This window comes from Lemur catta, chromosome X (genome assembly GCF_020740605.2).
Source record: "Lemur catta isolate mLemCat1 chromosome X, mLemCat1.pri, whole genome shotgun sequence".
NCBI lineage: Eukaryota > Metazoa > Chordata > Mammalia > Primates > Lemuridae > Lemur > Lemur catta.
Window position 1 is genome coordinate 8,796,624 of NC_059155.1, and position 144,179 is coordinate 8,940,802.

Here is a 144,179-nt window from a genome sequence, read left to right on the forward strand (position 1 = left end):
GTTTGTCTCTACTAGAAACCCCCCATGACTTACTTTCCTTAGAGGGAAGAGTATTCTTTTCTTCAGTATTAGTTTTCTTCAGTTTTGACCTGTCAAACTTCTCCACTTCCGACAAGTCTGGCTTATCACTCATCTTGACTGAAAAAAAAAAAGCCTGGGGGGAAAAAAACATTTTAACAAAAACTTACCTGGCAGAACTATCATCAGACTAAGGGTAACAGTAAAAATTTTTCACATTTAATATCAATCCATATTTTACCTGATGATTTTCAAAAGGAAAACAGCAACAGATCTTAGAAAAGTCATGTTTTTATTAAAATAAATTCCACATCATTAGCCCGTTTCTGATAGGCAGTACTGTAAATGGCACTGTATCAGAATGCATTAGAAACCAAGATGCTCTAAAAACCCGGAGCCAATATGTCCGACTCTTAAAATCAGAGCAAAGATAAAATGGAGGTGATAGAGGCAAAAGAACAGATAGGAATAGAAGAAAAAATAAAAACTGGGTTTAACCATTTAATGATTTTTTAACAGGAAATAGCACTAGTTGAGCATCTTCACTTTCTAGTCGATTACTTTTTTTTTTTTTGCATTTTTCTTGGGAGATGGGGAGCAGCACACACAAAAAAGGGTGAGATAAGTTGTACTAATTTCTTTCCATTTCAAATGCTCAAAGACAGTACATTGAGGTGCTACAATAAGGGAGGAAGGTGATTTAATCTGGTCATAACTAATTACTTGTCTCATAATAGCTCCTTGTGGCACTGCTTTGTAAATGTTGTAAGAACGGACAGCTAATTGGGATCAGACCCAGGACTTCAGTAGCATGAGACAAACCAAGTTGTGTCTTATTTCACCATGTTTTCTCTGCAAAGGGAGAGGCAAGGAGATGAGGCTCAGGTGCATGGACATGGACATGATGAATTGCCTCATGCCCCGTGAACATCCCGGGTTTGTCCAGAAGAAACAATAGGAGACCCCAAAAGCAGGAAAGCAGAGGTCTCACGCGCGTTCCCGGCCCCACCCTGGTGGAGTAGGACGCGTCCAGCGCCCGGAGCACAATGGAGAGGCCCCCCGCAGCCACAGGTCCCGAACGCGCCTCGGTTCAGTCTAGGTTAGTTACCCTAAGACGCTCCTTTGCCAAGAGATCAGACGCACAATCTCAAAGCTGGGAAACTGGAACTAACAAATAATATTAGGGCCGGGCGCACAGACCAGTTGGTCAGGAGCAGTTTGCGTACTTTTAAAAATAAGTATTATTGTTATCGGGGCCCAGCCTGACGGCCACGGGAGAGGAGAGGACGGGAGGGAGCGAGGGGCCAGCCCCAGAGGGCCCATTTCGGGCGGCCCCCACAAACTCCTCCTTGTCTTCTCAGCCTCCGACCGGCAGCGACCGCGGACTGGCCGTTTTGGGTGTCCGCCCCCTCGGGCCTGCCTCTTTGGGACCGACCCCGGGAGGGCTCGGCGGGGCGCGCAGAAGGCGGCGCCCCGGGAAGACAAAGGCGCGGACCCGCCAGGCGGCGCGGAAACGAGGCGCCAGCCCCAACCCCGGCCCCTCCGGCTCCCGAAGGCGCGACATCCTCCACTCTGCAGCCCCCCGCGTCCTCCCGTCCCGTCGCCTCTGACTCCCGCGGGCCGCACGGCCTCACCTGAAGGCCTGAAGACTCGCGAAACGTCGAGGGCCGGGCCGAGTCCGCCACTCCCGCAGGACCAGGTTAGCATTCCCCGCGCAGAGCCCTGCGCTTATAAGCCCCGCAGCAGGCCCCGCCCCAGACTCCGCCTGGCCTCTCCGATTGGCCAGAGGAGCCCGGGATCCTCCCGATCCCCCCCCCACTTCGGCCTCGTAGGCCGGAGTCCGCTCTCTCCCCCCTTCGTAGGACCTCACCCCTGCAACCGGGGCTTGAAGACGTCAGAGCACACCCGACTTCCCCAGACCCACATCCCCACCTGTCCCACTGCTTTAGTCCTGGGAGTCCACATTCCCTTTATTCCAAGTACGCTCGCTTCTTCACAGTGACAGGGGCCTCTGCAATAAACAGGTAGGTTTTTCCCAGTTAGCTTTGAACGTCTGGAACTCTGCGGTCCAAGATGAACGAGCCGTATTCAGCCTCCTTCGGCTTTCTGGAGCCATCGGGGCCTAAGCGCGCTGTGATGACCCAACAGTGGCTTGGAAGCGGGGTTCCCTGTTGTCTGTTCTAATCCTTGGCCACGTCATGCAGTAGGGGTGCTCATGGTGAAGGTGAATGGCTCAGAGTTATTCACCCCCACAGCTGGACATTTACTTCTGTGACAGTGATGCTCTCCTATATAAAAGTCACATTTTTTTACTGTCAGTCACTGAGCACTTTAGCAATCAGTTTAGAACAGGGATGGGGAACATGTGGCCTTCTAGGTCCTTAAGTGCAGCCTTTTGACGGAATCCAAATTTTACACAACAAATCCTTTTATTTTATGAATACATTTTTCCATCTTTTATATTTTTATTTTATTTTTAAAATGTACATATTTAAAATACCAAAAAATAAAATAAGTTTTAACAAAATAATCCCCCCAGATTGACCAGCCAGCACATTTAGAACATTAGTAAGCCATAAGGGCTAAATTGATGGCTGCTACACTCCTGATTTACTTCTAACTTCCCTCACCTGACTGGCGCCACTACCGCACAAGGTTGTTTGGTGAGAGCTTATGGGGGTCGAGTCTGCCAGTCTGTTATCAGCTTTTGACAGTGGTGCACTGTGTGTCTGTTTGAAGTAGAATTTGTGAATAGTTGCACAATTTGACAGTATTTTTAAATTCTGTCAGCTTAACAGCCCATCATGTCAAAGAAGACCAAGAGAGTGCTGAAGGAAGAAAACAGAGTTTTTAGTGAGGATCTGGAATTGCAATATTATCTTGTTTCTGCTAAAGATAAGATGGTTTCCTTGCTTTGTGATACTGCAATATCAACATTAAAAAATTCAATGCTCATCAGCATTATAACACTCATAAGGACCACAAATATTTTAAATTAGAGGGAGAGGCACAAAAGGTTGTATTGCAGAAATTACACGATGAAAAGCAAAAGCAAATACAATTCTTTCAAACAGCAATAAGACCTGGAAATAATGCCACTGAAGCAACTTATGAAGTAGCTTACATACTTGGGGAAAAAAGGCAAGCCATTCAGTGATGTAGAAACTGTGAAAGAATGCATTGTCAAAGTTGTAGGATGCTTAGACCTCAATAACGTTTCAAAGTACAAACAACTGCCTCTTTCAAGGAGAACTATGACTGACTAATCGGCAGCATGAATTAGCCTTCAACTTAACAGGACAACTTCATGCAATAGTTCAAAAGGAAAATATATATTACTTATTCACTTTGGATGAATCAACTGAACTGGGGCAGGTTTTTTACTTCATTCAGGTCATAACAAGATTTTCTTTGCTACAAAGAGTTACTTGCTTTGGGCACTCTTGCAAACAGAAAATGAGGAATAAATATTTTCAACAACTTTCAAGACAAATGTCATGAAGTTGGACTGAATTTGCTAAATTTAGTAAGTATATGTATAGATGGTGCACCTTCCATGACAGGCCAACATGAAGGTTTTATTGCACAGATAAAGTATTAACAGATGCAGATGCACTCATTTATTTTCATTGTATCTTGTATCAGCAAAATTTCTGTGCTAAAGCTACTATTTTAAGTGACACTTTACAACAAGTTATAAATATTGGTAACTATATTCATGCAAATTCAACATGGCATTGTCAGTTTTGTAACATGCTAAAGTTGAACTATGAGGTATTCAGTGTGGATTCGCAGGGACAGGTGTTTGCCAAAATTTTATCTCTGTGAAAACAGATAGTTACATTTTATGAAGAAAAGAATCAGCAATGTGAATTATTGAAAGAAGATTCCTATAAGGCTGGGTGCCGTGGCTCATTCCTGTAATCCTAGCACTCTGGGAGGCTGAGGCAGGAGGATCGCTAGAGGTCAGGAGTTCGAGACCAGCCTGAGCAAGAGTGAGACCCCCGTCTCAACCAAAAATAGGAAGAAATTAGCTGGACAACTAAATATATAGAAAAAATTAGCTGGGTGTGGTGGCATATGCCTATAGTCCCAACTACTCGGGAGGCTGAGGTAGAAGGATTGCTTAAGTCCAGGAGTTTGAGGTTGCTGTGAGCTAGGCTGATGCTACGCCACTCTAGCCGGGGCAACAGAGTGAAACTCTGTCTCAAAAAGATAAAATAAAAAAGATTTCTATAGGAATGAAGCATTTCTATGTAATATGTCAAATCAAGATGACTTGAATATTTCTTTGCAAGATAAAACTAAGTCTATATATGACATGTGGCAAAAAATCCAAGCATTTTGAAAAGAGCTATCTTTTTTCAAAACACTTCTTCTTCAAAAGGAAATTTTGGATGAACATTTTCCCCAGTTAGCAAAGATCATTGATGAGCAGGATGATACATGGGAATCATTTGAAGAATACCCAGCTGTTATAGACCTGTTGATTGGAGAATACAATGAAAGGTTCACTGACTTTGGGAATCATGACATCACACTCAAATTAGCATCTCAGTCTCACCTAGTTGATATCACCAAAGCACCTAAAGAACTACAAATGGAATTGATTGAGTTGTCAGTAGATGACATTTTAAAGTTATTGTTTAATACCAAGAAAGATCCAATTGAAATATGGAAAAATGCAGTAGAATACCCACACCTTTGGCAACATGCCTGAAACATGCTTTCTTGCTAACCGCTTATTGCTGCAAATCTACATTCTCCTACCTAACCCAAATCAAGACACCCTTAAATTAAGATCACAAATGACTGATAACCCATCTAGAGGATCAACTGAAACTGCAGACCTCCATGCTGTAATCCAATATTCAAATGCTTTCCAACAAAAAGCAGACACAACAAAGTCATTAAAAGGTTTGTTAACTTTAAAAATTAACAAACAATTTTCATTTTTTGAAACTATTAAGTACACAGTAGTTACATTTGTACAAAACAATGTGCATATTTAAATATATCTAATTGAAATTTCTTGAATGTGTCTTATTTGATTACAGCTAAATTGATGTGGCCTTCCAACATGAAAAGATTCCCCACTCCTGGTTTACAATAATCGTGGGGCAATCTGTTGAGGCTATTCATCTTTATATCCCCAATTCCTAGCACGTGGTCCACAAGAGACATTGATTATAGACATGTCTGTAGATTGTAGTAATAAATCCATGATAAGGCACAATTTTTGGACAGCAGCACCACCTAGTGTCTGTTGCAGGAAAGAAGTGAGGATCTGGTACTTGTTGAAAGGACTGTTCAAGGTCATTTCATGGATTACTCACCCAGAGCTTTAGAGCATTAAGGTAAAATGGAGGTAGAACTATGTCTTTAGCTTGCATCCCATATTTTCCATATGGCTCATGTATGGTGGTATAGATCTACATAGATCAGAAATCACTCTATCCCACAGGGATTTTTCAAGCCTTCCCCACCTCACTGCGTTCCTTTTTTTATTCTCTTGTAGCACTCTGTGTTAATTTGAGAGTTTTGTATGTCTGTTGCAGAAACTTTTAAAACAGAAAGGCACACTCATGCAACAAATAATATTTACTGAGTACCTACAATGTCCTGGGCATTAAATATAATAAACACCAATGTTCTACTACTTAGGTTTCAATATTGTTAACATTTAGGTATATTTACTTTGTCTTGTTTTTGTTTAAGGAATGCAAATATTACAGAAAAATTGAAATTTCTTTGACCCTTGCTATATTTCCATTCACCCTTCCACTTCCCCAGGGGTAGTCTTATCCTGAATGTGATACAGCCTTCCAGTCCATTTTTCCATCATTACAGATCTATGTGATTTCTGTTTCCAGGAGCAAAATGAAGCATTGTTTGAACCAGTACCTCCAGGTCTAAGGCCACATTCCCCATATCATTTGGGGTTGACAGGAAGTCCCAGACACCCACCTCTCCATATCCCAAACCTCAAAATGCTGCCACCCCTATCTGCCTTGAATTTATTGGAACTAATCTAATGATGACATTTATCTACATCTGTGCCAGTCCCTACCCCAACAACCCCAAGACAGCTCTCAACTCCCACATTCTAACCTCCATAGGTTGTGTCCATATCCCCTCTTTAGTTCACTTCTCTCACCCCTCTCCTACTACTAAAACACAATGCGCTCTTGGTAATCCCTCTATATCCTCAACTTTTTCTCTGAATGGCCCCTTCATTGTCTATCGGGGGTTCACATCATCCCCAATAAAGACAGGGTCCCCGGGCAGAATGTGTTGCAAGAGATGAAAGAAACACAGACACAGACGCAAGAATAATTTTAAAAGAGTATGGGGAAATCAGGGGACCACCAGCACTCAGGTGCCAAGGTGATGGTGACTGAAACCCAGCACTTGCTTTTTATTCTCTTTGCCATGCTGCAAAATAAAATGATCTCATGTGAAAAAAATCATGGGATACAATGAACAAAAGTCTCGGGGCTGCCCCAAAATCAGAAGGTGTCCTAGCTAATTACTTTCTCCTTTCTAGAAGTGAAAAACACATAATTCTTCAGGAGGTACAACCTGTCCCAAGGTAAACTAACTAATTTAATCCCAAGCTCAAGCTATGTACATAGATATCAATCTTTAACTTCAGTAGCTGTGACTCAAGGAACAAAGAAACTACATGCTTTCCACTGGGAGACTAGTTTTACATTAACTGAGGCATTGTTGAGAGAAAGGGAGAGAAGGCACCTGGGCCAGTGTTCTAACAATGGAAGCCTTAAGACCCTTCTCCGGGGCTGACATACTGCAATCTACCTCTACAGCCATGAGAAGTTTTCATGTCAAGCCACCCCGTGGCTTTTCAGGCATGAGACCCCGTAGGCTCTGAGGTTGGAGCATGCTTTTCTGTACTCCCAGATCACTGATATATGTCCCCCAACTAGGCAGTTAACATCTGCCCTTATTTCAGGCTTCTGCTCAGGCAATTCCTTCACCTCTTCTCCTCTCACAGCCTCAGACATAGCATCCCTAAGTCCCAGTGGTCTTAATCCCATCAATTTCTTGCTTCAGCAGAAAACAGGTTCTTCCCTGAAGACTCTGTGTCCCCTGGATCCCACTCACAAGGAGCAGATGATTTTCCTCTCCCGCCACCATCATACCACAGAGCCTAAAAGTTGGGTAAGTGACTTCCTTGCTTATCATTGCTGCCTTTAGACCATTTGCCTCCCACCTCCCTAAAAACCTCCAGGTTTTGACAGCTTGTGTCATCAACTAGCCTCAATAAAGGATAATTGTTATCATTTATCAAATTTTAACTAACCTCTCCTCATTTCTCAGAGATTTTAGCTCCTAGAACACAGTCATTCTCAATGACATTTGTCCTGTAGTAATTCTTGGTGAGTTCATGAATAATCATTTTAAAGCCTGGTGTGGTGGTGCATGCCTGAAGTCCCAGCTACTTGGGAGGCTGAGACAGGACATTTGCTTGAGCCCAGGACTTTGAGGCCAGCCTGGGTAACATAGTGAGACCCTCATCTCTAAAAAAGAAAAAAAAATGATCATTCTAACAAACTGGACCCTTCAGTTTCTTGAACATTTCTCCTCCATGACATTGTCCTCAACTCCGCAGCTACTCACTCACACAGCTGTACCCTAGACCTTCTCATTGCAATTACAGAAACCCCTTCATAATCTGAAACATCCCTCTTTCCTCCTCTCTTTCCAGCTCACTCATTTTGGTACCCTGACCCCACTATCCTCAACCTCACCAGAATCTCTAATCCATGGGTTTTATTAGATCTTCACTATCTCTCATTCCCTTATTGTCTTCTCTTGCTTCCTTCTCTAGCTCTAATGTCATGCTCAGTCTCTACAATCACTCTTTTCTATATATCCTCCAATCTCCTGTCCCTCTCTCACTTTGTATTGCTTTCTTGGCAAAATCAAACCCTGACTAAAACCAACTAAGTCTCCACAAGCCTGTGCCCACACAGCTAGACACCTGGCTGGAGGAAAATGCACAACTATATGACCAACCTCAGTTTAACTTCATGACCATGAACCTCAACTGGGCCTTTAATGCTGCCAGACAATCACTCTATAAGTCTCCTGTCTTTTAACTTTCTGATTTTTCCAAGTTATTATTCTGCAACTTCTTTCCCCTCAAACTCCCATCACCGCCTCCACATTCCAATTCTTCCATTGCTTCCTATTTCACTAGAAAACTGAAGCCATCAGAAGAGAACTTCTACAGACACCTTATGCCACATCGCTTCACCTACCTGCACCTGCATCGGTATACATAGTCTTTTTGTTGATGTCACACATGATTGTTATGGGCTGCATTGTGTTCCCCAAAATTCATATGTTGAAGTCCTAACCCTCAGTACCTCAGAATTTAGGGAGGTAATTTAAGTCAGAATGAGATCATCAAGGTGGGCTCTAATCTAATATGACTGGTGTCTTTATAAGAAGAGATTAGGACACAGACAACACATACTGAGGGGGAAGACAACCATTTGCAAATCAAGGAGGGAAGACCCAGAAAAAAGCAGCCCTGTGAGACAATAAATTTCTATTGTTTAAGCCACCCAGTCTGTGGTACTTTGTTATGGCAGCCCTGGAAAACTAATATAATGGTATTTCCAGACTCCCCTCAAAAGCCAGATCCTCTCCTTTCCCGCTAGATCTCTTCTCACATCCACTCAACAATATCACTACTTTCTTTCTCCCCCTATCTCTGGCATTATCAGTGTGGTGCTCTCTACTGGGTCATTTTGATCAGGTTATAATCATGCTGTTATTTCCTATCTTTATTATATAATGCATACACACTCATCACTATATATACATTCTCTTTATAGATAATTCTCTTTATGTATACATTCTCTTGGCTCCGCTTTCCTCACCTACCATTACCCCCATTTCTTTACTTCCCTTTGATGGAAATCTCTTTTACAGATACTTGTGATATATATTTTCATACACAATATAAGGCATCATTTGAACCAATGTTCCTAGCCTAAGACTGCACTCCCTTAGGCCTTCTACCTACATCAATCTGGTGTCAAGAGGGAACCCCAGATGACCATCTTTTCCTATCTCCCACTTTCTGTGTCTGTTCTATTCCTTATTCACTCTGCCCCGGCTGTGGCCTCCCTGCTGTTCCTCAAACAAGCCACACTCATTGTTGTCTTAGGGTCTTTCCAATGTCTGCTCCATCTGCCAGGAAAGTTCTTCCCCCAGATATGCAATTTGACTCTCTCTCATCCCATTGTAATAGTCATCTCTATTCACTGTTTCCAAGTTTTCTCCTTCCAGTCTCTCTTGAACACATTCCAATCAGGGGTCTGCCTCCATTATACTGCTGAAATTGCTCTTGTCAAGGTCATCAGTCACATTGTTCAATCCAATGATCAATTCTTAGTCTACATCTTAACCTATCAGCAGCATTGGGCACAGATGATGAGCCACTCCTCAGTTCACTTTCTTCCCTTGGCTCCCAGGTTGTAGGAAACATCACTGGTTGCTCCTTCTCAGTCTTTCTCTTTTTTTTAAAGATCGACTTTTTAAAATTTATTTAATTTTTTATTTAAAAATTTTAAAATTGCATATATTTTTGATATATTACATGATGTGATAAATGTATATATTGTGTTTTAGCTAAATCAAACTAATTAATAATGCATCACCTCACATACTTATGAATTTTTTTATGATGACAAACCCCAAAATCTACTCTCTTAGCAATTTTCAAGTATACCATACATTGCTATTAACTATAGTCACCATATTGTACAATAGGTATCTTGAACTTATTCTTCTTGTCTAACTGAAATTTTGTTTCCTTTGACCAATATCTCTGAAATCCTACTCCTCTTCCTCCCACCAGCCCCTGGTAACCACCATTCTACTCTACACTTCTATGAGTTTGACATTTTTAAATTCCAATCATAAATGAGATCATGTTATATTTGTCTTTCCTTGCCTGGTTTATTTCACTTAACATAATGCCTTCCAGGTTAATCCATGTTGTCACAAATGACAGGGTTTCCTTCTTTTTTAAGCTGAATATTATTTATATTATATTATATAATATTACATTATATTATATATACACGATATTTTATTAATCTACTTATTGATTGATCACTTAGATTGATTCCATGTCATTGCTATTGTGAATAATTTCACAATATACACGGGAGTGCAGATATCTCTTTGACCTTTTGTTTTTTTTTTTCCTAGAAAAAAATGTAGGAAAAACTCTTTCAGACATCAGCCTAGGCAAAGAACTTATGACTAAGATCCCAAAGGCAAATATAGCAAAAACAAACAAACAAAAAAAATAGGACTTAATTAAATTAAAAAGCTCCTGCACTTCAAAGGAAATAATCAACACAGTGAATAGACAACCTACAGAATGGGACAAAATATTTGCAAACTATACATCAAACAAAGGACTGATATCCAGAATGTACAAAGAACTCAAACAAATCAGCAAGAAACAAACAACCCCATCAAAAAGTAGGTAAATGACATGAACAGAAGTTTTTTGAAAGAAGATAGACAAATGGCTAACAAACATATGAAAGAATGCTCAACATCACTAATCATCAGGGAAATGCAAACTAAAACTATTAATACAATGAGATACCACCTTACCCCTATCAGAATAGCCATAATAATAAAGTCAAAAAACAGTAGATGCTGGCATGGATGCAGAGAAAGGAACACCTATGCACTGTTGGTAGGACTGCAAATTAGTGCAACCTATATGGAAAACAGTATGCAGATTCTTCAGTGGAATAAATGCACACCTATCATTCAATCCAGCAATCCCACTGCTGGGTCTCTACCCAAAGGAAATGAAGTCATCTTATCACAAGCATGACCTGCATATGAATGCTTATTGCAGCACAATTCACAATTGCAAAGATGTGGAATCAACTTAAGTGCCCTTCAATTCATGAGTAGATAAAGAAAATGTGGTATATAAATACCATGGAGTACTACTCAGCCATAAAAAGGAATGAAATGTCATTTGCAGCAATGTGGAGTGAACTGGATACCATTATCCTAAGTGAAGTATCTCAGGAATGGAAAACCAAACGCCATATGCTGTCCCACTAATAAGTGGGAGCTAATAAATGGGCACACATGGGCACAAAACAACATAAAGGATATGAGAAACCAAGGATGGGGGAGGGTAGGAGGGTGGGTGTGGGATAATAAGTTAGCTATTGGGTACAGTGAACACTATTCTGTTGATGGGCACACCAAAAAGCCCTGACTTAAGCATTATATGAGATGTCCATGTAATAAAATACTTGTACTGCCTTAATTAATACTTCAGTCTCCTTTACTGTATCCTTCTCTCCTCCCAAGCCTCTTAAAATGGGAGTGCTCCAGGGCTCGTTCCCTGTTCTTTTCATTCTCTGTCTACACTCTCTTGGTGATCTCTTCCAGTCCAATAGCTATTTTAAAAAACATTTCTATGTTAATAACTTCCAAACTCATGCCTGCAGACCACATCTGCATCCTAAACATCAGTCTGCCAACTGCCTACTCCACACCTCCACTTGGCTGTCTAACAGACATTTCAAATTCAAAATGTCGCAGACAGAACTCCTAATCTTTCTTTAAAACCTACTTCTCCAACAGCCTTCTTCACTTCAAATGATGACCACTCCATCTCTCCATCGGCTCAGGCCAAAAGCCTTGACATCACCTTCAGTTCCTCTTTTTCTCTCCCACCACACATCCAATCCATCAGGAAATCATTTTGGCTCTACCTCAAAATATATCCAAAGCCCAAACACTTCTTGCCATCTCCATTGGTACACATAAGGTCTAATCCACCATCATCTCTTATCTGGATAACTGCCATAGCCTTCTAACATGCCTCTCTGCTTCTACTCTTGTTCTCCGATTTTTGCACATTCTCAACACAAAAACTAAAGTGATCATTTTAAAATGTAAATCAAATCATTGCACTTCTCTACTCAAAATCCTGCAAAGACAAACTGGGCGCGATGGCTCATGCCTGTAATTCCAGTACTTTGAGAGGCCAAGACAGGAGCTCCTGAAGCCAGGAGCTCAACACCAGCCTGGGCACCATTGCGAGACGCTGTCTCTATAAAAAATAGAAAAATTAAGTGTGGTGGTGCACACCTGTAGTCCTCGCTACTCAGAAGACTGAGGTAGGAGAATCACTTGAGCCTAGGAGTTTGAGGCTGTAGTGAGATATGGTCATGCCACTGCACTCCAGCCTGGGTGACATGGTGAAACCCTGTATCAAAGAAAAAAAAATTCTGCAAAGACACCCTATATCACTCAGAATCAGAACCAAAGTCCCTACAAAAGCCTGACATTTTATCAATTCTTCCTTTATATCTCTGACCTCCCATCTCCTCTCCTCAAACAGCCCAAGCTCACTCTTGCCACAGAGCCTTGGCAATGTCTGTTCCTTTGGAAGGAATGCTCTTTTCCAAGAGATCTATTTGTTTAAACTCTCCCACCTCCTTCAAGGCTCAAATCTCACCATATCAATGAGACCTACCTGAACCATACTACTTAATACTTCAAGCTGCCCCCTTGTTTTCTCTATCCTTCTTAATCTCCTTTGCTTTTTCTTTACCACCATCTAACACACTATGCAATTTATTTACTTATTATGCTGTCTTATTTCAGTCTTCCCCCATTGAAAAGTAAGGCCTGCAAGGACAGAGATCTCTGTTTTGTTCACTGATCTCAAGTACCTAGAATTGTATCCACAATGAAGATTTGTTAAATGTGTCATTTTCTGGTGATTTTTGGATTTTGATAAATTATATCACACTGTGTGCTATCTTCTAAAACTTGTTTTTTTTACCCAATATTATATTAATACAAATGTTTAGATTTACCCGTGTTTATACTGTAACACATATAAGCATATTTATTTTAACTAATATATAATGTTCCATTATATGACTATACTGTAGTTTACTTGTGCATTCCTATCCTCTTGGACAATTAAGTTGCTTCTATTTTTTCCTTTTACAAAAATGCTACGGTTAATATTCTTGCAATAGCCTCCTATTAGTCTATAAACATGTCTCCCAAAAGTGAAATTGCTAGATGATGCAGTATGTGCATCTTCAGCCTGACTATACATTGCCAAATACGTTTCCACAGTAATTGCACCAATTTACACTCATACCAGCAGTGTATGAGTTCCATCTTCCCCACATTCTTGCCAAGATTTAGTGTTTTCAGACTTTTGCCAATCTAATGGGTGAAAGTGAGCATCCTCCTAGTGTTTGAACCTGTATTTCCCAGATTATTATATGAGGGCAAGCATCTTTTTATAGGTTTCCTGGTCATACACATTTCCTTTTCTGTGAAGTATCTTTTCATATCATTTACTCATTTTTCCTTTAAGTTGTTTGTCTTTTTAGTATTGTTTCTTATGGGTTCTTTACATATTCTATATTCTTATTGGTCAAGTAACATATCTGGCAAAAAGTTTATCTGAACCTGTTGCTAATCTTTTTTATTTTTTTGCATTCATACTATGTTGGTTTACAAGAAATGTAACTGGAATAAATTTGTTTGAGGAAAAAATGACCTTTGACTTTTGGTATGCATGCAACTCAACTGGTGAGAACTATATATTATATAAGAAGTATCCTATTAGGCAGGTTTTCAAAATGTTTTATTTAAGTACAATATACATACATACATATCTTAGGGTTACACCTTGATTAATGTTCACAAGTAAAAGCATATGGGTATATAACCAGCCCCCAGATCAAGACACAGAACATGTTAGCCCCCCCACCCCAGAAGCCTCTCTTGTGCCCCCTCTCAGTTGCTATGCCCAAGGACGATAACCATTCTCATTATTATTTTGCCTCTTTTGCGATTTAAATAAATGGAATCTTTCAGTAAATACTCCTCTGTGTCTGGCTTCTTTTGCTCAACATTAAGTTTGTGAGATTCATCCATGTTGTCATGTATTTGTAGTTAGTTTATTCTTCTTTATGTACTGTATTTCAATGTATGAATATACCACAATTTATTTATTCATTCTATTGTTGATGAACATTTGGGTTTTTTTCCAGTTTGGAGCTATTAAAAATAGTGCTGTTATGAGCATATTCATACATGTCTTTTGTAGATATACATATGCATTTTTCTTGGGTATATACCAAGGAGTGGAGTTGCTGAGCATGGGGAGTGCATATGTTCAGCTTTAGTATATACAGTCAACTAGTTTTCCAAAAAGTTTATACCAATCATTGCTTGTCTTTTAACTTTATTTCTCATGTGTGTTATTATACAATGTTTGTGAAATCAAATATATCAATCTTCTCGTGCAAAACTTGTATTTTTCAGTTTTGTTTAGGAAATTCTTCTCTACTCTGAGGACATTATGATTTTTGATTGGTTTCAAAATTTTGGTCATATATTTCTATACACCTAGACTTTATTTTGTATAAGGCATGGATCTAGATTTTTTTTTCCATAAGAGAAACCAACTTTCCCAATCACATTTATTAAATTATATTCATCCTTTCTTCACTCCTTTCCAAGGCTACATCTTTCATATGCCAGTCTCCTATATATGCCTTTTCAAGTTTTATAATCAAATTTTCAAATTTCACCAAAAAAGGGTCTGTTAATATTTTGATTGGAATAGTATTGGATTTATGGATTCATTGGAGAAGTATTGCCAACTTACTGACATAACATCTTCCCATATGCAAATGGAGTATTGTTGAAAAAGACAACCCATCATGGTCCCTGAGCATCCCTGCATTTTCTTGCTGAGCATGCAAAAAATGTAAGGCACTGATGACTCTTTACCTTGGCCAAGCTCACGGTCACATTTGCAGCAAGCAACCCTAACGGATAAGGCAACATTGCTGCACAAAGAGCAGGCTTACTTCCATTTTCTATAAAAGCAGTGGACCCTCCAAACTTATTGTTCCCTTTCTACAATGCAATGCACTGTGCAGCCATCCATCATTGGTCCTTTGCATTGCCCTTGTGGGACTTGGGGGGCATTGTGAACAAATACAAACCAACATCAAGCTCCAGTTACTGCTTTTTCTTTGAGTAATAAAGAATCTAGACTTTATTTTGTATAAAAAATTTTATTTTTATATAATATTATTTTATTTTTATTTTTATTGTTTATATTTTAATTTTGTCTCTCACCCACCATTTGCATGTCTTCTGATAGAATTCATGAAACTGTATGTGGCAGGGTAATGTGTTAGCTTGTAAATAGGACAAAATAAAATATTCCAGACCCTGTGTAGTTCTTGACAAGTATATTTCTCCACTTTCAGAAATTTTAAAAATTTCCTATAATAAAATTTTACACTTTTCTGCATAATGGCTTGTACATCTTTGTAAGCTATCTTCCTAGCTGCCTTATAGATTTGGGGGCTATTGTGAATGGGTGATGTTTTTCTTTTGTACTTTCTAATTGGGTGTTGAATTCTCCATGCTTTTTACATGTCACTAGTATGGAAGAATGTATTGTTTCACTCAATAGACTGTTGGCTTCTCCTGAGAGCAGAAACCATGGCTTTTTCATGTCTGTCGTCTTCCAATGAAACATTTAATTCAACTAACTTTTGTTGAGCATTGCTATGTTTGGAATATGCTTTGTCCCCACCAAAACACATGTTGAGGCTTGTTTCCCAATGTAACAGTGTTGAGAGGTAGCGGGACCTTTAATGCCCTCATGAAGGGATTAAGGCAGTCTCAACGGAGTGAGTGAGTTCTCACTCTCCGTGGGACTGGATTAGTTACAGAGGGAGCAGGTTGTTATAAAGTGACTTTGCCTCCCATGTTTTTCCCTCTTCACAGCACCTGATTTCCCTTCCGTTTCTCAGCTATGTTTTGATCCAGAACAAGGACCTCACCAGAAGCTGCAGGATGTGGCTACCCAATCTTGAACTTCCCAGCTTGCAGAACCGTGAGCTAAATAAGCCTCTTTTCTTTATGAAATATGAATACCCAGTCTCGGGTATTCAGTTATAGCAACACAAAACTGACTAAGACAAGCATCTACTATTATCAGTTGCTAAATAAGGAATGAGAGGTATACAACCATGAATAAAATAGGGTATCTGTTATCAAGAAATTTAAAAAATGTGAAGACAGACATATCCACAAAATATTACCATTAAGAAAGTAATATTATGCATTATAGCAGAGATATGAACAAAGCACTATGGAAGTAGAGGCAATTCATTGTGACTTGGAGGATTCTGGAAGTCCTCATACAATAAATAGTGTTTGAGTTGGGCCTCAGAAGGTGACATAGAGCGGTACAGATGGACAGATAGGGAAGGGAGGTGGATTCTCATACTATGCCTGGCATTCAGAGCCTCCAGTAATTTAGCCCAAAGCTACCTTTCCAAACCCAGCTGCTATGTCCTCCAGAAAATAAAAGTTAGCCTTTCATGCCAAATTCATTCATCAGCCATCTTCCAAACTCATAATGTTTTGAGTTCCCACCTTGTTGTTTTGCATTATAGCACAATGATTGAGAGCAAAAGATCTGGAGCCAGACAAATTTGGATTCTGGTCCAAGCTCTACAACTTGCTGGCTATGAAATCTTGGGTAAATATAAACTAGAAATGGTGTTTATTTCATACGATTGTGTGATGAATGAGATCATTCTTGTAAAGCTTTGGCATAGTACCTGGTACAGAATATGCACTCAATAAACACCATTATGAATGGTACCTCCAGTTTATTTATCCCTGTGATTGTCAAGTCAATTAAAACACATTTATTGCATATCCACTATGTGTAATATATCGTATTAGGTATCATGGAGAACAGAAAGATGAATAAGACCCTATCTATTCCCAGTGACATGTCAGGTAAAGGATAAAAAATATGTACACAAATAATCATAGGCAAGGCAGAATAAAAGACCTAGATTGTGGCTCTGGCCCTCCAAAGCATGAAGAAGTCAAACCATGTGATTAACAAAACTATTTCCAGGTCTAACATCATGATTCTATGACGTCTATGATTGTAAGTGCTACATCGAGGTTAATAAGTACTGGGGGAAAGTAGAAAGGAAGGAAACCTAATTCTATCTGGGAGAATCAGGGAAGCCTGCAGAGAGGAGATAACATTTGAATTGGATCTTAAAAATGGACAGTATTTGATGAAGGAAGAAAAGAGAGCAATGGAATTCCAGGAAGAAGGGAAAATAAGAACAAAGGGAAGTATAGGGTACACTCAGGAAATACCCAGTAGTCTTGAATGGTTGGAACATTGAGATTCAGGATGTTTAAGTAGGGAAAAATGAGGTGGAAAAGGTAGACTGGTTTCAGATCATGGAGAACCTTGAATGTCATGCTGAGTGCTTTGGATTTTGTTCTGTAAGCTATTCACGTTGGAAGGTAGTAAGGAGATCCACTAAAAAGAGTTGTGACAATTGTTGACGTATAAAATAAAAAGGGACTGAACAAAGGTTGTGGGTCTAATAATAAAAAATGAAAGACAGAAGTCTTTTGGCTTCTTTTCATATACTGTTAATACTTTGTGTATATCGTTGAATAATTTTTAATCAAAAGTTTGGAGGGCAGGGTCCATTCATTCATTCATTCATTCTACAAGTATTTATTAAGCACTTCTTCTGTGCGAGACAGTCTGGGCACTGGAAATAGAGCAGTGAATGAGTCAAGTTCCCCATATGTTAGGATATTTTGCGATGGAAGTACAAGAAAATGATGGAAGTGGGAAGACTAGGGGCAAGTTGGTAGAGGGGTAAAGAGTTCAATCTTTGACATATTAAGTTTGGAATACCTATATCTTAGTGAAAATGTCAAGTAGACAGTCAGATTCAGATATCTTGAGCTTTTTTGAACTCCATCTCCAGTATCATAATAATTTATTTAAGGTTTGCTGTTTACTTTTTGAAGACATAATGAGTTACTAGTACATTTATAGATAATAGTGTATTATATTAATCAGTATATATTATATTGAATATGTCAACATGAGGGATCAACACATATAAACTTATTTCTTAGCAGATATATAATTTCTCCTAAAACAAAACAGAAAAACATTACCTAAAAGAAACTCATTATAATCCCATTCATGAGAATCCTCTTTACTGTTAGTAATTTTTTTAAATTAAGCAGCTAATACAAATCCAACAAAAGATATATCGAACACTATGAAGAATATTGTGAACCTTTGAGAAACATTAAAATTAGAATCTCAACCATTATTTTTGTTCACATTAAAACTCAACAGTTACTTTTGCTGAGATGAAAATCTCAACAGTAATTTTTGTAGAAAGTAAAATCTCAGCATCTATTTTTGTACATATTGATAAGAATAGTTGAGAAACTCTAAAGGAACAAGAATATGGTGGAAAGACTTTCCCTGTGATATATCAGAACTTATTTCTTATTATTACTGTTACAGTAATAAAGCGATGCCATATTGGCACAAGGTTAGACAAATAGACCCGTGGAATAGAACAGACAGGCCAGAAATAGTCCCAAGAATATATAAACATTTGATATTTGATAGAGTTGGCATTATAATATAAATGAGTGGGGGAAGGAAAAACTTTTCAACAAATGATATTGGGGCAATTGGCTATTTATAAAGAAAAAATGAAATTGGACCTCTATTCTCACATTCTACACAAAAAATAATTCCAATTATATTAAAAATCTTAATGTGTAAGGCAAAACTACAAAAATTTTAGTGTTAATATAGGGAAATAGCTTCATGATGTTGAGGTAGAGAAGGATTTCTTTGAAAAGACACAAAAAGCACTTACCATAAAGAAAAAGGATTTCTAAAAAAGAAAGAAAAAGGATTTATGACTTTGACTATATAATAATTAGAAGTTCTGTTTATCAAAAGAAACAATAAAATAACTGACAACATGGGGAAAGATATATGCAACACATATAAAGAACAAAGTTATATGTGTTAAAACAAATTAATTTGAAAAAGGCACACAACCTAACAAAAAAATTGGCAAATGTCTTGAATAAATACTTCACAAAAGATGAAATTCTAATGTTCAATAGGCATATGAAAAGATGTTCAACAGTATTAGTAATCAGGAAAATCAAATTATGAGATGCCGTTTATACCCACTAAACTAGACAGGCAAAAATTAAGAAGTCTGATAATACCGAGTATTGGCCAGCAGGTGGAGTAATGAGAACTGTTAAACGCAGCTAGTAAGGGTGTTTAAACACACCTAGCTAAGTTGAAGGTGTTCATACTTCATAAAACAGTAATTCCATTCTTAGCTAAATACCCTAGAGACACCTGTGTTTACATACACTACCAAGAAGCCAAAAAGTGGATATCATTTCACCCTGATAAAATGGCCATTATCAAAAGACGAAAAAATAATAGATGCTGGCCGGGATGCAGAGAAGGGACAACTCTCATACACTGTTGGCGGGAATGTAAATTAGTACAGTACAGCCACTATGGAAAACAGTATGAGGCTCCTCAAAAAACTAAAAATAGAACTACCATATGATCCAATAATCCCACTGCTGAATATATATCCAAAAGAAAGGAAACCAGTATATCAAAGAGACATCTGCACTCCCATGTTAATTGCAGCACTATTCTCAATAGCCAAGATACAGAATCAACCTAAGTGTCCATCAACAGATGAACAGATAAAGAAAATGTGGTATATATATACAATGGAATAGTATTCAGCCATAAAAAATGAAATCCTGTAATTTGCAGCAACATGGATGGAACTGGAGGTCCTTATATTAAGTGAAGTAAGCCAGGCACAGAAAGACAAATACCACATGTTCTCACTCATATGGGAGCTAAAAAAGTTGATCTCATGGAGGGAGAGAGTAGAACTATGGTTACCAGAGGCTGGGAAGGGGACGGGGGAGGGGAGAGTGAAGAGAGATTGGTTAATGGGTATAAAAATACAGTTAGATGGAAGGAGTACATTCTAGTGCTTGATAGCACAGTAGGGTGACTACAGTTATCAATTTATTCTATATTTCAAAATAGCTAGAAGATTTGGAATGTTCTCAACACAAAGAAATGATAAATGTTTGAGGTGACAGATATCCCAATTGCCCTAATTTAATCATTACACACTGTACACATATATCAAAATACCACGTGTACCCCACAAATATGTACAATTATTATGTATCAATAAAACGAATTAGGCCGGGCGCAGTGGCTCACACCTGTAATCCTAGCACTCTGGGAGGCCGAGGCGGGTGGATCGCTCAAGGTCAGGAGTCCGAGACCAGCCTGAGCAAGAGCAAGACCCCGTCTCTACTAAAAATAGAAAGAAATTATCTGACCAACTAAAAATATATCTAGAAAAAATTAGCCGGGCATGGTGGCACATGCCTGTAGTCCCAGCTACTCGGGAGGCTGAGGCAGGAGGATCGCTTGAGCCCAGGAGTTTGAGGTTGCTGTGAGCTAGGCTGACGCCACGGCACTCACTCTAGCCCGGGCAACAGAGCGAGACTCTGTCTCAATAAATAAATAAATAAATAAAACAAAACAAATTAAAAGACTGGAAATAACCAGCATGTCCCTCAAAGTTATGATGGATAAACTGTGATATATTCCTACAATTCCTACTGTACAACAAGAAAAAGGAACCAACTACAGCTATCTGCAACGACATGGATGAACCTCACAGTCAATGTGGAGTGGAAGAAGACAGTCGTGATTCCAAGTTTATAAAGTATATAAAGTTCAAACATCTGTAAAACAAAGCTGTTGTTTAAGGATGCTTATGAGAAAGATAAAACCTATAAATAAAGGCAAAGAGATGATTACCGCAAAAGTCATGATGGGGGCCACCTCCAGGATGAGGAGCCTTAAGGGAGTCTATTTCTTGTCGTAGGTGCTTATTAATGGGTGATAGCTTTATAAATATTCTTTTAACTGGAAGTTCTCTTCTCTTTTTTTAATGAAATAGAAAGCAAGGCCACTAGTTAGGAATGATCAAGGGGGTGTTAAAAGTTTTGAGGAAAAGAAGATGGTATGAAAGAAACAGAGACATTGGAGAGTGAACAGAATAGGGAAATAAAGTACTTTTTATCTTATTCTTTTACAAAACCTTTTTACTTTTGTCCATACTTATTATACTTTTTCTCTCATATACAACATTATTTAACTTTAGTATACTATATTATATGTAGTTGTCCCAAACAGTTAAATTATATTGCTATTTAATGTTTAAAAATAAAATTTAAAAGCAAAATTAAGTCTTAATAACCATATAAATTATTTATAATTGTCATAAAATATTAGTTCTTTAATATTTCACCTTGAGCTTTAGTAAAGCTGATGTAGTTTATGTTTAGTCAAATATATATATAGGCCGGGCGCGGTGGCTCACACCTGTAATCCTAGCACTCTGGGAGGCCGAGGCGGGAGGATCGCTCGAGGTCAGGAGTTCAAGACCAGCCTGAGCAAGAGTGAAACCCCCGTCTCTACTAAAAATAGAAAGAAATTATCTGGCCAACTAAAATATATATAGAAAAAATTAGCTGGGCATGGTGGCGCATGCCTGTAGTCCCAGCTACTCGGGAGGCTGAGGCAGGAGGATCGCTTAAGCCCAAGAGTCTGAGGTTGCTGTGAGCTAGGCTGATGCCACGGCACTCACTCTAGCCAGGGCAACAAAGCGACACACTGTCTCAAAAAAAAAAAATATATATATATATAGCATGCATGCAGAGATTGTGTAATGGCTTTTCATTCTTTTCTTTCAACTTTTTATATGAAGTAGCTTTAGTGTTAAATTCTACATTTTATAAGTCTTTAAACAGATCTAGGTATTTATCTCCTTATTTTATTGATCTTAACTGCCAAAAGTAATTTTTTAAACATCAGAAAATATAACCACAGTAGCATCACAAAGAAAAATATAAATATTGACATTTAAAATTACTAGAAAACTATGACACTCTTAAACTTTACTCAGAAGATTTAAATGGAAGAAGTTGAGAGGTCTATATAATTTTACAATATTGCCTAGGTTTTTATATGAACCAATTTGTAAAAATAAATTATTTAAGTTATAACATGTTTTCATTGTAAATCCATTTTTATTTATAATTGCATAGCTTCAAGTTTCAACATATATAATGTAAATTTAAAGTTTTTATAAAGCTGAATATGGTAAATTTAAACAATTACCAGCCATTTAGCTTTAAAATATGCTCTGAGAGGAAAAAACACAAACTGTTTTTCCTCTGCTCTCACACCACAACCATCAACACAGAAGTCTTCTGTGACCAAATGTGTGGGGGTTTTTCCCCACACACCAAGCAAGCAGTCAATTCTGCAGCAGACACCAGCTGAGTGTCCTCCATTTCAATTCTGACACTATCTACCTGGAGATGGCATCAAATCCCACAGGTTGAGGTCTCAGTCCCACAAGACTGCCCCTCACTTCAGTTGCCAATAGCAAATAGTAGCTTGTCACCTATACTTCTGACTGACTGGCTATAAATTGGGGGTTTCCATGACCCCCTCTTTGGGTTCAATTAATTGGCTAGAGTGGCTCACAGAACTCAGGCAAACATGTTTACGAGTTTATTATAAAGGATATTACAAAGGATACAGATGAAGAGATGCATAGGGCAAGGCATGTAAGAAAAAGCACGGAGTTCCAATGCCATCCCTGGGTGTGCCACCCTTCAGGAACCTCCACATTTTCAGCTATCCAGAAGCTCTCAGAATCCAATCCCTTTGGGTTTTTATAGAAGCTTCATTATGTAGGCATAATTGATTGAATCACTGGCCATTGGTGATCTTAACCTTCATCCCTGTCCCCTTCCCTGGAGATGGAGGGTGGAGGGGCTGAAAGTCCCAACCCTCTAATTGTGCCTTGATCTTTCCAGTGACCAGACCCTGTCCTGAAGCTTCCTAGGGGTTGCCAGCCATCTATGAATCACTGGCATACAAAAAGATACCACTTTGGAGATTGTAAGGATTTTAGGAGTTGTATGCCAGGAAACAGGGTCACGTGAGTTTTCAGGTTATAATATTCTGGAATAACCGTACCATCGTCACAGAGACAGAACACAGTCTTTGTTAAAGAATTTGGATCTACAAATATTAAATCCAGAAATATTGAAAATTGATGTATGTAACTCTCAGAGAGTTCAGGAAGAAAAAACCCACGTGTGTCTACGGACAGAGAATGCACACTTAAATAATGAAGTAAATGGGGTAAATGCTAATATCATAATAGGTGAATTTGGGTAAAGGTATGTGGGTGTCCTTTATGTTTTATCTATGCTTGCAACATTTCTATAAGTTTGAAATTAGTTTTAAATAAGTAGTTAAAATGAAGAAAGGGATATCACTGACACTGTGATGTAAGTGGAAATTGAATGCATCACTCGGATAAAAAATGAGGGAGTAATGGTATTTTATCCCCTTATTTTCAGCTTAACAACCAAAGACATAACCTAAGTTTATAATATTTTTTCCTTCTGAGAGTTAGTTTTTAAATATAACTAGCTGCTGTTCTGTTTGCCCTTTCCTTGTGCACTCTGTGTTTTACTTCCTTGAATCCACAAGTAGCGGACTGTCCCAACCCATCCAGATCTGCACAATTGGAAACTCATCTCCAGCTCTTTCAGATCGGCCATTTTCTGTTGAACTCGGTGGCAAACACTTTCTGATATCGTATCTCCAACAACTGTGTCTTTAATTTCTGTGGCATTTAGTGAGGAATTATCACTGCTAGATCTACAATCAGGCAGGACAAATAAAGGACAGATTTGGCTCAGTAAGGAGGTGCAAGTGGAGGACATTATCATAATATCATGTATAAGGGGAAAACTATAACACATGTCATATTGGAAATCCTCAACTTTCCAGAGTTGAAACAAATGGGACAGTTATGCAATGTGATTCCGTTTGTGAAATTTCAGTTCCTGAAGTGGTGCTCATAGCAAACATGCCATCAATGACACAAACTCGTCAAATGTTCCAGTTGAAAGTAATTTTTATTATTGTTATTATCAACAGCAGCATCATTATCATTATTAGCACAAAACTAAATCCACTATTAAAAGAAAACAAAAGCACATGCCAAAGGCATGTGTCCTGCTTAAAGTGAGTCAATAACATTATCTTCATGTACAAGGGACAGCACCCTGAGGATATAGACCATATCACAGTTTGATAATCAATTCAATAATTCAACCAACATTATTGAGCACCTAGGCACAATGGAGGATTTAAAAATGCATACAAGAATCCCTGCTTTCAAGAAGTTTTACAGTCTAGTAGGAGGTATTAAGAACACAAGAACACAGAGCCACATGAGATCAGTGGCATAATGGAGACAGTACCATGCCACTGAAAAGGGGTTATCACAAGAGACTAATGTCACATTCAGCTAGGGAAATCAGAAGAGGCTCCATAGAAAAGGTGGCATCTGAGCTGGGATTTGAGGAAATGGAAGGATTCTGGCAAACTGGCACGTGGAGAAAGCACTGCAGGTGGAGAGAATAGTGTGGGCTTAAGAATGGCCATGGGAAAGTTCATGGCATGTTTGGGGAGAGAACAAATAGTTCATTTTGGCTGGTGTATGGGGTCTATGTAAGTGTGGATGGTATATTGACAGTTATATGAGGACCATATTTTGAATGACAGGCTAAGATTTCTGATCTTCATACCACAGTAACTATATTTATCCACATCAATAAAATATGCAATTATTTGTGAAGAGATATGGTCACTTCATTTCCAGATTTCTTAGGGAAACTCAAGTGGTTTCTAGGCAATCTTATCACCTTGCTATCAAAAATGTCCCAGCAGATAACACCAAGCAACCTATAGTAATTTTTTCTATTTTGCATGTAATTAAATCTCTTCCATCAAAGTCTTTATTCTCTTCATCCAGGGAGCACACCTCTTCTCACTCCCATCTCCAGCCCCACTGGTTCTCATGGCACCTGGTAAGTTGAGGCAAGCCTAAGTTATGATTTCCAGCCGCAGATGTTACCCTGAAACTAGGACCTACAGTCTTGAGAAGTGAGAGCGGTGGTGGCAGAGGCAGTGAACAATGTCATGATAATGTAGCCATCTGAGAAATTTTATGGACTCCTCAACTTAAGCATGAAGCATAGGTCTTTGAAATTGGAGTACCACTCAGTTTGGTCTGGAGGGGTCCCAGAACTCACAGTGCCTCAGTAAGATCATCTTTATGTTTACTCTTATTGTCAAGGAATTTCTTAAAGGAATGACAATCTGGGTTACAAGTTATTTAAAGGCCTCTTAGTTCTGAAGCTACTGAAGCTGTGGAGAGATTGGTGTGGCTTTTTCTTTCCGACTAAGGAATCCTGTTGGGCTTTGTCTCTGCCCAGCAGGCTGGTAGTTGGGAACTTCTCCCATGCAATGAGGTTACAGGTGCTAAAGAATGGCTGTATTAGGTAGCCAAGCCAAATAAGTAAGCTATATAGAACCAACCAGGGAAGGTTTAGAACGACAAAGATGCCTTGGCCATTCTTCCTGCAGCTAGTCAATCTTCAGCTCTTTCCTGGAGTGAGACTTTCTCTGCAGGAAGTCATGGATTGCTGTAGTGAGGCCCCACGTCACGCTGGATCTTAGGATGACCAGGGAACCTCCACGGTAGATCAAGAGCAACTTTCGGCCGCGAGTGTCCCACACATTCTGGGCAGAGGCCCACAGGCTTGGCATGCTCTGCCAGCCAATATGGGACTGCATATTGGCAACCAGCACAATCAGAGGATATAGAACTAGGCAGGTGATTGTTCCATTGACACTACCAGACACCAAGGCAGGAACCCAATGGGGTAGGCCTTGCTCTGCCAAGCCCTCCTGGATGGGGTCTTTGAAAGAAAAATATAAAGCACTCCCCAGGCTGTTCCTGACAAGGACAGGCCAGAAACCACGATAGTAGCCCAGTGACAGCCGCCCCCAAAGCCCATAAGAGTTGAATTCCTTGAGAATGCTGAAGGTGCTGGGGAAGCGAGCTTGCTTGCGACCATCCTGGAGCACATTTTGCACCCTTTCAAGGGGGCTGAGTGCCACAGCCTCCACCACACCAGACATGAGCCCTGCAGCCCAGCGGTGTCCCAGGGAGTGTGGCCCAACAGGGGAGAGAGAGCTCAGCAGGCTATCGTAAGTCCCAAACAGTAGAGTCCCTTGCAATGTCTTGGAGAGAAGAGGGGGGTAGATTCCGCGGTAGAAGTACTGAGGACCTTCATGCCACAGTTGTCTCACAGCCTCTGACATCGCCACAGCATGGATCTGTTGCCGGAACACCACCTTATAGATGGGAAAGGTCAGAAAAGTAGACATGAAGTTGGAAATGGCCCCAAGGGCGTAGGCCTGGGGGTGCCAGCTTTTTTTTCCTGGCGCCTCTGCTCGCATCCCGTGCTGAATCTCCTTTCCGGAAGAGTGGCTCTTCTCCCCCATGCTGAAGACAACTGAGTGCAGATGGAAGAGACTGGCAATGGTGGAAAAACAGAGGTTAGACTGACCATTGAAATCTGTTGGCAAGCATTTTCATTGCTTAGTTAGAAACGGGCCCCAAGAAACTCAGGTGGAAGGAAACAAGCAACTCTTTGGGCCAGTTTGTGAGAAATCAGCACACCCCTAAGAAATTAAGAATTTGTTAACCTTAAGTTAAAACAAAGGCAGTTAGTTTTTCTGGACAAAGCCATCTCTACGGTATTTTGCTGACACAGCAAATATTCTGATATTCAAAGGATTACACCGAAGAACATGAAATCAAGGAGGGGAAGGCTCCAAAACCTAATGTATTCAACGTTCATGACATGAAACTTTGCATTTAACAAACCACTGGAATTATAAGTTGCTGTTCCTTTTCCAAAAAAAAAAAAAAAACACAAACAAACAAACAAACAAAAAATACCGAAAGTGGCACTATCTTGTAGAGGCAGAAAAGCATCCAATAGTTGAAGTGTGATACTTTCTCTAAAAGTTGGTAGTAAATTTTGGGAGGGGGGAAATCTCCCCCGCCTTTCTCTCAGTAGATTCCTGCCCCAGTTGTAGCCGTTTCATGGCAACGCCCCACCCCCCTCCCCCAAGTGAGGAAAGGAAAAAGCGGCTGCTCCTGGAAGTTCAATGCCAAAAGGCTCAGTACCTGGAAATTTCCAAGCCTAACTTTGTAGACCTATAGCTATATGACAGAGCAGGCTTTCTCAACCTCGGCACTTTTACATTTTGGGCAGCATAATTCCTTCTTGTTGATGCCTATGGTGTGCATTGTAGAATGTTTAGCAGCTTCCTGGCTTCTACTTACTGCATTGCAGTAGCACCAGTTGTGAACTACCCGGTGTGACGACTAAAAATATCGAGACATTGCCAAACGTCCTCTGGGAGGCAAAGCTGGCCCTGGTTTAGAATCACCATACTAGAAAGGATAGGCAGCACGAGGACTCCAAACTATTGCTCCCATCCCAGAAAGGCCAAGAAGCAGGTGGGGTAGTATGAGAAGCAACTTGGGAGCCAAGACACAGGAAAGAACGTTGGGATCAAAAAGAAATAAATGCTCAGTACAGACATGAGGACCTGAGGGAGTTTGCTGAGAAGGAAATAGGGGCTCTCTGGCCTGAGAAGAAGGGGGTGCAGCAGCGGGACCTGATGCATCAGGGAGAGGGAGGACAGAGTTGTGTGGGTAGCAGAAAGAAGGAGGGGGAGAAGGGGAGAGGAGGAGAGGGGCTGATGGCCAGGCTGTAGGGCTCACATCTACATTGGCAGGGACAGGAAGCCTGGTAGGAATTATAGACCCACAGGTTTCACATAGAACCCTGCGCTATGTGGAGCGGGGGCAGGGGGTGGTGGTGTTGGGACTCTAATTAGGCTAGCAGGCAGTGCCCCCACACCCAGGCAGGAGGCAGCTCCACTCAGGCCCCCAAATGCACAGGGGCCCCCAACACTCCTCACCTCTCCTCCCAAGGGTATTTTTTCCCCAAATCTTACTTGCACCTAAATAAGGACAGAAGAGATTTGTCCCCTCTTCTACCTCAGAGTGCAATAATGTTCCACTTCCTCCCCACCTTTTTATAAATGTCTTTGTGGACTCCATAAGGCAGGCCGATTTAGCAGAAAGAAAATTGAATGAGGATTTGACAGACCAGCCTTTTAAGCAACAATTTTGTTATCAATTTTCTATGTGACCTTTAGGAATTCACTGACGTCTTGGACCCTCATCTACCTCAGCTATAAAATAAGCAGAGAAGGCACAATGCTCTGTAGACATCCCCATACTGTATAATGTCAGAGGGGGAATTCAGGCTAATAGTTGATAGAGAAATTGTACTCTTCTATCCCTAATTCCTTCTTCCAATTTTAAAAATCATTTTGGGGGATTTAAAGTGAACAATAATTTAGGAATACCTTACCTTAAATATCTAATTCATCGTTTTATAAATCCAATTCTTTCCATTTTATGTGAGGGAGTCCATTTTCCTCCCATGTATTTTCCCATGAAGATATCAGGCTTTGGGGACAGACCAACCTGAGACTGAATTCTGCCTCTGACACTTAGTTGTGTGACCTTGGGCAAAACAATTAACTTTATTCAGTCTCAGAATGCATATTGCTACATATTGGTAAAACAGGGACATTAAGACCTGCCTTGAAAGGTTGTTGCAAAGATTTATAACACAAAATGAGATAAAGTGGCTGAGAATCCATGATATGGTGGCCTCAATAATAGTATCAAAAAAAAAGATGCTTTCTGACCTCACCATCGATCTCCACAGAGAATATCCTCCTGCAGGACACTCTCAAAACAGCCAGAACCAGATGAAGTGGCATGTTGGAACAAATTCTGTGTTCCCATGAGAGGCAGGGAAGATCTTTCTTCCATGAATGCAAAGGTGCAACATAAAAGATCTAGGAAAGCCTGGTCCTTTAACATGAATTTCAAAGTAGAGACCACAAAATGGACCTGGAGTTGGCCTTGAGCAGTTATCATCGGTACCCTATGATCTGCCTCCTATGTTTACAGCCTAGTAAAATGTGCCCAGGGGATTCCAGATTTCCCTGGCCAGTCTAGTCCAGATGGGTAGTCTGTGTGACCACCCCAGGATGGAGCCCCACATTTGTCTGTTGATTTGAGGCATCTCTCAGCCAGTACTTTGGTCACCTCACAACTATGTATTGATCATCTACTAAATCATTGTGGGGAAATCACCATGGAGCTAGAGATGAACAGAACTTGGTGCCTGCCCTCAAGGCTTTGGGAATCTAGGGAGGGAGACAACTCAACAATGAGCTGAAAACTATACTGGAAGACAAAGGGTGCAATAATCAAGGTTGAAGCAGAAAGACAAGAGTAATTTGCTCCACCCGGGACAGGGAGTATCCAAAAAATTTCTCTGAGGAGGGACATATGACTCAATCCTTAAATGCTAAGTAGGCTCTTGTTAAGTGGAGGAGTGAGGGCAGGTGTTCAAGGCTGAGGAAGAGGCCCAAGGCACAGAGGCTTAAAAGTGTGAGTGGCGCATGGGGTGGCTGTAGACCATGAGAAAAAGATAGAGCTGCAGCTGACAGAGAGGACCCAGTTTAGAATGAGGGCCACATTTGTTTTTCCCACTGCAGTGTGTTGTAGGGTACACACATGGGCTCTGGAATCAGGTAGCCCTGGATTTGAATTGCACTCTGCCACTTTCTTACCTTTATGACTTCGGCCAAGTCTCTTCGCCTCTCTGAGCCTTGGTATCCTTATCTGTAAAATGATTGTCACAAAGGTTGTAGGAGATAAAGTACATAAAGTGCTCAGCACAGTACCCAGTATATAAGTTGCTCCATAAGTTATATTAGTAATTTCATTTTTAAAAAATGAGATAATAGGAATAAAGGTAAGATTAAAACTAAATTGTCCTAAAGGCTGAAATTGGTCGAATGCACTGGGTCATCTGCAGAATGCATTTTAAACTGCATGTTTGGAAGGCAGCAATGAAGAGTTTTCGTGGGCTTTGGAGCTTGATATCCTTAGGTTGGAGTCCCAGTGCCTTCACTTACAAATTATAAGGCCTCACACAAGTTACTTAACCTCCTTTGGACTCAGTTTCCCTGTCTGCAAAGTGGGGTAACAATGGCTGTCTCAACAGAGTTGCTGAGAACCTTAAATGAGATAACAGATGGAAAATTCCTGGCACAGAGGAGGCAGGAGGCCAAAGCAGCTATTATTGTTTCAACTGAAAGTTTTATCTCCTAACCTTCAAGCTTTTAAGGTTTATTTGTTGAAACTGGAAAATGTGGTCTCATTAGAACCATCAACTGTAACATACTCCCACACATGAGGCCAGAGATAAGAGATGTTCTGCATCCAGTTGGAGCCAGCTTGCAAATGGTCCTCCCAGCTCTACACAAAGAGACCCTCACTTTGCTCTAATGTCCCCCACCCCCGCCATCACCTTTACACAATCCATTTCCTTTCATTATTTTTGTCAGAGCTCTGAGATCTATTCTTGGTCCTGTTGGATCCCACCCACACCAAGTCCAATGGCAAATACCTAATTTGGCGATGAAGCCAATCTCAACACAACAAGAGTCTGCTGAGAGTCCAGGGTCAGATGTTATGGTATGGGGAGCAGAAGCAAGAGTCTGAAGGAAACCCAAGAGCTACTGCCAGCATCACCCCTGATTGTGTGAGGTGAGCAACCTGCCTTCTCCACCCTCCACCACCACCACCCCACTGTTCCATCCATGAGGCCACAACCCTGAGATGGAAGGTGCTTCATGTCTAAAGTTGGATTGTTTACCCCAAGGAACGCTAGGTATTGGGCTATAACTAAGAGGGCAGAAAAGTGCCAGTGAATGAAGTACCCTGGCAGGCTGAAGACAGACTCAACAGCAGCTGAAGGGCATCAGACTGTTCACTTGCTTCCAAGTATCAAGAGTCAAGAAGCCCCACAGGAACCTCCTAGCCACGGTATATATCAGGGAGGTAATACCTGCTCTCTAAGTCAGGGGAAATGGAGCAGGTTTTCCAGCCACTGCCTTCATGGCCCATTCACTCCGGACAGCCCTGCATGCCGTTTCCATGGAGTTGCTCCTTCTCTGGGGCCAGTGATGCCAAATCCAGCAAAGGAGAAGTCCCCTGAAGAGCTCACAGAAGGGCAACCTAGCAACCTATCCTTGAGCCAGGAAATGAAAGAGCTATATCAGCAGCAGAGAGCTGTGGTTTGGGGGTTAGGGTAAACTGTGTTTCATTTCTCACACCCCTTCCTCAAACAAAAAAAGTTGAAGAAGGAAGATGTTATGACAGACTTCATTTGAAAATCTATAAGACAAAGCCTCGGACTCGAAAACATACAGAGTCCAAATTCTTTGCTTACAATTTCAGGAAGGACCCCATTTCATGACAGATGTGCTGTGGACAGGTACATTAATGGCAGGCCCACTTACTTACTACTGTCAGCATGACATGGTGGTGTTTAGAACAGTGGTTCACAAACCTCTCTCACCTGTGAATCAAGTATAGTGGCTGGTTAAAAGCACAAATCGCACTCCTCACCCTTAGTCCTAGTACATCAAAATCCCTCAGAGGTGCGGCCCAGGAATATGCATTTCTAACAAGGTCTCCAAAATGATTCTGAGGCAGCTAGCCTTGTACTCATACTTTGCTTAATAGCATGGGTTCTGGATTCAGAGACTTACTCCAAATTTTGGCTTCACCTTGTAATTTTAGGCAAGTCAATTTCACATTTCTGAGCCTTGTCTCCTTTGGGGTCATAAAGGGCTGTAGAAATCATGTTATTTTTATAAACAGGCAGCTTGTTGTAGTGTAAAAAAATAGTGTAAGACAAGAAATAGTGTAAAATATTGCCACAGTTTCCTCTTCTGTACAATGGGTATCATAAAGGTTGCCTTCCTCTTTCCTCACCCCTCTCCCACTGCCTTCTCACCCCCTCCGTCAGCACTACCATCACATCGAGACTGCTATTGAGCTGGTTTGAGACTACCTATGTAAAAATGCTCTCCAGGCAGCACAGCAGGGCAAAGAGCATCCACAGAGTAACAGACAGGTGCAAAGTCGGGTGCTGTTACTTATTTGCTGTGTGACACAGGGCAAGACGCCTACCTCTCTGTGGCTCAGTTTCCTCATCTGTAAAATGGAGATACTAGTCCTTTCTCACTAATTCTATATAGTCCCAAGTTGGTCCTCCCATGCCCACTTTGACTTTTCTCCACTTAATCTGACAGTATAGAGTCTTTGCAAGGGGCAGCCTTTGAAGTCAGACATGTTGACTTGGGTGTGAGCTCTTAGCTCTGCATTCCCTAACTGTACTGCCTGGGGGCTTAAGTCTTTTCTCTGTTGAATGGGCACATGGCTACCTCCTTCACAAGGCTGCTGAGAAGAATAAACGAGATGTCGGTGCAAGAACATCTGCACACAGAAAGCACTCCGTAAAACTCCGTCAGTGCTGTTGCCCCCTGCCCCCTATACAAAGGTGAAGAACTCTCATTGTTCACATGGTTTCTGTCCCACCTCGTGTTTAAGGCATCCGGTCTCAGAGCGCAGAGGAGAGCCGAGGCGGAAGGGGATAGGAAGAAGGGACGCGATGGGTAACAGCAAACTCACGGGTGAAATGTAAATTGGCCCGTCCGTGCGTCCGAGCTGCACTTGACGCCGCGCCGGCTCCCGCGCCCGTCTGTCGCAGCCCCCGCCGGCCGGCTCCCCCTTCCTCCCAGCTTTAGCATCGGGGCCGGAGGCTGCGCGGGAGGCCGTCCCCGCGCCGCTCTGATTGGCCGCGCCGCCCCGCTCGTCACGCTCTTTTGTCTCAATGGGCAGAGGCTAAAAGCAGCCGTGGCCGCTGGGAGGGCCCAACTGGAGGGCGGGGACGGCGGCCGCTGCCTTGGGAACCGCGCCGCCTCGACTCCGCTACCCCTCGCTGGGCTGTCGTGTGAAGCAGCTCGGTCGGTCCCGCAGTCCCGGGTCGCTTAGCGGCCGAGGAGGCGCAGGCCATCCTTTCCCCCTGCGGGGCCGCGGACACCGGAAGGCGAAACAGAGCGGCGAACGCCAGAGCCTCCGCTGCCCAGCAGCTCGGCGCAGGTAAAGAAAGGGGGCGCGGACAGGGGAGGGGGAAGCACCACCGGCACCCGGCGAATCCCAGCTTGGAGAATCGGTAGCTGCGAGGCAGGGGAAGGAGCAGTCCCGTGGCCAGGCTGCGCTGAGGGAGGAGGTGGGGTGCACCTGGATGCTGCGGACTGGGTAGGATTTGCCAGGATTCCGGGGAGGGGGGCGTTTGCAGGGAGGTGGCAAGCGGCGGGTAGGGGGATCGCAAGCTGTCTGTCTTGAACTCCTTTTGCAATCTCCTCATCTCTTCCTGGGAATATGGGAGTGGGAGGATGGATATGCAACTTCTTCTATCCCCTTTCTCCCTGGCAGGTCATCAAAGCCGAATCCGAACTCGAATTCTGTGCGGCTGATTGCAGAGCTGGTAGGCCGACGGTTTCCCAAAGGAAATGTCATGAGGGGCGCTTTGGCTCATAGCCAGGAGGGGGCAGAGGGAATTTTCCGCCTGGCGACAACGGAGGCTGGGGGGAGGGGGAAGGGTTAAGGTAGCAGGATGACGGATGAGGCTGCTTCTGACCCTTCCCTCCCCTTCCCTCTGCGGCCCCACAGCCTTGAGGTCCTGAGGACTGGGATCTGCGACCCCCAGGGGACAGAGGTCGACCGTACCCCGGAGGCGAATTTTCTCGCGAAGGGCACCTGTTGCAGCGGCTGGAAGTGAAATAAAGGCTGAACGCTAGTTCCCGAGCTCGTGTAAGAATCTGAGAAATAACTAGGGAAACTTTGACAAGGGAGTGTGGTTGAGACCTGAGACCGTGACGTTAATGCGGATCTTATTTATTACCAAAAATCTGTGAGCCTTTGTGAGATTCTCTATTTTGAGAGCCCAATATTGGCTCTAAACACTATTTCACCTAGAATTAGAAGCAACAGTTGTCCCCCCTCCTGGAATATGGGCAGGAGGGGATGAATGTGGCTCTGAAAAATGCCCTGCTAGCTCTGGGAGGCTGTGATTGTCAGTCTTCTGCATGGTACATTTAGGGCGGTGAGCGGATACAAAATGCACTGCAGGGTATTCAGGAAGGTAGACAATGCGACTGCAGCCTGATTCCCCAAAGCCTTATTAACCGTTTTTGGTTTTTTTGTTTTTCTTTACAGTTCCTACTGAAAGTCAAAGCAAGCACAGCCCAGGACGTCGCTTTGGGGATTTATGCAGATTAGGCTTTTCTAAAGAGCCTGAGCATCTTGTTTTATTCAGATACTCTACTGTCCTCAGTCATGGCTAGCATCATTGCACGTGTGGGTAACAGCCGGCGGCAGAACGCACCCTTGCCGCCTTGGGCCCATTCCATGTTGAGGTCCCTGGGGAGGAGTCTCAGTCCTTTTATGGTCAACATGGCAGAGAGAAACATGAAGTTGTTCTCAGGGAGTGTGGTGCCAGCCCAGGGGGAAGAAACCTTTGAAAATTGGCTGATCCAAGTCAATGGGGTCCTGCCAGATTGGAATATGTCTGAGGAGGAGAAGCTCAAGCGCTTGATGAAAACCCTTAGGGGCCCTGCCCGGGAGGTCATGCGTTTGCTTCAGGCAGCCAACCCCAACTTAAGTGTGGCAGATTTCTTGAGGGCCATGAAATTGGTGTTCGGGGAGTCTGAATGCAGTGTGACTGCCCATGGTAAATTCTTTAACACCCTGCAGGCTCAAGGCGAGAAAGCCTCACTTTATGTGATCCGTTTAGAGGTGCAGCTCCAGAATGCTATCCAGGCAGGCATGCTCGCTGAAAAAGATGCAAACCAGACTCGCCTGCAACAACTCCTTTTAGGGGCTGAGCTAAATGGGGACCTGCGCTTCAAGCTTAAGCATCTTCTCAGGATGTATGCAAATGAGCAGGAGCACCTTCCCAATTTCCTAGAGTTAATCAAGATGATAAGGGAGGAAGAGGATTGGGATGACACTTTTATTAAACGGAAGCGGGCCAAAAGGTCTGAGCCAATAATGGAGAGGGCAGCCAGCCCTGTAGCATTTCAGGGCGCCCAGCCAATAGCAATCGACAGTGCTGACTATGACTGTAACGTAATAGAGATAGATGATACCCTCAATGACTCAGATGAGGATGTGATCCTGGTGGAGTCTCAGGACACTCCACTGACACCCATGGGTGCCCTTCCCTTCACAGGGAGAGCCACACCTCAGGATCAAGTGCTGGTCATTGATTCCCCCAACAATTCCGGGGCTCAGTCTCCTTCCACCAGTGGTGGTTCTGGGTATAAGAATGGTGGTCCTGGGGATATGCGTAGAGCCAGGAAGCGAAAATACACAATCCGTTGTTCATATTGTGGTGAGGAGGGCCACTCAAAAGAAACTTGTGACAATGAGAGCAACAGGGCCCAGGTTTTTGAGAATCTGATCATCACCCTGCAGGAGCTGACACATACAGGGGAGAGGTCAAAAGAAGTTCCTGGAGAATACAGTGACCTCTCTGAGCCACAGTAAGGTGGTAGACCCAGGCCTAAGTGAACCCTTAACTATATTCAGAGTCTGGTGATGGGAAAAACAGGGGGGTGGGGTGGGGATGGGGGGGTTCTAACTGCATGAATTATTCCACAAAGCAATTTTCCTTTGAGAAGAGTTCTTGCATACCAGCAGTGGAGGGGGGTGGCCTGATCTCTGTCCCTGCTCCCTCCTCTGCCCACCTAAGGGTCTATTCTCTGTGTGTGTATATTTCTTTGGTGACTTAATTCTTTTTATGAAAGTATCTTTTGTTAAATCTTCAGAAAATAAAGGAAAATACAAAAACTAAAGTACGAATTACCTGAACTCTCCACCCTTCTGTAACCATTGTCAGCCTTTTGGTGACTGTCCTTCCAGATAGTTCCCTATACCTATGTATAGATAAAAGTGATCAAATATAAGTGCTGTTCTATACTGTGTATTTTTTCACCAAACAATATATCTTGTGTACTTCTATGTCAATGAATATATATAAGCATCTAACTTAATGTCTGTGTGTGATGTTATTCTTAAAGTAAAAATAAAAACTAAATATAAAAGCTATAAGGGGGGCTCATACCATGTGGTGGGGTTATCAATCTCATTTACAGAAAAGGAAAAGGGAAGCTGAAACGGACTGTCTATCTCCCAACGAGTTTCCACCACAACTGACCTGTCCCCTAGGTCATAGAGCCAAACTCTGCACCCACTAGTTAATAATGTCTCAATGTTTTCTTCTCGAATGCATCTTAAGAAGTCTGACCATGGAGGGGAGGGGGCAAATATAGAAAATGGGTGTTCCAGAGGCTCTGTTCCTGTTCACTTTGGGAAGGGGCACCTGCTCCTGCCTCATCTCTTGACCTCAGATTGGAGGGTGATAAAAGATGATGTGTAACCTCCATCCCTGAGGGTCCTATGTTCCTTGTGGGCATGGCAGTCCCCATCCTCCTGAACAGGACAAGGTGAGGGGCATGATTTCGTTTAAGGCAAGGAGTGGGGTGAAATAAATGCAGACCTGAGGACCTGAGGGAGTTCGTTAGGAAGGAAACAGGGGCTTCCTGGGCTGAGAAGACAGGGTGTGCAGCATTGGGAGCTGGCACCTCAGGGAGAGGAAGCACAGGCTAACGGGCAATAGCCTGCTCAACAGGGACAAAGGGGAGCAAGTTGAAGCGCCCAGGGAGTAGAAGCAAGGTACTGCCAGACGCCCAATGCAGCCACAATGTTGCCACATCCAGAAGCTGCCTGGAAATGCTTCTCCTTCCAGAATCACCCCCTTCAGCCCTGCCCCTGTTCCTGCTCCATCCATATCCCCACAAGCTCACCTTACCACTGCCCCCTCCCCTGGAGCCACACTCACCTCTCGGTGGAGGGGCAGAGGCTCTGCCTCCGGTGCTCTGCCCATCTCCACCTCCCCCTTTCCCCCTCCTGCCTTCCATGTTGGCCTTAAACCTCCGCCTCCTTAACCCTCAAGGCCAGTAGGCCGGGGAGGGCCCCTCTACCTCTGACCTTTTAACTGAGAACAGGGCAGGAACAATAGCTCAAGAATCCCACTCCTTGCATACCTCTGGGGGCCTCTGGCACCTGGCAGCCACCTCCATCTCTCCAGAGCCAAAGGATCCCCTCCCCCACACCCAGGCAGGAGGCAGCTCCACTCAGGCTTCCAAAGCCACAGAAGCCCCCGACACTCCCTGGCTCTTACCCCTCCCTAAATCTATCCTTGAAGGGGATCTGCCCACTCATCTCTCCCAGATTAGGTCATTCCACTTCCTGCTCACCTTTTCTCAGTTTTACTCTATAAATGCTGTTGAATGATTTACTCAGATACAGTTTACACTGTCGTAATTTCTTTCTGAAACTAGGTAGAGTAAAAAGAGCAATAAGTGCTACATATACCCCCCCACCCACCTTTTCACTGGGGTTAGTTTGAAGGTTCAAGATCTTTGCTTTGAAAACCTGCTCTGTCATTCGTCCCCTTTTCTTCGAAACCTTTTCATCCTCTTTGTTGTATAGACTTGAAACAGTGTAAATTTTTATTTCACCAAAATGATGCAAAATTGATACTTTTTATTGCATTTTGGGTGACACTGGCCTTTCCTTTATTCAAGAAATACGAATTATCCCTCAACGGGAAGACATGGAAGACAAGGGCTGATTAATGAGGTTAAGCGAAAGAAGGTTTTTAGAGAATTTGGTGTCCAATATCCTTCATTTAAAATTATCATTTTCCCCCTTCCTTTCTCCCGCCATTGTCAGTAGATAAGAGATGAAAATTACTCTTTTATCTTGTCAGCAGAAAGTAGCCTTTGAGTGACCTCCTTTTGTATTATCTCCCTCCTTGATACTATTTTCCCTTGTTTCCATGACACCCAGCTCATGGTTTCCTTCTCCCAGATCTTTTCGGGGCCTACTTCTCCGTCTCCTTTGCTGAATCTTCTTTCTCTTCCTGATCCTTCCATAAGAGCGATAAAAATTAAAATCACTGTAACTGTGATTTATTGAAAGCTTGATTATTAATATGTACCAGGCACCCAATGCCAAGACCTTTAAATACATTATTAGCTTTTTAATCTTCACAGCAACTCCTTTAAGATAGGTATTACTATGACTTTCTATTTATAATTACTATTAATTACTATTAATTGATACATATTTCAGGTGAGGAAACAGGCTGGAAAGTTAGGAAACTTACTTAAGGTCATGTGGTGGAGCTGGGGAGGAGACACCAGGCTAACTGACCCCAAAGCCTGGGTTCCTTACTGGGGTTAGCTCTCATGTGCACAGTACCCTGTGATGTAGGTGCTATTATTATATGTATTTGGTGTATGAGGAAACCAAGGTGGACATAGTCAAATGTCATAGCAGCAAGTGGCTTGTGCGTCACATACAAAGGTGAAGCTTTAAGGAATACTTGTGTAACCCAGGCTTTTTCCACCTTTCCTTCTCATTTCCTCCTTTTTGCTGCCATCCCTCCTGCTGCCTGGCAACCACTCCCTCCCCCCTTCGAGTTGCATTATCACATTCAGTTCAAGTACCAAGTTTCCAGTCTATGCTTTCAGCACAAATGGTTGTGAATTTGACTTACGCAAGAGGAGACAGCAGCAGAAGTCAGCGGGGGAGAGATGAATTGTTCAATAACTGGTGCTGGGGGGAACTTAATTATCTGATTAGAAAAAAGGTCAGTTTACTTTCTCCCATGACACTAAATATGAATTCCAGATAGATTTGAGAAATAAATGTAGATTTTATACAATTGTGCACTGATTCTTCTTTAAGCATATATTTTGTTATAAAAGGAATAAAAAAATCAAATGTTCAAAAGTAACCCCTTTTAAAACTGCAACAAGATACATATTAAATCTCTGGATTGAAGAGGACTTTGTATGGTTAAGACCGATGAAAGAAAGTACAACGGAAAAGATCGATAATTCAGGAGACAGCATTAACAGACATGAAATACAAACAGCAAGCTGAGAAATATAGCAACAAATAAGATGGAAAGGGGGTGGGGTGGGCAACAAATAAGAAAAACAACAACAGCAAATCTGTATTATTTTTGGATGGCTAACATTTATTAAGGTCTTACGAAGTGCCAAGCATATTCTAAGAACTCTACATGGTTTTATATTTCATTTCATTCTTACAATAAACCCTGAGATAGATCCAAGTATCTCCACATTCTAAAACATTCTAAGGGAAAAAACAGAAAAGTTGTATAAAACGTAAATATACAGCTTAACAAGTTATTAGAAAGCAAATCACCACAAAAATACAGGAAATAGAACATGCCAAAACTCCAGAAATCCCCAAGAGTCCCCACCCAATCACAACCTCTTTCCTCTCTCCTAAAGGAAACCACTCTCATGACAGCTTTGACTGTTACTTTCTTGCTTTTTATAGCTTTACCACTCAAGTATGGATCCCCAAACACTAGGTTTTTGAACTTCATGTAAATAGAACTATAATGCATGTATCCTTCTATATCTGGTTCATTTCCCTTACAATTATGGTTCTGAGATTCAACATTGTTGCATGTAGCATTGGTCCATCATTTTCAGCGTTGTGTTACAGCTTTCCATTCGATGAATTTACAAGAAATTATTTATCCATTTTACTGTTGATGGACATTTGGGCTGTTCCAGCTTGGGACAATTATGAAAAATGTTGCTATGAACATGTTCTTAATGTCTCCTGGTACACATGTGCACTCACAGGGTGTATATCTAGGAGCTGACTTGCTGGCTCATAGAGTATGTATTACTACATTTTCAACTTCACTATATACTACCAAACTATATACCAATTCCACCATCAGTGTTTGAGACTTCCTGTTGCTCCACATCCTCACAAACACTTGAGATCATCAATAAAGCTTCACTTTAGGTTTTGCACATCTTTTATTAAATTTAGTCCAAGGTATTTGATTTTGTATGTTACTATAAATGTAACATTTGTTTAAATTTCTCCCATGACACTAAATATGAATTCCAGATAAATCTGAGTAGGGTAAGGTTAGGGTCATTGCTTGTTGATGGCATACAGAAATATAACTTATCTTTTGATATTGATGTACATTAAATTTGCTAATCTCTCTTAATAATTCTAAATTTTTATCTGTAGCTTCCTTAGAACTTTCTGCATACAGGAGCATACTGCAAATAATAGCAGTTTTATTTCTTCTTTTCCAACCCATGTTTTATTTTTTCTTCCCTTACTGTACTGGCTAGGGCCTACAGTACAAGACCTAGTGAGAAGGGGACATCCTTGTCTTACTCCTGAACTCAACAGAACCACTTTTAACAATTCAACATTGAATATCATGCTTGCTGAGGTTTTTAGTAGGTACCATATATCAATTTAAAGATGTTTGCTTCCTTTCCTAATTTACTGTAAGTTTTTAAAATCATCAATGAATGCTGAATTTTATCAAATGCCTTTTCTGTATCTATTAAGACTATCATATACTTTTTTCCCTCTTTGTTACTATGCTAACTAAATTACATTGTCTGGTTTTCTAATGATAAACCAACCAGGCATTCCTGGAATAAACCCAATTGGCTCCTGATTTATTACAATTGTTATTTATACATTGCTGGATTCAACATGCTAATATTTTGTTTAGGATTTACATATGTATATGTGTATATATATTCATAAGAGATATTTGCTTGTAATTTTCCTTTCTTTGTAATGTCCTTGTCAGATTTTGGTATTGAAGATTTGCTAGCCTCATAAAGCTAGTTGAGGAGTGCAACTTCTTTTTTTCTATGTTCCTTTGGTTTTCTCCATTTAAATATGAGGAAATTGAGGTCCAAAGTGTTTAAATAGATTATTTTTCATAATTGCATCATATCCAATCATTTGCTTATAACCATGATTTACTAAACAAGCCTCCTTGGAGTTGGTCATTACCTTGTTTACATTGTTTCACTATTATAAACCCACTGAGAAGAGCATCCTTATATAGGTTTGCACATGTGAACAATTATTTCCTGAGGATATATTCCTAGAAGTGGAGCTGCTGGATCAAGGACTACGTTCCACAGGAATTGGAGCTGAGGGGGAGGTGGCCCCATGGCACAACTACTTTGGTAGCTGTAGCTCACTTTCAGGGCCCTTCCTCATCTCTTAACTTGCCTGAGATACTCTTTAACTCTGAACTACTAGATACTTTAATATTTAAAGGTCAATTCAGCTCTAAGAAACTCCTCAAATTATTTAAGTTTTCAAATGATTTGGAGGGCTTCTTAAACGTTTTTAATGGAACTTTTCAAACACACACAAAAATATAGAGGATGGTATAATGAACCCCCAGGTACCTACCTATCACTTAGCTTCAAGAATTATCAACATTTTACATAACTTGTCTCATGTATAATCCCTCACACTTTGATGGAGTATTTTAAAGCAATTATTAGACATCATATTAAATGGTATGATTCTTCTGTATTCTATCCATAGTTATATGTCTCCTTCTTTATTCCAAATTTTTTTTTATTGGGGTAAAAGTCACACAACACAAAATTAACCATTTTAGCCATTTTAAAGTATATAATTCAGTGGCACTTAGCACATATTCTAAATATTTTTTATTTGTGTGTCTCTTTTTATTCTGGGTCAATTTTTCTAGATTTTTTTTAATCAGTCTTTCACACAAATTTACTTTTGGTTTAGCTCATTTTTCTATGATTTGCTTTCTATTTCATTAATTTCTACTATTCATTAGATCCTCCTTCTACCTTACCTAAATTATCATATTGAACATTTACTGTATATATTTTTAGTCTTTTTTCGCTTAAATATATGCACTTTGGCCTTAAATTTGCCTTTCAGTTCTGCTAGAGTTGCATTTGACAAGCTTGGACGAAAAGCAGATTTTTCATGATCGTTCAGTTCTACATGTTTTATTATCCATTTTCCATAGTATTTCATATCATTTCTCACATTTACATGTTCAACTCTGACCTTTTCTATGAACTCCAGACTCATACAACCCATTGTCTACTCAACATGTTCACTTAGAATTATAGTAGGCAACTCAAACTGAACAGAGTCAAAAGAGCTCTTGAAAATCTCTTCTTCCTTCGGTTTCCTTTCAGCGAATGACATTATCATTTACCAGCTGTTCAACCAAATCTTAAGATGAGTATTATCTCTGAACTCTCCTTCACCATCCGTGTCAGCAAGTCCCATAATTCTACCTCCAAAATATTTCTTGCATCTATCCACCTCTTTCCATCTCCCTCGCCACCAGCCTCGTGTAAGCCACAACAACCTCTTGCCTGGACTACTGCTAACCGGTATAGGAGAGTCCATTCTCTTCCCTCCCTGATTTGAAGTATGACTGATCTACCTGACCACAGATACTTGAGCACTTCCCCACCAGCTGGAAACAGCTGAAATGCAGAAAGAACTCCCAGCCCCTCTCTATTAGATGTCTCCTGATTCCCTATTTCTTCAGTGTGCAGAGGGTGATGCTGGGGAAACATGTATCATGGTGACCTGAAAATTCTCAGGCATCATTTCTGAAGTATAGAAATGGAAGAGGTTCTAACTTCAGTGAAGCAAACTGCCTGGGAAGGTTTGCCTCCAAAATACTGAGCCTTCTGGACCTGGTGCACCTTTGACAACTGGGGCAATTACTGATCACAGCAACACTTTTTCTTCCCAGCAGATGCAGACACTTCTCCGGCTGAAGACCAATGGCAAAATTGAGTCTCAAATGGATACAGGCTTCTGTAAACCTTCAGATCCACATCCCCAACCACTTTACCTTCACCCTGGCTGAATACCACATCTTGAGGTACTCAACTACAAAAAGACTAACCGTACTCTCTTTTTCTGTAATGAGACTACATCACCCCCTTTTTTATTTGGCTACCCTAAATTCTCCTTTTATGGGGGATATAACAACTCTCAATGACTTCTTGATGAAGAGAAAGATAACCACAAATCTAGTTTCAACATGCAGGACATTTTGCTCTACTGTACCAACTAAGCCATGCTCCTTAATCCAGCTTTTGGGAGTCAGGCACTGTGCTATATTTAGATTCCAATCTGAATACTGTACTTTGTGTAAAGGTGGCCAGTCAGGTTGCCTGTGGAGGGGTTGGGTGCCTGGATAAGAAGAAGAGGAACATGATTTGGGCATTCCTGAACCTCTGGGGCCCTTTCCTCACTACCTGTGTGAACTTGGGCAAGGTAGTTAACCTTGCTGTGCGCTTCAGCTTCTTTATCAGTAAAATGGAGATATTAACAGGAAGTCTCTCATAGGACTGTGGTGAGAATTAAATGAAGGAACATTTGCAAAGTCTTTAAAAGAGTGCCTGGTGCACTGTAAGTGCTGTGCCATAGAATACCATCATAACTGCACCAAACGCTTCTCTTCAAACTCTCTGAGCATCCTTGTGGGTGCATTACCTAAACCCTCCTTCCTAGTCTCTTCACAGAGAATTTAATTAAAGTCAGTAGACTTGAGCTACAGGGGCGGGGGAGAATAATCCCTTTATGTGCTAACCAAATAATTCTTCTCAGAACAGGAAGTGTCTTTGCATTAGGAATACACCTGCAGGGATACGTGCTTAGGGAGGTGAGTGAGGCTCTCTGGACCCAGCTGAGATGGCCTGGGTCTAAAGGAAGAGTAGTAGCTCAAATTCTCTGCATAAAGATAACTCAGAAACTTTGGAGAATGGAAGCTCCTCACTGCACCAAGGAGGTGAGGGAGCCCAAATGCCAGGCAGGAAGCTGAATGGAAGAGAAATTTGAGAGAAATTGTCCTGATATTCTTTGGTGTAAGTTGCCGATTGGTTAATTTTTTATTGGCTGACCTTTTAAAAAAATAATTTCTTTTAACATTGTTTAGTGTAGCACATGCTCAATTAAAAAGAAACAGCTTTCAAACACAGAAGAGGCAAAAGTAAAAGTGAAAGTTCCCCAGCTCCCCATCCAGTCTGGTGTGTGTCCTTCCAAATCTACTTTTATACAAACACAAACATATATATTTGTGTTGTTTTTGTATAAAAGTTGGGGCATAACAGGCACACAGTTCTGAGATTCTCTTTCATGATGACTACTGTGCTGGAATGAATTCTCCCCACTGTCCCAAACCTTCAGCAAGATCCTGCTTACCTGCCTTATGTTGGTGGCTCTTTGGACTAGCTCTTTGATTTCTATCAACAGTTTCTCTCAGTGAAAGGAAACTATAGTTTCACCTCACTACGTTCATATAGTAATATTAATAACAGCCACTGCTTATGGTGTCCCTACTCTGTGTCAGGCAGTCTCCTTGGTGCTTCACTTGAATTCTCACACCCATTCCTCACAACCCCTTGGAAGTCAGTCCTACTATTATTGCATGTAGGTTCACAGATGAGAACTCAAGAGGCCCAAAAGGTACAGAGTGGAAAGTTAAGGAGGAAAGTACAATAAACATGTTGGACATAATACTCATGCCTATGGTGTCTCTTCAAATCTTCACAAAGATCTTATGAGGGAGCTGTCACCACAAATGAGGAAACTGAGGCCGCAGAGTTCACACGGCAAGCAGCATTCCTGCTCTCTGCTGGGATGAAGCCACTGAGAGTTTAATAGTCTTATCATTTCATAAATACACCCCTTTCTGTAAAACACTGATAAAATGAAGCAAGCAATCTGAAAAAAATGGAGAGACACACAGTGTTCATTGATAGGAAGACTCAGTACAGTAAAGATGTCAATTCTCCCTAAAGTCACCTACAGGTTTAACATAATTACTATCAACATCTCAGCAAGAATTTTCATACATACAGATAAGCTTATTCTAAAATCTGTGAGGAAAAGCAAAGGAGCTATAATAGCTAAAACAATTTTGAAAAAGAAGAAACTGGGGGGAATCACTCTATTGGATGATAAGACTTACTATACATAGCTACAGAAAATTGAGACAATGTGATATTGGAGGAATGACAGACATGGATCAGAGGAAATGAACAGACAACCCAGAAACAGACCAACAAAAATATGCCCAACTGATTTTTGACAAAGGTGTAAAAAAATTCAGTGGAAGGATAGGGTTTTCAAGAAATGGTGCTGGAACAAATGAACATTCATAGGCAAAAAAAGAAAAAGAAAAAAGAAAAGAAATTCAACCTAAACTTCACACCATCTACAAAGATTAACTCAAAATGGATCATGGACTTAAATGTAAAATGTAAAACTATGAAACTTTTAAAAAAGTAAGTGAAAATCTTTTGGACCTAGGTCTTGCCAAAAAAATTCTTAGACAAGAAAGTAAAAGACATGATATCAATAAAAGGAAAAAAATTATTAGACTTCACCAAAATCAAAAATTGTTGTGCTATAAAATCCCCCGTTAAGAGGACAAAAAAACAAGTCACCAACTGGAAGGAAATATTTATGAACCACATATCCAACAAAAGATTGATATTTAGAATATATAAAGAACTTAGAATTCAAAAGTAAAAAAAATCCAATTAGAAGATGAGCAAAAGACATGAACAGAATTTCACCAAAAATAATACACAGATGGCAAAGAAGAATATGAAAAGATGTTCAACACCATTAGCTATTATGGAAATGCAAATTAAAACTACAATAAGCTATCATTATACATACATTAGAATGCCTAAAATAATAGTAATATCAAACGTTAGCACAGATGTGAAAAAATAGATCTTTCATACAATGCTGTTAGGAATATAAAACAGTAAGGCTCTGGAAATCATTCTGGCAGTTTCTTATAAAACTAAACGTGTACTTATCATACGACCCCACAAGTGCACTCTTAGGCATTTATCCCAGAGAAATGAAAACTTATGGGTACACAAACACCTGTATGCAAATATTCATGCCAGCTTTATTTGTAATACCAGGAAACCACCCAAATATCCTTCAATTAGTGATTGGATAAACAATATCTCATACATCCACCCAATGGAATACTACTCAGCAATAAAAAGGAGCAAACTATCAATATACACAACCATCCAGATGGACTTCAAGAGCAGTACACTTAGTGAAAAAAGTCCATCCCAAAAAATTACATAGTATAGGATTCCATTTACAGCCCATTCTCAAAATTATAAAATTTTAGAGATCAAGAACAGATTAATCATTGCCAGGGTACAAGGATGCGGCAGGGTGGACATGAATATTAAAGGAGAAGCACAAGGGAGGTGACTGGACAGTTTTATACCTTGACTGTGGTGGTAGTTACACAAGTTTATACATGGGATAAACCACATAAAACTACACACCCACACACATGAATACATGTAAAAATGGTGAAAACAATAAGGTCTAGATTCTAGTTACCAATACCAATTTCTTGGATTTGATACTATACTATAGCTATATAAGTTACCACACTGGGGGAAGCTTGGTGACAGGTACATGGAACTTTTCCAACTTTCTGTGAGTCTACAATTATTTAAAAATGATTTTTTTAAAAAGCTAGTGTGAGAGTCCAGAATTGCATAAAGTAGCCTTGGTGAATTTCATTACTAGAATTGTTCTGTGTTAGTTGTTTTCCATGCATAGCTGGGGTAGTTTAAAAATTCATTTTCCTTTTGACAAGTTTTACAAACAGGTGTGCTGAAAGGAAGTACATTAATGCTTCTTTTTAAAATGCTGACAGTTATTTTAATAATATATTTAAAAATAAAAATTATATACACCTGGCAAAAATATTAATATTTTTAGATCCTAAAGAGCTTTTACTTAGTAGGTTACAGATCTATCAACATTGACTGTATTAGAAATCAAAACTGAAATTTTAAAAAATATTTGTGAATGCATTAATAAACTCACTAGAGTTATCATAAATAAAATTGTGTTAAAATAACTGCATTTTCAATAAAAAGTAATTTAGAAATGTTTTACATTTTCACAAATCTCTTAAATGTCTTAATACAAGACAGCTAGATTCTCATATTTGCTTCTGCATTTAATGTTATAATATGCTGTTTTCATTGAAGTATATGAAGAAAACTCAACCTCATGGAGATATGTAGTTGGAAAAAGGAGGATTTCTCAGACATCGTGAAAGGGTCTCAGTCTCAGGTGTCCCCAGATCACACTTTGAGAACCCCTTTGTTGGAGATACATATTGAAATATTTATAGCTAAAATGTTATGATGTCTGCAATTTGCATTAAAGTACTTCAATACTTTGGGAGTATGTGTATATACAGTTGATTCTTATTATCTGTGGTAGTTATGTTCTATAAAGTCACCTTCGGCAATGATTTAGCAAATACTGAGCCATTGCTCCTAGTGGAAATATGGGGTTAAGTTCCTTTGAGACTCTGGTCACATTTCCTTAAAATGATCAGTACATAACCTTGTTTTATGTGTGTTTCTGCCTAAAGACACTTTAATATATATTCCTTAAAATAATAAATTATGTGCAGTATTTCTTTATAATAAAACACTAGCCAAGAAGAGTTTAACATTTTCCTGATCCTGGGTAACATGACAATAAATTTCTTTGGTTTTCAGCCTCACAACAATACTGTTTTTAATCAGTCATCATCTTATGAATCCACAGATTTAGCTGCTTTTCTACCTATTCCATAGCTTTATCACATACTAAAGATGTAATGTTAGCACATATAGATCAGCAAATTTCCTATTCCTTTTTCTGGATGTACTGTATTGTTGTTTTATTAGCACTGAATTCACAGCAGACAGCATTATAACTCATGCCTGAATGAAGCCTATCTAACACATGTATTTTCTCCATAGGGCACATCACTGCCTTCTGGCACTTTGGAACACTAGACCGCACTTCAGCACCATGATTTGGGGCCACATTAAACAGTGAAATCATCAAGAAAAGCCACAAAAATGTGGCACTAAATAAACCATGAGAAGGACACTTGTTCACAGCATAAGAGCTGAAACAAGAAAGCACAACATCGCCTTATCTAATCTCAACCGGGAACATTAAGGGCCCAGCAACTCAATTTTTTTGCCACTCTGTGCAGGCCCACAAGTGACCATGAAAGCACTGCAAGTTTTGATCTTGTGTTACAGATAAATCTTAGCAAGTAGGCGAATTTGCAAATATAAAATCTACAAATAGTGAGAACTGACCATATATAACTACACCCCCCCCACACACACATATACCCACGCACATGTGTGTGCTGTTTAAATGATGGGCATAAATTGCTAATTGTTGAAGCTGGATAATGGGTATATGGGGGTTCATTTTGCTAGTCTAATTTTGTGTATATTTGCAATTTTCCATAATAGAAAGTTTTTAAAAATGATTTATTGTTGGATTGGATTACATTTCCACTTTCCTTGATTTAGCTTTTCCTTACCAGCATGTGGAAGTCTGCAGCTGTCAAAGGTGAAATCAAAGTGACTTCATGGTGCAAACCAGCCATCCACCACCAACTCAACCCACCACACATCCTCCTGCGGGGTACAGATCCAGTACTTAGTTTCTGCTGGAAGACAGACAAAGACAGACAGAGTTGTAAGGTCAACAGCTCTTTTTCTTGGAGAGAATTTCTGGGTAATTATCCCAGAGGTAATAGAATTAAACTCTGTATTATTTTGAGAGCCCACTGAGCCCAGACCAGCTCACTCTGTGGAATTATGGTTTTAAGGTGCATGCATAGCTTTAGCAGAAAGTAACTTGGATTCTAGCCCAAGGCTGTGGATTCTGGCCGGGGTTAAGTATGTAATCCAGAGAAAGGGCCTCAGTCAACCAATCCTTGGGAAATCTATTATTATCCAACTAACCTTCACATATTCTCTCAACTCTAGTACATCGAGAAGGCTTGACATTTTTAAAAATCCAGAGGGCAGACACCTCTTATTTTAGAGGCTGAAGAGTCCCACTACCCTTTCATCCAAGATTAGTCCCTCTACCAGAATTCTGCATCTCATCCCTTCCCTTCTTAAAAACCTCGTGCATCAGCCATCTCCTTTCTCTTCTCCATCTTCAACCTTCTCTTTCTCCTATCTCTTCTGTGTCAGCATATACATATTCCCAAGTCTCTATCATCTTTATAAAAATCCCTCAATCCTATGTGACCCTCCCACTGCCATCAGTTCTTTCCCTTTCCAAACTTATTGGAAGCATAACATGCATTTATAGTTTCCACTACTTCAATACTCAATGCTCTGGTTATACACTGTTATGTAATAAACCACCCCAAAACTTAGAGCTTAAAACAATAATCATTTCATTATACCCATGATTGTATGGGTGAGGAATTTACGTATGGCTCACTGGACAATTCTTCTGCTCCATATGGCATCTACTGGGGTCACTCAGTGGTATCCAGCTGGTTGGATAAGTTGGTCTGGAGGGTTCAGGATGGCTTCCTTCATACCTGGCACCTTGGTGGGGATAACTGGAAAGCTGGGTTCAGCTGGGTTTCTCTCTCTCTCCCCATGTCATCTCAGGGCCTCTTCATCTGGTCTCTCTAGCAGGTGTGGTCAGACTTTTTACATGGTTGCTGAGGGCTCAAGACCAAGGCAAAAGTTGTAGGCTTCTTACAACCTATCATTGGAAGTTAAGCAGCATCACTTCCCTGCATTCTTTCAGTTAAACTTATTTACATGGCCTGCCAGATTCAAGGATAGAAGACTACAACATGGGCTTGGTTACTGGGAGAAATGGTTAATGGGAACTGCATTTTACAATCTACCACCCCTATATACTCCTCAAACCACTGCAATCTGGTATCATTCCCCGCCACTCCACTGAAATTGCAATCTCTGAGGTAAAGACAGAACCCTTAGTTGTTAAATCCAACAGATGCTTTTCAGTACTTGGTTTTTCTGAATTGGACTCTATTGACCACTAACTTCTTCCTGAAACTCTCCTCCCCTGGCTTCTGTATACCACCTTTCCTGGTTTGCCTTTCACTTTCCTGACTGCTTCTCAGTTTCCTAAAGTGACTCATTTCTTACACTCTCCCCTTAACTATTAGACTTTGCTATCAGTTCTCTTACTTTGCATATACTACCTGGTTATATCATCTATGCCTATAGCCTCATCTATCACTTATCTACTGGTTACTCCTCAACATATATCTCCATCCCAGACTTCTCTCCAGTCTTCCAGACTCCTATGTGCTCTGCCTGGATGTCCCATAGGTACTTCAAACATGGCCAAAGCTGAATTCATCTTCTCCCTTACACTTGATTTCTTTCTTTCCTGGCATCTATTTACCATCCATCTAGATGCCCAAGGCAGAAACTTGGAGGTCATCCTTAACTCTGCCCTCTTATTCCCCCACATACACTTTGTCACCAAGCCCTGACCATTCAACTTCCTAAGAAGCCTTTCAATTTACCCAGTCCTCACCATCCTAGACACTAGGTCTGGCAGAGGACTGGGTGGAGGTCTTGGCCTGTCATTCTGATCTGTAAACTGTACAGAAATTAGAGTTTACTACAATAAACTCAAATACTGCTTTTTGTTTTTAAAGCAGAGGTGATCCCTCTGGAAATGTCAGGATAGAAGATATTTAATAAATGAAGCTCCTCATGGGGAGAGGCACTCAGGTTGTTGGTGGCGGGATTCTGCCTGTCTAGGGTGAGGTTATTTCAGTTCATGGGAAACCTCCAAACATGTCATCCTGAAATATCATCACATTTAGCTATGTGATTATAAAAACTTCCTTCGTCAAGCTACATCATCTGGATCTAACATCCAGATCGCACGCACAATTTCTTACTAATACCACCAGAACATTCTTGCTACATACACCACAGGTTATATTAACAGAATAGTGAACAGACAGGTTCTGGCTTCCAGTAAATGACCAAGTAACTCCTATCAAACCCACCCTCCTTCAGATATAACAACTATATACTCTGGACAAAATATTAAAAACTACCAGCAAGTATTGACAAGCAACCCCCAGCAGGCAGAAAATGGAAGAGAATCTACACTTAAAAGAAGGGATCAGAACTAAATGAGATTCCCATGTTAGCCCACAGAATAGGTCCAGTTGGTGCCCTGATGGGTGGCTAAAACTGAACCTTACTGGCTTGAGACCAGAGGACAGAGTTTAGGGATAAAATCTTGGAATGGAGAGAGCCTGATAGGTGGGGTCCTAAATTCTCGGTATAAACTCTGCCCAAATCTCTGGCCAACTTCTGAATTATACATGCATGAGGCAGTCTCCAAACAGCCTAGATAAGACTAAAAGAAATGAATAGAGACTTCAGTTGCTGCCTACCACAAGGGAGACTGAGTATGGAGTTTGACTTCAGTCAAGTTAACTGCTTGCTAAAACAAAAAAAGTCCAGTACTCTTCACAGGGATATAATGGATCCACATTCTCTAGAATACGTCAACTACAACATCCAGGAGACAAGTTAAAATGAATGGACATATGGGAAGTGGGAAAATGTGACCCATATCTAAGAAAAAAGGCAATCAATGAAGACTGACCCCAAGAAGACCGATATATTAGAATTAGCAGATAGGAATTTTTAGGCAGCTAGCATAATTAAGCCCAAGGACATAGAGAAAAATATGCTCATAATGAATAGTGACCAGTTACAACCATGTAAAGAGACCAGCCTATAGATATGGGCAGCTGGTGCAAAGTCTTTTCTAGGCTGGGCATGGCAAGCCTGGCCAAGATCTACGGTGCCCGTGGACACTGCCTTAGCTCAGATTCTCACTGTTTTTCACATAGACTATTGAAACAGTCCTATAAATTGTCTCCCTGCTTCTGGTTACTATTTACTATGACTCCTCCCCAACACATACACAGACCCTGAACAAATCTACAGATTCTAGAATTACCTTTTGAAGCACAGATTGAATCAGGACTTCATTGACTGCAAGTAATAGAAACAACTTTAACTCGGGCAGAAGAGGGAATTTATTGAAAGTCTCACAGGTAGGTGGGCCTCAAGGATGAGTAAGACCAGAGACTTCAACAACGACAGGAACCTCTCAACTGCTCATCCTGCAAACTGACAGCACTCTCTTAAACAAGTTTCCTCTTTGTGGCTATAAAAGGGTTACCAGAAGTTTCTGGCCACACATCTCCTAGCTGTGCCACAAAAGTGGGACACAATATTCCCCCCCCACCCCAATTAAGTTTGGAAAAGAAATTGAGGAGAAAAATTCTGATTGTCCTGACCTAGATCACATGCCTGCATCTCAACTAACCATATCAACCATGGCCAGGGAGACAGGTATTATGATTGGAAGCCCCCACTAGAACTGCATGGCTGGACAGGAGAGGAGCAGCACACCAGAAACGCAGAGGATTTTGTTTCCAGGGGAAGAGAAAGATGCTGGGAGAACAATCATACAATAAAGGTCTAACAGGTTTCCTGTGGTCTCTACTTCAAATGGTGGCAATACCATCCTCCATGCAAATATCAGAGTCCTAGAATTTCTCTTATAGCAGAGACTGCTAGTTGTCGCCCAGTATCTGTTGCCCCCTTCCCCTGACCCAGCATTTTGCTGCTTGGAACATGAATGTGATGGATGGAGTTCTATCTTGTACCCTGAGGACAAGTGTCACATAGTGGAGATGATGGGACAGTAGGCCCACTTATTTGGATGGCTGTTAACTCACAGCTAAACCTACTTTTACCTGACACCCCCTCACTCCCTACATCTGATCAAAGCAAAACAATACAGAAGTTAAGAGTGTGGGTTAGAGCCAAGCCACTTGAGTTTGAATCTAGGCTCTGACACTAGCTCCGTTCAGCATATTGCTGTAGCTCTCTGTTCCCGTTTCTTCAGGCATAAAATGACGTTAATGATTATTATCTACCACAGGTTGGTTGTGAAGATTAAGATTATTCACATAAGCACTCAGAATAGTGCCTGGCACATGGGAAGTGCTCAGTGAGTGTTAGCTTCTGTTTTCAAGGCCTGCTGATTTTACCTAGACTGTCCCTTCCTTCACAGGCCAAGAGCCACTTTACGTCACTCCAGTGAGCCATGCCACGGGTCCCATTCCTCCACAGTATCCTCCATGCTGCCTCATCCTGGTCTTTCTAAAATATCTTGACCTGACCAGGTCACTCCTATTTGAAACCCCTTGATGACTCCCCCTTTCCTACAGAAAAAAGCCTTAACTCCCCAGCCTTGTGATCAAGGCCCTTTTGGATAAGGGCCCAACTAGCCTTTCTGGGCTCATCTTCTGCCACTCCTCCATGACACCCCACACTCCAGCCACAGTGAACTATTTCTATCATCACCTCCCTACCTGCCCCTAAAGTGTCAACCACTCCCATTCCCCCACTCCTGAACTCTTTCCTCCCTTGCCTGCTGTGGCACCACACTCTTCTGGTTTTCTCCCAATCTCTCTGGCTATTTGTTTTCTATCTCTTTCATGGGCTTCTCATTCTTCAACTACTTTGTAAGCCTCAGGGTTCCCCAGGATTCCATACTTAGCCCACTTCCTGTTTCACTGCATGTCCTGCCCCTGAGTGATGGCATCCACTGGCAACATACTCATGACTCCCAGATCTTCACTGCTAGCCTCTCTCCTGAGTTTTGGTTTCACATATCCTGACAGATCGTATCTCCTGAACAGACACTTCAACCTCGAACCTCAGCAGGTCCAAAATTGAACTCATGTTCCCCACCCCACATCTGCTTCTCCTCTTTACTCTGAATCTGGTACCACCATCACCCAAGCCTGGAACTTTTCATTCTCTACACCTAAGAATTTCCCATATCCTGCCAATTCACATCCTCAGTAACTCTCCAACCCGTCTTCTCTTCATATTCACTGTCACTGCCCTAGTTCTGGCCTTCATCCTCTCCAGCATGGATTCTGCCAGTCTCCTCCCTGCTTGCCTCCATCTGTCATGCCTCCAATCCAACTGGCAAGCTGTTACCTACCTTCAGTGAAAACCACTGCCCTTCTTGAAACTCTTCACTGGTTCCCAATGCCCAGTCAGGCACAATTACTCCATTCCCCATAGCAGTTAAATGCCTATGATGTACCAAGGCCTATGCTAAGTATGAGGAATATAATGTTGAACATGAAATAGCCCCTGCCTTTTAAGGAATTTACCATTTATCTGGGAAGACAGATAATAAACACTAACAACATAATGTGGTAAGCCCGGTGATAGATATATTCAGAGTATCACAGGAGCACAAGACTGAGTTCCTTGGGGGCAGGGACTATGTCTTCCTAATTTTTGTCCCACCAATATCTGATATAAGGTTTGATTCACTAAGGAATTTTATTTGAATACTGAACAGATGCTCTTCTCTGATCCTCAGTTTGTCTCTATATAAAATGTCTAACAGCTCACATATAAATATATATATAAATATATATAATCTGATATGATGCCTGATATCTCAAAAACGTTAGTTTGCTTCTCCCTTCACCATTTCAACTCCATCCATGGGGGCATAGCAGTGGAAACAGCAGGTCAGTGGAGTGGGAATTAGAAGCCCAACATCTGAAGAATCAGAAACACTCAGCATCATTTCTCTCCTCTGTCTGGTAATGACAGAGTGGCTAGAGCACCAGATGGCTCCCAAAGCAGTTTTTGCAGGAATGGAAGCGCTCTAAGACCAGTGGAACAAAGGGAAGGAAATCATAGACTTCTGTGGACAGGAGAGAAAAACTGCCTTACATATAAACATGGACTCCTGGCTGGAATAGGACTGGTCTTTTCCTCTGCTGCTTGACTCCTTCTGCAATATTGCCACCTGGTGGCTATCTAGCATCCCTGCACTTCATTCCCCGATGCAGTTTGCTCTGATAGCTGACTGTACTATGAATGTTCTGGAAGGGAACAGCCTCTCTTAGTGAAATGCTCTCTGAACTGCTCTCAGTTAATCACATCCTTCTTTATGTACTGAAAAGTGCCTTATACTCAAGCTTTGTTATAGCAATTCTCATTGTATTATGATTGTTTACCTGTAAGCATTCATTCGTTCACCCAACGAAATTATTTCGTAAGTACCATGCCTAGAACAGACACTTAGGCACAGGAGACACAATGGTGGAAAAATAAAACAGTTGAGCATGTAAACAAAGAATTAAATATGTAAACAGAGAATTAAAATAGCCACCTTTCCAACCACAATAAAATAGTATAATATTTAACATTTGTTGAGCACTTAATACTATATGCCAAGAACCCTAAGACCTGTACGTACATACTTGTATTATCTCATTTAATGCTTACAACTCCATGAGGTAGATAATATTATTGTCCTCATGTTACAGATAAAGCAACAGAGGCACAGAAAGTTTAGGTAAATTGCCCATGGTCACACAACTAGGAAATGCTAGAGCCCAGATTCAAGCCTGGCCTAGGTCCAGAACTCATGCTCTAGTTAAAAAAAAAAAAAAAAAAAAACTACTACTGCACCTGCAACCCCACCCCAATGCCCGTTTGATATTCAACAAATAAAGATCCTGGACCTCCCAAACCTCAAGAGAGAAAGGCTCAGGTAGTAGAATCTCCCTGTAGGAGGTTAAGCTGATCAAGAACTTAACTCCAACCTTATGAATCTCAGTTAGCTCTTAGAAATACACCCTGCTTGTTCCCTGCCTCTATTGTAGCCCTGCACCCTTTGCACCCAGAAGTGAGTGCTGTTCCCTTAATGTTCTGTCTCAAATATGGACCAAAAACCACTCCATATGATTCTTCCTAACATGATGGAGACATGCTGGCATTTTCAAGAAGATAGTACCAAATTCTAAAGGTGAACAGAACAGAAATAAGCAAAGCAATTGAAGGAAGCATTTGAAAACAGTTTCTATTTTGACCACATTTACATGGTTTTCAGGCTTTGTGTATTTGGTATCTGGATTAGTGGCTGGATTCATACATTTAAAATGTGACTGCCATTTTGGTGAACACTTACTCTGTGCAAGGCATTGTGCTTATGCACTATTAATGCATTATCTCATTTAATTTTCTCACCAAACCTGTGAGGCAGGTACAGGTATTACCATTTCACAGATAAAGATAATAGGACCAGAGTGGTTAAGTAAGTTGCCCAGGGTCATACAACTAATAAACAGAAGATCTGGGAATTGAATTTAAGTTTCTGGCGTTAGGTTTTGAGTTTCTAACCACTATGATATGTTGCCTCCCCTCATTTTTTTTTTTGATCATTGCACAGTCTCTGGCTTTCTCCCAGGGATAAGCCTGGGATTTATTCTTGCAGTGGCTCAGTGAAGGAAATTAATTACAGATATCTCAATGATGTGTGTTAAATTGAACTGCTTCCTACTCACCATCCATTTTCTTCAACTAATCAACTCTCATCCACTCTTATAGGACCAGGCCGAAATTCATGCCTCCTACAGGAAGCCTTCCCTGATCTCTCCAGTTTCTACCTTTTAACATTGGTCTCTCCCAAATACCATCTAAAGAAAAGGTCCAAGTCTAATAAACTTTCTGGGGAATACAGCCAATAGTAAAAGGAGTTGGTGCCCCATCTCTGGGGGAAAAATTAGTTCGAACATATCTCCAGATGTTTTCATATGTCTCTGCGCACAGAAACAGTCTGGCAGGGGCAATAACAACCTGGTCTCACTAGTTGCCCATAGTTCTCATCCACTGGCCTGCTCATCAATACAGCATAGCCTTAGCCCCATGACAGTCTTTCTGAGTCCTGAAGACACCAGAAAAGGCCACCTTAAGCATTTTATTGGTCAGTCTAAATCCTGCCCACTGCTAAGAAGTTCTGACCCAAATATCCACATACATCAAGATTATTATTTCATATAGAGAACTGAGTACACCCTAAATAGAACAAAAACCTATGAGTAGGGACTGTTAGAATACCAGAGTAAGAACCTCCAAAAACTCCTCGAAAACAGCAATGAGAACTCTGGCAAAAAAGTGTTAAAATCAACTTTTTCAATACTCTGGAAATTAGCCCAAAGCTTGCAGCAACCTGAGGAACATTTATTCAAGAAAACAACTGAATCTCGGTAAGGACACTTACTCTTTGTGGCCTTTTAACTTGCCCAATTCCCATCCCCCCTCCCCTGCTCAGTGATAACCTGGAAAACTAGAAGCCTCGCAATCATAGTAAGCTGTAAAAGACAGCTGCTGCGACAACTGGATCTCCACCAGGAAAAGAAAGTCGGACTCCTACTTCGCACAATATGCCAAACTTACCTGAAAACAGAACAAAGACATAAATGTAAGAGATAAAAATATAAAACACTTAGAAGAAAACACAAGCGTAAATCATCAAAACTCTACAAATTCACATGAATTTTTATAATGAAACAAGAGACTGAGACATTTTGTATCTTGCCCCATAACCACAAGGTCAGTTGGTGGTTGTACTCAACATTTATAACCACTATCTTTGAGTGCTCACTAATTAAACAATGCCAATAGTAATAGGACTTCTTACCTACAGATAGAATGAGTTACCCAGCAAAAGCTACTGATGTAAATAAAATGTGGACACATACAGAAACTTTAAAAGTGAACTGGATTCTGAAAAGAATGAAACTCACATACATGTCATTGGAAATAACATTTGTGTTTTCCTCTCATACAATGAGATAGAGATAAGCAATGCCCCTTTAGCCTCTGGTACCTAAGTACTTTTACCAAGGAAGCTTGAAGAGCTAAAAGTTTTCAGAGTTTCAATACTAATGCCATCAAAATTTCGTCTGTAAACACCTCAAATGAAGTATACTGAAGCAAGCATTCATATAACCACAGCAAAGTAGAAATCACTTTTTATAAATAACTCAAGATAATTGACTGAAACTGATTAATGAGATTTCTTCAAAGGCTTGTCAGCAAAGGCGACTATAATATTAAACACTGAATAGTTTACCCATGTTATTATTATTACTACTTTTTACTTACAAAAAACTCCACACACTGGTTACTTTTAATTAAGACACTCAGTTAAAGAAATAATTAAATAGCTCAAGATCTCATTTTAAAAGGAGGTACAATTATCTACAGAAGTTTCATGTAATATGCTGGGCAACTTCTCTTTCTACTTTTCTCTCTACCGTCCACTTTTGCCCACTCTGAAGTCTCTGGGACCAAAGAGCCCCTCGGCAGCAGCAAAGCTAAATGCTTTGTCTACCAGCTGTTCTCTTCCTTGCTCCTTGCTCCTTTTACTCCAATCCTTTTATGTTCACAAAACTTCCTATAACAATTTGGGTTCCTATCGCTTTATAATAAACCAATCCAACACTTGGTGGCATAAAGCAATCATTTCATTTTCCTCTCAGATTCTGTGGTTCAAGAACTGAGACAGGGCACAGCAGAAATGGCTTATTTCTGCTCCATGCCTGGGGCCTCAGCTGGGAAGACTGGATGGCTGAGGGCTATAATCATCTAGAGCTGCGGTCCCCCACACCTGGGCCGTGGCCCATTACCGGTCCATGGCCTGTTAGGAAACAGGCCGCTCATCACACCTGAGCTCCACACAACCCACCCCACACCCCTATCCCCAGCCTGTGGAAAAATTGTCTTCCATGAAACCAGTCCCTGGTGCCAAAAAGGGTGGGGACCACTGAAGAGGATTCTTCACATACAGGCTACTGGCTGATGTTGGCTATTAGCTAGAACCTCAGTGAGGACTGTTAATCAGAGGACCTCCAGGTGGCCTCACCTTAGGCCTCGGCCTTCTCACAGCATGGCAACTGCAGGGTAATGGACTTCTTACATGGCAGCTCAGGACTTTAAGGGTGAATGTCCCTGTAGGTAAGGCAGAGGCTGTGTTGTCTCTTCTGGCCTAGCCTCAGAAGTCACAGTCTCATTTTCCCCTGTTCTATTGGTGAGTACAATCAAAGTCTGCCCAGATTCAAAGCAGAGGGAACATCTGACCTCACTTCTCAATAGAAGGGTGATAAGGTCACATTATAGAAGACAGTGTGGGATGGGAGGTACTGTTGTGGCCATCTTTGAAAAATACAATCTGCCACATATTCCCTTGTACTTCTCTTGCTTAAGTATACTCTGATCTGAATTTTTAAGGAAAAACCACCTCAGGTGATTAATATTTTAACTGAGGCTCCTAAGCTCTGTTAGAAGGTAACTATTAATAGGTACTTTCTTCCACATCCAGCCCCAAGCTGTCCTATTCAGCACATCTGACCATTTCTCTGCTATTAATGGGTTCTGGCAGAAAGGGAATTTAGCCTCTTATAGGCTGCTAGACTCAGCACTGATCACTCTGAGGAGAAAAACAGCCAGTGGCATGTGGCAGCTGGCCTGGCCCTCACACCTAGGCCTCAATGTTCTCCTGAAGAACATAAACAATTTCACAGACCACCAACATCAGACAAGGCCACTACGTGACCACTGTGACCAAGAAAAAAAGCAAGACTACTGCACAATTATGTCTGAAAAGACAAAACATGAACTTTGGCCAAACCACAAAAATGACCAAACATCCTCCTATCCTGACTAACAGTGACTGTTGCTAGTTTACCAATTAGCCTCCTTCTAGTCCATCCTCCTTCTGGATAAGATTCATTAAGATACCCAACCAGAGAATTACCCACATTTCCTAACAGAGCCCAATCCAGAGCAAAGCCTCACTTCCTTAAATCCTCCCCAAATTCACCTAACAGAGGTTTAAATCCTATAATAAGTCCCTCTGCAAGGCTCTACGGTTCCCCATGGTGTGCATTCTCCCTCGATGTAATGCACTGAGTAATCAACCCAACCCATTCGACCACAGGTGTGTTCCTGGTGGTGTTTGGGTAGAGGGCACTGACAACTCTAAGGACCTTGAATTAGAGAACATATTTCTGGCTGAGGTCATTTCCAATCCCCTGAACTCCAGCTTTCAGTTAGACTTTGGATTTGGCTCTTTTACACTGCAGTTTTGGAAGACAATTCTATAAACTCCTTAGACGGCCAGAAGCTATTAAATGCTCTATAGTTAAAAATATATATTTTAAATATATATGGGTATATATATATATTTATATGAGATCCAGTGCCCCAGGTTTCCTCATCACCTTACAAGTGCAGAAAGGTTATCCCAGTAACAGTAGCAACAGCTGCCCTGTCCCCAGCACAGTCACAGGACCTAAGGGCAACCTGGCTTCAGATGTATGGGGTGCTTCAGCCTCTGCTGTGGGAAAAACAACGGGTTTACACAGGACATCTGGCTCTTCAGTTGCAGATACTAGCTTCTAGAACATACTTCTGCTGCAGCTGCCGCCTTCTCATCCTAGTGTGTTCTTCATTTGCAAAGAAAAAAATGTGACATTAATTATGATAATTACCAACCCCCCCCCTCCCCTCCCGCTTTATATTTCTCACTTGATGCAAGTACTCTTATCCTCAAAAACTGTTCCACATAAAACACTGACCTCCATAGCCTGGCAGTTCAGTGCCCAACCAGAAACCCCACCCCACTCCAGGTCAGAGACACATACTGATTCAAAGTTGTTTAAAGAATCATCTGTAGCAAGCAGAAAAGGAGGACTGGAAACAATCCCATCTGAACTTGAACTTTGGAGTAATCATGTGTTTGTTGTTTTGACACACATGGCCCCAAATTCTCCTTAACAACCAGCTGTCTACTTTCAGGGTCCCTGAGATATGGAATGTTTTTGAAACAAAACTAAATCATTCCTACTTAGGAATCATTTAGGACATAGAACTGCAGAGTTCAAACTTAAACGTAGGTTTGTTTTATCTCCTCACATTTCATAGAAAATTATACTGCCTGTAAGACTAGGTATGGATTAAGAAGAGATGAGGACTAGTGTGGTGGGAAGGAATAAGCGTATGAACTAAAATAAAATCTTAAGGCTCACCCCCCACCAGCTGACTGAATGGACCCCCTCTTGGCCAAGGGGATACCCTAAAACTAAATTGCCAGTCAGGAAAGGAGGGAGGTCAGATTTGCTTCATCATGCCCCCCTCCCTTTTTGGAGACATCCTTTGTAGCCCATTAACAGGCCTAAGGGTATGCAAGACAAACCTGCAGGTCCTCAATTTACACAACAAATATATGTCCTGTGGCTTGTCTCCCATTAATAGCTCCTTATCTTAAAATATTCCAAGCCTTTAGACAAAGCCTCATGTCTTTAACCAATTACAAGTCAAAGAATCTTTAAACCCACCTATAACCTGTAAGCCCCCCCTCAAGACAGCCCAAGCCTTTAGACAAAGCCTCATGTCTTTAACCAATTACAAGTCAAAAAATCTTTAAACCCACCTATAACCTGTAAGCCCCCCCCCCCCAAGACGGCCCACCTTTTCCGGCCAAATCAATGTATGCCTTCCACGTATTGATTTATGACTTTAACTGTAACCCCTGTCTCTCTGAAATGTATAAAACCAAACTGTAACCCAGCCACACCGAGTCCACTTGCTCAGGGCTTCTTGGGCATGACTCTGGGTCATGGTCCTCAAATTTGGCTCAGAATAAATCTCTTTAAGATTATTTTACAGAGTTTGGCTTTTTTTCCGTTAATAACTACATGAGCATAAATGAGAGGCTCACCAACCACGTGGGACATTTGATTAATTTTCAAGAGTCCTTGTGTGAGTGTCCTGCTGCCTTCCTTGGAGTATGGATGTGATGGATAACAAATTTCTGAAACATCCAGGGTATGGGCCATCCTAGCATCTTGCTGGCCCCTGCAAAGACGCATAATAGACTCAGGCCAGTTTGGACTTTTTGCTGTTGTTTTACATGTCTGGATGTTTGGTTCGACAACTCGCCCATAGCCCCCGCCTGTTCCCCACTACAAATAACCAGAAGATTCACACACCTCAACAACACGGATACAGACCACTCCCCCTTAAGCCTACAGCTACGCAATCAGTTCGCGCCGCCGGGTCCGTCAGCCTGTCAGTTCCCCCACTCCTCATCCTCCTTCACTTCCGTTCCCCTCTACCTGCGCGGCTGGAAGCAGGACGTGTGTGCCTACACCCTCAGTCGGTAAGTGCTACAAACCTCCGCCTCGTTCGCTCTCCCAGCGGCGCTCGACCGCTCCTGCCCTGCAGCGTCGGAGAGCAGCGGCAGTGGCCAAACCCTCACCCGCCTGCGGCCCTGACTTAGCGTCCGCCATGATAAAGAAGCGCACTGGACGTTTCCCACGCGCCCACGGGCTAGAACGGCGCTCCCATAATTCTGTTCGCCTCCACTCTCCCCGCCCCCAGCCCCGGCATTTAACCCCTTCGCATCCACCTTTGTTGGCTGGTGGATTCACTTTTGCAGACAGAGTGCCTGGTTGGGAGAGCCAGGTGATTAATCTGGTAAAAAGACAAAAGACCAGGTCTGTTCACTCAGTCATCTATTGAACATTTTCCCAATTTTCTTGTAAGTTTACTTGCAAGCTTATTACTCGTTTAAAAATAGAAGCTTAACTTATTTGTTGGGCGAACATTTCGTGATGCTGCCTTTAAGCTGCTAGACAAACCCAAACTCTTGATTTCTGGTTTTGGACCTGTTCACCGTGAACCTATGCCCTTTCTACCCTCCATTCCCCATCTCTTACTGGTTCTTGTCTTACTCTTTAACTGCATACGTAAAGAGCACAGACTTTGAAAGCTTAGTTTCTGGGTTTGAATCCCCACTCTACCACTACCTAACCATGGGATCTTAAAGCAAGTGATTGAAGCATGCTATTCCTTGGCTTTTCTCATCTGTAGAATGAGTATAATATTAGTGCTTATCTCCAGGGTTGCAGTAAGAATATTAAAATTTTATGTGTGAGAAGCACCTAGAACATAGCCTGGCACAGAGTTAAGCAGTATATTGAAATAGAAATTATGATTATTGACTTTGATAGAAATGTCTTCTTACTTAAGATCTTCTAACTAATAATAACAATGGGCAATGTTTGGGGATCTGTGGACCAGTAAGTATGATAAATGTTTTTAACCCATTTTGTTGTTATTTAGTCCTCACAATAACCTTTTGCTGGTAGTTACATGTATTATCCTCTCCTCCTAACATCTTCTGTCTTGCTGACACCAACAGACCATATTCTATCAAATTAGAAATGAAGATATATTTGTTCATGCTTCATTGTGATTCTTTCTCACTATAGAATATGAAAAATTCTTAGAGTTATTAGAGTTGTGTAGTATTTCTTAAAATTTTGGTTAGATTACAATTATTTTGCAATGGATATTCTTGCTATAATAGCATGGTTTTTTTCTTTTTTTTCTAAACCTCCATCTTTAGGTATTTAGCATGAGTCTTAAATGTATTTATCTATCAGTTATTGTTTTTTTATTTCTGTTAACTGTAAACTCTCTGTTATCAAAGATGGTCAGAGAATGAGCTTGAAGTTGGATATCTTAATAAGGATGCTGTGGTTAATCTAGAAATGTTTAAAAATAAAACAGAACAGATTATCAGCATGCAAATAATAAAAATATATCCTAATTTAATAATTTTGCTATGATCCAGAAGCTATATTGGGTCATCATTACAAACCTGAATCATAATTGGTTAAGTGTAATGTTCAAATTGAAAAAATGTTCTGGTTGAAAATGACCAGATCTTTAAAATATACATTTGCAAGGATGAAAAGTTCCTAACAACTGGCATCTCATTCAATTTTTTCCTCTAATATATATATATCCTATTATATAGGCCCTTGTGAAGCCACTCATACTAATCTCAGTTGACTAAATAAATCTATTCTTCTGGCTACAATAAAAGAGCCAAGACAATAATTTTCATTAGGATTATCCTCTAAAATAACTTCCATCTAAATAAGGACCCAGTCATATCTGAAAACCTATTTTTTTTTTAATTTTGAAAACAGGATCTCACTCTGTCACCTGGGCTAGAGTGCAGTGGCATCATCATAGCTCACTGCAACCTCAAACTCCTAGACTCAAGAGATCCTCCTGCCTTAGCCACTCAAGTAGCTGGGACTACAGGTATATACCACCATGCCTGGCCAAGTTTTCTATTTTTTGTAGAGAAGGAGTCTCGCTCTTGCTCAGGCTGGTCTCAACCTCCTGGCCCCAAGCAATTCTCCTGCCTCGGCCTCCTGAGGTGCTAGGATTACAAGGGTGAGCCACAGTGCTGGCCTGAAAACCTATTTCTGAGTGTATTTGGATACATCCTTTTGCTATGACCTCTTGTAATTAATTCCCTTTTATTTGTTATTTGTATTTATATATTTATTTGTATATTATAATTCATTTAATTCCTTTTTGTTATTTAGCAAAATATATTGATAATCTGCCCCTCCAAAAAAATCAGATTATGAAGGGTCCTTTAAGTAGTTGCTTTTGATTTGGTAATTGAAATAAACGTTTTATTTTTCATAAGAAGAATATCAATAACTAAAAATTCCTACCGATCTGAACAATGTTGGTTGTTTCTGAAACTGTTTCTATTAATACAGTAGTCAAATAAATCACAATATTTTTATAAGTCTTGAGCAGTGTAGTTGTGTACAAGATTTTCATTATAGCATAGGAAAGAATATTATACATACTTGCTTAACACACATATATGCTGAAGAGGAGATATAACTTTCCTAGCTTATCTGAAGCAATGGTTAAATGGAGGTTTGGCAAGAGCAATTGAAGAATGGTGCATTATGCCATTCGTTAAAAAGTTTAAAATACTTTAACATTAGAATGGATAGAATTATACAGGGGAACAATTTATCTTATTTCCTTTTTCAAAATAAGAAAATTATATGAGGACAAGTATGTAAATGTTATTATGATAGTCCCCTTGGTTGGTATTTTTCAAAATTTTTCTTGCCATCAACTTTTAAGGATTTCCATGATTGTATATGACTAATGTCACATCATTTCTAAACAAGAGTTTTCTAAGTCCATCATCTATCTCCAAAATTCACCAGTTTTACCATAGAAATGATCCATAATTTCAGTGTTACACAATTTCATCTAAAATGCCCATCTTTCCTGGTCTAGTGAACAGCTACTCTTCTAAAAAGCCCAGGCCAAATGTCACTCCCTGTGAAGTGACATTTTGCTAATCTTCTTTCTCCCAAGCTGAACTCATCCATTCCTTAAATGTACACTGTAAGTCTCCATACATACCTCTTTTAGACCTTGTATCTCATTGTGCTGTAATTATTTTTTGTATCAGTTAGCAACTGTGTTTGGCTATCATTAAGAAATCCATTATTTTTCTGTCACATAAAAGAAATCCAGAGGAATGAATTTTAATAGTGTTATAATGGTTCCTTTCATTTTTGTCTTCCAGGTTCAAACTCTGCTTTCTTAATTCAGGATTTCCTCAGTGTAACAATATGTTCGTTTTAACTCCAGCCATCACATTCATGTCCTAGGCAAGGATGAGTAAGAAGGTAATACAAAATGTCTTCTGTCCTCCCAGCTTAGCAGCCTCAGGGACACCACTACTCTTCTCTCCCCCACTGGGCATGCATATGCACGTGCATACACACACACACACACACACACACACACACACACACACATATACACAGACAAAATTATGAAGCTTTCTAGGAAGCCCCACCGAACAACTTCTACCTAAATACCATTGGCCTATATATAGTCACATGAGTACCCCTATGTGAAAGGAAGTCTGAAAATTTAAGTTTTTAAATCTGGGTATAGGCTTTGTTACGTAGAAAGAATAGGGAGAAATGGTATGTAATAGACAACTAGCAATCTCTGCCACATTTTTTTTAAAGCCATATCTGTTCCTTTACCTAGATTGTAATATCCTGGGAGGTTTACAGTATGTCACATTCATTTTGTACTTCCATGGCCTAGCACTGTACAAGACACATAGTGGTTTACTGTTTTTTCCCTTCACCTACTTTATGAAGGGTTATTCTGTGTAATCTGGATAGGAAAGATTCCATGTTTTACCAGAATAATTTTTTGTGCTTTATGTTGATTCTGTTATGTCCTTGATTATTTAAGAAAACAAAATTTTCTCACTTATTAAAAAGCCATGGTTCTTAAAAATCATGTTTACTTTTAAATGTTTTATGTTGCTTTCAGATGAGTAGCCAACTATTATTTCTTATCACCAACTATCCTTTTTTTAAGTGTTCAAATCTCCTTTTTCCTTCCTAAGATTGAATTTTATTTTATTTTTATTATTTATTTTTTGAGACAGAGTCTCACTCTGTTGCCCAGGCTAGAGTACCCTGGTGTCAGCCTAGCTCACAGCAACCTCAAACTCCTGGGCTCAAGCAACCCTTCTGCCTCAGCCTCCCGAGTAGCTGGGACTACAGGCATGTGCCACCATGCCTGGCTAATTTTTTCTATATGTTTTTAGTTGTCCAGATAATTTCTTTTAATTTTTAGTAGAGACGGGATCTTGCTCTTGCTCAGGCTGGTTTCAAACTCCTGACCTCAAGTGATCCTCCCCCCCTTGGCCTTCCAGAGTGCTAGGATTACAGGCATGAGCCACCATGCCTGGCCGTAAGATTGAATTTTAAATGTAAAATGAAATAATATAACTTTCAGGATATCTGTTGCAACTAAAGCTATTTTTGAGATTTTCCAGAGGGCCCTTAAACAATCAAAGACTTATTCTTTTACCTTTAAAAAGAGAAGTGCTAGAAACTATTATGTTTATTCGATGTTACTATTGATGACTACATGGGAAGAATTGTCAAATCAGAAGAGATGGTGGGCCAGGCATGGTGGCTCACGCCTGTAATCCTAGCACTCTGAGAGGCTGAGGCGGGAGGACCGCTTGAGCTTAGGAGTTTGAGACCAGCCTGAGCAAGAGTGAAACCCCCGTCTCTACTAAAAATAGAAAGAAATTTGGCCAGGCAACTAAAAATATAAAAAATTAGCCGGGCATAGTGGCGTACGCCTGTAGTCCCAGCTACGTGGGAGACTGAGGCAGGCGGATCGCTTGAGCCCCGGAGTTTGAAGTTGCTGTGAGCTAAGCTGATGGCAGGGCACTCTACAGGGCAACGGAGCAAGACTCTGTCACAAAAAAAAAAGAGAGAGAGAGAGAGAGATGGTCAGCCTTCCCCGTATTAAATTTGTATAGGCAAAATGTTATTAATACAGAAATTTCAGAAATTTATGCTGTATAGGAGTTAACTAGAGATTTCTCAATGTCTTCATTCTCCATGATATTGCTATTTATCTGAGTCCTGGTGGTGCTTTGCCTGAGGATATTAGGCAACAGTAGTAGAGTGATGTCATAATTTTAGTTATTATTTTAAATGTTTACTTGGCCACTACCTTACTTCTTATTAATATGAATCCATAATAACATCTTTTAGGCCAGTTGTTTTCAATAGGGGATGCACATTGACTTACCTGTGGAGTTTTATTAAAATATGGATTTTTTGGATCTGCTCCAGACTTACTGAATCTTTTTACTTGATATTCTTGATAGTCTCTCAGTATATACTCTTTCTATGTGTTTGGTACATTCGTGGTATAGTTTGTACATCATGTATCTGTATTATTATATGTCATATCTTAAGTTTTTTCCTTTTTAAAAATTGTGTTCATCTTGTTTTTGTAAATCAGATGTAAATTCATTGTCTTCATTGGAAATGGGCTCAATTATTATCTTTAGAGATATTTTGTCAAAAACATTTTGAATTACCTTTATTATTGGGATTGTCTCTGACATCACACATTTTGGCACATGGGTTTGTCCTCTAGGAAAAAGAATCAGTAGATAATTTAATTTGAGACAGGGAAAAAGGGAGAGGAGCTCCGATTCAAGAACTGAAACATTAACTACTTTAGGGGAATTCTGGGTTTCTTTTTTCTCTCCTCAGGCCTCTTAATTTTGTATTTTACAAGAGATCTAGAAAGTAGAGCAAATCCTACATGCTATGGTTCAGAGAATAGCAATTGATTTAGACAGTGTCTCTGTAGTGGGCTGAGTGGTAGCCCTTGCAAGAGACATTTCCAATTCCTAATTCCTGGAACCTGTGAATATTACTGTTTATGGCAAAAGATTTGATTAAGTTAAGGATTTTTAGAGGAGGCCTTTATTCTGAATTATTTGGGAGAGCCTTAAATCCAATGACAACTTTCCTTCTAAGAGTGAGGCAGGAGGTTGTTTGATAGACACCCAGGAAAGAAGGTGATGTGAAGATGAGTAAAGTGATGAGGTCACAAGCCCAGGAATGCCAGGGCAGCCACTAAAAGCTGAAAGAAGCAAGGAACCATTTTTTCCCTAGAGACTCTGGAGTGAATTTGGCCTTGCCAGATTCCAGAACTGTGCCAGAATAAATTTCTGTTGTTTTAAGCCACTCTATTTGTGGTAATTAAAGTAACCTCAGAAAACTAATACGGTCACTAAGACTATAGAAATTCTTGCCCCAGAAGTTTATGAAATTGAACAGGCAGTGGTTCAGAATAGAGGTGCCATAAGATATATAAGATTGGCTTCTTGAGAGACAGTATGGGTTGGTTTTACAAAAGAATCTAGTACTTATGTGCCTACATACTTCACTGAGATTTTTTAATACTATTTTTAAAATCTTGGAAGTAAACCAAGAAATCAGAAATTGGGTAATTTGGAGAATGACATCATAGCTGGTTCCACAGACTCTTCAGATCAAGAATAGGATTTATTCCCTTGGTTTAATATGGGCACTCATGTCTCCTGGCTGAGTAGTGGACTACAAACTGATTATAATCCTTTCTTTAGTTTTGTCTGTTTTGCAGTTTTAGATGTGTGATCGCCATTGCAGCCACTGTCCCATCAAATGATCCAGCAAATGGTCATACAGCAGAAAGAGCAGCAAAACCTGACACAGAGATTTAAACAACCACCACTAGAAACTTGAAGGTTGAAACAACCATAGACAGAAACCTGACATATGATTGTGACACCTCAAACAACAGTGAAGATCTGGAATGATTACACCCTCAGATATTAATGGTTTCTCCTTCAGCTTAGGCTAAGGAATGACCACAGGAAGGACTGAGAACCAAAACTGTCTAGCCCCATACTCAGTCAGAACTTGGAGAACTGAAACTACACTTTGTTGTCTATATTAATATAACATTAATATAACATTGCTATTCAGCTGTCTTCATTAGCCTTTCTTTATTTTGCAGGACTGTCCTACCCAGACAAATGGTTTGATTGCTTATTACAAGAACTTTCCCAGGATACAAGGTTAATATACAAAAGTCATTTGCTTTCCTATATACCAGCATTGAACAAGTAGAATTTGAAATTAAAAACATAATACATCATATATTACAATACATTACCACCCCCCAAAATAAAATAGTTATAAATCTAACAAAATATGCACGGGATCTATATGAGGAAAACTATAAAACTCTGATGAAAGAAATCAAAGAACTAAATACATGGAGATATATTCCATGATCATGGATAGGAAAGTTCAATATTGTCAAGATGTCAGTTCTGAACTTGATCTATAGATTCAATGAAATCCCAATCAAAATTACAGCAGGTTATTTTATAAATACCAACAAACTGATTCTAAACTTTATATGGGCTAGGCATGGTGGCTCATGCCTGTAATTCCAAGTTGGGATGCTAAGGTGAGAGGGTTGCTTGAGGCCAGGAGTTCGAGACCAGCCTGGGCAGCATAGTAAAAAAAAAAATTAGCTAGGCATGGTGGTGTGTACTTGCAGTCCTAGCGACTCTGGAAGCTGAGATAGGAGGATCAGCTGAGGCAGGAGGATTGCTTGAGCCCAGGAGTTCGAGGTTACAGTGAGCTATGATCAGTCTACTGGACTCTAGCCTGGGAAGTCTGGGCAGCAGAGCCAGATCCTATCTCTAAAACAACAACAACAACAACAACAAAAAGATCCCACATTGAAATACTCCCCTTAAATCACACTTGCAATTCTTAATAAATTCTGTCTTAACCTTTCCCCTCTGCCCCTGAAATACTGCCAAAGCTTTGTGGAAGTGGTATTCTTCCTTGCCAGGATAAGTAATAAACTCAAGTTTTGCTTTATCAGCAGGTTGTGTCGGTGATATTTCAGGAGCTAAATATGTATATACACTTTGAACTCATCAATCACATGAAAAAATTACAAGGGCTAGATCACCAATCATTGGGTAAAGTCCAATATATTTCTATCAAATAATAGACGAAATGATAAAGGTTGGGTGACAATTATCAATACCATTGTCTCTCCACAGCCCTCCTGCAGCCCATCAGCTCTCTGGAAGGTAAATTGTACATCTGAAGACTTCAAGGCAGATTACCCAGGGTTTCCTCCCAGGCCCAGACCTTCCGAAAAGATGGGAAACTACTATACCCACATTTTCAGAGAAACAGAAATTAGGAAAGATCTTGGTGGAGAATGGAAGGGAGGGATGCATTGGATAAATCCACTCAAGCAAGGTACAAACCTAGCAAATTGAAGGTGGGCACGAAGGCAGGATGTACAACAGTCATTAACTCCTCATGGCTAAGAGGAGGTAAAGATGTATTAGTACATTATTACCATATATTTAAGTAAACGTTATACACACAGTGCACATACTCTATGTACTGATGTCAGTATCTATATCAGTGTTTTTCAACTGAGAAATATATGGAGGGACCTCTTTTAAAGAAACATCCTCTCAGACCCAAGCATTTATGTAAATCATTTTGTAATAGTATTTCTTAAATGTAAACAAACAAAACTAAATACAAACTCTGCATGTTCATAAAGCTCTTATACAAATTTAACACCAAAGTACATTTACAAATTGTCTACAATTTTTTAAGCCAATGTGGTAGGTGATATTTGCTGAAACAAACTGCCCAAGGAAAGATGAACATATTACTGGCTGGCCAGCATATGCTCTTGGCCTTCAGCATGCTTGTAAGTGTGTCTTGCGAGAACTCCACTTTCTCATCACTTTCTTCTTTTCAAACTATTGCAAACCTTCATTTGTAAAGCAAGCCATGAAGCATGAGGTTCACCTCATTTATTTTCTCACTAGTTCATGATAATTAAAGCACTATTACCTTGTGCCAACTTGACTGTGAAAACAGACTCAAATACATTTCCTAATTATGTGGCAGCACTTAGTTATCATGTACCCATCCAGATCCTACAGTATATGCTTAAAAATAACTGCAAAAGTAAAACACACTTGTAGAAAACTTGCAGACTCTGTCATTAGACTCTAGTTTGAAAAATACCCACCTCTTCTTATAGTGTGTGCAAAAAGTGTATATATTTAAAGTTTCTGTTGCTATTACCTGAGTATCTAGATTATCATGCACCCCTTGACTCTTTTTTCATTTGGACAATCAAGTCTCTTGTTTGTGGGGACTAAGCCATGGCCGATTCAGCATCACTAGCCTCAGACCTCTGGGGATTGGCGCATTGGGGACCACAGACCAAACCATCACCACCCATATTTCAACAATTTTTAAATTGGTCAGCCCCATTATTTATTAATGAATAATTGATTTTGAAAGCCACATACACAATGCAACATACCTTCTTGCAATCTCAATGAAAGAAAACAGGCATGCTCAACAGTCAAGTAATCAAGTAGCTAAAGCAAGACAATAAATACATTTTAAAGAAGGTACAAGAGCTATTTTCACTATAAGTTGCATTGGTAGGGCAAGGCACAGACTTTAATGCACAGTGGGACTTGTTGTGTGTTAGAACTCCCCACTTCTTTTGCCTTCCTTCTCCTTTTCCTCCCGCCTTCTTACACCTTTCGCCTCCTTTCCACCTGTTTCTGCTTTATGTTTCCCTCAAGGATTAATGTATTGAGTTTTTCCACAAAGCTAACTATATTTAATGCAAAAAATTTTGAGAAATTATGCCCTTATTTTATCTGAAAATGTGCTTCCTTTTATAAAACAGTATTAGGTAGCTTTTTAAATTGTCTTCATTTGGCAAAATGGGAAATTGGCAACATTGGGTTTTCCACTGAACATTTTTAAAAAGTTTTACATATCCTCAATCTGGAACCACTTGTCCAGAACACAGAGAAAAGATATGTGACGAGGGGAAAGAACAGTATGTGCCACCTAGCAAAGTTGATTTAAATGTAACAATTTAAGCTCCCTAACATTTTCATGGGGGGAGGGGAGCATTAGCGGGAGTGCCTAAGTCTCGTTGGAATCACGGAAGGCTTCACAGAGGAGCTAACGTTGGAGCTGGGGCTTTAAGAATTAGCAGGGGAGAAATGGCAGGGCTTTCCAAGCAGAGTGCATAAGGCGAGTAAAAAAAGCACAGAGCACAAAACTGCACCACGTGTCCAGCACCTCTGAGTAGCCTGGTGGCGGTAATGTAGAGTTTTCAGAGTTAGGTGATTAAGGGTGACGCAGGGACAATTTTTTCTGTTTGGATCATTTTACCTACAGCTCATTGCATGGTGTTGGGCACACGCACTGCAGGTGCTCAATAAATACTTGTTGAACTGGGACAGGGTGATCCAGTGTGCTGGGAACCAGGGCATCTGGATTCTTTCTCACGCACCCGCAGTGTGACCTTGGCCAAGTCCCTTTCCCAGGGGCTGCGGCTGCTGCTTAGTAATCAAGCGCCGGTGAGAAAGCCTAGGAGAAGTAGACCTACCATTTGATCCAGCAATCCCATTATTGGGCATCTACCCAAAGAACAAAAGACATTCTATAAAAAAGATACCTGCACCCGAATGTTTATAGCAGCACAATTCACAATCGCAAAGATGTGGAAACAACCCAAATGCCCATCAATACATGAGTGGATTAGTAAAATGTGGTATATGTATACCATGGAGTATTACTCAGCTATAAGAAATAACGGTGATATAGAATCTCTTATGTTCTCCTGGACAGAGCTAGAACCCATTCTACTAAGTGAAGTATCCCAAGAATGGAAAAATAAGCACCACATGTACTCACCATCAAATTGGTTTCCCTGATCATCACCTAAGTGCACATTTGGGAATAACACCAATTGGGTGTCGTGCAGATGTGGTGGGGGGAGGGGAGGGTGTATACATACATAATGAGTAGGATGCGCACTGTCTGGGGAATGACACGCTTGAAGCTCTGACTGGTGGGGGGCATGGGCAATATACATAACCTAAACTTTTGTACCCCCATAATATGCTGGGGGGGGAAGCTTAGGAGGAGGTCCGCCCCAGGCACCGGGCGGGTCAGCGCCCTGAATCCCTGATTCGCTGCGTAGAGGGCGGGGCGGGGCGGGCCGGGCCGCGCGAGGCTGCGGCGGGCGGAGGTTCAGTTCCTCCTCCGCTCCAGCAGGGGGCACGCGGAGCGCCTTCTCGCCGCCCTTCCCCTCCTGATGGGCGCTGGGCGGACCGCTGCAGTCGCCAGCCGTGAGCGCAGTGGGTGGGGCGGGCCGGGCCCGGCGGCAGCTCTGCGCTGACGGGCTGGGCCGGGCAGCTGCGGCGGCGACGACGACCGACCGAGGCTGCCGCAGAGGCCACTGAGGCGCTGACTGCGCGGCCGGTGGGTCGTTGTGGCCTCCAGCAGCCTCTTCGCGCCATCCCTCACTCCCTGGGCAGCGGCGGGCGGCGAGGCTCAGCCTGCCAGTGAGCTGCGGCGGGCACACCCCGGAGCGGCGGCGACTGCGGACAGGTTAGAGTGGGGGCAGGGGCGGGCGCGGGAGCAGCCCGGGGCCCGAGAGGGAGCTCGAGCCAGGCCATCTCCAACCATGTCCGACGAGACGTCGGCCACCACTTCGTACGAGAAGTTTCTAACCCCCGAGGAACCCTTCCCGCTCCTGGGACCCCCCTCGCGGAGTGGGCACGTGCCCAAGCGAGGAGCCGGGCTGCCTGGACATCAGCGACTTCGGCTGCCAGCTGTCCTCCTGCCATCGCACCGACCCACTCCACCGCTTCCACACCAACAGGTACGAACTGCTGCTGAGGGCAGGGGTGGGTTTCCCAGCCCCCTGCCTCTCGCGGGAGAACGCTGGGTCGCTCCCTTGCTCCTGCTTCCTCGCCCCGGGCTGCGCTGCCAGTCACCCCTCCCCCACCACCTTCCGATCTGCGCTCATTCCCGGGCTCCTTCCTTACTCCCCTACCCTATTTTCACTCCTGCCTTCCGATTTTTCTCTCGACCGGCATTTTACTCTCTTTTCCCCATTCATCTTCTGGCTATAGAAACTCCTTCCTTCCCGACTTTCAACCTCCCCTCCCCGCCCCTTATCTGTACCCTGCGAATCCCAAACCCCCACCCTAGATTTTTAGATACTCCCCTGTTTCCATCCATCTGCAAAAGTTTAACCCCTTCCATTTCCGGTACGCCGTAGAGTGGATTTCGGATGGCCCAAAATCAATCCGTGGATCTTTTGAAAAGTGGCACTTTTAAAGCTAGAACCTTCCTTTTTCCCATTTTTAACCTGTCTCATAATCCTATTCCTTCCACTCCCACCCCTACCCCATTTTTTAATGGAGCGCTAGGAAACTAGTGATTCTGTTTTTTTTTTTTTTCTCCTGTATGAACTCTTTGCCTTAGCACTTTAGGCCCTGCCAAAATGTATAAGCTTAAATCTGAAGATTCCTTCATATAACACATCCCTTGGTTTGCTTCCCCGGTGGGGGGGCAGAGCAAGGCTTAGGATGGGCTTGTTTATTATACAAATTTATTCAGAGGGTGCATCTTCTCCTAACTGGTTTTAGTAGATAGTGTTCTAGAGAATTCTCTCATGCAAGTATTTAAGTGTTAGATCTAATGTTGTGGGGAATTTGAAAACGTTTTAGATACGGCCTCAACTTTTAATATAGGTGGATATTTGAGATATGTATACAAAGGGCTGGGAGAGTGGACAACGGACTGGGAGGAGGCTTCAGCTATGGAAAATACTGGCAATAGATTAAGGAGTCTAATTCTGATTTCTGATCCAAGTTTACTATGTGAGTTTGATCAAATTTTTCCATATTTTAATGTTTTTTGTATGTTTCTCCCCTTCTTCCCTTAAATCAATCTACAGATTTACTGAGCTTCTACCAGGTACAAGGAATGTATAAAACATGATTCTTACCTAAAAGTTGTAGTCTGTGGAAACAAGGTGCTTTAGTTAAATCATCATTGTAACACATTTCAAAAAGAAGTGGCAGTAAATTTGTTAGAATTGTTCCAAATCACCAGCACAAAAATGAAGAAACAGGCCCAGATAGAAAAGACTGAGTTCAAGGTCATAAAACCTAGTCGGGCAAAGCCAAGATTATTTTTGGGCAGCCAGTGATGAAACTTGGAAGAAAACTAATGGATTGAATGTTATAAATGGTTGTTATGGTTTCTTAGATTAACTCAGAGAAGCCTATTTAACCTTTAATGTAACTGTCACATAAATGTAACATTCATGAAATCAAGTGTGCTTAGGGTTATTTGTGTTGGAAATAATGTAAAAGAATACCTTTGCATATATTTGCTATTTAAGTTTTGCAGCACTGGAGAAAGTCACATACACAAGAAAATTAAATGATTTCAGAATGAGCCTGCTGCGATGATGAAGGCAAGGGAGTGGGGACAGAGGTTGAGGGTAAGCGCTGCCCAAACTGGTGGAGGTGATGGAGAGTGAAGCAATGAGAACAATGTGTTTTTTACAGCCTGTTCTGTTCTTCCTCTTCCTCCCCATTTTTTTCTTGTGTTTTCTTCCCCTTCTCTTAAAGACTGGTAAGGTCAAGGCTGTTTTTCACAAAGAAGTGGTGAGGAAGGAGGCAGAGGTTCTGAGGCAGAGGCCCCAGATTTTCCAAGTCAAGCATTTTTCCTAGTTACTGCCTGCTTTTTTTTAGTCTCCCTCTCCTATCCTACTTTTTATAAGACTTGGAATGGTGGCGGGGGGTCTAATGATTTATATCTCTTTTCAGCAGAGAATAGGAGAAGCAGAATTAGCAATATTTGTAGCAGATGATGTTTTGTTTCTGCCCTAGGGTACCTTGCTTTTTAAATCTTTTATCCTTCTGGAATGTTCTGCCTTCTTACCCCTCCTCAAGATGGCATTTAAGAGGACCATATGCTTCCAGCCATTTCTTTTCAGGGGGAAAGAAACAGCTACATCATATATTTGGGCAAAGTTTAGTTTAGGGAGTTCTTTTATTTTGGCATTGTACATTTCACTTTTTTTCTTCACATCACATCATTTGCCAATTCAGGCAACAGTCCAAAAATCAGATCTGAATATTTGGGTACTGAAATTCTGCTTTGGGTTTAGTTATTGTAAAACGAACTTCATTGGAAGTAGAAAGCTTGGTAGTGGGTAGAAATTTGGCTTACCTTTATTTTGCTTATTTCTTATTACCTGATAAGAAAACTGCAGAGATTGTTTAATGCCCTTGATGAGAGCTTTATGATGATGACAGTTTTGTGCCTACTCATTTACTGGTCTCTGGGTTATATTTGCAATCTTCATTAACCAAGAGTGTCATGGCACTAATCGTCTCTGAGGTTGAATGAATGCGATGTTCAGATTAGAGTTGCCTGTGATGTAGGTTGGTTTTAGGTTCAATAGAAAATAAATTACACGGACACAACCAGTTTCCTAAGAATTCACACTTTCCTACGAGTGTCTTTTAGGATTTTAAGACCTAGATGGGTTTATCTAGATTTTTGGGAAAATAGAATAAATTGCAGTAAGCCAAAAAAATTAATGAACTTAAAAAATCTGAAATGTCAGTATGGAATATATACAGTGTTTAAGACATTTTCTGATGTAAATGGAGGTTTTCTCTTAGCATTTCTGTCAGGACTCATTTTGTACACTGGCCATGTCTACTGCAACTACTACCACCACCACCAAAAAAGGTTGTCATTTAGCAAATGGGAAAAATTATAATGATGTTGTAGATCCTATGATTAAATTGTGAGATGAAGGAGGTTAATATCAACTACCAGATGTGTTATTCTTGTCATCTTTCAGGAGTGCATCAGTACCTTGACATTGAACAATTGTGAAAAGTATGTGGGAGGACAGTGCCTTTCTGTACACCCTGTTGGCAGGATATGAAATGAACTATTGTATAAATCATTTATTCAGTTATGTGATTTTAGAGCCCCATTTTCAATCACTATTACCAGAAAAACCCCAAGACTATTGGTGTGCTTTTTGTACCATCCATAGTTTTCCTATCTAGATACAGAATTAGAGGTGCAAAAGAGCCGTGGGTTGCAAATCGGAGAACCCTGTTGGAGGAATTTGGTTTGGGGACTTGTTGAGACAAGTTGAGAATGGGGGTCAGGCTCTGGAGAAATACCCAGGCTAGAAATACAGATTTGGGAGTAATCAATAGAAATCCCTGTGTCCTGATAGGAATGAAACCACAGGTTACAAAGGTTAAGAGAGTGGAAGCTCTTCAATAAATTTAACAGGGAAAGGAAGGAGAAGAGGGGATGTGGTGATACTTTGAAAGGGAAGTGAAGGTTTCTTCATTTGTTTTTTGCTTTATTTAGTTTGTCTTTTCCAAGAATAGAGATTTTAGCTTCTTAGAAGCAGGCCACAGGAAAGGGAGAAGTTGAAAATACAAGAGAGGGTGGGATGAGAAGAGATGGAGGTCATGAACTCACAAGGCCAGATGGGGGAATTAGCCTTAGAAATAACATGGAATGTTTTTTACTTCTGAGACAATAGAAGGGGTAGGAAACTTGGGTAATGATCCCAGGACAATTGAGGTAGCCAGGAGGGAACTTAAGTGGGTGGAGCAGGGGGTATCATCTGCTCCAACTTGGAACCTTGATGGCCTGTTGGGCTCCAGAGGAGTAGCAAAGTTTAGGGTGATTCTATGCAGATTCTAGCAGGGAGTCAGTGATGAATACAAGTGATGATGAGGCACTATACCCTAAGGGTGAATGCATAGCATAGATTGCAAATGACTTTTATCAGCTTGACAGTTACAACTGTATTCAACAGTGGTCACTGGCTGGATTCTCATCCTCAGAGGTGATGGTTAGGCCACCTGAGAGAGAAAGAGGCCGCAGAGGAATGCGTACATGGTGCAAATGGATTTCATAATTTTAGCATTTAAGTGGTTATTTACCAAAACACTATCGAAAGCACTTAGTCTGTATATTCTTGCTGAAATTCCTTGCAGAGAAATGTTCTTGGCTTTACGTTTTTTAAATTAAAATTTGAGCAGCAAGCCTACTTATTGAAAACCATTTGCACCATTTCATTGGAATTCTTTTCAACATTTTTCTCTTAAGATTTTAGAGAAAGTCTTTAAGAGTGATCTTACGGTTATAGCTAAAATCTTAGTGTTAGGTAGCTTTTTCTTAGTGGAATAAAATGTAAGGACATATAAATTTGAATATTTTAGCACTGAGCACATAATAGGCATTCATTACAAGTTTAAAACTGACAGAAAAATCACACTTAAATTTTTATTATAAAAGCTTATTATAGAAAACTGTGGGCATATAAAAACTATAAAGACCACTCATAATCCCTTTCCCCAAAGGTAACAAACAAGTGTCAACATTTTGATATTGTTTCACTTAATGTTGTTGCTATGTACATACATAATTTTTAAAAGTCAGGATCAGGCTGTATATACAATTTGTGACCTGTTTATATTGTTGAGTGTTTTCCTTTTCAATAAATAGTCTGAAAATATGGTTTTTAATGATTATAAGAGTACCATTCAGATATATCACTTAATTATTCCCCGTGTTTTGGTAGCATTTATTTTCCCTTTTGGCTATTCCAAGTGATATTGTTTGGACATGTTTGTGCATACATCTTTTTTCCAAATTTCTATTTGGAGAAGGGAATAGAATCCTAGAAGGGGAATTAATGATTCCAAAGAAATGACTCTTTTAAAAGCTCTTGATATACATATAATACCAAATTGCTTTTCAGAAAGATTATGTCAGCTTACATTTGCAGTAGCAGTGATTAAAAGTACTTCCTACTTTGTTTTAATCCATATTGGCTTAAAATAATAATAAAAATACTTGCAAATTAGAAGATAAAATTTTTTTTAAATCTTTAAGGGTAAAACATACTATTTTTCTATTTTGTAAATGATTTGTTTCAACTATGAGCCAGGTTTACTTGCCAGTGTTAATTAAAAACAAAAGACAAAATCATGAATCCAGAAAACTGAGGAACATACTGATTTTGCTCTAAGGTAAGAGCACTCTGTCAGTGATCTAGTGGTTAGATTATTAAATATGGGATGGCTTTTAAAAAAAGGAATGCCATTGTTACTCATGGAGGGAAATATATTTCAACAAAATTTTTGCAAGCTGGAAAGAAATTCTAATTAAAAATAATCATCTAACAGTTTTTCCTAGCACTGAAATTAGTATTTGGCACGTGGAAGATACTGACTAAATGTTTGTGATGAATCAAGGGGGAAAAGTCACATGCAATTTGAAGACACAAGAGAAAAAATAGTTTGCTCAGGACCCAATGTAGATAGAGTTTACTATGTCTAGGACAGAACTTGTGATGGCTGTTTATAACTTTTATTGAAAGATCTGGGCAATTTGATTAATTCTACTAAGTTTGTTAATTTTTTATAAAATAAGGATACTGCCCACCTAGCAAGCATGTGATGAAACTAAATAATGTTGCAAGGTATTATAGGATTTTTAGATGAATTTTAGATTTTTATCTATTTATAAAAATTTGTTGACATCTGCTTTTTATTTACTGAACTATAATAGTTTGTATGTGTGCACCAATGCTTTAAAATGTACTACCTTCAACTCAAAAGAAAAAGATGCCATGAAATTTTTCAAGTTGCCCAAATTTTGTAAATCAGGATCTTCTAAATTTAAGATTAGCCATACAAAATAGGGGAGGAAGTTTTAAAAAATGAAATATATAATTAAGAAAAACTGGATTAAATGAAGGATGAGAAACAACCTAATAATAGGTAAATAATAGGCTTTTCTTCAGGAAGTCATTATTTCAGGAGCTTATTAGTATTGGAAATACTAAGTCATTATCTTAAGGATTAATTTCCCATGCTACTGCCAAAGCAATGAAGATTATCTTATTAATAGTATAACACTAGTGGAAATTTACAAAAGAAAACAGATTGATAGATTTCAAGGCCAGAAAAAAAGAAACCAAAAAGCTCTGCAACAAATACTGTAGACAAAATGTTAATACACTTAATGCATAAAGAACCCTTTCAAAATCAATGAAAACATTAGCACATAGAAAAACACTATAGCATACTAGCTAATAAATATTTAAAATTTTGATCTTGCTAGTCATCAAAGAAATAAAAATGTTTTTGTCTTATAAGATGGGTAAAACATTTTTAAATAAAAATTTCAATGCTGTTAAAGTTGTGGTGAGATGAGCACTTTTATGTACTACCTTGGGGAATGTAAATTGGTACAGCCTTTCAGAAAGATATTTGACTAAGTGTACCATGACCCTTAGAAGTATTCATATTCTTCGACTCAGTACTTACCTTTCAAGCAGTCTATCCTGAGAGAATTTGTATTTTGATAAATAATTATAAACAAAAAGGCTCATCTCAGCATTATTTGTAATATAAAAGAAAATTGGAAGCAGCCTGTGTCTATTATTGGGAGAATTAGGTTAAATAAATTATGATACATTCAATCCATGGAATATTATATAGGCATTATATTTTTTCAAGTAATATATTTAGGAAAATGTTATATATTAATAATATTAAGTGAAAAAGCTGGATACTAAAATATATACACACAGAATGATTGCTAATTCTGTAAAAAAATACATATGCACCTAGAAATAAAGTACTGAAATATTATGAATTAGTTATTGCTGGATAATGGAATTATTGGTCATTTTATTCTTCTTTCATTTCTTATTCTAACATCTTTGCAATGAGCCTGTATAACATTAATATGGAAAAGTTATTTAAGTATAACAAACACTTCTTGAACTTCTACCTGTGTGCTTTGTTGCTGCTTTTCTCTACCCTGTAATAGCTCCCCTCTTCCTTTAATTTAATAATGATAGCTATCATGTATTGAGCATTTATTATGTTTGCTAAGTGCTGTGTATGCATTCTCATGTAATCATCACAGTAACTCCATTTTAAATATCGGGACACAGGCTTGGAGAGGTTGTAATTTGCTTAAGATCAAATAGCTAGCAAGGGACAGAGCAAGAATTTGAATTCAGTCTGACTCCAGAGCTTACTCAAAACCACTATGCTATATGTTTTGTTTATGAATAAAAGTTTTACTTTATTCCTAATTTAATTAAATACATCTTTCTTTTAAAATGTTTTACTATAAAAATTTTCAGACAGCTACCAAAGTAGAGAGAATAGTGTAATGAACCTCATGTTTTTATCATGCAGCTTCAGCAATTGTTCATATATGGCATCATGCTTCATCTATACCCCAACCTATTCCTTATTATTTTGAGGCAAATCCTAGACATATTCATAAATATGTTAGTGTATTTCCTTAAAGGTAAAGTTTCCTTTAAAAATACAAAAAATACTCACTTTTCTCATATATGTCATAAATGTATCCTATTAATACCTTAAAATTGTATGAATTCTGTAGTTCTTGTTGTGATTGCTTTTGTGTTGTTTTCTCGAAGGTGGAACCTAACTTCTTGTGGAACAAGTGTTGCCAGCTCAGAATGCAGTGAGGAGCTGTTTTCATCCGTTTCTGTTGGAGATCAAGATGATTGCTATTCTCTGTTAGATGATCAAGACTTCACTTCTTTTGACTTATTCCCTGAGGGGAGTGTCTGCAGTGATGTCTCTTCTTCTATTAGTACTTACTGGGATTGGTCAGATAGCGAGTTTGAATGGCAGGTAGGTTTTATTTTCTTTTATTGGCATCATTACTACACAAGTAGAAGTATAAATTTTTCTTTTGATAGTTTCATCTCTATCTCAGAGTAAGTTTCTCTGGTGTTTATCCAGTCCTGGGGATTCTCTGACAACATGTTTTAAGGTTAAGAAGTAGATGGAATGGGTATCCTTTATTTTTGCTAATATACCTTTTAGTCTTCTGATACTACAGATATCCTTTTGTAGATTTTCTTGTAATTTAATACTTGTATAATATTACCATTATTGTATATCATCAGTACCTTATGCATGAATCTAAGCAAATTTATTCTTCTTACCTTATAATAAATTGCTTTCATGTCATTATAGGATATACATCAGGGTCAAGTTATTGTATCTAATATCATAAAGCATTATTACCATAAATATGTAATTTTTGGTTCTATTATCAGAAGTATATAATTTCTCATTTTGTATTTTCTGTGTACATGGAGCTGTTTTTCACCTGACACTTTTTTCTTCTCATGGTATATATACCATGTAAAATGGCTTTGTGGCAAATTGTTTGAAAATGCTTCCTTATAATGAGGGCAATCTATCAGAAAATGTAGATTGTGTTATTGCAACATCCATTTTCTGAGTGTAAAAGACAGTAACATTTAAAGAAGCTTTCCTGGCGTACAGCAAAGGTTTTACTCAATAGATGAATGCCTACTATGTTTGAAAGCCATCTAAATACTTGAAGTTGTATTCCAGAAGAGGACTTGAATATTATTTTATTTGAAACAGTTTTCCTTTTCTTTTTCTTTTTTGACTTATAAAAGACAAATTTATTTTTCACAATTATGGAGGCTGGGAAGTCCAAGGTCAAGGTGCCTGCAGATTTGGTCTCCATCAAGCGCCCACTTCCTTATAGATGGTGCCTTTTTGCTGAATCTTCACATGGTGGAAGAGGCGAAGGGTCTCTTTTAGGTTTCATTTATAAGGGCACTGATCCCATTTATAAGGGCTCCATCCTCATGACCTAATCATCTCCCCAAGGCCCCACCTCCTAGTACCATCAGCTTGGGGATTAGGATTTGAACATATGAATTTTGGGGAACACAAACATTCAGACCATAGCTCATTCTAATTGCTAAATCCAGTCACTTAACCCTCAACTATCTTTACTTCTCTGTGACATTTGACACTGATGACCCCTCCCTCTGTCTTGAGACACTTTCTTTCCCTGGCCTCTATGACACCTGCTGTCCTGGGTTTTCTCCCTCACATCTGACTATGTCTACTCAGCCTCTTTAATAGCTCCTGTTCCTTAGACCATCCCTTAAATGTCACCCACAGTCTTGCTCTTGATCTCATTTTCTTTTGCCCATATATTCATATATACGTATACTCAGCTGTGACAAATACCACAAAAAATGCCAGTGAATCTTGAGTCTCTATGTCCAGCCCAGGGCCATCTCCTTAACAGTCACAGAACAGTGATCACCTGCTGGGCTTCTGCACTTGACCATTCCTCAAGTTCCTCAGACTCCTCATGTTCAAAATAGACTGTGCTGCCACTTCACTGATCCTGACACACCATGTCTCTTTGTCAGTAAACATCACCAGAATTCCAGTGTCACTGTCCAGTCCTCTTGGACTCCTCCCTCTCTGTCACCTTCCACAAATGATTGGTCACCAAATCCTACTCATTCTATTAGCACAAAAGTAACCTGGGTGCACCTGCTCCTGTCTGAAGTACCATCTTTTCCCAATATAGCATCAATAAGAAAAAAAAATGAAAAGTAATGTAAATCTTTACTGTAATCTCCCCCCAAATACCAAAGGGTGATTACAGAGTATGACACATAGCAGAATGCACTAAAAACCTCTTACCCATCCATTTTCTCTAAAAAAAAGTTGACCACTTTTCACAGCGTGGTGGTTGAGCTATCTCACTCACATACTCTCTCCTCTCAAAACAGACTCAAAATCCCTACATAGAAGGCTAGAGGAGAGTGGAACCCTGCAAGTATTCATGTAGGACTATATTTTTATACTGCCACATATATTTGTTGAATTTGTAAATTATCCCTGTGTGCATCATATGCTTTTCTCTCCCTCATGACTTTGTTACTGCCATATATGTTCAAATTTTAACCATTTTCTATTCTTCTCTATTCAAATAACTTTTCATTTGCCTATTTGCCTCTACTCTTTCTTTTGTCCAATTCATCTATCACACTGCCACTAAAGTCATCTCTATAAATCAGATCTGTTCATGCTATTATGTTGCTTAAATCCCTTACTGGCCCCATAACCTGTAAGGTGACGTTCCAACTCCCTAGTCTAGCATGTAAGATCTTTTTTTTTATTTCAGCATATTATGGGGGTACAAATGTTTATGTATATTGCCCTTGTCTCGCCCGAGTCAGAGCTTCTCAAACAGTTTTCAAATAATACAAAATGGCATCAAATTAAAAAGAAAAGTCTCCAAGTCCCACTCTACAGTGGTTACCACTCTTAAGGGTTTATACAGATACAATTATGTTTGTGTATTGTTAAAAACACACAAACAGGATCATACTTCATCTACTGTTTGGCCTCTTGCTTTTTTTCAACTAATATATCTCATTGTTTTTCATAACTAGATCATTATTTAATCAGTTTCCTAGTAACTATTTAGGTTGGTTTCATTTTTTCTGTTATAAACAATGCTATAATGAAAATTAAGAGATGTTTTTAAAGAGAAAAAAATTAATTCACAACCCTTCTATTTTTACTTTTATATTATTTCAACTTTTGTTCTATACAGTTATAAATATGATTTAGATAAAATTCATAGAAATTTTTTTAAAAATTGAGATAAGATTCACCATTTTAATCATTTTAAAATGTACAATTCAGTGGTTATTAATATATTCACAGTATTGTGCAGCCATCACCACTGTCTAATTCCAGGACATTTCTGTCACCTCCAAAAGAAATCCCATACCCATTAGCACATAGTCCCAATTCTCCGCTTCCCCTATCACCTGGCAACCACTAATCTGCTTTCTCTGTGGATTTGCCTTTCTGGATATTTCATATAAATGGATTCATATAATATGTGGCCTTTTGTGTCTGGCGTCTTTCACTTAGCATAATGTTTTCAAGGTTCATCCATGTTGTAGCATGTAACAGTACTTTGTTCCTTTCTAGGCCGAGTAATATTCCATCGTGTGGGTATACAGTACCATATTTTGTTTATCCGTTCATTAGCTGTTGGACATTTGGGTTGTTTCTTTTTCCATTTTTGGGCTATTATGAATAATACTGCTATGAACATTCAGGTACAAGTTTTTATATGGATGTATATTTTTAATTCTCTTGGATATCCCCCTAGGAGTGGAATTGCTGGGTCATATGGTAACTCTTAGTTTAACTTTTTGAGGAACTGCCAACATGTTTTCCAGAGTGGCTGCACCATTTTACATTTACACCAGCTATATATAAAGGTTCCAATTTCTCTACATTCTCGTCCACACTTGGCATTGGCTGTCTTTTTGGTTATAACCATCCTGCTGAATATAAAATGGTATCTCATTGTGGTTTCATTTGCATTTTCCCTAATGACTAATGGTGTTGAGCATCTTTTTATATGCTTGTTGGCCATTTGTATGTCTTCTCTGAAGAAGCATCTATTCAAATCCTTTGTCCCTTTTAAAATTGTGTTTGTCTTTTTATTGTTTAGTTGTAAGAGTTCTTTCTGTATTCTGGCCACTAGACCCTTATCAGATAGACGATTTGCAAAAATGTTTTCCCATTCTATGAGTTGTCTTTTCACTTGATAGTGTTCTTTGACACACAAAAGTTTTTAATTTTGATGAAGTTCCATTTATCTGGTTTTTCTTTGCTGTGTTTATAATGTCATATTTTAAAAACCATTGCCTAATCCAAGATCATGAAGATTTTCACCTGTTTCCTCTTCAGAGTTTTAGTTCTTACATTTAAGTCTTCGATTCATTTTGACTTACTTTCTGTACAAATATGGTGTAAGATAGGAGTCCAAAGTCATTCTTTTTTTTTTTTTTTAAGAGATGGGGTCTTGCTGTTGCCCAGGCTGGACTTGAACTCCTGGGCTCAAGTGATCCTCCCATCTCAGCCTCCTGAGTAGCTGGGACTAAAAGTGCGACCACTGTGCCTGGCTCCCAAATTCATTCTTTTGCATGTGGATATCCAGTTGTCCCAGCACCGTTTGTTGAAAAGACTATTTTTTGCTCCTTGAATGGTCTTAGCACCCTGTCAAAAATGAATTGATCATAGATGTATGGGCTTATTTTGGGGCTCTCAATTCTATTCTGTTGGTGTATATATCTATCTTTACGCTGTTTTAATTACTATAGTCTTGTGGTAAGTTTTGAAATTGGGTAGTGAGAGTTCTCCCACTTTGTTGTTCTTGATAAAGATTGTTTAAGCCAGGCACAATGGCATGCACCTGTAGTCCTAGCTTACTCAGGAAGCTAAAGTGGGAGTATGGCTTGAGCCCAGAAGTTCGAGTCCAGCCTGCGTAACACAGCAAGACCCCATCTCTTTAAAAAAAGATCATTTAAGCTATTTGGGGGTCTCTTGCAATTCCATACAAATTTTAGGATCAGGTTGTCCATTTCTGCAAAAAGGGCAGTTGGAATTTTGGTAGAGATTGCAGTAAATCTGTAGATTGCTTTGGGGAGTATTGCCATCTTAACAATTTAAATATTCTAATCCATGAATATGGAATGGAATGTCTTTATTTAGTGCTCCTTTAATTTCTTTCAGTAATATTTTGTGATTTTTCAGTGTCCAATTCCTGTACTTGCTTGGTTAAATTAAATTTACTTCTAAATATTTTATTTTTTTGATGCTCTTGTAAATGGTCTCTCTCTCGCTCAGGCTGGTCTCGAACTCCTGAGCTCAAATGTTCCGCCCGCCTGGGCCTCCCAGAGTGCTGGGATTACAGGCGTGAGCCATGAGCCACCGCGCCCAGCCCAATCACAATGTTAAATAGAAGTGGTGAAAGTGAGCATCCTTGTCTTTTTCCTGATCTTAGGGGAATGCTTGCATTCTGCTTCTGGATAGTTTTCTAGTACCTTGTTTAAGATTTTTGCATCTATATTCATAAGGGATATTGGTCCATAGTTTTCTTTTCTTGTTGTGTCTTTGCCTGGCTTTAGTATCAGGATAATTCTAGCTTCATAGGAATTAGGAAATGTTCCCTTTTCTTCTTGATAAAAATTTTTAATAAAATTTTCTCATTTAACATATAAACTTTTTCATGATACTCATAATGAATTTTTTAATGGCTGCATAATATTCTTGCTATTAGATGTACTAGAACTGGTGAAATCATTCCCCTATTTACATCTGTTTCAAGTTTTTCTCTATTATAGATAACATAACAAAGATCATTTTTGTGTGGATATCATTTTATTCTTCAGTGTCTCATTTTTTTTAAGTACATGCTTTGTATTTAAAATCAGGCCAGATGCAGTAGCCCATGCCTATGATCTTAGCACTTTGGGAGGCCAAGGTGGGAGGATTGCTTGAGGCCAGGAGTTCGAGACCAGCCTGGGCAACATAGTGAGACTCCCATCTCAACAAAAGCTTTCAAAAAATTAGCAGAGCATGGTGCATACACCTGTAGTCCCAGCCACTTGGGAGGCTGAGGCAGGAAGATTGCTTGCGCCCAGAAGTTTGAGGTTACAGTGAGCTGTGATTGCACCACTGCACTCTAGCCCAGGCAACAGAGCGAGATTGTGTCTGAAAAATAAAAAATAAAATAAAAATCAGACTACAAGGATTCTTCATAAAGCTCAATCAAATGGAGTGATGATAATTCTGAGATATTTTTTTCTGCCTATTTCATGTGGTTTATTTAGTCTTATCCATTATGTTGCAAGGTGGCAGGCAATTTTACATTTTAATTGATGGCTTCTTTACTCATTTCATGAGTGGAAAACCATCCCCATCCACTCACCATTAATGTACTTGAGTGACTATGATAGTGGAACTAAAATCAGTCCTGCCTTAGTAATGTGTTTTCCCTCTTCTGCAATTGGAGTACGAGTACTCTGTTACCATGGATATTTGCTGTTTAAATATTCTGAAAGGTTTAAAATGCTGTCTTGTCTTTGTGGGACCTTAATAATGATGAGCAATAAATTATCCAGGAAGATAATTACAAATTATATGTTAGGATTAATACAGACTAAAAATCATTTAATATAGTTTAAAAATTTGCATTACTTCTGTTGTGATTGAAAACGGCATCTGTTTAAATCTTTCTTTTTAACAGATGTTTCTGTTACTACTAAAGTAAATATAAATGATTTATAGATTCTCTCGGAAGAGAAATACTAACTACTCAATAAGAAGAGATTTTAACCTTAGAATGAAGAAACATCTTAGCATTTTGCTTTGCTGATCATTGTCTTTCCTTGCATTCCTTTTATTATTAAGGATATATTTGACTAGTCTTAGAGCCTGAGAAATTATTTCTATTGTTGAGCAGGAACGCTTAGAAAATTTAAAGAGTGAGTAATTCTGCTGTCACACTTGAAACCTAGAGGTACAGTCTGAAATTACATATTAGCTGTTACGGAAATGAGCTTACTCATAAAATTCTGCTGCACCCTGCAGAAAATATGGCAGAGATTTGATTTAAATCTCCCTATGTGTCACAATTACTGATTATAATATAAATATGCCAGATATCATCTATGAAAGATATAGGAGTTATTAAGCATTTTTATTCTGAAATATATTATCAGTTATAAAATGGAAAATTGCTGGTCTAATAAATATATGGGAGCCAATACAATTCTGCTGTACAACTGCTACTCTAATCCCATATCTCCAGTTGACTACTTGACATTTCCACTTGGATGACCTTATTATTTAATACTAACCTATTATCTAATGCTGAGTTCTTGGTCAGTGATGCCAGTTCCAATTACAATGTTTCCATGGAAAAAAATAGTCTCTGCATTGTGACATGTCTTATAGCATAGTGAAAAATGACTATTTTCTGTTTAAAGGACACTTGTGCTTGCTTCTTCCATTATCACTACAAACTCTATATCCCAGCTTGCATTCTTCTCTCATTCCAAACTGCCTCCAAGGCAAGACTGTCTGGCATAGTTGAAAGCACTGGACTTGTGTCCTACTTTGGATTCTGCCACTTAAATTGTATGACCTTCCCTGGACATCATTTTCCCTTATTTGTAAAATGAGGGTGTTGGACTAGAAGATCTGTAACGTTGCTTCAGTTCTCTTGCAGTAAAAATTGAGGTGTTTAAGTGTATCACTCTGGATGGGTTGTATGACCTGTCACCAGTTTTCTTCAGGTCTCAACATCTTGACTCTTTGTTGCCCTTGTCCATTCAGTTATCAAACAGCTTTGTAAATTGTTTTCCATTTGAAATTTTTCATATCTGTTTTGATTTTTCTTTCCATTTTTGCTTATCTTAGTTCAGGCCTAGATTACAACAAAAACTGCCTGTTTAATTCCAGTCTTTACCTCACTCTATTTTGTCCCCGTGGTGCTTTTAAACTAATCTTCCCTAAAGATTATTTTCATCAAGTTACTTCTACTTTGAAAATGTTATCAGTCCTCTTCTACATATCATATGGCAGTTTCTGGGTCTTCTGTTGAACTTGCAAATCCCTAGCACTGGTTTGCTGTTTTCTTCATGTTGATATATGATTAAATGATATATGATATCTACGATATATGTCACTTCACCCTATGTTTTTTTCCATCTGTGATTTTATGAAGTTATTCTCCTTACCTGAATGCCTTTTTCTTTTTCCTCTTCTATCATTCTGAAACACTACCTTGTGAAACTTAACCCAGCTGCTTTAGCAAAATGTGGCATTTTCTGAGGATCTATGCTTTTCCAAGAGTCCAAAATGATGGCAAGGGATAGAAAAAGAAAAATACATCTCTATATTGAGTTTCACCTGTATGCCAGGCATGTTAATCTCACTTAAACCTCTCAATAATCGTCTGAGATTGATGGTATTAATGACATTTTACTACAAACTCTGAGGCTGAAAGAAACAAACTAACCTGCAGAGGTTATACCGCTAGTGAGCACTGGAGCTGGGATTGGAACTCGGGAGTCTTTTTACTTCTCCCGGAAAAAAATGGCCAAAGAAGCATTAATTGCCTTTTTTTTTTTTACACCCCCTCCCTCAACGAACACATAAACAGAATTAAAGGTACAAATTTAAGTGCTTAGCATTTAGTCTAGCACCTAGCAGATATTCTCTAAGCATTTAGATGAAAATTTTTCTTAAGTTTTGAAAGTATAGGTATTTTAGGAGTTCCTTTTTCTAACTCATTTATGAAAGGAGCTTGAAGTAGGGGAGACCTTTCATATGATAAGGAGTGTCTCATTTTGTTTTAAGGACCCCAAGGAAATTTCTAATGTTGTGATTTGAAGTCAAAGGGAGAATAGCAAAGCATTTTCTTTTTTCCCATTAAAGTCTGAGAAAGAGCTAGCCTTCTGGTGGGTATTCAGCAATCATATATTCATAACAATGACTAGATAACATCAGGGCCAAGGGGGAACAACAATTCAACTAACAAGCAATGTTAGTTAATGAGATTTTAAAAGAAGTTAAATTGTTGGAAATCACATACTTGGATTCATCAGTGACTGTCATTGTGATAATGTGATTTTTAAGAGTAGTAGCTACTTACAGGGGTGTAGAAAAAATGGTCTTTCTCAACTTAGTTTCATTCTGAATGTCCTGGTCATCTTGCAGGGTTATTGACCCCATCTTTGTGGCTTCACTCATCTCTCCTATGAGATTGACTCTCTGTGCCTGCCGGCAGTCCTTTGTAGCTCTCCCAAACTTGAATCCTGCAGCTTCAACCCGCTGCTAGATATTTCCATTGATGACCTGTCATTTCACATTTAGTATTCATCATGTGCTGTGTTATATAATTGTATGTTTGTGTTATCGTATTATCTTCCCAAATAGAGTATAAAGTTTTTGTGTAAGGACTTAAACTCCTTTGAATCTCCTGTACCTATTAAAGTGCTGTGTGTACAATAGAAGTTCAAATACATGTGATTCCAATAGTCTTCATGACTAAAGTAGCTTCTCTTTTGGTAACTTCAAAAGCCTAGGAATCATTCAGAGTTCAGATACAATTGCAAACTCTATCAAACCAAAATAAGATGCTGTTTTGTACCTTGTAAAAATGATAGCAGTGTTTCTGAAAATTGTTATATTCTCTTTGTAGAAGAAAATACTTTCTCTTTTTGATGAATGACTTAAATACATTTATTTAAAATTAAATCTATTAAAACTTTTGAAGGTAACAGATGTTTATTACCTTGATAATGGTGATATGTCAGTAAATGTGTATGTGTAAAGTCATAAAATTGTATACATTATACATCAATAAAGCTATTAAAAAATTAAATCTACTCTGTTTAAAAGGCAATATAAAATTACAGAACATTTCTGCTGTTTGTCTCACTTTAAATTGATTTGATTTTCTGTGTGTTGAACTTGGTTTTATTTCTCCTTTGTCTCTACTTTGTTTTCCATCATTTTTTTCTAATTTTTTTCTAATACTTCTGGTCCTTAAAGTGTTTGCAGCATATTTTAAATTATTTAATTGTCTTGAGGTTGTTAATACAGACTTGAGGACAAGGACCATGATTTGTCTTTATGTTGGAAGAATGTCTGGCACAGTCTATGACAGAAAGCCATTTAGTGGCAGATCATTCAGGTCTCCCAAGATGGAGACCCGAGCTTCTTATTCATTAAGTTGTCTGGGCTGTAGTCACATTCACATTATAAATTAAAAACCTTACTGATGATTGACTCTTAACTTCCATTTTAACAGGTCTTGATTATGATTTTAAGCTTTTGGAAAACGTCTTTTATTGAATAAGTAAATACATACAAAGAGTATATTGATGTTGCTGCTTTGTATAAAATAGGCATGGGTCACAATTAATGTCCTCCAATTCTGTATTTGCCATGAGTCTTATATTAAAGTAACTTTTAATCAATGTGTGATTTAATCAACATGTGATATGTTGTGATGTTTAAAATGTAGTTTTAAAAAATTTTGCTTTCCCTACCCCCACCTTCCTTATTTTTACAAAGTTACCAGGCAGTGACATTGCCAGTGGAAGTGATGTACTTTCTGATGTCATACCCAGTATTCCAAGTTCACCTTGCCTGCTTCCTAAAAAGAAAAACAAGCACCGGAATTTAGATGAGCTTCCTTGGAGTGCAATGACAAATGATGAGCAGGTAAATATCTGTACATTCTTAATTAAAAGCATATATGTGGAGACTGTGTGAGGCTCAGTTTATTGTTGATTGCTATTGAAAGCTACTGGGTAAATGTGGATTGCTTAGTAAATCTAAATTTGAGCTTTAACTATTTTTCAGGGAACAAATATAATCTTAAATGCTTCTAATATATAAAATACATTATAATTGACATACTAAAGTATCAGAGGTTTTAGCAATGATATTGTTTGTTGTACTTTTTTTATCACATAGGTGGAATATATTGAGTATCTGAGTCGGAAAGTCAGTACTGAGATGGGTCTTCGGGAGCAACTTGATATTATTAAGATCATTGATCCTTCTGCTCAAATCTCCCCTACAGACAGTGAGTTTATTATTGAACTTAACTGTCTCACAGATGAAAAACTGAAGCAGGTATGTAAAAAAAATACAGATTGTTTACCTATTGAAAATACCACCATCTTATAAAATGTAGACTTGAGTAATCATATGTAAATACATAGATAAATAAAGTCAAAATCATTGTTATAAAATATAATATTAGGAAAAAATGATGGTACTGTTTGAGAACATGTAGTTTTAAGAGGTTTTATGCACATCTCACCTGGCAGTACCTTTCTGGGATCAATGTGATTCTAGAACCTGCTCTTCAGTTATATAGGCTTTGAAAATTAATGTCACCACTGAAGGGGTGGTTAGGCTAAGGTATAGATTTATTCTAATTCAACTTACAGGAGACTAGTTGACAATCCAAATACTGATTTAAGCTATACTTTGGTAAACATCTGGGCTGAGGGGTTTGAGTTAAAACTGAAAAGAGCTTTGCTGCTCTTTTTCTCTAGTACATGGCTAAATCAATATTTGTGTGCTTAAGTTCTACTTTTGGTTTGTTTGTTTTGTATTTATCATTATTTATGAAAATTTCTCTCATTTCAGTATTTCTCCCAACAGACACACTATAATTTTCTCCATTCCAGCTCATTTTTCATTAGTATGGTAAATTGTCTTGCATTTGAAGGCAGGTACCGTTGGCCCTTAGCTAAGATTTAGGAAACACTCTAATGTTAGATACAATCTGCAGCTTACTTAAATCATCTTAACTGGAGACCTTTAACAAATGCCTAGTCTCACCTGTTTTATTTTGTTGCTAGTTTCTATTTCAGTGTTATTTTCTTACAATCTTAAATTCTGAAGGCCACTAGCCTTCCATTTACTGATTGTATTTTATATGCTTTTAAAATCTAGCTCATAACATGTTTTCAAGAATTTTGAACATTGTTCATTTTTCTGGTACTTATTTCTAAATTTAGAGATTTGTTTTGCCCTTCTAGTCTACCTTATTTATGCATCTGCAGCACTTTTGACAGACAATCTTTTAGATTAAGTACAATGTGATTGTTTTTCCCCCCAGCATTGTGAGGGTAGAGGGTCGAGATACCACACTAACCAGTTTTTGTCTGTGTGTCCCAAGGTCAGAAACTATATCAAGGAGCACAGCCTTCGCCAACGGCCTGCAAGAGAGGCCTGGAAGAGAAGCAACTTTAGTTGTGCAAGCACCAGTGGAGTGAGCGGTGCCAGCGCCAGCAGCAGCAGCGCCAGCATGGTCAGTTCTGCAAGCAGCAGTGGGTCCAGTGTTGGAAACTCTGCTTCAAACTCCAGTGCCAACATGAGTCGAGCACACAGTGACAGCAACCTGTCTGCAAGTGCAGCAGAGCGGATTCGGGATTCAAAAGTAAAACGTCTAATCAATACAAAACTTTACCTTTCACTATTAACATTAGTACTCCTTCGTACAAATTTCTTAAAGAATTAAAATGATCCTGCTATCTAGATGCCTGTGGGTTTTGGTTTTAATTGAACGCGGAGGATGCTCTGCTGTTGAACAAAGCACTCCAGGCTGAGTGCTTTGGCATGCCATTTTGACCCACAACCATATCTCATTCAATTTTATCTGATTTTTGTGTCTGTTTTAAGTAAGATAAATTGATGGAAATAATGAATTATCTCGATTGCAATATTGACTGCAACTCACTACTGAGCGAATCTCACTATGTTGCTGATGTTGCTGTCTATTAGCTCCTAAGAATGTTGTGTATGTGTTTTGTGTGTGTTTGTTTTCTCGATGTTTTAATCTTGAATGTTTCTTCTTAGCTAATTTAAAAATGTAATAATGCTCTCTGTAATTTCCATCTATTCTTTCACAGTTGAAAAATTCTATATAATAGATAGAATTATATATTTAAAAAGATACAAGTGTTTATACTAAATAGAATGATGCTGTGGCTTAGCAAGGGAGTTTAGTTCCTTGCAGTGGAAAGAGTCTAGAGCCAGTTTAAGGATGATAAGAGAATCTATTTAATTCTTTTTTTTTTTTTTTTTTTTTTGAGACAGAGTCTCACTCTGTTGCCCAGGCTAGAGTGCCGAGGCATCAGCCTAGCTCACAGCAACCTCAAACTCCTGGGCTCAAGCGATTCTTCTGCCTCAGCCTCCCAAGTAGCTGGGACTACGGGCATGCGCCACCATGCCCAGCTAATTTTTCTATATATATTTTAGCTGCCCATATAATTTCTTTGTATTTTTAATAGAGACAGGGTCTCACTCTTGCTCAGGCTGGTCTCGAACTCCTGAGGTCAAACAATCCGCCCGCCTCGGCCTCCCAGAGTGCTAGGATTACAGGCGTGAGCCACCGTGCCCAGCCTGAGAATCTATTTAATTCTTTGGGAACCCAGTGATGACTTGAAAGATACACAGTGATGCCTTCTCTGGTTCTTAGTGAAATAGTAGAAACATAGCCAGCTTTGTTGGGATGTCTCTGGATATGTGGTCATTCTTTTTGGCATCAGTTCACCAGTGACAAGGGTTGGAGTACTCACAGGGTTTCTAATGGACTTTTAAGATGGTATTTGCCTAATGTGAAAAAGGCATGTTTTTTATCCCAGCCATTGTAAAATTGCTAGTGTTTTTAGATGAAATGCACCTGAGAATGATAAGCATTAGAGATTTGGGCAATGTTCTCTACATTTGTTTTCAGTATTGTCCCCGAGTATTAATTGTATGTTTGCTGTACACTGACACCAATGTATCTTAATTACATTAAAAAAGGGAAGGCTTTGAAATGACCAGTTATTCATAACTAGCCAAAATGATCAAGTTTCAGCCCTTCCTAATCAGAAGGGTCACTGGTCAAATACCATAAAAATAGAATCTTGAAGAATTATTTTCAAGTCTAAGCTTGTTCCACTTAATTGGAACAAGGATCATACTAACAACTCTTAAAATTTGGAAAATAGAGAATTTGATTCATAAAACATTTTGGGGTGGCTATGCCAAGAGCTAAACCTTACTGATTTAGACATTTCTATTTTGACAGAAGCGATCCAAGCAGCGGAAGTTACAGCAGAAGGCCTTCCGCAAGAGGCAGCTGAAAGAGCAGAGGCAGGCTCGGAAGGAGAGACTCAGCGGGCTCTTCCTTAACGAAGAGGTGCTGTCCTTGAAAGTCACTGAGGAAGACCATGAAGCAGATGTTGATGTTTTGATGTAATAAGGGTGAATTTGTCAGCATTCTTTCTAAGCATTAAAGTATTCTATCCTTATTGGTTTACATGCATCTTGACCAAAATTTTGGTTAGGGCTGTGCTGATGTACCATTAATAATTTAGGCTAGTGGTTCTCAGTGAGTGGTCCAGGGACCTGCAGCTTCATCATTAGCTGAGTTGTCCGGAATGCATACTATTGGGCCCCACCCCCAGACCTAGTGAAACAGAAGCCAGAGGGGAGGGGCCCAGCATTGTGTTTTAACTAGTGCCAGGTTATTCTGATGCACATTCTAATTTAAGAACCACTGACTTGGGTAAATGTTTTGACTATTTAAACATTATGGTGGTTAAGTGAGCTTTTTCAAAGACTAGTACTTTTACAGTTTTGAAGATTTCAAGGTACTGCTGACAAGTAGTTTATTATGTCAGTATACATACATGTGTGAAGATCATAATTCAGTTCCCTTCTTGTTACAATTTCTTAGTTTACTTTTTCTAAAGGGCCATAGCATAATTCTTGATTCCTGATAGAAATCTTTTTTGAGGTGTGGGTGTGGGCAAGGTGTGGATTGCTGTTTACAATAGTGCCTTCATTAGGTTTAGTTCTATTTTCATTCATTATTAACTCAAAGGTATAAGAACAGGCCCTAATCTTTTTCCTGTTAGATTTATTTTTTGTTTTTCACTTTATGTAAATTCATTATCCTCTCTGTAAGTGATGACTACTGAGGAAGTAATATTACTAGTAGCTGAATTTTAGACTTGATGCTACAAATTGAGAAAGCAATTAGGCAAAAGAACCAGTTCTACTTTTCCATTGCTTTCTGAAATTTTAGGCTGTAGAATTGTCTCAGAGGCAGAAAATAAGTCTCTCTATAACTCTCTCAAGTCCTTTTTGTAGGTCTTTTTTTTTCAGCACAGCTCTAATTTTTAAATATTTGCTATAACAGCTTCTGGCATGTGACCTGGTTAATGTTCAAAATTACCTGATAAAAACCCTTACAGTTCTGCTAACCTTCTCTATAAATTACTAGACATATACAGAGCAGTAAAGATATAGAAACCTTCGCTTGTTGGTTATTAATAGAACCCTAATTTTAAATGTGAAATCATGGAGTTTCTTTAAATGTTTTCATAGAAAGTTTGTTATCATGAACATTGGGAATAGCGTGATTCCTTTTCTTCTGCCACATGTCTTGAACATTCACATGGGTTAAAGAAGATGGAAACTGATACTACTGACAATCAAGCTGCTCTCTGACTTTCATAATTTTCTTTTTATTGTGGGTGATATTTGGGAGGTAATCATGATTCTGTAGGAAGAGTTTTAATCAATATTTTTTAAACTCTAGGGTCCGGAGGTTAATGGGATTTGTACTTTTTACTTTTTGTTATATCTAGTAGCTAGTTAAGAAAATGATTAATGACTTAAATTCTTTTTTTTTTTTTTTTGAGACAGGGTCTCGCTTTGTTGCCCAGGCTAGAGTGAGTGCCGTGGCGTCAGCCTAGCTCACAGCAACCTCAAACTCCTGGGCTTAAGCGATCCTACTGCCTCAGCCTCCCGAGTAGCTGGGACTACAGGCATGCGCCACCATGCCCGGCTAAGTTTTTCTATATATATATTTAGTTGGCCAGATAATTTCTTTCTATTTTTAGTAGAGACGGGGTCTTGCTCTTGCTCAGGCTGGTCTCGAACTCCTGAGCTCAAGCCATCCACCCGCCTCGGCCTCCCAGAGTGCTAGGATTACAGGCGTGAGCCACCGCGCCCGGCCTAATGACTTAAATTCTTAATTCTCAGTTGATATGAAGGCCTAAACTTTGCTTATAATCAATCATGTGTTTTAAATTTTTTATTTCATTTTGGTTCCTTGAAACTTAAAGAATGAAAACTGAGGATAAAAATTAACGCATTGCAGCTTTGCTAAGGCCTGTGGTATGATTATAACCTTTTGAAGACTACTAAGTCATAATTTAAAATTTTACTAAAATAAAAGTATGTCTATTGTTTTCAATTGGAATTATCCTTCTGACTTTGCCTCTACCCCCTCTTTGGTACTCTTAACCAGCTTAGAGGGCCCAAAGAGGGCTTGGGGATAGACTCCAGAATCTGCAGAAGGTAGAAAGAGTCAACCTTGTTGTTTTCCCTGCCAAGTATAGGAAGAGCAAATGGAAAGAAGAGCAAATATATCTGAATTCTCTACCTGTTCTTCGCAAAAGCAAAATCCCACAGAATGATTGCCTAACTCTCTTTAGCTATTCTTGAAAGAAAATAGGCCCCTTTTAGAGACCATAGAGCAGTATTTATCTATCAAATACTTGGTAACTATTTATTTGACAGTGACCAGTAAAAGAATATCCTAAATAAAGTCGTGATGTAATTTAAGACCAATTCCTCTACTCTCCCAACAGTCAAATAGTCTTATTACTTTAGATTTAACTTTTAAGATATTCTTAAACAAATTTACCAAAGTGCCACAATGCCAATTTTTCAAGTTTGTAGAAGCGCATCATGAAGTTTTGTGTAAATCTGGATGCAGTGTCGTTACAGTGCTATAAATTAGAGATAGCCCGTAAAGTTGGTCTGGAGGAGTTTGAAAATATTTCCTTTGAATGAAAGAAAAAAAATTAAATTAAATTAAACAACTTGGGCTTGCTTATGATCCAAGAGGGATATTAAAAAGCCTTTATCTCCCCAAAAAAGAAGCCAGCAGAAAAAAGACATAAGCAAAAAGCTCTTTTGTCTTTGTTAATGTGCTATACTTTTTTTCTGTTTTAATGCCTCATGTAGATAATTCAAGTTTGAATTATCTCTTTCTTGGAATATAATAATTTATTTAGTCAGGTATACTCTGAGTCCAATTTAAATTAATTCAACTCAGTATTCTTTCTTTTTAAATATAAACCCTTAACTAACCAATGAATAAAAAGGCGAGATGTATTTGCTCCAGTGTTGGTTCTCATCTGTAAGGGAACTGACATTGGAACAAGTAAGTCTCCCTTTTAAAAATAAACCTTGTTGATTGAGGGCATGATAAATTCCCCACACATTTATCCAGATAGATTTTATTAAAGATCTTGTAGTATGTCAGTCTATACCACTGTTTTTTCAAGGATGAACTTTGAGTTAAACAAAATGGCGTGTATTTTTCTATGGTCTTGCAAAAATTAAAGGAAGGCAGTGTACTATAATATGTAGTGGGGTATGTAGGGCTAGTTCATCCTGTCCCAACAAGAACTTAGAATAAAATAAAACTTTTCTCCCACAGGACTTGTCTCATTTTTTGTTAGGCTGTGGCAGTTTTTTCCAGTTCCTCCGTCCTTAAGGCAAATTAGATATTGCTGAATTAACCCCAGAAATTGACTTCTAAAATAATGACTCTATAGATTGGGTGGATATCTCATTTTATTTAGCTTTTAAAAGTGTTAAATCCCCTCATAAAGGAAAAATTACAAGAAATAGCTGTATAAAGGTATCTAGATTCTGATGAGCTTTAAAAATTGTAAAATGTATCAAATGTCTTCATATTTAAGCCAAAAATGTTAGTATACAACCAATATAGAAGTCTTGTTTGTTTCCAGGTTCTCTAGCCAGAGACTTTTTGTTCGTGGGTTACTCTGTATAGCCTCATGTGCCTTAAAGGTGGTGAACTCTGTACTTTTTGTCAATATCAGGCTTTTCCAAACTCAAAAACAATCTAAATGTTATAATTTGCTTTATATAATGCCCATGGTGTCGGATATCAGTAAGCAAAGCCATTAAATTGAGCCAATCAATGGTAATAGAGTGTAAAACAAAACAAAAATCTTCAGATCTTAAATTTCATTTGCATAACTTTATTTTTGGCCCACCTAGATCATTGAAGAGCCTCAAAAATTAAAGTATGGCTTAATGTATTCTCTTTTTTTCCTGAAAAAGATCACAAGCTAGGATATTTTTAAAAATCAGATAACTGTTAGATCTGGAAAGTTAATTTTCAAGGTATGGGCAGAAGCACTTTGACAGAGATTATATAGCAAGTTGATTCTCTTGTTAACCTTAGAGGAGATTCTGGGCAATATACATAACGTGAATTTTTGTACCCCCATAATAAGCTGAAATAAAAAAAAAAACTTTAGGGATTCTTTGAATTCATTTGTGTAATAGCTGGAATACTCCCCTCCGCTTTCCTTTAACAAATGACCTTTTAGCACGTCTATCTTCAAGAAAAATGTTTGTTTGGAATTGGCAGGGGGGTTACTTAAAGTCAGTGCATAGTTTGGGGCAGTTGATAGGAAAATCCCTAGTTGCATCCAAATAATAGTGTTGATGTTGAGTGCACTGGCATTCAACATGTCTAAACTAGAAATAATTTTAATCCTGAAAAGGACTATTAGTTAGAAAATAAGCGTTTGTATACACATATACTATGGTAAATTTGGATTCGTTTTAAGTCTGTTAAAGTAAGATAAATTTTATCTTAAAAATGAAGTTAAGTAGGTAAGAACCATCTGAAGAGATATTTTGAACTAGGCATCTCTGTCAGCATAGTATCTGGAACATAACTCCTTAGAATACTTGAGTCTTATTACTTTAGAAAATAACTTACTTATTCCAAAAGGCTTAAAACGAACTCGGAAAATCCTAACTGGCTATTAAGAGTAAGGAAGTTGCATGGTATAGCTGAAGATCTGAGTTGACTCACTCAAATTTTTTTTCATATTTTTCCTAATATTAGAATTATTTGTTTTCAGCTCTCCCTCCAATTTTTTTTTTAAATTAAGGTTATTATTACTAGTGTTTAACCTAGATCGCATAATGATAAATTCAGTTTTAATTTGACATTCATACTGAACTCAGAAAAACTGGTTTGGCCTTCTCTGAATTCAGTATGTAGTACTTTTTCTTTATTGTCAAGTTTCTTTGTTATATCTTTGTGGTCAATGAAACCTGTGAAAATCTGTGTTCATTTTGTGGTGTGAGGGGTGAAGGTGAAAATGGGGAGAATTTCTCTAATTATACATATACATTTTGACTATGTAAAGGTAGTTGTAGAATTAATATGTATAAATGACAAGTTAACACTATTCTGAATTGTTCTAAGGAACAGTGGCCTGAAGCCATGACTGACTTTGTGGAGCCGATTGCTCTTTCACAGTAGCTGACCTATTGGATTTAAATTAAGACTTGCAGTTAGATTATCTAGCTGAGGCTTCTAGGAATGGAGCAGATAATGTCTGTTCCTGTAGTGGATCCATTTAATTTCCTATTTGAGTCCTCTAATTTAGATATAAATATTATTCACTCTAAATCTTTTTGTTGGAAATTAATAGGAGTGTTGTCAAAAGCTATTAACGATAAATACAAGTATATGTAAAACGTTTCACAGATGGTTAAAAATTTCAAATTGTGGGAGTTCTGTTTTTGTTTTTGAGTTTCAAAGATTAGTTGTGTAGCATCAATATCATAACCAAAGCAAGTAGGAAGTTGACTGGTTTGGAGAATCTTCAAGTAGTCTTAAATACTATCATGTATCAGATTGTTAACCAGGATTTCTTTCCTGTATTCCTGCTCAGTGTATCACTATATTAATGCACTTTTGTATATATAACTGTCTTCTGTACATTCTGTACTTACTCCGTGTATATAAAAGCCTGTTTTTCCTGAAGCCGTGAGGGAATAACAACAGCTATAAAACAAGCCGTTTCTATTTTTAGTTCCTCCTTGTACTTGAAAGTAGTTCAGTAGTTAAATCTAAATGAATATATGTATGGTTGTAATGAAAACTGGCAACGTGGAAGAGCTGTCTTTTGAAACTGAATATCAGAATGAAAAGTGTTGTTTTGGTTATTAAGAACCCTTGTAATAATACCATTTTTATTGTTTCTTTTGATGTACCTTGAGTTTTTACAAACCTCACTGCTGCTTACTACTTTATCCTTCTGAGTCAGCTCCTTTCATGCTCCATCCCAGAACATTTACCACCACAGAATAATTGCCTGCTTTTCTTTCGCTCACAGTTGGGTCAGGAATCTAAACTTCTGTTTTGTGAAAGCTGCAGTTTCCCAAATGTCATTGACAAAATATTTTTTTCTGTAGAGATCAGATTTCTAGAGAGATTAGCATTCACAGTAAGTGAAAATTAGATCTATTTTTTGAGTAAAAAATAAGATCTATTTTCCTTATATATTGATCCAGAACCTTTTTAAGTTATAATTTTCTAAAAGAAATACCTGTGAGCAATTTTATGTGTAGAGGAGCAATTCAGCTTTTCAGCAGCAACTTTATCTCTTGCCACTAGAGGGAGGTCTGTGGTTGCTCTCTCCTTTGGAAAATAGCTGCTTTTGTTTTTAATTTCAGAGGTTGGAATAGGCCTTATTCTCAAAATTCCTTTTGTGGTATTAAATACTTTCATTTATTAGTCAATGGTAGGTAAGTTAATTAAACTTGTTTAATGAAGCCAACCTTATGCTTTTCTGTAATCTTCAATTTTTAATAAATGTGAGTTAGATATTAAGTGAAACTTGGGTGTGTGTGTGTGTTTTTCTTCTTAAGTACTCAAGAGCTGTACTGGCCATTATAGTAGCCACTAGCCACATATCGCTATTTAAATGAATTAAAGTTAAGTAAAATTTAAAATTTAGTGCTTTAGTCTCAAGTGCCCAGTAGCCACCATGTGGCTAGAGGCTACTTACTATATTGGAAAGCACAGGATATAGAACATTTCCATCATCACAGAAAGTTCTACTGGACAGTGCTGCTCTAGAGATTTGCTGGTTTATGTAGTGGCCATTATCATTATATTGCCAGTGAATAGTAATCAGTGGATAAAAACTGCTGCCCACAGTTAACTGTTGTAGGTGATTGGTGTGAGTAGGAGAGCAAACTGTATTTCATATTCTACTTCATTAAAGCCACTACCAAACTTTGGAACTTGGTGGTTTAATGAAGAAATTTCTCAAACAGTGACCGTTTCATTTGACATGAATAAGATCTAATGTTTGAATAATGTGAGAAATTTGGTGCCAGTGCCCCAGTTTTTATTGTCGTAAAGAGTGCTGCCATGCAGCTTTCTTTGTGAGTTCATCCTTTGATGCAAAAACAATTGTAAGTGACAGTACTGGAACACAGAAGTGAATACATACATTTTTAAAGACTCTAGGTTTTAAAAACTATGCTTACACATAAGTAGAAATATGAATTTCAGAATCATCCCTCAGTGTTTCTGTATTAATTCTTGTGAGAGCCTTCACAGAGTCACTGTTACTTGGGTCTGACAATTCTCCACCTTCTCATGTCAGTTTGGATCTTGTGGTAAGTGGGATGTTTATATTATATTGTCCATGTTTCTTAGTAATAGGTTGGTAGATAATAGATTTTGGTACAACATCATTACTTCCCTTTGCAATGAGCAAACGTCTTTTAACATTATGGTTTATTCATTTGGTCGCCGTGAATACTTGAAGACTTAGTATTTATAAAGAATTTTGTGGGGATACTGTGGGGGATATAAGGAAAAATATAGATTCCTATCCTTTCATCCCTTAGAAATTAAGAAATCTTTTTTAATAGCAGTAACTGAGACTATTGGGTTTTGTTTTGTATTTTAACTTACCAAAGTTTATGCTTTCCAACTAGATTGTAGAATTTGAGAGCCTGAAGGGACTTTGGAGATCATCTGGCTTGGTGGTTTTCAGACTTGAGTGTGCCTCAGAATCCCCAGGAAGGCTTGTTAAAACACGGATGGCCAAGCCCCACCTGCAGAGTTTCTGATTGAGTAAGTCTGGAGTGGAGCTTGAGAATTTACATTTTTTTTAAGGCAAGCATGAAAATCAGGTTTATTGAGGAGAGAAAGATAGGATTATAGGGCAAGAACAAGATACAGGTTTACAGAGCATGATATATACGCCACAGGTGATGACTGGACCTATTGTTGCAGCAAAGGGAAAGCAAAAGCGAGAATTTACATTTTTTAAGGAGTTCATATGTGATGCTACTCATCCAGTGAACACATTCTGAGAACTATTGATGTAGCTCAATCCCTTTTTCTTCCTCCATTTTTGCAAATGAGGAAGTTTATACTAGGAGGTAAGTGACTTCTTTGCCCAAAACGAGTTGGTGAAAACACAGCCAAATCAAAATCCAAATCTTGAGGTGCCTTATTCACATCCTGAATTCAGTGCTTTTCCTATTACACATTTTTTTCCAGCAGAGTAGTTGGCTCCAAAAGCTTTCTTCCAAGTCTCCTCGGCATATTTGGATTTTCTTAGTAGTGGTAAATCTTTGTCTCTCTAGATCAGAAGTTTCTAACCTGGAGTCTAGGGATCAAAATTTTTGTTTGCTGATGTTTTTCTAGGGAGAGTTTCATATCTTTCATCAAGTTCTCAAATGGGTTACCTTCCCCTTAATGATTAAGACTCTTTTTTTAGAGCAATTTTGGTTTTTGGAAATAACCAAGGGTCATTTGGAAGCTATCTTATGGTTAATGTGAGTGAAAAAACTGGGAAGTGCTGGATTTGGCCAATGAGGTGTGCTTTCAAACTAATGAGACTGGGTTTTTTATGTGGCCTAAAAACTGGCTTTGATGTATATTAAAGAAAAGAGTTTCAGAAATGCTTTTGGAAATGACAGCATCATTGGACTAGGTATATTGGGATGACATGGAATAGGATATTAATTTGGGTGTATTATTAATAGCTCTGGCTTATTGATTAAAAATAGTCTTTACTGTTTCATAATCATAACATGTACTCTAGAGAAAAATCTTCCACTAATGTTTTAGAAATACTGGGTTAGATTTTATGGAATTGTTTATTAAATCTGAGATAACAGAACTAGTTGGTAATCTGCAAACTTGAAAGATGTAATAAGCTTTTTGATTTAATGGTCATTAAACCAGTCTTTTTATTTTGCAGATGAGAAGCTTGAGGTCAAGAGAGGTTAAGTGCTTTAACCAGGTCATATGGCTAGAGGATGACAAATTAAGGGCTAGAATCCAAGTCTCTAGAGCTGTAGACTAGTATCACACTGCTTTACGTCATGCTGCTACTTTTTACCGTGGTTTGCATAGTTGTACAACTGACACCAAGAGATTGGGAGAAACCACCTTAAGATTTTCATATAAAGCAATGGTTCTCAAAGTGTGGTCCCAGAGTGTGGCAGTAAAATCAGTATCCCCTGGGAACTTGTAGGAGGTGCACATGCTCAGGCCCCACCCTAGATCTACTGAGTAAGAAATTCTGGGGTTAGGGCCCAGCAATCTGTCTTTTAACAAGCCTGCCAAAGGATTCTGATGTACATCTAAATTTGAGAACCACTGGTATACAGTAATGTTTCTCTACTCTGACTGAACATCAGAATCATCTGGAGAACTTTTAGAAAATACTGGTGCATAATGTTCCCTGTCCCTCACCCAGACAAACTAAATTAGAATCTCACAAGTGAGGCCTGAGCATTTATCATTTTGTAATAAAATAAATATTTTATTTTGGAATAATTTTAGATTACAGAAAAGTTGTAAAGATAGTACAGAGGGTTCCTGTGTACCTCTCACCCAGTTTACCCTAATGTTAACATATTATATAACTATGGTACATTTGCCAAAACTTTGGAGTCAACATTGGTACATTACTATTAATAAACTATAGACTTTTATTCAGATTTCCCTGGTTTTTCCACTAATATCCTCTTTATATTCCAGAATCCAATTCAGGATCCCTCATTGCATTTAATCATCATGTCTCAGTCTTCTCTGATCTGTGATCGTTTCCTAGTCTTTCTTTGTTTTTGTGATCTTGACAAATAGGAGAATTGGTCAGGTCTCTTGTGGAATGTCATCCCTCAATTTGGGTTTGTCTAATGTTTTTCTCATGCTTAGGTTGGTATAGTACTTAGGGGCTTGGGGAAGATTACTACAAGGATGAAGTGCCATTCTCATCACATCATCTCAAAGGGTATATCCTATCAACATGGCTCAACACCAGTCATGTTGACTTTGATCACCTGGCTAGTAGTGTTTGCCAGGCTTCTTCATTGTCAAGTTACTATTTTTCCCTTGCCATACTCTGTGCTTCAGAAGCAAGTCACTGAAGCCAGCCCATACTCAAGGGGGAGAGGGGAAATTAGCCTACACCCACTAAAGAGTGGAATATCTACATATATTATAATATTGGGAATTCTTCTGTTTGGGAGATTTATCTCTTCTCATTTATTCACTCTTTTTTTTTTTTTTTTTGAGACAGAGTCTCACTCTGTTGCCCGGGCTAGAGTGCCATGGCATCAGCCTAGCTCACAGCAACCTCAAATTCCTGGGCTCAAGCAGTCCTTCTGCCTCGGCCTCCCAAGTAGCTGGGACTATAGGCATGTGCCACCATGCCCAGCTAATTTTTTCTATATATTTTTAGTTGTCCAGCTAATTTCTTTCTATTTTTAGTAGAGACAGGGTCTCGCTGTTGCTCAGGCTGGTCTCGAACTCCTGAGTTCAAATGATCCTCCCGCCTTGGCCTCCCAGAGTGCTAGGATTACAGGCATGAGCCACCATGCCCCGCCTATTCACTCATTTATGTCAGGATAGATTCATGGATATTTATCTTACACCTTGGGTTATAACCCAATACTGTTATTTATTTTGTTGCTCAACTTTTTCCAGCTTTGGACATTGTGAGCTCTTAAACTTTGGCTCCAGTGTCCCCTCAACCTACCCTCATCCTTTTATTTTGAGCACTTCTTTACTTTCTGGCACTGCATGATGCTCCAGCCCTAGAATTAGCCATTTCTCCAAGGAGCTAAGCACCACTTTTTAAAAGCTCCTCAGGTGATTCTCATAAAAAATAAGTGGGAACCACTGATATTGAATGTGAACCATATTTTTTTGTAGATCTAATGCCATGATCAGACCAAATTCTTATCTTGTATCCTCAAAAAATTTGAGTCATCTTTGATTTATTCCTCTCCCTCCTTTACCCTTATGTTCGCTCTTTTCACCAAAGCTGTTTTCTCCTCAGGATCTAGAGCAGTGCTTCTTAAACTTGAATGTACATAGGCTCTGGTCAAAATGCAGATTCTGATTCAGTAAGTCTGTGGTAGGACCCCACAATTCTGTATTTCTAGCAAGTATCCATGTGATACGAATGCTGTTGATCCATGAACCACACTTTGAGTGGGAGCAAGAATCAGAACAAAGGCCACATAACGCAGGACGTTTTAAAAGCCTCCATGGTCTGCCGGCTGCAGTCTACTTCCCAGTTTCATCATCTACACATTTCTTCATTTACCCTGCACTCAGACCAACCAGTCTCCTCACCATTTGTGGTATGCAGCTTCTGATGTGGCCCCCAGTGATCGTGGCAATTTGTGCCTTTGTGGAATCCTCTTCCCTTGGGTATGAGCTGGACCTAGTGATGTGCTTCTAATCAATAAAATACAGCAAAAGTTACAGGGTGTCACTTCTGTGATTAGGTTATAGAAGACTGACTTGTCTTGCTTATGCCCTCATTTGCTGATGCTCTCGTCTAGCCTCTCGGTTTCTCACTCTGATGAAGCAAGAGTGCTATGAGATTCTCTGTGGAGAGGGCCACATGGCAAAGATGCGAGGAAGGCCTCTGGCCAACAGCCTGTGAGAAACTGAATCCTGCCAGCAATCATGTGAGTAACCTAGGAAGTGGATCCATCCCAATGGAACCTTGACAAGATTGCAGCCTTGTGAGAGACTCTGAGCTGGAGCATGCATCTAAGTCATGCCTGGATTCCTGACCCACAGAAACTGTGAGATAATAAATGTGTGTTGTTTTAAACTGCTAAATTTGGGGGTAATTTGTTATGCAGCAATAGATAACTAGTACATCATTTACTAAATATACAGGGAAATGACTTCCTGTTGCCTCCTCATCCTGCAAAGGAAAACTCAGATGCTGCTTTCTTATTCATTTATTCTGCAATATTTGTTGAATGCCTACTATGTGCTAGGCACTATGTTAAGCAGCAGGCGATACATAAGTGGTAAACAAAACATACAGTCTCTGCCGTCACACAGCTTACATTCTTTGCATAGATTTTCATAGTTTCACAAAAGAGGAAACTAAGATGTATTTCATTAAAGGAAAGCTAATTTTAATGCCAAGAAAGTAGAAAGGAAATAATCTATAGAAGCAGTATGAAAACTTTTCCACGTTGTTTTGGTCATTTTGCTACAGACCAGTGAAAACTCAATTATGGACTGGCCTAGGCCACGTACAGGTATTTCTGAAGTCCTGGTTCTAGTGCATTTTAAGGCAACCCTAATTCCTCTGTTTCTTCTAGGCACTACTAAAATGTTTATCGTGCCTTTATTTGGCTTGTATGCCATTCTGCCTTACAGTGAGGAAGGTTTATTTGTCTGTCTTCCCCACTAGTACTCATTTGCATTTTTATGGCCTCATGCTTCCTTGCGTATGTATAAAGAACTTTGTTAATACAATATTAATAGCTTTGATCTGAGATTAATGGATATTTCAATTCAAATAGTTATTTTAAAAATCCTAGCACCATAACTCTTTATTGAAAGCATGAATACTGTTTGCTTCTTTGTAAATCCCTGTTCCTTTCAAAATTATTTAGATTATGATAATGATACTTACTAAGGTTACAAGATCTAGTCATTGAAAAATAAGGCAAAGCTATTTAAAGGCTGATGAAATAAAGATAATTTATGATTCTTAAATATCTCATTGACAAATATTCAAATTCTAGACTAGTTCTCTTAGTATTACATTATCCAAAACATATCTGTAATGTATGGTCATTTTGTATATTTGCACAATACCCATATAATAAAAATGTGTCAAAGTATATATAAGGGGGTCATCACTTTAGCTTAATTGTCCATAAATTTCTTGCATATTCTGATGCCTATGTCTGCTTATAGCTAGAATAAACTCATTAGCTTATAAATTTAGAGCTGCTAACTGCCTTGCAAGGGAAGAATAGCTTCTCAGTGAGACTAGTAACATTGATTTGTGATTAATCATTTTACTTTGTGATTCATTTATGCTCACAATACAACAAAAATGTCATGTGTGGTTAGTGCTATTAACTCCATTTATCTCACGTGCATTCAGAAAATTGCTTTGTCATCAGTATACTATGAGTATATCTAAGACAGTTATTAGAAGATTTATTTCCACTGGGAGTATTACCATTTAAAAGCCTCCTAAGAAAATTCAGATTGAATAAGTACTTTATCATATCATTTAAAACACCACCATTTCTAGCAAAGGAGTTCGACACTTTGCTTTTCCTTAATTTCTAAATGAATTATGTTTCAATTAAAAATTTCAAATTCTCCATCTACCCTTCCCCAGGTTAATGCATTTCTCAAAATAATTAATGTTATCCATACTTTTTAATTAAATTGCCTATCAGTTTGGACACCTGATGTTTTTGTTTTATATTTTGCTAGTTAAGTCAATATTTGGTATATATATAAAACACATAAAGAAACATTAAGTTGGCCGGGTGCGGTGGCTCACGCCTGTAATCCTAGCCCTCTGGGAGGCCGAGGCGGGTGGATCGCTCGAGGTCAGGAGTTCGAGACCAGCCTGAGCGAGACCCCGTCTCTACTAAAAATAGAAAGAAATTATCTGGCCAACTAAAAATATATATAGAAAAAACTTAGCCGGGCATGGTGGCACATGCCTGTAGTCCCAGCTACTCGGGAGGCTGAGGCAGGAGGATCGCTTGAGCCCAGGAGTTTGAGGTTGCTGTGAGCTAGGCTGACACCACGGCACTCGCTCTAGCCCGGGCAACAAAGTGAGACTCTGTCCCAAAAAAAAAAAGAAAGAAAAGAAACATTAAGTAAACATGAAGGATAACTGACTACCTAGCACTTTACATTGGATGGAGAGGATGCCATCCTTGTTTACATACATCTGAAAGAAAAATAAGTGTAAATTTTGATGGCCTAGTTTATATGTGTGTTCTTTGGTTCAGGATTGTATGCAGCTAGTTGGGTTGAGGTAGAATAAACTAAAATAAAACCAAAAGGATGTCATTTGCATAATCCATACTCCATGAAACTCAACAGGACAAACAACTCAATTTCCTCAACAAAAAATTGCAAGGGAAACAAGAAGATGGAGGGAGAAGGCTATCAAAATATACATGAGAAACATATTAACTAATTTCAATATATAAGCCTTGAGTCCTGATTCAAACAAATTGTTAAAAAACCAGGGCAAATGTGAACACTGACTAGAGATTCAATGATCTTAAATATTAAAGAATCATTCATTTTTCCTGGTGTGATAATGGTATTGTGATTATCTTTAATTTTTTAAAAGTTTATATTTTAGAGATATATATTGAAGTATTTATGGATGAAATCATATAATGTCTGGAACTTCCTCCAAAATAATCCAGGTGAGATAAAGTGTGTGAGGTAAAGATGAAAGAAGACTGGCATGAATGGATAATTATCGAAGCTGAGTGGTAAGTAGTTAATTATATTCTCTTGAATTTTAAATGTTTGAATTTTTTAATAATTAAAAGTATCAGGGAAAAATAAAGGCATTTTCAGACTCAGAAGCAGAGATTACTGCTAACAGACTCTCACTAAACAAATTTCTAAATGATGTGCTTAAGGAAGAAGAACAAAAATCCCAAAAGGAGATCTCACATTCAAGAAGGAAGGACAATTACACTTAAGATATTTCTTTCATTGTATGCCAGTTATACTCCAATTTTTAAAAAGTGGGAGAAAAGCAGTAGTAAAGTCCCAAAAGGAAAAAAATATGGGTAGCTATAAAACATAAACAGTATACAATAAATATATTTACTTTATGAGGTTAAGAAAAAGCAAGAACTGAAATAGATTAAAAATAGCATATACCCAAGTGGGAACAAGAGTGTGGAGGAACCAGGACTTTGCAAACACTGTTTTGCAGTGTCCTCCACAGCTGAACATACATATACCTTAATACCCAGCAATTCCCCTCCCAGATATACACTCAATAGAAAGGTGTATGTTTGCCAAAAGGCATGTATGAGAATATTTATAGCAACACTATAATATCCCCAAACTGGAAGGTACCCAAATGACTGACAGGTGAGTGGATAAATTAATCAGACTATATTCACACAATGGAATGCTATGCAATCTTGATCACGAATGATCTCCAACTATACCCAACAATATGGATATATCTTACAAACATAATGTTGAGCATAATAAACCAAATACAAAGGAGTACATCCTACATGGTGAAAATACCCACAAGAAGCTGGTGATCTGTGTTGGTAGAAGAACTAGGATAGTAGTTACCCTTATGGGCCTGGTACCTATAATGACTAGGAGGGGATTTGAAGAGGCCTTCCGGGGTACTGGTAACTTTCTGCTTCTTGAAATGGCTGTTGGTTAAATAATGTGTTCATCTTGTCAGTGAGCTGCACACTAATGTGCAATATTCTGTTTGTACGTTATATTTCAATAAAATGCCTTAAAATGAGCATTTAAGCCAGCAGGAGATGATTGTAGTCAAAATAGTCTAAGGACCCATACAAGTTCCTCAATTACATTAAATTTTATTTCAATAAAAATTTAAAATTTGAATTTTAAATTACATTTGAATTTCAAGCATGACTACTGAAAATAAAAATAGAGGCTATAACTTCCAAATCTGTAAAGGAAAGAAAATGGAGCAAGGAAAAAGAACCTTTAATCCTTTAATTCAAAAAAGACAAAGTGAGACAAATAGAATGCACAAAATGGCTGAAAGAAATTCAAATATATTTTTTAAAATCACAGTGAGTGTAAAATAACAAATGTTAAAAGACAAAAGATTTAGCCAGAAGTACTGATACATGCCTGTAGTCCCAGTTAGTCCGAGGCTGAGGCATGAAGACCACTTGAGCCCAGAAGTTCAAGATTGTAGTGAGCTATGGTTGTACCACTGCACTCCAGCCTGGGTGACAGAGTGAGACCCTGTCTCTTAAAAAAAAAAAAAAAAAAAGACAGAAGATTATAGGACTAGATTAAGAAAAATAAAAGCTAATGTTCTTTACAACAGATACGTTTAAAAGATGAGGACCCATAAAGGTTGAAGGTCAAAGAATGAAGAAAGATATCTCAGACAAATACTAACCAAAAGAAAGGTGGTGTAGCTGCATTCATATCAAATAAAATAGATCTGAGAGCGAAAAGCATTACAAGAAATAAGATTGTCACTATGTAATGATAAAAAGTTCAAGTCACCAGAAGAATATAGCAATTCTAAACTTGAATATGCCTAACAACAAAGCTTCAAAAATACATAGGGCAAAATATACAAAAATACAGGAGCAATTGGCAAATAGGTCTCTTTTTTAGATCAGGCAGATAAGAATTCAATAAGGATATGGATTTAAACAATACAATTACCAAGCCTAACCTAATGAAATACATAGAACACTATGCTTAATTATTACACAATTCTCAGCAAGCCCATGCAGCATTTTTATGAAATTTAACCACATACCAGGTCTTTTTTTTTTTTTTTTTGAGACAAAGTCTTGCTTTGTCACCCTGGCTAGAGTGCAGTGGCATCATCATAGCTCACTGCAACCTTGAACTCCTGGGCTCAGGGGATCCTCCTGCCTCAGCCTCAGCCTCCAGAGTAGCTGGGACTACAGGCATGCACCACCACACCCAGCTGATTTTTTCTATTTTTGGTAGAGATGGGGTCTCATTCTTGCTCAGGCTGGTCTCGAACTCCTGAGCTCAAGCAATCCTCCTGCCTCAGCCTCCCAAAGTGCTAGGATTACAGGCATGAGCCATAATGCCTGACCATACCAGTTCTTTAAAACACGTCTGAACAAATGTTTTAAAAATATCTTCTTCAGAGCACATTCTTTGACCACAATGCAGATAAACTGGAAACCAATAAAAATAATTAGAAAAAACCTTATCTTTGGAAATTTGAAAATGTACTTCTAAATAACTCATGGGTCAGTGAAGATGTAACAAATTAAAAAATGCAGCATACTTGTGGTATGCAGCTTAATATTACTCATGAGATGTTTATAGCCTTAAATGCTTATTTAAAAAAATAAGAAAGGCTTAATTTATTAAGTATACAAGTTAAGAATTCAGAGACAGAACAACAGAATAAAACTAAAGAAAATAGAAGGCAGTTAATTAAAAAAAAAACAACAGGAGCAGAAACGAATGAACCAGAAAACACTAGATAGAATCATCTTTGACATCATCCCTGACTCCTTTAACTCACACCCTATACCCATTCTATCAGCAAATCCTGTTGGTCCTACCTAGAGAATCTGTCCAGAATCTGACCACTTCTCACCACTAACATTGCTACCACTGAGGTCCAGGCCACTAGATCGTGATGTAGGTCTGACACCTGTGAAAGCAAAGTGAGAAGAAAGGAGGATTGGGGAGAAACAGCCTCACATTGCAGGGCAGCTCTGAAAAAATCTCGGGCAGCCAAATAGGGAACTCTGGTGCAAAGATTTCCCATGTGCAGATTGTCCCGTGCCAGCCGGAAATAGTAAGCCTTTGTACCCCCACCATGCTCAGTTACAGGCTTAGAAGTGCCTGGGGAGCACATGGCCTCAGCTCAAAAACTGAGCAAACCCTAAAGGAATCTGCAACTGGGGCTGTTAGATAATTACACTCCTTGAGGCAGGTTTTCTCTTGAAGCGAGATCTGAATGGTGTACCTTCATGTCTGCTACAGTAGCTATTTTTCTTTGATGTAGTCACATGAGACTCAGGACACTTAGTATAGGGCTTGGCCAGTTATGGCCTGTGAGCCAAATCCAGCCTGCTTCCTGTTTTTGGAAATAGGTTTTGTGGGAACACAGACAATGCCCATTCGTTTATTGTCCATGGCTGCTTTCATGCTACAATGGCAAAGTTAGGTCATTGTGACAGAAAACGTATGGCCCACAAAGCCTAAAATATTGCCCTTTACTGAAAACATTTGCAGACCCCTAATGTGTAAGGCACTATAGAATCTATGAAGTTGTACAGGTTAACCATTTTTTAAGGAAGAGTAAGACATATGTACAAATCCTTAACAATACTAGGGCTATCTTATAATTTCTATTCCTCCTACTACATGTAAGCCCTTTGGGTATATAGAAGCGGGGATTTAAGAAAGGTAGTCCTATGTTCCAATTTAGGCTTTACGGTTTATTCTGGCTGCTCTGTGGAGAATCTACTATAGGAAGGCAAAGATAAAAGCAGGGGGGACTGTTAGGAAGCCATTGGTATAATCTAAGCAAGAAATGATGGTCTGAACTGGGATGATAGTGGTAGAAATGGAAAGATGACATTTTCTGAGATGGGGAAAATGAGGAGAGGAATTGGTAGTGTGGGAATCAAAATTTTGTTTCTGACATGTTGAATTTGAGGTATGCAAATGGAAATATCAAATAGATTATTGGATGTAGGAGGTTTGAAGCTCAGGAACGGTGTGGTTGAAGATGTAAATTTGGGATACAGCATATAGGTAGCATTTCAAGGTAGGACTGGATGGGATCATGTAGGGAGAGAATGCAGATAGAGAAGTGTTTCTTTTTTTTTTTTTTTTTCTGAGACAGAGTCTCACTTTGTTGCCCAGGCTAGAGTGAGTGCCGTGGCGTCAGCCTAGCTCACAGCAACCTCAGACTCCTGGGCTTAAGCGATCCTCCTGCCTCAGCCTCCCGAGTAGCTGGGACTACAGGCATGCGCCACCATGCCCGGCTAATTTTTTTTTTTTTTGTATATATATTTTTAGTTGTCCAGATAATTTTTATTTCTATTTTTAGTAGAGACGGGGTCTCGCTCAGGCTGGTCTCGAACTCCTGACCTCGAGCGATCCACCCGCCTCGGCCTCCCAGAGTGCTAGGATTACAGGCGTGAGCCACTGCGCCCGGCCAGAAGTGTTTCTTAAAACCAAAACTTGTGACACCAACATTTAGATGTGGGGGAGAGGAAGAGAAGTCAGAAGAGGAGTCTAATCTAGTGTTTCTGGAAAGGGAGTGCTGAAAGTAAGACAAGGTGGGAAAATGGTCCATTGCATTTGACAACATGTAGATGATGGTGACCTCAAAAAGTAAAAAAGTTTATGTGGCAGAAGCCAGAATGAGATGGGTTTAAGAGAGAATGGAAAGTAAGGAAATGAAGATAGCCAGTGCAGAGACAACTCTTCTGAGGAACTTTACTTTGAAGGAGAGCAGAGAAGCAGGGTGGTGCCTGAAGGGGAATGTGGGGTCAAGGGAAATACCAGAGCCTTTTTTGAAGGTTTTTAAGAAGACAGGTGACCCCATTATCACTTTAAGAAGACTAAGCATCCCTATCTACTTTTGTAGAATAGAACTTAGAGAAAAAGGTCCAGATGAGAGATGATTAGGGTCTCAGCTAAGGCAACAGCAATGAGGAGGGTAAGGGGGGAACAGATGCATTCTTCAGTGTGTAGAAGCCAGTAACTGCAACTTATTTTTTCTGAGATTTATATATGTTAGTCATCTTTATTTTGATGTATTTCTTTCTCAAACATATAACTTACTTAAAAAGTTTTTCTCTTTTCCTCTAATACTTGAATTAGCATTAAATGTTAGAGATGGAATGAAATGAGTAAAACCTAATTAGCCAGCTCTAGTTATGCAACATGCAAGCTGTTACATAGCCCTTCTTTGTTTTGTTACATATACTTTGGAATCAGAGAAACTGTCCTACTACCACTTCTGTCTCTCCCACTTTTTAGCTGTGTGATGCTCAGATTGGTGTAAGGATTATGTAAGGCAATGTTTTTAAAATATTTCTAGCAGTATTTCCACTCTGGTAACGGTGGACTAGGAATTTAGACAACCTTCTCATGGAAGACAACCATGGAATGTGTGTGTGTGTGTGTGTGTGTCAAAGCAATAAATAATTTTGGGGGCCAAGATCCAAAAGGCCAAGAAAAGGCAAAAACTCATGGAGATGGGTCTGGCATTTGGGGTAACTTTTCCTCTAAAGCCTCTCTTGATTCCAGAAGAGACAGCTGAATGACTGAGAATCCAAACAGTGCTTTGATAGCTTCAAGGGTCAAGGGGGTACAAAAGCCACAGTCCAGGGCTCACAAAAAAGAGGAGGGCCTGGCAACTCCCCCTCACCAACTCTTGGTTGGGAGTTCAAAAGGCTGCACCCTAGGAATAATGGGAAGCCAGAAATATTAATAGATTGATCCTTGTAGGAATCTCAGTCATTGAAATTGGGTTAAGATAATTCCAGATTGCTAGGGGCTCTAGCCACTTGCAAAAAGGCTCTCTGAGTAAGACAACTTCATTCTAGGCCTCAAATTATTTTTTGCATTGTTGATATACAGTGTTCACTCACTCAAAAATAACCATGTACAAGAGAAAACAAAATGTTGTAAACAAAAACCAAGAAAAACAACAGACAATAGAAATAGTCTCACAAGCACTCCATATAATGGAGTTATCAGACATGAACTTTAAAATAACTATCCTTAACATGCTTAAAGAGATAAAAAGCAAGATTGAGAATTTAGGAAAAAGACTGGAAATTGGGTAAAAGACTTAAACAAATGCTTCACCAAGGAAGATATCCAAATGGCCAATAAGCATATGAAAAGGTGATCAACCTCATGCATAATTAGGAATATGCAAATTAAAACCACGAGATACTACTACATACTCCTCAAAATAGCTAAAACTGAAAAGACTGACTATACCAAGTGTTGGTAAAGGATGCAGGGCAATAGGAACTCTCAAACACTGCTTCTGAAAGTGTATTTTGGTACAACCACTTTAGAAAACAGCTTGGCATTATCTACTAAGGTTGAACATATATGTGCCCTGTGTCCTAGCAATTTTATCTGAAAGTATATACTCAACAGATATGCATGCATATGTGCACTAAGAATATGCAGCGCATTGTTATTTGTAATATCCCAAATTGAAAGCCATCCAAATTTCCATTAACAGTAGAATGAAAAAATAGACATGCTATCTTCGGAACAAGAGCATACTATACCATGTAGTATGTACATAACTACATAAAAGAATCTTACCATTACAATGTGAAACAAAAGAACCCAGATACAAAAAGAGCACATATTCTTCGATTCCATTCGTGTGAAGTTCAAAAACAGGCAAAACTAATCTCTGCTTTTAAAAGAGAGGATGACAGCGGCCTTTGGTGAAGAAGAAAGAGGTAGTAATTGGGAGAGGGCATGGAGGAACGTATAGGGTGCTGGTGAGGCCCTGGGTGGTGGTTATGAATTTGTTTGTAGTGACTTTGTGACAATACAGTGAGCTGTACATTTGCTTCCTATGCACTTTTCCATATGTGTTATACTTCATAATAAAACATCTCTATACATTATTTTCCATTTTCTGACCTACCTTCACTCCCTATTCACTTGATGCTCTAGAATATATCTAATTTGGATCTTACTACTTCCCACTTCCTCTATGAAGTCTTCCCTAACTCTGTCACCTAGAATTGTTGATGTACTCATCTTTTTAAAATTTAAAAAATTTTAATTATTAACATGGGTACATAATAGTTGTATATATGTATAGGGTACATGTGATGTTCTGATACAGGCATACAATGCATATTAATCAAATCAGGGTAACTGGGGTATCTGTCATCTCAGGCATTTATCATTTCTTTGTGTTAGGAACATTCCAATTCCACCCTTTTAGTTATTTTAAAGTACTCCCTGACTTATTGTTGATTATAGTCACTTTGTTGTGTTATCAAATATTGTTCATTCTATCTAACTATCCAACTGTATTTTTGCATTCATTAACCATCCCTACTTTATCTGCCTGCCCTGCTACCCATCCCAGCCTCTGGTAACCATTATCAATTTTTTTATCTCAAAGTTGAGTACAGTGCCTAGCACCACAGGCATTTAAAAAATATTTGTTGGATGAATGAATTGTAAGTGTGATTTTTTCCCTATTTTGCACATAAGGGAACCAGTACTCAGAAGGGTAAAGTATCCTGCCCAAGGTCACACAGCTACTAAATTGTTGAGCTACGTTTGGATCTAGATCCACCTGATTCTAGAGCTGATGCTTCTGTCCTCTACAGCTGTAGATTATTTAATCTTCACTACATCTTCATGACCTCAGTACTAGTATCATCCCCATTTTACAGATGAGGCAGCTGAGGCTTGGAGAGGTTCCAGATCACACTCTGAGAAATTAGTTGAGCTGTGATTCAAATTCAGGTTTACCTCATTTTTAAAGCCTTCACTCAACACGACATCACAGTGCCTCATAATACACTTAGGCAATCCTTCTGTCAGAGCAGAGTAAAAATACAGCATTTTCATTTCAGGCTTCTGTGTCCAGAAATGTATTATAATATTATATATTTTTCCCTTTTTAAAAGTGACATCTTCTCCCAGTAAGCTTACAAATGGGATTTTACCCTTCAAACTGCCATGTTATAGGTGGTAGTTAATAGAACTCTGGACCAGATTTGGGTTTGATTTATGTGACCTCCTCCCCAAGGCTCCATTTCTTTTTTTTTTTTTTGAGACAGAGTCTCGCTTTGTTTGCTCGGACTAGAGTGAGTGCCGTGGCGTCAGCCTAGCTCACAGCAACCTCAAACTCCTGGGCTCAAGCGATCCTCCTGCCTCAGCCTCCCCAATAGCTGGGACTACAGGTATGCGCCCCCATGCCTGGCTAATTTTTTCTATATATATTTTTAGTTGTCCATATAATTTCTTTCTATTTTTAGGAGAGACGGGGTCTCGAACTCCTGACCTCGAGCGATCCACCTGCTCTCGTCTTCCCAGAGTGCTAGGATTACAAGCGTGAGCCACCGCACCCGAAGCCTCCATTTCTTGATCTGTAAAATGAGGCTAATAACAGTACCTACCCTACCTTTTGTAAGGTTGTTGTATGGATTAGTGCCTGACAATAGAATTGTTATTGCATCATAATTGTTGATAATTTTGCTTCACTTTATAGAAGGGGAAAGAGAAGCATGAGAAGGGTAAGGCATTTATCTGTTTTAGGTTGCGTTCTCCAAGGTTTTTCTCGAGCAACAAGTATTTACTTTTGTCTGCTCTTTTAGGATAAACTCTGTTAAATATTGTTTTCATCATTTCTTCCTATTTAATAACCAAATGATTTTCTCACTGCGTTTTGGAAGACATACATCCTCATCCTCGCATCTGTGGCTTTCCATACTACCCGCTCTTTCTAGTTCTCTCTATATTTTCCGTCAGTCTAATGACAGCACTTAACTCCTCTCTAACCCAGCCCCTGGGCTATAAGCTGGCTGCTCCCCGCAGGGCCCCGTAAACTTAGGTCATTAACTCTTCTACTCTACTCTCCTTATCTGGAAAGCTAACTCCTCTTCTGATCCATGGCCATGTCTTTTAAGACCTGGCTGAAGATTGCTATCTTCCAAGAGTTTCACTCATTTATTCTACAAATATTTATTGGGTGGCTACTCACTGTGGATATAGAAATGAGCAAGGCAGACACGACTAGCTTTCTTTCGTAGAGCTTACATTATAGGGAGTGGGGAGAGAGAGAGGGAGGCAGGGAAGGAGAGGGGGGAGAGCAAGGAAACAAGTAGGATAACTCCAGCTACTCAAAAGCACTATGAAGAAGATAAAATCAGGTAATGGGACAGATAGTGATTGGCGAAGGGATCACTTAAGACTGAGGAATACTGAGGAGTGAAAATTTAAGCTTTGTCTTAAAAGACAAGATTAGGAGGCAGCCATCCATTCCTGGCAAAGGGACCTGCTAGGGCAAAGAGACAGCAGAGAGCACAGTATTGCATACAAAATAGGTGCTTTGCAGATTCCTGTTGAACACGTAAGGATGGCTGTCTATTACCATTGCTTTTCAAGTTAAAATGTGATTATTCTTCCTTAAGGCAAAACTGTTTGTAATTTAAAAAAAAAATCCTTCTCATCCAAACACTGTCATTGATCATGCTAGATTTAACTTCATACCCAGAGAGACAAGAGAAGGAAGAACTGCTAAGGCCACCAAACAGATCTGGCCAGCCACCAGCTACTTCCATTGGATTTGCTAACCAAGCCTTGTGGCCCTGCCAAGGTCCAGCTGGACTCCTGGAGGCACAATTATACCCACAGAGCACTGTACAGGGGCGCTCACTTCCCAGGAACAAGATGCTCTTTAGGCCAGGGGGCTCAGGCTAAAAACAAGAAATGCTACCCAGTAGCACCCAGTGATGTCTTAAGAGGGTTGTTTCCAGGAAACAACATAGAGATTGAGTCCCTTTAGCTGCCAACAGGACATATCAGTATAATTGTTACAATTTTCCTTTATCTCCTGTCTCTATGTCCCCACCTGTCAGTAGCTCCCTCCTTTCTGCCACAGGATTGAAATTCTATCATAGGTCATTCCTGCATTTAAGATTTATGTCCTAGAATCTCTGTTTAAAAGCTTATAGCCTAAAAAGGGGAACACACCATTCTATTATTTCCTCTTAACACAGTACTATAACCTGATTAGTCAAATTGTCTTGAAATTTTACAACCTAAGCATGAGACCCGGCTTCCAAGTAAGCTTTTGAATGCAGTGTCGTCAGAACCGCCAGCAACACTTCTGCCACTGTCTAGGCTTTGCCCATCATAGTTAAAGAGGAACAGAAGAGTAATAAGTAAAAGAGAGGGAGATGATCAAAGTTTTTGTTTGGTACTGCCACCCTCTTTTTTGATAGACTCCTCCATGTTCTCATACATTTCCATCCCCAAGAAACTTGCAATTGAGAAAGAAAAAAAAATCAATTCTGCAGGCTCCATGTCTAGGGATTCTGATTCAATATGTCTATGTGGGACCTAGGAATCTGCATTTTAACATCCCCCCCCGCCATCACTCTGATGTTTGTCTTCCTCAGACCACACTGAGAATCACTGATATAAGATCATATAGATGACTGAGGGATAGCTGGGATTGAGGTTTTGCAGCTGAGTTTGTACATTTGAGTTGTGGTTGGTACAAGGTCTGGAATCTGAATAAACCATCTACAACAGAATACACCAAACTGGGCACTCATTGGCCTGAACAATGATTTCTAACAACTTAGCAACCATGCTTGAGGAAAAGCTTTGAAAGTCATATCATGGCAGGGGACTGGAAGGAAAGAGACTGCCACTAGACAACTGCACATATACAGAAGAGAGTCAACGCCTGGCTTCAAATCTTCAAAGGACAGGCTGACTCTCTTGTTAGGGGCTAATGCGGCTGGCAACTTTCATTTGAAGCCAATGCTCATTTACCATTCTGAAAATCTTAGGGCCCTTAAGAATTATGCTAAATCTACTCTGTCTGTGCTCTATAAATGGAACAACAAAGCCTGGATGACAGTACATCTGCTCACAATGTAGTTTACTGGATATTTTAAACCCACTGTTGAGAACTACTGCTCAGAAAAAAGATTCCTTTCAAAATACTGCTGAGTTATTGACAATGCACCTAGTGACTCAATGCACCAAGAGCTCTGATGGAGATGTACAGGAGATTAATATCATTTTCATGCCTGCTAAAACAACATCCATTCTGCACATAGATCAATGAGTAATTTTGATTTTCAAGTCTTATTATTTAAAAAGTACATTTTGTACGGCTATAGCTGCCATAGATAGTGATTCCTCTGATGGATCTGGCAAACAAAATTAAAAACCTCTGGAAAGGATTTATCATTCCAGATGCCATTAAGAACATTCATGACTAATAAGAGGTCAAAATATTAACATTAACAGGAGTTTTGGTGCAGTTGATTCCAACCCTCATGGATGACTTTGAGGGGTTCAAGACTTCAGTGGAGAAAGTCACTGCAGATGTGGTGGAAACAGCAAGAGAACCAGAATTAGAAATGGAGCCTGAAGATTGACTGAATTGTTGCAATCTCATGATAAAACCTGAACAGATGAGGAGTTGCTTTGTTACTTCCTATGGATGAGCATAGAAAGTGGTTTCTTGAGATGGAATCTACTCCTGGTGAAGATATTGGGAACACTGTTGATATAGCAACAAAGAATTTAGAATATTACATAAACTGAGTTGAAGAAGTAGAGGCAGGGTTTGAGAGGATTGACTTCAATTTTGAAAGAAGTTCTACTTTGGGTAAAATCCTACCAAACAGTATCACATGCTACAGAGAAATCTTTTATGAAAGGAAGAGTCAATTGATGCTGCAAACTTCATTGTTGTCTTATTTTTTTAAATTGCTGCAGCCACCCTAGTCTTCAGCAGCCATCACCCTGATAAGCGGCCATCACATGAAGGCAAGACCTCCCCCACCAGCAAAAACGTACAACTCACTGAAGGCTCAGATGATTCTTAGCATTTTTTATCAATAAAGTATTTTTAATGAAGGTATGTACTTTTTAAAGACATAATGTTATTGTATATGTAATAGACTATAGTATAGTGTAAAAATAACTTTTATATGCGCTGGGAAATAAAAAAAATTTATGTGACTTACTTTATTGAGATATTCACTTCATTATAGTGGTTTGCAACTGAACCTGCAATATATCTGAGGTATGCCTGTATCTTTTTTGACTACAGTGGGATAAAATTAGAAATCAGTTAACAAGGGGATCTTTGAAAACTATACAAATACATGGAAATTAAACAATATGCTCCTGAATGATAAATGGGACCAAAGTTAAGAAGGAAATTAAAAGTTTTCTTGAAAGAAATGAAAATAGAAACACAACATACCAAAACCTATGGAATACAGTAAAAGCAGTATTAAAAGTAAAATTTATAGCAATAAACTCCTATATCAAAAAAGTAGAAAGATTTCAAATTTCAAATGCATCCTAATGATGCACTTTAAGAAACTAGAAAAGCAAGGACAAACCATACTCAAAATTAGTAGAAGAAAAAAATAATATCAGAGCAGAAATAAATAAAATTAAGGCTAAAAATACAATACAAAAAAATTAATGAAATGAGAAGTTGATTTTTTGAATAGATAAACAAAACTGACAAACCATTAGCTAGACTAACCAAGAAAAAAAGAGAAAAGACCCAAATAAACAAAATCAGAAATGAAAAAGGAGACATTACAATGGATACCACAAAAATACAAGGGATCATTAGAGACTATTATGAACAACTGTATGCCAATAAATTGAAAAACTGAGGGGAAATGGATGAATTCCTGGACACATACAACCTACCAGGATTGAGTCAAGAAGAAATAAAAAAACCTGAACAGACCAATTCCAAGTGGTGAGATTGAATCAGTAATAACAACTTTCTCATCAAAGAAAAGCCCAGGACTGACTGGCTTCACTGCTGCATTCTACTAGACCTTTAAAAAGAATCAATACCAATTCTTCTCAAACTCTTTTAGAAAATTAAAGAGGAAAAAAATTCTTTCAAATTCATTCTATGAGGCCATCATTACCTTAATACCAAAACCAGACAAGGACACAACAACAACAACAAAAACAGCAAAATCCCTGTATGCCAATATCCCCAATAAAGCCAGGCACAGAAAGACAAATAATGCATGTTCTCACTTATAGGTGGGAGCTAAAAAAAACTGAACTCATGGAGACAGAGAGTAGAATGATGGTTACTAGAGGCTGGGAAGAGTAGCAGAGACAGGGGGATAAAGAGGAAGAGGATATCATTAATGGATACAAAATACAGTTAGATGGAATAAGATCTAGGGTTCAGTAGCACAATAGGGTGGCTATAGTTAACAATAATGTATATTTCAAAATAATTAGAAGAGTGGAATTAGAATGTTTTAGCCCAAAGCAATGATAAATGCTTGAGGTGATGGGTATCCTAATTACCCTGATTTAATCATTACATGTTTTATACTTAGAGTATCACATGTACCTGATAAATAAATATACACAACTATTACGTATCCATAGCTAAAAATTAAAAAAATAAAATTAAAAGTAAATCTAAGGAAACATCATTAAAAAAATAATAAAGTAGATTCCAGGGCAATCCGAACTCTTTGGCTGCAGGGAGATTTTGTTGAAAATGGAATTTTTCTTTTTTTTTTTTTTTTTTTGAGACAGAGTCTCACTTTGTTGCCCGGGCTAGAGTGAGTGCCGTGGCGTCAGCCCAGCTCACAGCAACCTCAAACTCCTGGGCTTAAGCGATCCTCCTGCCTCAGCCTCCCGAGTAGCTGGGACTACAGGCATGCGCCACCATGCCCGGCTAATTTTTTCTATATAGATTTTTAGTTGTCCAGATAATTTTTATTTCTATTTTTAGTAGAGACGGGGTCTCGCTCAGGCTGGTCTCGAACTCCTGACCTCAAGCTATCCTCCTGCCTCGGCCTCCCAGAGTGCTAGGATTACAGGCGTGAGCCACCGCGCCCGGCCCTTAATACCTTCTAATAACATTCTTTAGCAACCCTGGTGGCACTTGCCTAATATCCTGATGGTTACTCTCTGCCGCTGGAGGGCAGAGACTAGGTCTGAGCTGTGTCTGTAGCCTCCAGAGTCTCTGGCACAGTGTCATGGACCCACTGGGCTCTCCATTGTGGTTCTGGCAAGGCTCTACATGATCTGGCTCACCCCAGCTACCTTAACCTTTTTTGTATCCACCGTCCTCCTTTCTGCAGCTACACCAGCCTTCTGTCAATTCTTTAAAGGTGCCAAGAGCTTTCTTACCTTGGGGCTGTTGCCCACACTGTCCTCTCAGCCTGAGATGCTTTCACGTCGTCCGTTCTTCATCTGGTTAACTCCTGCTCATCCATCTTGTCACAGGTTAAAACATCACTTCTCAAGGAATCCTGCCCTGACCTCTCAGAGAAATCCTGCATAGTTATCACCCAGCCACATATCTCACGAACTTGCAGATCAGGAAACACACACGAAATGCCTGCCCCATGGGCTGTCGGTCAGGAGGATAACACAAGCCCTGCTCCCTCCCTAGGATGCCCTGCCCTTCCCAGCCTATTGCCTTGCTCCTTGGGGCTTAATGCTTTCTAAGACTCTCCCAAGATACCTGCTTATCATTCAGAAGAGCAGCAAAATGTGTCAGAAAGAAGGGTCAGGTCACGTGGGGCCTGAAGATTGATTTCTTATTGCGAGGCCTCCTCTCTTGAAACCTTGTGATATCTGGGTCCTCAGTGGTCAGGGATTTGAGATCAGAACTAGGTAATATGAGTGGAAGGATAAAGTTACAGGGACTCAAAGGTAGGGGTGGAGGGCAGAGAACAAAACATATATGGAAGCAGGGCTGGTATTACGGAAGATCAGGGCAGAATGATGGCATTTTAGTTTTGTTGGTTTTGGAAGGACATTTCATTACATTTGACTGCTTTGGAGTTGTGAAAATTGCCTAAAATTAGTCTTTTGGGCAGAGGTTACAAATTGGTAGTTGCAGGCAGAATCCGGGCCTCAGACTCGTTTTGGTTGGCCAGTACAGTGTGGATAAAACATATTTGAATTAGTCGCCAACATTTAAAGATTGGAAGATTTCATATAAAATTTTTCATTTCTGGATTCTCTTGGAAAACCCGGAAAATCTGGCGCCCCAGCCCCACATTGCCATCTAGCAGAACAGTCAGCTGGAGCTGGGTACGGGCTGTCAGTCCCCTTCGAATAAGACATATTCTCCCAGTTCTCCATAGTCCTCATCTGGTTTGCTTCCCTTGTTCATGTTGCCTGCCTGGCATTTGGGTTTGAGACCCTTGCTATTTTTTCAAGTTTTATTGTGGGAAATATCAAACATATGCAAAAGTCGAGAGGATGGCAAGATGAGCCCCCATGCATGCCTCACCTAATTTCAACAATTGTCATTCATAGCCAATCTTATTTCATCAATACCCTCACCCATTCTCCCACTCCCCTGCCCCCTACCCCTGGATTATTTTGAAGCAAATCCAGACAGCATATAATTTTATAGGTAAATATTTCAATATGTGTCTCTAAAAGATAGACCCTTTTATATAACAGAACCACAGTGTCATTATCAAAGCTAAAACATAGCCAATTCTTTCCTATCACCAAATACCCACTCTGCTCATTTTTAATTCTTCTCCACGTTATTCACTTCATTTGATTTCCTTTTTCTTTGAGGACAAAGAAGAAATGGAAAAGCTTGGTCTCAGAAAGGGGAATGGGAGTGGAAATATGAGTAGGACACTTTGATCTCTAGAAAGTCAAGGATGGAATGATTCCTTATGTCTGTATAGCACCTTTATACCTTTATACTTTCTGCTTTTTGGAAATATGTCTGATTTCACTTGATCCTCAGAACAACTTTGCATACTTGGGGCAGGATATTGCTCTTATGGTTTTATGAGACAAAATAGATACAGCAGGTTAAGTGGCTTTTCAAACTATAGAGATAGTAACAGAACTGTGACAAGAACCTCAAGAATCCAGACTGCCTGATTTCTACTTATGCCTCTTTCCATCATGCCACATATGAAAGATGGCAGGACAGGTTATAATGTGATGGTAGAATATAGTATGGAGTGATAATACTAAACAGTTCTTGAGTGCCTGCTCTGTGGCTAGGCATCGTGTGAGGTATATTACATATGTTACATCATTTATTCCTCTCATCAGCTCTCTATTACTCCACTTTTGTAGAGAAGGGCACTAAAGACATAGGAGTTAAGTAATGTTCCCAGGAACAAATAGCTAGGGGGTGGCAGAGCTAGAAGTGGGAGCCAGATCACTGTAATAATAGAATCCCAGTGCGTGATCACTGTATTAAACTTGACAGAGGATGGGCTCTGCAGTCAGATAGACTTGAGTTCAAATCCTAGCTTTTATTCACTTTGTGACCATGACAATGGCTTCCTCATCTTTAAATGGGAATCATGGTACCTAACTCTTAATGTGAGGATCAAACAAGATCATCCACGTAAATTATTTAGTACATCACTTGGCACAGAGTAAAGGCTCAGTGAATGTAAGGTACCAAAAAAAGGAGGCGTTACAACAGTACGACCTCCACTGACGTGTCCCAGCAAAAGGAAATTGTGTCCCTTTTCTGACCAGCCCCTTCAACTAGTCCCATCTTATGTTTTTCCAGCAATATGTGGTTCATGATCAGCGTTTCTATACATTTTTATACATGACATAAAATAAAAATGTGCTTTATACTTTGAAATGAAAGAGCATTTTAATTCCAAAGATTTTGATTGTCAAAGGCACAATAGATTTGCTGTGGAAATTCCAAATCTATCTGCCACAAGCTACACGGCCTCTTGGCTTTTCATCCTAAGAGCTAACTTATCACACACATGAAAACTATTGCCAAGTGATTTTAAGAAATCTTTTCTGGAATTTAAGGGAAAAAAATGTATGGCTGAGAAAGTCCTCAGATGGTGTGAAAATTGTACAAGTCTCATCAACACTGTGGGGAGATAAAGAGAATGAAATGTCCAGCTCTGCCCATCCCCCCCCCCGCCCGGGGCTATGAACACCTACAGATCCCCAAGTGTTTTAGGGAGGAAGGTAGAAGTGCAAAAGTGGGTAGGCAGGACTGAATAAAGTGGTACAAAGTACCAACAAGAAGCAGCTCATTTCCAGAAAGACATCCCCTATGTTCAGAGAGCTAGAAGAGACAGGGGCCATAACCAGGCCTGCTAACTTTTATTGGCCTCAGGGAAAGAAGGTTAAGGGCAGAGAGCAACAAAGTCAGGGGAAGGAAAATCCTTTGCACAGTTTTTACTTAGCTCATGTATTAGTTTCCTGTAGCTGCTGTAACAATTATTATAAACTTAGTGGCTTAAAACACAAATTTATTTGTCATGTAGTTCTGTAGAAGTCCAACACGGGTCTCCCTGGGTCAAAATCAAGGTGTCGGCAAGGCTGTACTCTCTTCTGGATGCTCTGGGGGGTAACCTGTGTCCGGCCCACATTCCTTGGCTCCTGGTCCCCTGACTTCATCTTTGAAGCCAGCAATTGTGAGTGAGCTTGAGTCCTTCTCACTTCTCCTCAATCTGACCTATCCTTCTGCCTCCTTCTTTTACTTTTAAGGACCCTTGTGCTTACATTGGGCCCACCCAGAGAATCTCCCTATTTTAGAGTCATCTGATTAGCAACCTGAATTTTACCTTCTACCTTAATTCTCCTTTGCCTTGTAACAGCATATTCACAGGTTCTTGGGGATTAGGAGATGGGCATCCTTGGGGGACTAGGGTTATTATTCTGCTTACCCCAGCTGCTGAATGTTGCAGAGAGAATTGGTCTCTGTTGCTAAAGAGAGAATAGATTAGAGGCAGTTGTGGGACTTCAGCAACACTGACAGAATATTTACAATTTAGTTATTAGTTGTAAAATTGCCCACTATAGACCTGATCTTGAAGGGGAAGACAGCATATTTGTAAAAATGACAATTTGCTCCAAACTATTTTCTAATTTTAATACAATTTTGATTCAAGTGGAAAAATAATCAAGAAAACAAAAAAATATTTAAAGAGTAATACGTAAAGATTCATCTCACCACACATTAGAACAAGGTACAAAGCAGTAATCTTTAAGACTGTGATGCTGGCTCAAAAGTGAAGTATTTATCACTGGAACAGAGGTGAGAGGTTGGAAATAGCTTTTAGCATATATGACATTAACAGGTGTCAAATATGCACCATAAAACAATGAATGTAGTATTTAATATTAAGTGAGCACTTTGGAGTAACTGGATAGCAATTTGGAAAAATTAATTTGGAACTACCCATCTCGTATTATAGAGCACAAAAGATCTCAGCTGGGATTTTAACTGAGTAAAATTAAATCAAAAGAACAGAATAGACAATTCTTCTTAAACGCAATTGTTTGATAAAGTATAATGCCAACTGTGGGAGAAGGATAATTTTTAAGGGATTGAGGCAATAAAAAACTCAGAAAGGAAAATGTGAACCACAAAACTAAGAAAAAGGGGAAAACAATAGAATGTGGGAACTAGTGTGATAAATGACAGATAAGTCTTAGTTATTTTAAACATGTAGAAAACTTACTGAACTCTGAAAGAATACCACAAAATCTCTGAAGGTAAAATGTTCAAAAAATAAAACAGACAATTCACAGAACAAAAAGTGCATAGAGTAAATCAATACTTGAAAAATATGTAAACCTTCTTATGCAACAAGGGCGGACAAATACAACAAAGTACCATCTTTATACCTATTTAATCAACAAAAAACATTTTTTGAATGATAACACCCAGTGTTCATGAGGCTGCAGGGAAATATATATGTTGGAAGTGGTGATCATAATAACAGCAGTAACCAACACTTATGGTGCCCACCTTCGTCCTAACATTTCTGTGCAAGGGGACTGTTGTTTCTCCCATTTCATAAATGAGGCAACTGTGACTCAGAGAGGTGGCATAACTAATCCACGATCACACAGCTAGTATGGGCAGACCAGCTTAAAAAAGCTTTGTTGAAGTACAAACTCTGTGTTCTTTTTTTTTTTTTTTTGAGACACAGTCTCACTTTGTTGCCCCAGCTAGAGTGCCGTGGCGTCAGCCTAGCTCACAGCAACCTCAAACTCCTGGGCTCAAGCCATCCTCCTGCCTCAGCCTCCCGAGTAGCTGGGACTACAGGCATGTGCTGCCATGCCTGGCTAATTTTTTTCTGTATATTTTTAGTTGTGCAGCTAATTTCTTTCTATTTTTAGTAGAGATTGAGTCTTGCTCTTGCTCAGGTTGGTCTCGAACTCCTGACCTCAAGTGATCCTCCCGCCTCGGCCTCCCAGAGTGCTAAGATTGCAGGCGTGAGCCACCGCGTCTGGCCAAAACCCTGTGTTCTTAACTAAAGCTGTACACGGCTTTCTGTGGCACTATGTAATGAGAGCAATGAAGAAATTCGTATCCTTTGACTAATGTATGCCAAGCCCAGAAATGTAGCCTAAGAAAATACTTTCAAAGAATAAACTATCTCTCTCTCTCTGCGTGTATGTATAATGTATGTATATAGTTATATATGCATATATATTTAGATATTTATATACATATACAAAGATGTTTATTAATTTAACAAATATCTGTTAATTGCTCATTATCTACCAGGAAATAACTATAAGCAAATTATAATCTATGAATGCAGACGTTAAAACGATCAATGCGAAGAATACGATAAAATATGCAAAAATATCTATGAAATAATATAAAATGAAGAAAAAAATAGACCACACTATTGGATAGCCTCTATGTAAAAACAATTAGTCATAGGGTGATATCCAAGAGCTAAATTTAGTCGGAGAAGTTATGCGCCTTGGGATGAGGATTGGGGAAATTTGTAATAATATTTTCAGCGGGGAACCCTACCGCCTGACATTTGTGATACCAGGGTGCACACTTTCGCATCGATTGCCTATAAAAGCCATCTTTTGCAGCAGTGGCTGGCCTGTGCGCCCCGCAGTTGGTGGGCACGCGCTTTCGTTCCGAGAGAAACCCCTTCCCCCCGCCCCCCGCGCCTCCCGCGAGCAAGCGGCAAGACGCGCCTCGTGCCGGTTGCCCCGGGAGCAGCCTGCGTCTCTTGAATGGGAAGTGAGCGGACAGCCCAAGGGCAGGCAGGCGCAGGCGACCAGTGGAGTCGGGCTTGCGGAGAAGCGGCTCCTTTGGAAGTTTAGTCTAGACCAGACGAAAGAAATCATTTTCATTTATAGTCACTACACTGATCCCTTCGCTGGAATTAAATAGTGCGTGTGTTATGAGCTACGGGGGTATTCGGCTTCCATTCACTGCCCCTCTTCACAATCTGAGACCCTCCAGAGGGCAGGTGCATGGCTGTCACCCAGAGCACCGAGACAGGGTTCTGCAAGTGGGTTTGGGGGAGTGGGGGTGGGAACCCTTTCATACTCCGTGCCCATTTGAATTTGTAGGCTCTTTCCAATTATGCCACTAATTGTTTAAAAGGATTGCAAGACTTAAAAAAGTTTTTAATCACTAATCTGTTATTGAAAGGACTTTTTAAAGTTAATTTTCTTCTTCAATACTTAGTCAATACACACTTGTGAGCCCCGACACCCTACTGGGGCGCTGGCTTTGTCGGTCCTTCTAACACCTGGCTCACTAAGCTTTCTTCTCTGATGACGAATTGTTCTTGCTTTTTATAGGAAGGAGTTTGATGCTATTAGCCCACTAGATTTACGAAATATTTCCTGAACTCCTGCGTTAGCCAATTGGAATTTCCCATTGGAAAAACCCTGTCATAAACAGCCAATTGTCTCTCATTTGATCTCACTGACAGCAGCTTGACAGCTGCATCTGCCAACAGGTAGAATGTGGCTGGAGCTTGTTGGGGGCATTCTAATGACAAAAAGAAGGACAGAATGAACTGAAATGATGCGATCATTCCAGGATATTTTCAAGCGAAAGCTCTTGTGTATGTGTGTGTGTGAAAAAGAAAGAGGGAGAGGGAGCAGCCCAAAATGCAGAGCCCAGCACATGACTTGGAGGGAGTATTTGAGTGCCCTGCTGCACACCAGGTCCCTAGGGGAAGAGATTGTTGGTTGACCATCCTAGAGGCTAATGCAGAGTGTGGGGAAGCTCATCCTCACTATCTGAAAACGGTGGAGATTGAGGTAGTTCCAAAATTTGGCCAAGAACCCAAATTCCAAAGCACAGCCAATGAATGGTGGTGTCACAGATTCCAAATACACTTGAACAACTATAGATTCACATCTGCTGTATGAAAGGGGAGAAAATGGAAAAAGAAGTGGATGGACATAAGTAAGATACAGCCCTCTGGCCTTGCCTTGCTTAATTCCAGTTTATGATGTTTTTTATTTGCATGATTTAAGGTGCATAACTTTTGTTGTGGGTATATTTAATGATAAATGTGCTACTCGTTTGCTGTTTCTTTAAGGGCAATGCAGACATTGAATGTGTGTGGCATTTGATACACTCAGGACTTTTTTTCTTTAAAAATGACAAAACAGGACTTCCTTTGAATACAGGACTATGAAATTGCAAGAAATATCTTATGAGCTACTTTTTTTAAAAAATCATGGTGAAATACACATAACATAAAAGTTACCATCTTAACCATTGCAGTTCAGTAGTGTTAATTATATTCATGCTGACATGCAAAAAAATCTCCAGAACTGTTTCATCTTGCAAAACTGAACCTCTATACCCATTAAGCAAGAACTCCCTGTTCGCTTCTCCCCACAGCCCCTGGCAGCCACTATACTACTTTCTGTCTCTATGAATTTGACTACTTTAGATACTTCATATAAGTGGAATCATACTTATGTCTTTTTGTAAGTGGCTTATTTCACTTAGCATAATGTCCTCAAGGTTCATCCCTGTTGCAGCATGTGTCAGAATTTCATTCCTTTCAGATGTATGATTTGCAAATACATTCTCACATTCTGCAGGTTGCTTTTGACCTCTCTTGATTGTGTCTTTTGATGAACGGGCGGTTTTAATTTTGATGTAGTCCATCTATTTTTACTTTTGTTGCCTGTGTTTTTGGTGTCATATCCAGGAAATCATTGCCAAATCCAGTGTCATGAAGACTTCTCCCTATGTTTTCTTCTAAGAGTTTTATGGTTTTAGGTCTTTGATCGATTTTGATGTAATTTTTGTAGATGGTATAAGGTAACATTACAACTTCATTTTTTTCGTGTGGCTATCTGGTTGTCCCAACACCATTTATTGAAGTTCAATCTTTCCTCATTGAATGTTCTTGACACCCTTGTTAAAAATCATTTGATCATATATAGAACCCATGAACTACTTTTATAACTATTGTCAGATAAACTATACCAATAAATGGGAAAGAAAATCACCAAAATAGGCACACTTTGAAAACATTGGATTCAAACTTGCAGAGTTGGCCATATTCATGCCCTCATTTTGCCTTGCTTTTTAAAGTATGACACTTCCAGATTCCAATGTCATCGTGTGTTCACAGACTGTCCTCTGTTCACCCAGAAAAAGGGAAATAGTTTTCTCTTTTAAAAAGGACGACTTAAAGCATAGCAAAGGGAATCCATTTAAATGGTTCAGGTAGAACAAATGAGGAAAAAAAATCCCAGGTTGATACCCAATGATATTATCTGCTTAATTTTTATCCAGAAATATTGCATGGTGATATATTAAAATAAATTGTTAATAGATCAGAATGCTCAAGAAATGGGAATTATTCCTTTTAGTGGAACTTTCTGATGAACTGAAAATTAATAAGAAACCCATGTTTTTGTGTATTTCCATCTTTTCTGTTGAAAAAGTTGTGAAAACATTCATTAGTTGATTTTCCTCTCAAATTTCAAGAGTCTAGCAAACTGAATTAAATGTTTGATTCAAAGATTATGCATAAGCCAAAGTGACAAAGATTTGGTTTGAATTCTATCTTAGTCACTTATCAGCTGTGTGATTTGGGGCAGGTTATTTAACCTCTTTTTGTCTTAGTTTCCTCCTCTGGAAAATAGCGATAATTGTAGTTCGTGCATATTGATTGCATAGCACCGTGTTTGGAACGTTGTAAGCCCTCAGAAAAGGTTAGCTGTTACCATTATCGTTGTTTATTATTGTTAAATGTAGCACCCTAGATGCAATGGGGGAATAAGAAAAGTAGGAGACCCAGTTGAAAACTCCAGGTGCTTGCTGTGCACGTAAGGGAAGCAAGAATTACATCCATGAAACAGTTAAGTTCCAGGGGGGTGCTATAAGTTATGAAGGCTCTTCGCAAATGAGTGACGCATACTTAAGGCTTACAGGGGGTTCAGGGAGGGGAGATGAGCTGGGCAGGGAAGTGTGAGAAAGAGAAGGAAGAGGGAGGAGAGATGAAAGGAGGAGGCAAAGACACGAGAGAAGCAGGCGAGCCCTGAATGATTCAGCAAGATGAGGAAAGGAGACAGAAAACCACAAGCAAAGGGATAGGTCAGAAATGAGCATGGCGTGTTAATGGGGAACCGCTGTGAGGTTGTAGCGTCTCAGAGTCATCATTTCGGAGATCAAACTTCCTTGCTAGGACTATTGCGGAAAAAGATGTAGGCAATTAGACTGAATGTATGCTGACCCCTGGGACTTTCTCTAAATGGTTATTATACAAAGCATGACACAATGACCACAACAGCAAAAGAGTAAACATTAAGATTAAAAAAGACTTAAAAAGGAAAAGAGGTTGAAAAAAAGACTTTCCTAGTCATCTGCCTTTCCCTGCAATAAATGTACATTCCCGATGAAGCGATGTTCCCCGCCAGTGTGATTCTATTTAATTGAGACATTGGTGTATAATTATTACAAGGCTTATCAGTTATGTGGGAGAACAAGCCACACTTGTGCAAAGGTCTCAGAAATGTTAGGGAGGGGCGCTATTAATACTTATTCAAAATACCATTTGAATTTTGCCTGTGGATTGAGGTTGTCTGATGGTTTCCAGGTGACGAAATGAGGAGGAGGAGTATTGAGAGACGAACAGACCTTGATTTCTGGCCTTGGCTTTGCTTGTTACTCTGGGACAATGACCTTATACTTGTGAAAATGATTTTGTTATCTCTTCATGTGCCACATGCTGACCAGGATCACAGCTGCTGACCAGCCCTCTTACTTTATGTTTTAAATGAATGGATTAAACACTCTCTTAAATGGAGTATTAATATTAAGCAGAATTTTGAGAGTATAGAAAATGTTCACCTAATGGAAGAATAGGTTTGGCCACAGAGATGTGCCAAAGTGTAAACCTCTATGTTAAATAAACAGCAGGAGAACCAATTTAGCACCCTGCAATATTTCTGCGTGACTCCTTGTTGGAGTGGAGGTTTTGATATGATAGGTGGGCCCACAGAATTCACTGGACATGCTTGGAAATTCCTTCTGGTCAAATTGAAGAAATAGAACCATCCTGGGTATTTCTTGAAGTACTGGGGCAAGCTGGGGACCTTGGCCAGGGACAATCACATTGTAGAACACCCCCACACCCCCCCACCCCCCGCCGTCCTGACTTTCCCTCTTTCTTCATGAATATTTCAATCCTGCTGAGGCCCCTTCAGGTGGTCAGTTGAGTTAAGGAGGGACAGGGTGAGAGGAAAAGAGAAAGGGCAGCCCCATTGCTTTACCTTGTGATGGGGACTGGGGAAGCAGATCTTAGGAACTGATTTGCATATGAACCTGAGTTCCGTTTTTCCTGTCTTCTCTTTTGTAAAGCCCAGCTGGCCAGAGCCACCTCCTTGAGCCCCACTGGCCACCTCCCAGAGACACTACTCAGGTGCCAGTGCCTACTTACCAACCAGCTCCCTGTACTCCAGCAACAGTTCAGGGCCCAACCATGAACTTGGATTTCTTTCTCCCCTGGGTCGCCACAGCCTGATTTTCCACTCCTGACTTTGAAACATCTTCTGCTTCATCTCTTTGTCTCCCGTGTTCAAGGAGAATTGCTCAGAGACTGTTCCTTGGTCTCTGCCCTGCCTCTTAGTTACTCCCTAAAGCAAGATTCTTGGGCCTGGAATAGAAAATTGTGTTCCAACTCTGCAGTTCTCACAGAGGCCCTACTTTTGTCTGGGGGCTATGTTTCAGAAGGGTCCAGGTGTATCAGTTATGCTGCCCATGCCTGTGTACCACCTCTTCAATCACTTGTGTCCTTTTGTTTGGGAAGCACAACAGAATGTGCTTTCAGAAAGAGTCTTTTGTATTCCTAGAGTCTAAAAATATTTGCATGTAAATGTTGGGAATCCAGACAGTCTCCTGATTTCTACACTTCGCATGGAGAGGCATACAGACCATCAGGGGTGCATTTAAAAATTAAATTTGCACCCATTGCACCTTGGGTCCCTGCTGCATAGCACTGTGCTAACATCTGGGAAGGAGAGAGTGTGACATCGATCAAGGCAAAGCATAAATAACCACATTTCAAAATGAATACAAATTGCATAATGACAGTTTCCAAACTATTAGCCTACTTTACAAAAAAAGTTAATTCAACACAAGCCCAGAGCTGGCTGTTGCTTATGTGTTGTGCTGCCAGTTGGCAAGCACAGCTTTGCAAGGGGATTGGGGGAAATGAGGGTTATTGTAGTGGAAGCACACTCGGCCTTTTGTGAGGAGGGTACAAATTGCATCACTCTCTCAAGCTCCTGCTGTTCAGCGTTCAAGAGCGGACACCGGGACACTGCATGCCTTCACGGGAAGTTGCTTACTTTTCCTAGAGGTAAAATGGCCCAGTGCCGAGGCTTGGGGAGGAACTCTGAGTTTACAGCCCCTTGAAGGAAAGATGGGCGGCTGGAGGTGACAGACACTGAGGAGCTGTGCCTGGGCTGCTTGCTGTGTGCTGTCCCTGGCTGGGCAATCCTGGCCGCCAGGGGACGGCACGGCCTTCTCTGGGATGAACTCTGTGTGCTACCTCGGGCAGGCCATGCCACCGCTCAGAGCCTGTGTCTCTCATCGGTAAAATGAAGGGAGTCACCGGATGACTGTTCAGAAACAATACCATGGTCTCTTCCTTTAAATCGAGTGTCCCCCAGAAGAAGAAAGGCCCAATGCTTGGAAGAGTGGCAAAAAACAAGAGGTCTGGTTTTCTGTGGTCATCATCCCTTTACTGTAGAACTCATGAACGTTTGTCTCACTCGCCAAATTTAAGGTGATCTTGTGTGAAGGTACCTCAAAGTGTCTGCTGGGAAGGGGGGGAGCTGTCTGAGGCAAACGGTCATTCTCTTTGGGTCACCCTACTGCCTTGACTAATGGGGAGGGAGCGTTAGGAAAGTCTTAGATGAATCCCCCCGAAAACAGCTTCATGCAGCACCCTTAGGAAGAAGGGTATGTGATGAGGGTTATGTTGTCGCCTCCAGAGTGTCCACTCATGGTCTGAGAATACCAGTCCAAGCTCTACGCACCACTTTGTAATAACCGCCCCCCCCACCGCTTCCATCAACAGGAGGCCCTGGGCTACAGGAATTCAAGTTAGACAAAGTTGGATTTACCAATCATAACATGTAGTAAAGGACTCTATTTAAGCACCATATTTTACCTTCAGGTTTCCAACAATGCCTAGAGTAGTCAGCCCCAAATGATTGGGTGGAAAAATAATACATGCATATATGCTTGGAGCAGGCCCAATTTTAACACCCCGTGATCAGAATGCAGGCAAATGCCTGTTCTTTTCAAAACACCTCAGATCACACTTTGTTCTCCTATTTTGTATGTATTTACCGCAACTCTTCTGTTTAAAAAGTCACCTTTCAAATCTATCTCAAGAGAGACACTTGTATCCTCAGCTAAAGAATTATTTCTAGTCCCTCCCTTCCTTGCCCATTTTTCTAAGTACTTGTAGTCTAAATGATGGCTTGGCATTTTGATTCTTAGGCACTTCCAAGTTAGATCTCCAAGGTTCTGATCACATCTATTTGAAACAAGATCCAGGTTATAGTAATCTAGTTTTAAGCAGAAAAGACTTTTTTGGTCCCCCCAAATAGCTCATACCTTCTCCCTGCTTAATTTGACCATGAAAGTTACTGTTGTGAAAACTCCCCTGCATGCGTTCTTCAATGTGAAACAACTTTAGAAAGCACAAGAAAATCCAGAATTATATTACTGTCAAATGCTGAAGTGCCTGCACTCCTCCTCAGATTGTGTTTATAACTTTCTGGCCAAAACTAACATCTGCAAAGACCACCTATCACAGGTAAACATATTTGCTGACAGCCGGTTCTAAAGATTTTTAAGAAATTAATTTCCTTATATTAGAATAATTTCTCATCCATGTCTTAGGGAACTTGAACTGTACTTTAAGAGACATGCTCTTTGTGGGATGATTTTTGAAGACCTCTCCCTTTTAAAACCGAGACTGAGGGAACTTTTTCTCTGTAGGAATGTTTTGTTTATTTCCTCTGTCCCCATCCCACCACCCACCCTTAAATCATCGGGCACCTGGAAGAAGTAGATATAGCTTTAAAAATAGTATAAATGGGCCGGGCGTGGTGGCTCACGCCTGTAATCCTAGCACTCTGGGAGGCCGAGGCGGGTGGATCGCTCGAGGTCAGGAGTTCGAGACCAGCCTGAGCAAGAGTGAGACCCCGTCGCTACTAAAAATTAAAAGAAATTAGCTGGACAACTAAAAATATATATAGAAAAAATTAGCCGGGCATGGTGGCACGTGCCTGTAGTCCCAGCTACTCGGGAGGCTGAGGCAGGAGGATCGCTTGAGCCCAGGAGTCTGAGGTTGCTGTGAGCTAGGCTGACGCCACGGCACTCACTCTAGCCCGGGCAACAGAGTGAGACTCTGTCTCAAAAAAAAAAAAAAAAAAAAAGTATAAATGTCTCTTGAAGACCCCTCCCACTATGGGAAAGGATATTCACCTTTTTGCTTCTTCCAGGCAGCCTGAGATGGAAAAAATGTTGTCTGGGTCAGACTTGATGGCAGAGGTAACTGTGGAATTTGCATGCTGGATGCTGTTTGGCTTTGCGTGTCTGGGTGGCAAGGCCAGACAGGATCCTGGAGCCCTTATTTGTACAGACTCAGACGCTGTCCCTCCAAGAGGACTTAAAGCATTTAGAAACCTGGTGCTTAATAAAAAGGGGTCAAGAAAGGGAAATAAAAATGGCTGGGTTCAGAAAACACCCGGTGAGGTGGCAATGGGCATGCCTAGGTGCGTTCCTGGATGTTCTTGTCCTGTCAGGGACTGGGGCCTCTGGGGTAGTGACAACCTGCTTGCTGCAGAAGTCTCACATCAGATACAGCCGCTTTGCCATGCTTGACATCCACATGTGTGAAGGCAGGGAAGAAAGGCATGAAAAGCATCACACAACACTGCAAAAAAAAATGTATGCTTTCTGGAGAAAACAGAGTCTCCCTTCAAACTGGGAGCACATAACTGTTGTGAAACTTGTTTTAGATACCCCACCTCTAGCTCACTCCCTGTGAGAGGAAATTCTGGCATAACCATAACTCCCTTATCTGAAGCCATTGCCATCATTTCATAGCATGACTGTGTTCATAAAATTACCACAAATTGCTAGAAATTGCTCAAAAGCAAAGGCTCTACTAAAAAGTTAAATGTCTTAAAATTAGTGGGCCTGGCCTCCCCCCACCCTTGTCTCCTACCCAGGCAGATTTGCATGAAGAAGGCAACATGAATATGGCAAAGGTCTGACTGCTTTTTTTCAATGAGAGATTGTTCTGGAATATTGCTCAGGGGACCATCTCTAGCTTTGAGCAGCACTAAACCGAAAGTTTTCCTTTCCGTGTTTAATCAGCAGGAACTAGGATTCTCTCAAAGATGTTGAAGGCAAAAAAAACACACTTGAAGGTGTGACTGTCTGCTCCCTAGCTGAGGAAGCTACAGTAATAGGTTTTCCTGGGCTGGAGGTGGAGAAAAGAGAGAAGAACCTCTTTCTAGTTTTGATGGAGTCCCCTCTTGTGTCTCCCTCGAAGTTGTAGAACCTCTGGACCAGAATGGTTCCTATTCCCCCATCTCCTCCACAAAATGGGGGGCAGTGAACAGAATTCGGAGAGTACTGGGTGTTTGACTGTCACCTCCCCTCAAGGCCCTGTGAGTAGCCTCTTAGGAGGTTTCCCTTAGAGTCCAGGGGTTAGCCTGCTCCTTAGCATAAATGGAACGTGGTCCTGCCTGGAGATGGACTGTTCTCTCATTAGAGACTCACCCTTTCCCATCCCGCATATGCATGTATGTGCTCCCAAGGGGCAGGGTGGGGTTAGGGATTGGGAGGGTTGATGTGGAAGAAGAAATGTGTGGGTCAGTATAAACCTGCCATGGATACTTGGTGAACTGGTGATGTGCAGGGCCTACTGATGGCGACTTGGGGATATTACTTGATGAAAAGGGGCCTCTTCACCATTCTATTTACATTCCCTTAGCAATTCCCATCCTTACCCCACTAACCCCATTTGACACCCAAAACCAATACACCGCTAGTAAACAACTTTATTGAAAATGCAGTTACGTGTCCTACACAAACAACATGACACTAACTTATACAATTCATTCAACAGCTACCTGATGAATTGTTTTGATATTGTGCTGTGCACAATTTCTATCTGGCAGAGAAACACTTTGGAAAAAACTGTAATGAAGATACTTTAGAAAATGGGACCTGCATAATGACCATTGATGAAAGGGGCCCATGCCATGCCAACAGGAGCTGCACCAACAGGAGCCGCACCAACAGGAGCCGCACCAACAGGAGCCACGCCAACAGGAGCCACGCCAACAGGAGCCGCGCCAACAGGAGCCATGCCAACAGGAGCTGCACCAACAGGAGCCACACCAACAGGAGCCGCGCCAACAGGAGCCACACCAACAGGAGCCGCGCCAACAGGAGCCGCGCCAACAGGAGCCATGCCAACAGGAGCCACACCAACAGGAGCCGCACCAACAGGAGCCATGCCAACAGGAGCTGCGCCAACAGGAGCCAGGCCAATGGGAGGCACAGGTGGCCTGGGTGGCACAGGTACCATGTGTGGCCCGAGTGGCCCCGGCATCACAGGAACACATCTCCAAGCAGGCTCCATAACAGGGATGCCATTATGGTGCCCATCCAAGATCCCCACAGGGCGGCCCACAGCAACAGGAGCCATATTTCTCATCATTAGTGCCCTCTGATGTCGTCTCCACTTGGCCCTTCTGTTCTGAAACCAAACCTTCATCGGAGAGGGGAAAAGGATGACTTTAGTATACTGGATAGTCAATGTCCTAACAGAAAAAGCACACAACATGCAATTCTATATGCCGTTGAAATTTTAAACTGCAACAGGTTAAGATAGTTTCTTATTGTTGAAATATCTTAGGGAAGTAAATGGCTCAAGTCCACCCATCAGCTAACCCTTAGTGAGCTAAGCCTAGTCCAGAGCATGGCACATTCCTTTGTCTCTCTCCTCCCACTTTTACTAGTCCTTAATGTTTTTTCCTAGATCTTGGATGCAGGGCTAGCTGATGTATTGCACCAGGTCGCTGCTGCTAATGTTCAAGCCTGGTAACAGGGTAAAGAAATGCTGGATCATCAGCTGTCTGGCTGCTTCTGCCCCCTTCTCTTTAGGGATAGTGTCACCCTGGTTGTCGGGGAGGCTGAACACAACGTAAAAAGGGGAGCCCAATTAAGGTCATACTGAGGGAACCACTCCCTGTTCGAAAAGCCCATCTTCAGTCTGAAGTAATTAATAAAGAGGAGCATATTTTTATACAGAAGATTTCCTTCAAAGATGTTTAAGGACTCACCCCTCCTCTGAAACTTCTTGAGAATTAAACAGGTGGTGGTATGTCAAGGAGACTCATCATGGGGGTCCCAGAGACTTTGTGGTTTGTATTGCTGGGACACGAGAGTTGCTGAATCCCCAGACACTACCTTGATATTTTTAGCCTTTAGTGTTAAGGAAAGTTTAGCCTGACTGTATCCAAATTCACTAGACTCTCAAAATCCTTTTCCCAGACAAGACTTTGGGCACCCTATCAATTTTGCATGCTCCAAACTGCCTTACTCACCAAACCTTCCTGGCCTCAGGACACGGTCAGCTTGTTCGGCTCTAGCTACAGTTTCAGGATTCTGGATCAAAGCTACTGCTGCCCAGCCTGGCAGGGCACCCTAGGCACAGCCAGCCTCACTCCTTAACCAGAGACCCCAATCCCATCACTCATTTCTAAGGCAGGAAGGTCCAACTCCACATTTTAGGAAGATGTTCAATAACAATGTGGATGATGGGGTCACAAAAAAGGTTTCTCCCCAAGTGTTTGCTAACTCTTAACAAACCAACCAACAAACTGTCAATTAGACTTTACTGCCTTCTTAGCATACTGACTAATGAGGTGTACATTGTATTTAATCCTTTTGGAAGCTCCCAAACTGCAAATTTTAATTTAGACAAAGGACCTCTTTTCCCTGCATGTTCCCTGTATGTTTTCTCTCTCCCATCTTAGGAGATTTGGGGTCCTTCTGCTCCATGAATATAGAGTCTGAATAAGGCCAGTGTAACAGAGTTCCTTTTGGAGGGATTCAAATGTGCCAGTGGTCAAATCTCCTTAAACATAATCAAAACCAACAGATGGCAAATTTTGGTATGGGCATATTAGGCCCATATTCCCAATGCTGATTTCATAAAACAGATCTACTATATTCGCAAAAGAAAGGGAGGGAGTGTCTATTAAAGGTTCCTTAAGGGAGATTCATGCTATCGAGCTACAATATGCTGAAATAAGAATAAAAAAAAGAAATAGATGAGAATATTGTCTTTTTCCTTCTTTGTGTTTTCTGGCTCTTTTTCCCTTCTAGAAATCCATTGAGAAAGCTATGTAAACCCAGGGAGAAGGAAAAGCAACTCAGCAAACCTTAAGGTTTTCTTTTCCTCTGAGTTTGCCTTGCTTGCCTGAGAAAGCAGAGGCTTGTCATCCCTACTGAGGCTAGGCCTGACTGTGAGTCCAGCCTGTAGCATGAGGATGCCAGCATTCAGTGGCCTGCTTTGCTGGACACTACCAACAGATACACAGTGCATTTGCATCACTGCACTCATACATCCATTCTGGGGCAAAGCTAATAAGCCCATCCTAATTTTTTTATTTTTGGAAAATACTTCTTTGATGCAGCTGTGGTTTTCTATAATCGGAAATAGTCACCTTTTGATCCCATGACCTACAAAATTAGTCATCATTGTCTGACTAAATGAAAAAATATCAACACAGGTAAGAATCTAGCCTGAACTAAGAGCAACCCCCAACTATCAAATTCCAGAAAACCTACCTTTTCAAAATAATACCACTAAAAAGGAAAAAAATCTTTGATCTTAGAAATTCTTCAAGAGAATATTCATATAAAAAAGAGAAAATATTCACTTATGTGTTTGGTAGTTTCATAAAGCTGAATTTGTGTGGCATCTGTAATGCTTGTTTGATTGTATATATTTTTTCTCTAACCTTTTCACCCTTATTAGGTCAGTGACACTTTATTCAAAAGTGTTCTTTCTATTTTTTTTTATTTTTAAAAGACAATTTTCCAAAGTTTACAAACCTTCTCCCCATCACCACTGTAACTGCAACGTTTTAGATGTGTTTGCAGGCTGACATCAAAAATTTAAAATTTTCCAAACAATTATTTCTAAAGTATTCCAAAAAATTAAAATTTAGGGCTGCCACTCTACACTGTTTTACAAAACACTTAAAAATAACAGCAAGAAGACCAGGCACTTGGACTGTAAGCTATTGCCCTGCCCCTCATCAGCTTCAGTTTAACTAAACACACATCAGGTACTTACATACTGTGTTCTGTGAGTGAATTACTCCTTTACCTCAACGTCTAAATATTTATAAATTCACTCCTTTAGCTAAGAACTGATGCCTGGTTTTAAATATTTTAAATAATTTAGTACAATTGAACCTTGTTATAAAACCCAGCTCTTCTGTGCATTAATTTGAATATTTTCCAGGTCAGATTGAGCCCTGAACACCAATCCATATAGAAGTAATCCTTTAGGGAGAACTAACATCCTCCCTTAGGGATACTAATGTTAGAAGGCAATAAATGTTATTTATTGGACTATATATGTATATGTACATATGTGCATATACATATGCACACATGCTATATCATGTGTGTGTGTGTGTATTTGGAGAGAAAGAGAGAGAGTGAGTGACAGACAGATGTGAAAGGAGGGAGAGAAGTTCTATTTTTTCCCCTTTAGGAAATCATGTTTCCTCTGGCCATGGCCAATTTCCATAATCTGGAGTCTACTTATCCCATTTTCTACTACCAAGGCCCCCAATGTTCAAAACATATTTGCCAAACATGGAAAAAACAACAAAACACACCCTTGAGAATGTCCAGGACTAAAACTTAAAGCATACTTTAGAATGGCTGCCCTGCCAAATTGCTTTTTCAAGATTCACTGACCTGCACTCTGGCTTCAGACAAATTCAGGAGTCCTGCAAGCTGCTCCCTGGGGGGGAAAATCGCAAATGTTCAGTATTTGGAGTTGTAGATAAAATGAAACACAGGGATGTACATTATTTCTATCCCCCGCCTCCCAGTGCAGTTTTCTGCAAAACAGTTGAGGCTTGCTTTAGGGAGGGTTTTCCCATGGACAACTTAGCTGTTAAAATAAGATACAAAAAAAGGAATATATGTGAAAGTGCTTGGTAGTATTATTTGTATCTTTCAGTTTGTGAAACAGAAGAGAACCACCCTGGTAATCTTTGCTTGGGAGGTCCCTCCATGAAAATAAATAAAACGCCAAAACACCTTTAAGGCACTATCTTGAACCACAGTTATTTCTGTTTATTGTAAAACCGAGAGGTGAACTTTCAAGGAGGGAACTCCAAACCACTTTGGCCAAGTGCACCCTCGGGAAATTTCTTTTTTCCACTCTTTGACGGGCGAAAGCTGAATACAGCGAAGCCAGAAAGAGTGTCCGGAAACTGCACACCGACCTGTCCTGGTTCCCCATTTCAGCCGGGCCAGAATAGGCCTGTCCCTTCGTATACCACGGGGATCGCGATCCTAAGGGCGCCAAGGCAGGCTAGCTAAGGGAAGGCTTCCGAAATCTCAAAACTCCGCCGCGTGGTTGTAAAAGCGCGCTCCGCGTGGCAGGACCGTTACTAGCGTGAGGCGAGAGAGGCGCTCGCCTAGCGCGCAAAATTTAAATAAAGGGAGCTAAGAAACTCAATAATCAAGAGAAATAATATTTTAAAACAATATTCAAAGATATCAGAAGTAATGCAAAAATGCATGGTGAACAAATTACCAAAATTTTAAATAAAAGCAGGACCCGACCCTGCCGCAGTCGCTAACATCCTAGTCCCGCCCCTACCTTACAGCACCGCGCCCCCCTCCCTCCCAGCACCCCTCGCCCCCCTCCCCCCCCCAGCACCCCTCGCCCCCCGCCCCCGCCCCGAGAGCAAGGGCG

The 144,179-nt window shown here is 39.8% G+C and overlaps 4 protein-coding genes and 2 long non-coding RNA genes across 8 annotated transcripts in view; 3 read left to right on the plus strand and 3 right to left on the minus strand.

The window, feature by feature from the left end:
- The window catches only part of TMSB15B (thymosin beta 15B), a 3,090-nt gene extending 1,347 nt beyond the window's left edge, over window positions 1-1,743 (minus strand). Inside the window, exons 1-2 of the mRNA XM_045537543.1 lie at window positions 1,653-1,743; window positions 34-154 (exon numbers count right to left, since the gene is read on the minus strand). Of these exons, the coding sequence (XP_045393499.1) occupies window positions 34-133 (100 nt within the window). The 5' untranslated portion in view covers window positions 134-154; window positions 1,653-1,743. The remainder of the gene's footprint in view (window positions 1-33; window positions 155-1,652) is intronic.
- Window positions 1,744-25,310: 23,567 nt separating this feature from the next.
- Window positions 25,311-26,597, minus strand: SLC25A53 (solute carrier family 25 member 53). Its single transcript, XM_045537947.1, has one exon. The coding sequence runs from the start codon at window positions 26,489-26,491 to the stop codon at window positions 25,568-25,570; it is 924 nt and encodes a 307-aa protein (XP_045393903.1). The 5' UTR covers window positions 26,492-26,597; the 3' UTR covers window positions 25,311-25,567.
- Window positions 26,598-32,932: 6,335 nt separating this feature from the next.
- On the plus strand, window positions 32,933-36,064 carry ZCCHC18 (zinc finger CCHC-type containing 18). Its single transcript, XM_045537775.1, has 4 exons — window positions 32,933-33,107; window positions 33,444-33,495; window positions 33,681-33,821; window positions 34,227-36,064. The coding sequence occupies exon 4, from the start codon at window positions 34,347-34,349 to the stop codon at window positions 35,556-35,558; it is 1,212 nt and encodes a 403-aa protein (XP_045393731.1). The 5' UTR covers window positions 32,933-33,107; window positions 33,444-33,495; window positions 33,681-33,821; window positions 34,227-34,346; the 3' UTR covers window positions 35,559-36,064.
- Window positions 36,065-41,632: 5,568 nt separating this feature from the next.
- On the minus strand, window positions 41,633-62,105 carry LOC123628436. 3 transcript variants are annotated; one of them, XR_006731641.1, is made up of 6 exons: window positions 61,950-62,105; window positions 60,000-60,219; window positions 58,638-58,723; window positions 49,299-49,571; window positions 48,379-48,507; window positions 41,633-44,702 (listed from the first exon to the last, which is right to left on the minus strand). It is a non-coding gene; the product is annotated as an uncharacterized LOC123628436 (long non-coding RNA). The 3 variants fall into 3 exon arrangements; XR_006731640.1 differs by lacking the exon at window positions 58,638-58,723 and having other exon boundaries at window positions 59,995-60,219; XR_006731642.1 differs by lacking the exons at window positions 58,638-58,723; window positions 61,950-62,105 and adding an exon at window positions 61,765-61,791 and having other exon boundaries at window positions 59,995-60,219.
- Window positions 62,106-62,198: 93 nt separating this feature from the next.
- On the plus strand, window positions 62,199-69,123 carry LOC123628399. The gene is made up of 3 exons (XR_006731625.1): window positions 62,199-62,271; window positions 65,202-65,304; window positions 69,023-69,123. It is a non-coding gene; the product is annotated as an uncharacterized LOC123628399 (long non-coding RNA).
- A 4,374-nt stretch (window positions 69,124-73,497) lies between these two features.
- On the plus strand, window positions 73,498-95,497 carry FAM199X (family with sequence similarity 199, X-linked). The gene is given in 7 exon segments (XM_045538136.1): window positions 73,498-73,642; window positions 73,644-73,765; window positions 81,419-81,638; window positions 91,752-91,901; window positions 92,157-92,318; window positions 93,376-93,636; window positions 95,275-95,497. Coding segments are annotated over 7 exon segments (1,161 nt in total). The 5' UTR covers window positions 73,498-73,567; the 3' UTR covers window positions 95,446-95,497.
- Window positions 95,498-144,179: the final 48,682 nt, after the last annotated feature.

Bases quoted from the DNA above. Each gene is read 5' to 3' on its own strand.
- SLC25A53 (XM_045537947.1), bottom strand. From the start codon at position 26,491: ATGGGGGAGAAGAGCCACTCTTCCGGAAAGGAGATTCAGCACGGGATG.
- ZCCHC18 (XM_045537775.1), top strand. From the start codon at position 34,347: ATGGCTAGCATCATTGCACGTGTGGGTAACAGCCGGCGGCAGAACGCA.